General features: G+C 42.1%; 1 long non-coding RNA gene across 1 annotated transcript; it reads right to left on the bottom strand.

Moving 5' to 3' along the window:
* Positions 1–84,136: 84,136 nt before the first annotated feature.
* On the bottom strand, positions 84,137–118,714 carry LOC116444220. The gene is made up of 4 exons (XR_004240241.1): positions 118,630–118,714; positions 117,108–117,256; positions 97,525–97,587; positions 84,137–85,520 (listed from the first exon to the last, which is right to left on the bottom strand). It is a non-coding gene; the product is annotated as an uncharacterized LOC116444220 (long non-coding RNA).
* Positions 118,715–144,179: the final 25,465 nt, after the last annotated feature.

The following is a 144,179-nucleotide window of genomic DNA, read 5'->3' as shown; positions in this document are numbered from 1 at the left end:
AAAATAGTTCCTGCTAGAACAACATGATGCTCGGGCAATCCCTCATCATAGTGGCTCGGTGGCTTCGGGAGAACACAGCGTGGATAGCTCCATCCAAGCATCACATTTCCTGCAGGCAGCTACACCAACAGAAACCGCCCCCCCCCCCCCTCAGAAATGGCGCGGATACTTTGTGACCGTCAGCACTGGTCAGTGAAAACACGAGCAGGGAATGTCAGGGCGGGAAGGGGGAATGTGCAGACCTCGGCACTTCCCAAGCCGTGTCTGCACCCGCTGCCTCAGCGAGCGGCTGGCGAAGAGCAGCCGCAGCAGCCACACAAGCAGTGGGAGCCCGGGAGGCCGTGCCTGACCCTGGGCTGCCCTCGGGGAGCTCGGGGAGGTGGAGTCTGATGCCGTGATCCCCCCATGGTCAGGCTATTTCCCCACTCCACGCAGGCTGCTGCCTCCGCTGGGGAGTTCCTGCTCCAGCGGTGAGGGCAAGGGGTGAAGGGGGCTGGTTGCTTTTGCAAACACGGTTAACAAAATGTTGATATTATGCTTAGCCGTTGTCTCCTTGTCACTAGTCACTTGCAGTTATAGGTCCAGATGTTAGAAATGCCATCACGAGCTGGAGCTGGGGAACTCTGCTGTTATGGCCTTCTTCATTTTCAAGCCGTTCTGTAGCCTCATGGGACTGTGGCCGAGTGTCTAGAGAGGGGACAGGGATGGCTTTAGGTTTTATGCAAACTTCAGTAAATTGCATCAATGTGGGCAACTTTTTTCACTTAAGACACCCTGGGGTATCCAACCTATCCTCAAGAAGATCACAGTTCTCCCTCAGGTTCTGTGCTGTATCTGCCAGCTCTGTGGGGACATCCCACTTTACCCAGGGCATTTCAAATGGCCCTGGGTATCTGTACTTCAGCAAATTAGCTGAACTCACAACGTCCTCTTGTCAGCTGGTTGTATCACACGCTGGTCATGTGGTTGCCTAGGCACAGGAAAATTCACGGGGAAAAACTTACTGGTTTTGTTGCAGGATACTAATGGAAAGAGTGTGATTCCCCTGGAAAGTATGTAATTCCATCTCCTTGGATTTATAGCCTGTGCCTGAACTATAGGTGAGAAAAGTTGTCTTGTATAAAGCCGCTGAAAGATGGGCATCTCCCATCAGGATAATCTGACTCAGATACTCTAAGACATTTCTTTCTTCTTACTGATACCTTTGGGGGAAAAAAAGAGAATTCAGATTACAAGAATGGGAGTAGAAAGCCTCCTTTTAGGTGAGTATATAGATTATGTACTGTTTATTGGAGAGTAATTTAAAGCCAATAAAGAAATTCAGTAATTTAAAATCACATGAGGAAAAAACTATTTTCCTAAAAGGAAGGAAAATACTTATTTCTGGCACTTTGAGAAGTGCCCCATAGCTCTCATTAAAGCTAGTTTTAAGTTTTTATGTAAGAAATATTAGTTGAGAAAAATGTATAAACTGATAAATACAAATGTGTTAAGAAAAGAAATGGTCATGTTTAAAATCTAATTTAGTTGGATTTTGTGGCTTTATCTACGGCATGAGTGACTCCAGATGAAATCTCCTCAAAGATAATCATTTACTGGAAAGAGAAACAGAGTCAAAAATTCCCAGAATAGATCATCAGGAGATTAAAAAAGAAAATGCCCAATCTGATCAAGCTCATCTAGTGAACATAAGGTTGGATCCGAAAGTGCTGCAGTTCTTCTTTGATCTGTGTAGACTTTCTAGGGACACTCAAAGTGTCCCTAGAAAGCTATGAAGCTCCCTCCTTGTCTGTCTAATCTTTTGGCTGAATAGTGCAAGGCTTTGGATTAGCCACTAACAACCCAACCCATAGCTGAAGGTTGGTTTCCGAGCTCCACTCTCAGGACACTGCCTTACAGTACCACCCCTCAGATACCCACAGTCATTCAAGAGACCAAAACATGTTCTTGTGAAAGACATCTGTGACAATTACTGTTTGTCTTAAATGCTACAGAATATAAGAAACTATAAAAATATTATTTTCTTTCATAAATAGCAGTGAGAATCTGTTCACAGCACGTATACAGGTCCACTAAGTTATCACAGGCTACAGAGTGCACTTCCTTTGAGGTCCTGTTCCCAGTCTAGGATCAATTTTACACCCAGGGGATGCTGCCTCCAAAATGCCAACCCTGACAGGCATATCGACACTTCAGCACTGACAGGGTTCCAATACTCTTCAATACTGACAGTGTCTGAGAATTAAGGAGACCTAGATAGACTTACCCACTGTGCTGCTCCACCAGGCTTTGAGGCTGATAGAAGGGCATCAGCAAGTGTCAGTGTGCTCCTGTGTCAGGGTACCAAGGCTGTAGCTGTTTTCATATATTGAAGACAGATCTGTTTCCCTTTGTTTTCCAATCATCTTGCCTAATCATCCATCTGTGAGAAGGGAGATATTATGAAGATACGAGTTACAGAGTAAAAGTATTGTCTGTGTTATTCAAGAAGTCAGACTCAGTGATCTAGTGGCCCCTCCTGGCTCTGAAATCTGGAGTTTCTTCTGACTGACACCATCAATTCACTTGCTGGAGGAGCCTCTGGGCCCAGGCAATTGGCTCATCTTTTATACTATTCTGCACTAATTGGCAATAATGAAGGTATTTGTCAGTCTCCACAGGATCATGTGTTTTAGGACAACTTCAGAGTAATCCTAGCAATATGGATGTCATCAGCCTACAGACTCGTTGTCAAAAATGAAATGAGACACCACCTTTATGCCATTTTGCCTCATGTTTGGTTCCTAATTTTCTGGATGAAAATTTCCTTCCGTAAATATGTCATCTTCCATAACAAATTGAAGGTACAAATGCTCATATGTATCTATGCAAGATTCAGCCTGACAGAAAAGTCATTAAGTTCTCTGACAGCTTACTATTAACCCAGAATTTCAGATATCATTTTTTTGTGGGCATAAAGTGATGCTAAATCGAATGCAGAGAGTAAGAAATAGAGTATCTTTTAGTCCATCCCCATCCAGTTCTCCACTGCCATATTTGCTCAATTCCACTAGCAGTAACTTTTCTCAGGGAAATATTTGTAGCATAGGAAATTGCCTTAGCAGGATGAGAGTTGCTGCAGTGGCCAACCTTGCTCCCTCATAATACTCTGTGCAATGTCCCTGTAACCAAATATCAGTGGGACAGGGCATCTTGGCTATTCTCTACTTCACACAGGGCATATGGAGAAGGTGAAATTAAACTAGACCTGCCTTCAGACTAGCCCCTGACATGCATGAATGGCTAGTCTTCTAGATAGAACTAGACAAACAGAAAGCAGGAGTGTGATACAAACACAGAAATAATAATAATCAACCAATGAATTTTGTTACCAAGTCTGTACAACACAGCTTCTCCCTTCACTGTATGCTTTCACTACTCTGACAGAAAGGCCAAAAGGGGAGTAATAAAAACACCCTTGGGTACAAAGAAATTGGCTCATAAAATAACTACAGTAACAATGTCGATTATTAGCTTCACAGTACAAGATAAATATAAATGGACTATATCCTCAAACTAGCAAAATATGGGGAATCAATCTCAATAAAAAGAACTGATAGGGTAAGCTCTTTGGGAAGCAGATACAAGCCCTGCCTGGCTTAGAAACATTAGCCTGCGCTTCTGAGTAGTGATTGATGTCTTCTGCTGCCAGATGACACTGAACTTCGCAGAGTGAGGCTTGCAGGGAGGTATTTGTAATGCCTGTCTGTAAGCTCCAGAAGCGTTACGATTTCTGGGAAGGATAAATGCACAAATCTCTGTATTTCTGCTAGAAGACAGGCTCTGCTAAAACAGAAATTAAACATATTTACAAGACAGTGAGTTATGATAGAAACCTGACCAGGCATTTCTCAAAGTGGCTGGCATCATCTTCTGCTGACAGTCACACTATCTCCAAACACATTGTGGGATGTACAGATGTTATCACAGCATAAAAATGTGAGAATGGGCATTTTTTTCCTAATCTTTTTCCTCTGGAGAAACTAAAATGGCTTTTGATTTTCTTTTACTTTGGGACAAAGTTAATGGGCATATTTTTGAAGGGAGAGGTCATGGTGGAGTTATACCAAAACTGGTTTTACTGCAGGTCAACTCATCACTGATCTTTGCTCACCTGGGTTGCTATGGCACCTCACTGATCTCATCACTCAAACATGTTATCCCTTTGCTTGTTTCCCCAGCCAGACTGACCCTCACATGCTGGCTGGGGTCTCCTTTCTACTTGATCTGGTGTGCAGCAACTGGAAAGAAGATTAGCCCAAGTGCGGCATGGGACACAATACCCACTGGGAGACCTGTTGAAAGACAGCCAGAGTTGCCTCATTTCTTGTTCCTTGTGACAGAGTGAGAAGTCCATAAGCTTCTGCTTGAGTTCACATCCTGGATATAATTTCCTAATCACTTCAGGGTGATGTCATGGATAAAAAATGCATGAGTGACTGAAATTGAATTGAAGGCTAGGCTGTTTCTTGCAGCATTACTGCATTACTAGAGAGGGAGAGGGAACACAGAGGGGGTTTTCTTTTATCACTTATGGCATCCTTATTTCTCAAGACAGGAAGGTCAGCTTTTCCACAGCATCCTGCTATGCTGCTTGCCTTCAAGACATTAAAATACACCTAGCAGTGTACCCTCCGAGCCTGTCTGGTGAACCCTTCCCTGGCTCCTTGGAACAGAGAGATTCATTATCCAGCATCCCAATGCTGCAGGAAAATGGTCACCATGGGCTCAACTCAAATAGCGCATTGCCCAATGCAGCTATTAAAAAACAATTTGTTAAATAGTATGACTAGAAAAATGCTTAAACAGGTCAGTTGTTCTAATTTTTCAGGGGGATAAAGGAAGACTATGTTTTAAAGATAGTACATAAAGCATGTAAGAAGACCTGATTTTAACCAGATGGTTTTTCAGTCTCAGGTAATTATTATGATCAAGACAGTACCTTTCTGAGGCACCTCAAGGACAATATCTCTTCCAAGCACAACCAAATTATGTAGAAACAGAAGGCTCTATCCATGGCAGGTGAGATTCACAACCCTTTTGCATCATTGCTAAGACCACTAAATGTAATGCTATGCTGACTTAAGGGAAGTATAACAATGACAATTACGATCTAAGAACATAACCCTAATTACATTAAAATAAAATAATAATAACATCATTAAGAAAGAGCTACTTCTGAAGAGCAATTTTCATTCAGAACCAGTTTTCCTGTTCTGGGCAAAAGTCCATGCTAATCACATAGAAAGTCAATGCATTACTCTTTGACTTGAGGCAAAGGTATATCAATTCTTGACGGCTTCTGCAGATGCTCTGTCCTTCAAAAAAAGCCCTTCAGTGTTTGGACAGGGTGGTTTGCAAAAGGGTTTAATGTCACAGCTATTAGATAAAGTATAAATTCCCTCCCTGGAAAATGCAGTCATCCTCTATAGCAATCTAGTTCTCCCTTTTATGCTTTAAATGTATCTTTAACTCGATCTGAAACAGTCAATGGCTTAAGGGAGTGCTCTGTATGTGGCAAAAGCTTTCCATTTTGTGTGTCGCATTTTTAAAGCTCTGCAGTCGTTTTACCACAGGGCTCTGGCACATGAAGTGGGTTTGTGGCTTCACTGGGTTTGTTTTTTCAACCACTTACAGCAAGGCTAAACAAAGTCACCAGTGTCTCCCCTTTAGAAGAGAACTCTGATCAGACACAGTCTGGGATATGCCATTTCCACGAACTAGCAGTCTAGAAAAAGCAGCTACAGGGGAAAACCAGAAGTTTCATCTTGTCTGCAGACAGTGGTCTGTGCAGACTGTGGGGTGCTGGCAGAGCTCTCCAGAGGACCACGCTATGTCTGCCCTGTCCTCACACATGGCTCTTGGCCATGCTCAGAGGCAGACCACCAGACTGGTCAGACTTTGGCGTGACCTTGCAACCATTCCTGTGTCCCAATGGGAACTAAGTTTATTCAGAGCACATCACTGTGCTGGTACATGCTTGTCACAGCATGTCTGTATGTCTTGGCTCCCCAGGTCACACAAATCAACAAGGTTCTGAAGTTTCTGAATGAGTTTCTTCTCTCTCTCTTCTTTCATCAGCTTTGGCCCTTCATCATCTTCTTCTTTCATTAACATCAAGAGTGTTTCATTAACATCTTGCATTAACATCAACAATATTCTCTTTCACATTGTACCCTGGCCCCAGCTGTGGCAACAGAGTGAACAACCTTGGCAAAGTGGCCCCAGAGGTGGATGTCATAGGCACTGGAAGCCCCATGGCTCCCAGCCTCAGCCAGACCTGAAGAGTTACTAAAATGCTAACTCCATCCTGAAAGCACATTTGCTAATGCACAAGCTGCTTTCCAAATCAGGCAAGCCAGGTCCTGTTCCTGGTCCACAGATACAAAAAGAGTCTGGAGTCTCAGGGTACAACATTTCTGCGAGAAAAACAGGGGAATAGCACTGGGAGTTCACATCCGTGATTTTTTGCTCAACTATTTTGGTAATGAACTTTGCAAAGTATATAATAAATACAAACTTCAGGTCATCTTCATAGCACCCATCCTATAAAACATCTTTTCATAAAACCACCTAAAGTTAGAATTCTCTTTCTTAAGAACACTCTTGGAAAGTAGCAGAGCTAATGCTGAGACATGGCTGCAGCATGGCTTAGTTTCTTGTGTTCCACGGGTAATAAATTATTCTTTCTACTTTAGAACATGGATATATTTGCTAAATATCTTCATATCCATTCAAGTCACTCACCACCCCAAGGCTCTTAAACATAACAATATTTACAGTTTAAGTCACATCTCCCAAGCTAGATTAGATTGCTTTTATGCCTAGGCATGAACTGAAAGAGACCAAAATACTCTTACCAAAAAAAAGTTTCAGGGATGCAGTAAAGATTCTGAAGTTTTATAAGTTTACAAAAAAAAGAGAAAATAGACTCAAAGTGGAAAAACATCTTGTCGATATAGTAGCCAAGTTAAACCAGATGCTGCAAGGGTAACTTACCATTAGAAATCCCAGAGGTGGTTCTATTTACCAAGGAAGGGATGGAAGGGGTAAGGGAAATGAATATTAATTGGGTTTATTTAGCTTGGCCATTGGCCACAAAGTTCAGATAAAGTGCATTTCCCAGCCAACTCTTGTACATGCAAAGTTTCACCAAGTCAGATGTAACTTATTATGTGTTTTGTCACTTTAACACAAAAAAAGAAAAAAAGTACAAAGCTGTACAAAGAAGTGGTTTCCCTGCTTCTTTTGGCTGAATTAGATGCTTTCATTGTGCAAATATATGTGTTAGAAATATTTTTTTAACAATCCTGCCATTGGCTATCCGAAATTAAAACTGCAAACATGGCACTTCTCTGTAACTAAAGGATCTGAGGAAAAGCAGATTCACCAGAGACCTTAATACATCAGATCCAAGCTTCTTTTCAGTATAGTATTTTTAAAACCTTCTATGAGTGCTGAGGGATGAAGGCTTAGGGATGAAGGCTTAGAGCTGAAGTGGAATTCCATGAGCAGGGCACTCACTGGGGCTTCCTTTGGACTCATGAATTGTTGCTGGGCTTGTGCACATTTCTTGTAGTCAAACAGACAAAAGATGGGTTAGCTCCCATGAGATGTTCTAGATTGTGAGAAAGCAAGGCTAAAACCCAGACCAGCATGGCAGAGGAGAGAGTAGATTTCCAGTACAGTAGAACGATGGGATGGGATGGAATGGGATGGGATGGGATGGGATGGGATGGGATGGGATGGGATGGGTGCTCATGATTCCACTGGCTCTGTAGCTGGCATCCATATTCTGTCTGCTGCATTAGTGCTTGCTCTAAACCAAAGATGGGTAACTTGTCTCCCAGCTTGTGCTGTGGACTGCTTACTAAGCTGTGTGCTGCCAAGAGGATACAGCTTTTTTTTTTTTTGTAGTTTACAGAACTGATAGAGCAGTGACTCATGCTGAAACTGTCTTTCCTTCTCTTTAAATTGGCTTCTTGTCACTTTTATGGAACAGAATTTATTTGGCATTTTTTAAAGAAAGCAAAAATATCTCCACTCTGGTGCCCTCATTATACTACTCTGTGTGTTATCTCCTGACTTCATTTTTCTGTGTCTTTTTTTGAAGCTTGGTGCCAGTGGGAAGCTGCCTTTGTGACATAAAAGGCTTTTTAGGGGTGAGAAAGACCTTGTGTAAGAGAAAAAACTGATTTGTTGTCTGAGAGCACTCTTGAGAAAATCTTGGCAAGAAACTTGCTCAGAGAGCAAGAAAAGAGCAGGTCAAGCTGGAGAAACATCCAAGCAGTAGTGGAATGCATGGGGTGAAGTAAAATCTCTGGCAAGCTGGACTTCGGCACAGAGCTGCAGTACATTTACCCATCACAGCTTCTCTGCCTGTCGCCTACTGTAGGAATCTTCTTCCTATGCCATTTCCTGAAAAGGAACAACCCAGCTGCCTCATTTACTCAGTGAATACATTTGGCATCCAAAGAGGTTGGAAGACAAAGTTCCACTGGCTGCATTTGCTCAGGCAAGGGCACTTGGCTGCCGCCCACCCCTGCTCCGCATGGCCTTCTGCTCGCCTGTTTGTTGATCCAGCCATTGGTGTTGTTATGTTACAGATTGTTGGGACCGTGACTCACAATTTCCTTTTTAAAAGAAGGAGAGAAGGAAAACAAACCCCAGCAAGCTTGCTGCTCTTGTGCTTGATGTGCAAGCACTAAGCTGCCCTTTCCCAGGAAAGAGATGTATCTCTCATGCATAGTTCTTGGTCCAGTTTTCAGTCAACAAACATCCAGACAATAAAACTCCATGGTGGCTGGCAGTGCCTGGCAGCTTTGCTGGCAACATCAGCTACCCTCTGGCTTCCAGAGGCACCTTTGGCTCAAACTGGTTATGGGGCTAGTTTGTAAAACATTTTATACCCACAGCTCACCTAAAACTTTCTCAACATGAAGCCACTGTTTTCAAAGCAAGAAGGGAGAAAGAGAGGTCTAAACTTAAGTTCTTATGCCTTTGCATGGATGTCTGAGTAGATGTATGACTTTCTGAGTGGACAGATCCAGTGAGACCTGTTCAGTCCCAAGAAGTCCACCAGCTAAACCAGGGATCTGCAAATGGCTAGAGTTGAGAAGGAAATGTCTTGCTGGCCATCTCCTGGAAATGAAATAAGGGATGTGAGTTGGGGAATGTCGCTAGTCCAGGCCAAAACCAGGAGGTGGATTATGTCTAAGAAAACTCCTGCTGAGGCAAGAAGCAGGGGACCTGGTGGAAATCACTCCCTCCCAGCATTTACCATGGCAGCTATCAGCTACCCCAAGGCCTTCCCTGAGAGGTGGTGGGCTTACAACACTGCAATGCTGCTGAAACCTCATTCCTCTTCCCACTCTATCCTCAGTGCAGCACCTGAGCTGTGACTCTGCTCATGTCTTGGCAGGGCCACAAGGAGGAAAGACATCACTGTTCATGGAGGGAAAGACAGCAAAGCACAATGGTTTTGGTCAGCTCAGTCTAATTGTGGGTACCTGGGTGCATGATGCACAGACCACATCAGCACACTCCTTTCATAGGTGGAACTTGGAAATGCCAATGAGAAATGGCTATGCCCAGGTCATGTGGATTGAGGGGACAAGGTGAATCCAACTCCATCTTATGCTGCAGTCACCAAGGATGACATGGGAAATGGGCACTCTTGTTGCCTAGTCTTCCCTGTCACCAGAAAACTGCAATCCACAGCAGTATCAGCCCAATACCTCCTCAGATTCAGCAAGAACTTTAGGCACATGTTCATTACTAAACACAGTAACTGGAACCAAGTGGACTATCCATGTGCTTCCAGTTAGGCATGATTTCCTCCAAGTCTCTGCTGTAAATGTACTTCACACTAGGAAAGAAAATGTCTGGACCAATATACAGCAAGGAGACAAACTGCTGCACACTAATCCTAGCCAGCATGGTTCCTCCTGCCTACTGAAAAAGAGTTATTCAAAGCAAAGGGTTCAATAAGTTGTCTGTGACCCACACATAGCTCAGTATTTTACCCTGAGATCACATCCACAAAATGAGCACAAGAAAGAAAAAGAAAGAAAAAATAAGGAAAGGAAGTCTGCCACCCACTGCATTCATACAAATCTTTGCAGCATCTCCACAGAGATTATCAAAAGGAGATTTGAGTTACTAGTAAATTGGCTTGAAGAAAAATAGAGGGTCTTCTGTCCCATCTGTGGACAATATTCTGTAGGGTCTTGTGGCACAGTAGAGGTTTCAGAGGCACTGCCTGAGGAGTTACAGAAAAGAAAAGCAGCAATCTCTTCACTGAGCCTCCAAGAGTGACAGTAGAAGTATTTATTACTCCACTGTCACACTGCTTGTAAGTAGTTTGTCTTTCTCCCTCTGTCTGTTTATTTCTGTTTTACTGTCCCTGATGAAGAATCCCAATGCTATCAAATCTTAATTATGGACGTTTTTTGTTTCTAACATTTATTCTGCTGATCTCCCTTCTTTTCTTGTACTTTTGGCTGCTGAGATGCATTTGACCTGCTGTTGGGAGGAGATACAGCTGCTAACTGCATTCTTCACTCCATCTGTTTTCACCGGTTGGTACAACTCCACTAAAATTAGTGAGACAGGACTCATATCAAGCTGGTATTACACAGTTTTGAATCAGGAATAAAATCTCTGGACAAATTGGATTTTTGTAAATAATTGAAAATCTACCACCCAAGCTTTTTCTGTGGCACTTTGAAATCTGCTAGAAAGTACTAAGCATTATGTAGACATAATTTCATGAACAGATGGAAAGCTGCCTATAAAAGTGGTTGGTGCAGGTTTGCAGGCAAGCAGTGCATTTCAGGATAGAGCCAACTCTCAAAATCCAGCACCTGCATCACCTTTGCACTGAGAGAGAAGGGGGGGTTCTGTAAAAGCATGTTTCTGGAGCTTCTCTGCATGCTAAAACCTGATGGGAGAGTTCCCATGACAGGACACGCTTCACGAACCTGGCAGTGAACAACCCACAAGCTTCTTTAAAGTCAGCAGGACCTCACAGGGCAGTGTCTGTCCCTGTCTGGATGGCGGCTGTCTTGCTTCCCTCAGTTTTATGGGTTCTGATCTATTTCCATCCCTTACCCTATTTTATGGTTGTGGTTGATAAGATAAATTAGTCTCCTTTTTGAAAGTGTCACAGTTTAGAGAGTACACAACTGTCAACCGGAGCCCACTGTTCTCTAGGCTTGTCCACTCCATGACCTCATGTAGCATAAAATAGAAATTAGAATTATTTTAGGACTTGAAAAAACACATGCCTTCAGAGACTTGTGTAAGATCAGAGCGATTGTTTTTTTGCTGAGCATCCCACCCCCCACAGTGCTCGCTCGCTGGGGCCTGTGTGCATATCGCCAGCACATGTGCACGGACGTGGAAATGGGGCAGGGGCAGGTAATTAGCCTTTCTGGAGGGGACATGCCTTTCTCCTGAGAGCAAAACAAGAGAGGTCTGAGGGCAGGAGAGGAGCAGATGTAAGCTATTGAGGAGGGAAGCTCGCAGAGAGGACATGAGGGGTAACATCTGACCAGCCTAATGCTGGAGAGACTGGTACTCGTTTCAGCTGAGAATACCAAAGAACCAACTACAACTTAATGATCAATTGAGATTTCACAAATAGAAAACTTTTCAGATCAAATAGCCTATCTGAATGTCTCGCTGAGACAGGATTTCTGTCATATGTGCTGTTCTGCTCTGCTCATGCCCTGTAATATCCCCAAACTAGCCCTCTTCATGTTGTCTTGGTGGGGTTTGGAGATGCAGGACTAGAAGGGGATGAAGGCTCACTGCGTGCTTGTAGAGCAAACCAAGAGCACAACTCACAACACTTCCAAACTTACTCACTCCAAGCTGCAGTCCTGTCACACAGAGATGATCCCGATCGATGGCTGGCAGCTTTTTTCCAAGCCTGTTCTATTCCTAAGGAAAATGGTAAGCTGAGGACAGTAGTTTTCTGTACAGCACAACCATTCCTTTCCCTTTCCCCCCACAGATTTAGCGCTTGTGCTGACTGTTGAAAAATCAGTCATTAACAGCCAGGAAATGACTTTGCCATCAATCAGAATATTGCTCAGCCATGTTTCAGCTTTTTCCCCCTTTCTCTGCATAATTATTCTCATCCTCTGCTGATTACAGTTTATAATAGCTATAATTCTCTTAAAATCAATCATTGCTTGACTTAACCACAGGGTTACCAGCAGAAACATGAAGGAACACATATTCTGAACTGCTTTTTAATTATTATTCTTATTTAACAACACACAAGCTTTTAGGTAGATCACACTTAGCCTTCCTCTTAGCAATATTAAGCATCAGTCACTTTATTTTAATTTTGTTTTAAATCATGAAGTGCTTGACTACATGCCCATTCCAACGTCACCAGGTGTTTTGGTAACATGTTACAAGCATGTTACTTTGACATGTAATTGCAGTGCTTGTCTTAAATTAAAGCACCATAAAAGGACAAATATATGTTGTTTGCCAGCACAGATTCCACAATCAAAGTAAACCCAAGTACCTGATCTTTTTGATTAGGATTATATGTAAAGACAGTTAAATCAAAGGCTGGCATACAGTAAGGCAATTTTTTAGTTTACTAAATTAAAAACAACACTAGATTAAAAACCACATTTTTTCTGAATGGAGTGGAAATCTGTAGCCCACCACACACCATCATATTCCTAATACAGCTGAATCATAGGTTTCTGCTATTCTGCTTGTATCACCACTTTGTCTCTAACCATTTTCTCTCGCCCATATATTCCGTACGTTTCCCTTACTGATTATGCTCCTCTCATGCAGAAAAAGGAAATATTTTAAAAATTAATTTTACGTAATTATATGGAGTAACCAAAATTGAAAGCTAGATTGAGGACCAGGTGTAGAGTCTGACTTGACTTTTAAGGTAAAATAAAGCCTTAATTTAAAATAGACTTCTTTCCCCTTTTTAAAAAAATTTTGAGTAGGGAGAAGTATCATATGAGATTATACCATTAGATAGGGAATAGGAACTAAGTGGTTTGAGCCTCCTCTATATAAGGGTATGGCACAGAAACGCACAAAGGAAGCTATTTTCTACACAGAGCATTTTGATCCTGCAATTTCACATATATTCTTGCATAAAACTTATTCAGACATTTCTTGTGAACTATTTACATGTAAATCTCCTTGTTCAATATCCATGTCACATGTTTGGCTCCTCTTTATTTACCAACTTGCAACCAGAAGTATATTATTGTTCATTTTGTCCTGATGAACAGGACATCTGCATTTTTTGCTTACAAGGGCAGATATGGGGGGAAACAGCAGTTAACATAAAAATGTGGTCTACCCATGAACTGCACCCTTTATAGCAATCTGCCCTATGGAAATTAACTGCTCTGGTATGTCAAGATAGAGCACATGCATTACTGGAGACACTTTGCCATTCTTATATTAAATAGTTAACTATACTGGGCCTAATGGTCCCCTGTATACCCTCGAATTTGTTCCTAAGATTGGTAGGAAATTTTGGAAAAAGGACCAAATGAAAGAGTTCCTGTTTCATCCACTCTTTCTTTATCAGCACCTGATCTTGCATTTCACTAAACTCCCCATCTCTTTTCATCTGCAGTGAACATGGATGCAGCAGGGAAGTGTCTGTTGAAGCCGTTTTGCCAAAAAATAACAAAGGACCACATTTCTTTGGCACACAGTATGACCTCAGGCCTAGCCATGAGTAAAAATCCACTTGGACTGCATAGCCCATCTATTAAATGCTTTTTCTCAGCATTGGATTCTGGTTGGGTCACTGAGGCTTCCTCCCGACCCCAGCAAGGAGGAGGACGGCACCCGGCGAGCCCTGCCTCGCAAGGAGCCCTGACACAGACCAGGGGTCTCTCAGTCGCATGAGAAATGGTTTGTAGGCTCAGGGCCCCAGGGGCCATTATTTCAAAGTCACACAGCCATCATGTAGCTGCACGAAGCACCTCCTGCCGTGTCTGTGCCTTTCAAGAAACAAAGCTGTGTTGTGAACTATTGGTGATGTTAATAGCTTTCTTGCCTCTAGAGATTTGCTCCTGCTTTGGCCCCAAATATTTCAAAATAGCTGAAGCTGGCAGTAAGAGCCATGGGAAGAAAAATGTTAATGCATGTTAATTTCTGGTTTAGACATGATGAGAATTTCATTTTCTTCATTAAAATTCCCCAGTGCTGATGGGATTCTCCTCTGATTCATGGACTATACATTGTAGTGCTCCTCTGTGAGCAATCATATATGCAGCCTGATGTTTTTAAATAGTTTTTTTCTCCTTTCCTTCCAGATACTCTGGTTATCATTCTCCACCGGTACATTATATGCTCTCCTTCCAGTTAGATGGTTGCATTTTTGTGCAGGAATTCCGGGGCATGTTTTTAATTTCCTGTAAAAAGACTGACAAATTGCAGCATCATGGTTATTCATTGTGAAATGGAGAGACACAGTGACAGGTTTGCAGAGGAACCTGCTACTAGCAAACAAAAAACAAAATGCAAAACCAAACTGGTATTCAGGCTGAATGGGGGCAGACTGGTGGGGGTGGGGAGAGGCATGGAAGAGCAGTTCTGTACTCCAGAGAACAAACAGATGATCCCATCTAGTCATTCTGAAGGAATGACTGAGGAGGACAGAGGCTCAGTTGCTGGATAATCGTATCAGTTGTTAAATGTCAATTAAAAGTATCCCATCTGTGGGAAGCTGTGAAGTTTTGCCACTCAGAAAATACAACTGTATATGCTTATGCTATTTTTGCTTAGTCAAAGAGTGGAAAACTTGCATTTCACATGATCAAACACAGAATCCACATAACACAGCACCATGTGGTCTCTCCTTAACTGGCCTAATCAGTGTAGACCATAGAAACTGCTTTCCAAACAAAAAGAGCTCTTAGAAATCTAGAGACAGAGAAGAGAGAGGCATCAAGGATTCAGAGTAACAGACTGCAGAGATTAACGTTGCCCCCCACTCTGCAAAGAGTATTTTCATTCTGCTGTGATCTTTAAGATAAACTTGTAAGACAGACCCGTTCTGTCATATCAACCCTGCTGCTGTGAGTGTGCTGTGGTGTCAGCCCTCACCACCAGGCTTTCCCAAGGACTGGAGCCAACTGAAGATATCACGTTAGTCCTGAAAAGTCACCTAAAGGCTTCCAAAGAGCAACAGATCTGTATCTGGACCATACATTCATTAGGAAAGAAGCATGCAGATTGTGGAGCAATGGGATGAGCTGTGCACAGTAAAATCGATTAATTTGGTACCAGACAGAACTGGTACACATGAGTTTCATTGCTAGGGATAAGGAAGATGAAAGCTCAGCAAACTAGAAAATCAGTGTTCAAATCACCATGCAAGACGACTAATAATCACAGCCCATAGTAACCTCATTGATTCACACTTCATAGCACCATCATGAGCAGATTCCGTGGGCAGCCCTTTTTCCCTGTTTTCAGCCTTGCCAGGAGACACTGTTCACACTAGATGAGCATGACCTATGTGACTTAGTACAAAGAATAACCAAATACACCTCTCAGTCTACCACTCCCTTTCACCACCTCCTCTGTCTCTGTATACTCTGCGTTTTAAGAAAAATACACATCATGCTGAGGTTTAAAATGCCATGTTGTATCTCGCTGTGATGAACTCCATCAGTGCTGGGGGAAAGCTGACTCTCTCAGACTGAGAAGCTATGCTGAAAACCCAAGAGGCCAAGCCCACGAGCTCGCTTATCAGTGTGCAAAGCTGTCATCATACAGAGCAGGATCACTGAATGATAGGCAAGGCTGTGAAAACAGATAAAGTTTCCTTAAAAACCCTACCTAAAAAAGAATGCAAGGCAGTGTTTGCAGTCACCATGCATTATTCTTTAAGACACCTATTTAAAGCCACTTCTTTTTTCCTAACTACCCTAGGGTGCCGCAAATGTTTTCTGGTCTAGCTATAGAGTGAGGGTGTTTTCGTGCCAAGTACTACAGACCACACAGAAGAAGCTGCAATTAATGGAATTTCAGTGTTCTGCATTGCTGATCTACTTAACAATGCATTTTCGAGGACATTTTAAAAGTTGTTTAGCTGACTGCCAAAAATGCAAAAATGAGGATCATTAAAAATAGATTCGCAGCTGTTTGGGAAAGCTGAGATATAATTTTGTCTTCATTATGCCTTATTGCAGATGTTATTGATTTAGTCTCACTGCATTTTGGTGGGCAATATCAATTCACACCGTCTTTGTCTTTGGAAACCAGGAAGTCCATTCATTCTTATTCTTAGGGCTCACAGTACAGAAGAAGGGCAAATAACTATGAAATAAATTTGGGAGAGAGCGTCTTTGTGCAGCAGCACCATTGTGCAGATGATCAGAGCTGATAAGCTCCTCAAAACAGTGAGCCTGAGATTGCAGCCGAATTAGTACAAAATATGTCCTGAAAATAGCATTTGAATTTTCTGTTCCAAGGGACTTTCTTTTAGTGAGAATTTTCCCATGCAGCTGCAGAAACTGGGTCTATGTGTATATGGTTATATATTTGTTTGTGGATGTGTATATGCAGGATCAAATGCTGCTCTTTGTGGCTTGCATGAAGATTCAACTCACTCTGCCGTAATCTGCCAGGAGGAGAAGACTAAATTTCCTGGTATCTGATAACTAATGCAGGAAGCCTTCAAGAATTCCTCCAACAATTGCATACATAATTGCTGGAAGTTTAATAAAATGCATATGTAAAAGCATAAAGGACAAGACATTAATAGAGAAATTGTAATAACAGCATAAGCACTGAATCATGCATTAAATAAACCTCTCAGTCATTCATTCGCAACAAGAACTGCACATATACTGTTTTGATTATGCAACATTTTAATGTTGCCTTTTTGGACAGAGAACAATCTGTGAATACCTTTCCTCTGCCTATAAATACCTTTAAACACTTGTGCTTCTTAACACCCTCACACTGACTTTGGTGAGCCTTCTCACTCAGCCTGGCTTTAATGCTTTGTAGACACTTTCAGTGCACTGAAAGGCAACTAATGCTGCATCCCGCTTCTTTATTGTGCTGAAGAGGACCTACACATGACCAGCGTGTGGGTTGGGAAAGCAGCTGTGGCATTGTTAGCCAGCACTCACTTCCCACATATGCTACTACCCCGGGATGAATGAACCCACCACAGACAATTGTCACCCACAGCATTTCTAAGGAGCTTTTTGTCTGCCGCCATCACTTAATCCAGCAGACCTCCTAGGCTAAAGTCAGCACTGTGTGCACTGCTGATTTTCACCTTAGGAGTGTTCATCTTGGAAACTGTGGTGTGGGACAGTCTGGCTGCTTCCCTTGAGTACAGATCAATCTGCAGCAAAGGAAAGGGACAAGCATTTTGCAGTGAAGATCACCTGGTTTTGGTAATTCTGTAAAATATTACTTTTCTCCAGAACTGGTGAGAATGCTTAACGTTTTGCAGCCTCCATAAGGCCTTCATAAAGGGCTCAGGACTGTAAATCCCACACTAATACTGGCCAGCTTTCAACCATAGTGGGTGTATGCGCATGGGTAACTGCATGCAAATGCAAGTAAAGGAAGTCACAGATGGTCTCACAGTGTCTTAAAAGGAACCCAAAGTTCTTTACAGACCACAATATATCTCACACCCACAGAAGGATCTCTCTACAAAAGCACTTTACACACTGAAGCCTGAATTGGGATCATCTCAGAAGAATAGAGAGCTGAATCATCCCTTGTGGCACTGAGCCCTCTGCTGCTACTGAGACTAGTAATCCAAAATCCATGCTTTGCTAATTTAATTCTTTTTCCAACAGAGTAGAGTGCTCATGCTGAACTTCAAGCATAGGAGCTCTGAAGCGAAGAAGAATGATTCCTGTGCTTAGGTTTATGTGCTTTGAGGCTCTGTATTTGACCAGACAGTCAATATTAGGGCTATGTATGGCCTCAGGACATGCTATGAGCTGGCAGAATTCACTTTGGCCAAAAGAGGCTTGCACTTTTCTTTCTCACATGTCCCAATCTTGGCCATGTGATCCCATCACTTGCCATGCACTGGTGATGATGCTCATCAGACTAAAGGCAGGACAGAATGGTGGCATAGCATGGTCAGAGGAGGAGCACAGGCAGGTAGAAAAGTGTAGAAAAGGACAAAGGCCTTTTGTCTTGCATAAGTGTGAATCTTCCCCTGGACTTGGCTGTCTTTTGAACTGCTGCTGGCATATTACTGTCATCAATAGAGCATGGAGAGAACTGAATATCAGGATCAGCATTTTCAGTATTTTTTCAACTAAAGATGAGAATTCTGACCAAACCACCACATCTTTACAGAAGAAACACTTGTGTTTCAGCCAAGATATATAAATGTGTATTGGAGAGGGATATAGAGAGCTGTGTGTGAGATACTGTGTTTGCAGGAATATAAATCCTTTTGGGCAGCAAAGCCTGCTTCCCTGTGCTTTGGCCAGGAACCCCAGCTGCCTCAAATAAGATGGACATAGCCCTTGCTGGTTGGCCAACACATAAAGGATCAAACCAACCATTAAAAGCATGAGCTGTTATTGCCTTAACTCGTAGCCCAAGGCTGTAACAGTATGTCTCTGCTGCAGGTTGGTGGGCTGCAGAGCAGTGTCCTGTTGTCCCTTGCTATGTGTCATCTTTCTAAGCCTCAACAGACAGTAGTAAAGGGCTGTACCCATTTCTTCTCACTCTGGCTTTGGCACATAAGTCCCAGTGTGCCAAAGTCCACTGATGGCCATCTAGTCCTATTACTTGCTGCTTTCTTGGTTTGTCTTTCACATTACTCTCAGCCTGTGAACATCAACAGTGATATTTCTGCATAGGTTTGGTCATTCTTTTGTATCCTTATTTGATTTTTGGATCTTTCCCTAGTCACACACACAAGCCTAAATATGTGGCTCTTAGTAGCTCTATACAAGCATTTCCTAAGCATTTCTGTCCACTCTCTGGCATTATACAGCTGGACCATGCTGACTTTCTCTTCGGGGAAACATCTGAAGTTCTCAGACCCATCTATCTTTACACTCAGTTGCTATCTGATCTCCGGGCGCTCCACTGCAGTGTTCCCACACTGTCAGGCAGAGCTGCCTTCCTGCTTCTTTTGCACTGATTAACAACCACTTGCCTCTTCTGACTCCCAGATTCCCATTGCTTTGCGGGTACTTTGTGCTTGAATTCCCATTCAATGCTGAACTGGTTTTGAGCTCTGCTGAGGAAATCTGTGATCTGTTGTCCGAGTACAGAATGATGACAGCCAGAGCTTGCCAAGGGCACTGCAGTGTCTTGTTCTCAGTCCTTGCCTGTGTGTCCTTCAGACAGCACCATTCTTTCTTGGAGATGGAGTAAAGAATTATTGTGGTTAATAGCATGATGATTATTCAGAATTAGGTTCATATCCCATGATGGAGTTGAGTGTCTCCATTTCTGTTCTTCTGATCACTCTGTACATACTGCACTGTCCCAGACCTGCCCTTCTTTGGGCAGTCATGCCATGTCACTGAATCTTTTTTTAATCTGTCTGGTTTTGCCCTGTGTGAGAAGTAGGGATACAGCACATCAGACCCTTCTCTTTGACACTCAGGCAACTGCAGTGCAGATGTAAACATAGGAGCCAGTCCCTTGTAGATCCTTGTAGAGCCAATGGAAAGGAATCATTTTCAAACATATCAAGCTGGTTTAGAGAGGTTAAAATAGAACAAAGGATGACTTACAGTCTGCTGGCAATATTGACTACATCTTCGATGACTAAAACAGGAACCCAGCGACTCTGTTCACAGTTCAGTGACACTAGCTCTGAAGTTGCTTAGCACTTTTAAAAACCCCTCATCTTGTGTTCTCATCCCTCTGCAGATATGACTGACTCATCTGCTGCTGCATTTGCAGCTGTTGATTGTCCCAGTCCAAATGTACTGAACATTTTACCACCTCCAGTATCCTGTTGTGTTTGATGCCCAATTTGACTGCCTAGTGCTACCTACCTTTGAGAAGGAGTTTTAGGCAGGATGGTAAATGGTGTTTTTTATTGCGCAGAAAATTTGTGAAGCCTCACTAGAGAAAATGAGCAGTGTCATTTTCTCTCATTCCAGTCTAATGTTGAGTGCAGTTCACAATGGCTTATTGACCACAATGCTTGCTGTCAGAAGGCATATTTCACTATAGCCAAAGGCAAACTGGCAAAAATGTTCCCATCAAAGAAGCACAGGGAATGGGTCATTCTCAGCCCAGACATTTCTCCTTTCTGTATTCACATGATCTCTACTTACAAAAGCTACAGGCTGGTGGCTTCAGCACAGTGCTAAATTTCCTTTCCCAGTATCACCCTTTACCTCATATTGTTGCACAGAGTAGCAATGTTTCCTGGTGTGTGCCTGATTTAAACTATATTTATGTTTTCCAATGCCCACCTTCTGGGCTGGGGCTTCTGACTAAACCCCACCATGTGGCAGCTGCCTTACTGCCTTGCAGAACTCTGCTGCATGTGCACAGCATCTGGACATTTCCACTGATGGAGGCATTTCCTGAGTCTGAGTGTGTCTCAGAAGGAGGATGGAGCTCAGCAGAGGTTGCCAGATGCCCAGATGAGCTGGCTTCAATCTCGTCTGCTGTCTGTAGTCTGTGGTCAGTCTCTTACCCCTTAGCAGCTGCCATAGCTTGGTACCACAAACTTGCCTTTTACTCAGGTTTTCCTTTCTCCAGGGGTATGATTTTCATCCATGAAAGACAGCTGATGCTGGACCTACTAGAGCCCTGCTTGTGCCCAGTACCTGCCACAGGCAGAAAAAGATCAGTTGGTTTCCTGTGACCAGACAGCACTGGGCAGTGGATTTATTTCACTGCTGTGCTGTGTGCATCAGGGTGAGCATGCCCAGCATCTCATGGATGTAATGGTCCTTCCTCTCCAGAGGAGCTGATGTGACATTGCAGCTGACCCTCACACAGCTGGCACCTAAGTGGCCTCTGAGCCTGCAGGAGCTGGATGGTGGGTCCCAGAAAGTCACAGTGCAGAGCTCCTCCTCTGTAGTGAATGTTTGTCTGTCTGTCATGTTGGTGCCTGAGTCACTGCTTTTTTATTTCCTCTAAGAGCTGCCCAGGGGCACAAAATCCTCACATAGGTACCTCATGCAGGGCAGTCCTTAGGCACAGCTGGTTAGTCTCCACCCCGCCTGTGGTGAGGCTGTACATCCACCTGGTGTCCAAACGGTGAACTGAGGCTCTGGTTTCACTCCCCAGACCTTGGGTAGTGTCTCTCTTTCTGAATGCAGCTCTTATGTTTATCAGTCAGGGAAGGTATTTCAGCAAAGGATTTGCTTCTTTCCCCATGAGGATCTGCTGCCCTCTAATTGTAGGAAATCCTTCTCAAAGATCAGATCTTTTTATTTCAGAGTACCATGTATCAAGACAGGTCCCCTACACAATGTTGTCTCTAAACAAAACCTTTCTGATGTAAACGTGGCAAGGCAGAGTTTGGGCCCTGCACACACCCACTCTCCTCAGCCCTCCTGCTTTCACGTGAAAGCGAGGCTTGTCCAGCTACTCTGGCTGTGGTCAGAGGGAGCATCACCTCTTCCTCACCCAGGGTTTGCTTTTTGGCAATTCTAGCTTACTGGCTTCATGTTCTTGTCTTTCCCTTACACTTTTTGATTGTTCATTATGCTTTGCAGCATGAGGACTGAAAGAGAGTAGATTTGGATTAGATATTGGGAAAAAATTCTTCACTGTGAGGGTGGTGAGGCACTGGAACAGGTCGCCCAGAGAAGTTGTGGATGCTCCATCCCTGGAAGTGTTCAAGGCCAGGTTGGGTGCGGCTTTGAGTACCCAGGTCTAATGGAAGATATCCCTTCCCACGGCAAGAAGGTTTGACTGAGATGGTATTTAAGGTACTTCCAACCCAAACTATTCTATGATTCTATGATGATTATGTGTCTGGGGCACATCCATGGTCTATCAAGGCTGTTCTAGCATTAACTACAGGGATTTTATTTTTTTTTCCCCAGTTTGCAAATGTATTTACTTCTCTCATTCCCCACAATTAAAGTGATGGCAATCCTGTTTAATTCCCACCAAAGAAATCTATGCTGCGCTGCTACAATGACAGCACTTTTTAACTTCAGCTCAAATTAAAACCGAAGTGTCGTTGCTGCCACTTTCAGAAACTAGGAGCCACAGAGATTTAGATAATTAGCAAAAATCATAACAAAAACCACTGGGGCTGGCAGCTGCACTTTGTGGAGGGCAGAGCATGTCACGACAGCCTCGAGAGGCGACACAGGGACCCCGCGGCACAGCGATCCCGGGGTACAGAGACTCCAGGGCAACAGAGACCGTGGGGCAGTGGTACTCCGGGGGCTGAGAGACTCCTGCGGCGGGGTGACCCCGGGGCAGAGGGACCCCCGCGGCAGAGGGATTCCCACAGCAGAGGGACCGCCACGGCAGGGTCACGCCACGGCAGAGGGAGCCCGCGGCACAATGACCCCGCGGCGCAGGGACCCCCGCGGTACAGGGACCCCGCGGCACAGGGACCCCGGGGCAGTGCTATCCCGCGGCACAGGGACCCCGGGGCAGTGCTATCCCGCGGCACAGGGACCCCGGGGCAGTGCTATCCCGAGGCACAGGGACCCCGGGACAGTGCTATCCCGAGGCACGGGCACCCCATGGCACAGGGACCAGTGCTATCCCGAGGCACAGGGACACTGCGGCAGAGTGACCCCGGAGCACAGGGACCCTCTGGCACAGAACCCCAGGGCAGCGCTCTCCCGAGGCACGGGGACCCTCTGGCACAGAACCCCAGGGCAGCGCTCTCCCGAGGCACGGGGACCCTCTGGCACAGAACCCCAGGGCAGCGCTCTCCCGAGGCACGGGGACCCTCTGGCACAGAACCCCAGGGCAGCGCTCTCCCGAGGCACGGGGACCCTCTGGCACAGAACCCCAGGGCAGCGCTCTCCCGAGGCACGGGGACCCTCTGGCACAGAACCCCAGGGCAGCGCTCTCCCGAGGCACGGGGACCCTCTGGCACAGAACCCCAGGGCAGCGCTCTCCCGAGGCACGGGGACCCTCTGGCACAGAACCCCAGGGCAGCGCTCTCCCGAGGCACGGGGACCCTCTGGCACAGAACCCCAGGGCAGCGCTCTCCCGAGGCACGGGGACCCTCTGGCACAGAACCCCAGGGCAGCGCTCTCCCGAGGCACGGGGACCCTCTGGCACAGAACCCCAGGGCAGCGCTCTCCCGAGGCACGGGGACCCTCTGGCACAGAACCCCAGGGCAGCGCTCTCCCGAGGCACGGGGACCCTCTGGCACAGAACCCCAGGGCAGCGCTCTCCCGAGGCACGGGGACCCTCTGGCACAGAACCCCAGGGCAGCGCTCTCCCGAGGCACGGGGACCCTCTGGCACAGAACCCCAGGGCAGCGCTCTCCCGAGGCACGGGGACCCTCTGGCACAGAACCCCAGGGCAGCGCTCTCCCGAGGCACGGGGACCCTCTGGCACAGAACCCCAGGGCAGCGCTCTCCCGAGGCACGGGGACCCTCTGGCACAGAACCCCAGGGCAGCGCTCTCCCGAGGCACGGGGACCCTCTGGCACAGAACCCCAGGGCAGCGCTCTCCCGAGGCACGGGGACCCTCTGGCACAGAACCCCAGGGCAGCGCTCTCCCGAGGCACGGGGACCCTCTGGCACAGAACCCCAGGGCAGCGCTCTCCCGAGGCACGGGGACCCTCTGGCACAGAACCCCAGGGCAGCGCTCTCCCGAGGCACGGGGACCCTCTGGCACAGAACCCCAGGGCAGCGCTCTCCCGAGGCACGGGGACCCTCTGGCACAGAACCCCAGGGCAGCGCTCTCCCGAGGCACGGGGACCCTCTGGCACAGAACCCCAGGGCAGCGCTCTCCCGAGGCACGGGGACCCTCTGGCACAGAACCCCAGGGCAGCGCTCTCCCGAGGCACGGGGACCCTCTGGCACAGAACCCCAGGGCAGCGCTCTCCCGAGGCACGGGGACCCTCTGGCACAGAACCCCAGGGCAGCGCTCTCCCGAGGCACGGGGACCCTCTGGCACAGAACCCCAGGGCAGCGCTCTCCCGAGGCACGGGGACCCTCTGGCACAGAACCCCAGGGCAGCGCTCTCCCGAGGCACGGGGACCCTCTGGCACAGAACCCCAGGGCAGCGCTCTCCCGAGGCACGGGGACCCTCTGGCACAGAACCCCAGGGCAGCGCTCTCCCGAGGCACGGGGACCCTCTGGCACAGAACCCCAGGGCAGCGCTCTCCCGAGGCACGGGGACCCTCTGGCACAGAACCCCAGGGCAGCGCTCTCCCGAGGCACGGGGACCCTCTGGCACAGAACCCCAGGGCAGCGCTCTCCCGAGGCACGGGGACCCTCTGGCACAGAACCCCAGGGCAGCGCTCTCCCGAGGCACGGGGACCCTCTGGCACAGAACCCCAGGGCAGCGCTCTCCCGAGGCACGGGGACCCTCTGGCACAGAACCCCAGGGCAGCGCTCTCCCGAGGCACGGGGACCCTCTGGCACAGAACCCCAGGGCAGCGCTCTCCCGAGGCACGGGGACCCTCTGGCACAGAACCCCAGGGCAGCGCTCTCCCGAGGCACGGGGACCCTCTGGCACAGAACCCCAGGGCAGCGCTCTCCCGAGGCACGGGGACCCTCTGGCACAGAACCCCAGGGCAGCGCTCTCCCGAGGCACGGGGACCCTCTGGCACAGAACCCCAGGGCAGCGCTCTCCCGAGGCACAGGGACCCGGCGGCGGCCCGGTGCTGTCACCTGGCGGCCGCGCGGGTGGCGGCGGCGGCGCGGAGCCAGCGCCCCCCGGTGGCAGCGCTGCGGTGGCGGCGGCGGCGGTCGCGGGGCGGCGCGCGGAGCCAGCGCGGAGAGCGGAGCTGCTGCGGGGGCAGAGCCCGCTGCGAGTGCGGCCAGTGCGGTACGAGCCCGTAATGAACGAACCGGCCCCGCGGCGAGGTTTCGTTTGATTTCTCTCTGGTCTGTGTGTTTTCTTTACACAGGATCATAAAATCATTTAGGTTGGAAAAGACCTCTGAGATCATCGAGTCCAACCTGTGACCGATCACCACATTGTCAACTTGACTATGGCACTAAGTGCCACATCCAATCCTTTCTTGAATACCTTCAGGGATGGTGACTCCACCACCACTAACTCATTCCAATGTTAAGCAACGCTTTCTGTGAAGAAATTCCTCCTTATGTCGAACCTGAATCTCCCCTGGCCCAGCCTGAGGCTATGTCCTCTTGTCCTGTGGCTTTGCCACAAGTCTCTTAAAATCTATGCTGGAATCATCACGACAGCTCCATCACATCAGCCTGGCCTGGATGCAGCACTGGAGCTGGTTGTGGCTGAGCCTCTTCCTACCCCTTGTTCACAGTCACTTTCCCACTCTCCTGTTCATGGTGGTACTAAAGCACCTCAACACACACCAGCAACATCCTTTCAGGCAGGTGAGGTGTGCTCCCTCTGGGTCTGGGACAGGGAAATCCTGACACACCTTTTCATGAGAAGCACCATCTCCTGGGAGCTTAAGGGAAGTCTGGCGACAAACCAAAATGCTGCATTTTCCCAAGCCCCTTTCCATGAGTCTCTCAGTCCACTAACCAGGCAAATCCTGACTTTATAACACTGGCACAAAGAGTTTTTGGGCTCTGGCTCCAGCCCAGCCTTTTCATTAATTACATTCTGGATCTGCTTAAAAGAGCAGGCATTATCTGTAGCCTAGGTTCTGTTAGGAAAGAGCTTACCTGAAATGCTGACAAGCAATGACAACCCCTATTATATATGTATTACAATACCAGTAATAAAACTGACCAGTAAATCAGAACAGGCAAGACCACCGAAGTACAGAATAACTGATTAGGAGTTAAGCTGGGAAAAAACCCAAACCTAAGCCTCACACCAATTTGTGTTTCAAATATTTTATTATTTTTTTGCAAATAAAAACACAATAATTACATCAACATGGGTAAGAAGCTCCATTTGTCTTCACTCCCCACTAGAAATCTTCTTGCTTGGGCTGGAATTAATACTTACGTCATAAACCCTGTCTTCCTCTTTCCCCCTTTGCCCCCCAAATCCCTTGACTTTTTGAGATAGCACTGATCAAGTGCAGTTCTCAAAATCTGTTGCAAAGGTGGGCAGATGAATTATTGCCTCCCTTGCCTGCAGAGAAAGCTACAGGTCTGGTGGTAAGATTTTTTGGAGGTCTGGGGAAAGCAAGACTTGGAGGAGATGAAAAATTTCAAGACTGTGAAGGCCCTTGGGGCTCAGAGCTCACTGACTTGTGGGAGAAGGAAGCAACAGGATGGGAGGGGGAGGATGAAGGTGAGTGAGTAGGGCAGGATCCAGTATTTATGGTTCCCCCCATGCTGCAGGAACTGGCTGCCTGCCATATATTTGTGGCACTCATCTTCCTGAAGCTACCATGGGGAAGCAGCAGCTCTGTTTTGCTGACAGGGAAATAAGGCTTAGTGAGTGACTGACCAGGATAACAAATGCAGCTCATATCTGGACTGGAAATAGAGCCCCAGCCATAGGAATAAGGTGGATAAGAAACTGGGAAAGGCAAGGGGAGGAAAACCCAAACAGCTGTGGCTTTTAAAGTTGGAAAAGCACTGGGAGCCTTGAGGCCTTCTTCAAACAGCGTGGGACTCTGTCTCTCGCCAAAAATACTATTTGAGAATCCTGACATTCCTACAGCGTTGCAAAGAGACTTGTGGACAGGACTTGGCCTCTAAATCACAGCAAAAACCATGCAAGAAAAACAAAAGCAACCTGAAGTTTGCCTGGCAAGAAAAGTATTGATCTAAATCTCAGCCACATGGCACATGGGATGTCATGTTTACAATGCTATCATCATGATTTCATAAGTGTTTGAGCCCATTCAGCATAACTGCATATCACCTCACCCTAAAAGCATGAGGCTGACTCCACTGGGGCAGGCTGAGCAAGAGAAAGAGCCATAGGGTGATGGGGAGCAATGCTGGGTGCAGCCTTTTCCTCCTTGATACTGAGCCCAAACTCACTAGAAGGGGCTTCTTCACATGTGGCTGAAAGTACAAAAGCCCTTCCTCAGACCACTGTTGCAGAAACAACCAGCACTTCTGCAGATGTCTCATGTTGCTCAAGTATTTTGCCCAAAGGTTATTTCTGCCTGGGCACACATGGGTGCAGCACTGGCAGCACACAGCATGCTCCTTCAGGGAGCAGTCTCCATTAGCCTTGAGAGAATGGGTTGGTTTGGGGTTTAAAGCTGGATAAATGGGTGAGAAAGGCCCATTCCTCAGCGTCTGCCAGCAAGGTGGAGAGCCCTGCTGCAAACAGCAGCACAGCACAAGATGAGTGGCTGTTCATGGTAGCAACAGAGTCTATTTCCCATTTTCTCTGCATACCAGGTTTTTTTCTGGTCTTCAGGGTCTTTTTTAATTGTTTGAGTGCTGTTGACATGTCTCTCAGCAGAGCTGCTTGCTCTAGCTCAAGACACTTTGTCAGGGAGACATTTGCAGCCACAGCAGAGCTAGACAACTGTTGCTTGTCAGGACAAGAGGTCAAGTGTCAGCCACTCCAGAGGGAGGCAGGGAGCCAGGACAGCCACCAGAGATGACATGTTACTGGGGACACTGAAAGGCAGTGAAGAGTCTCTTTTTTACTATCTATGGTTTATTTTTCAAAGGTTTGGGCTGCTCCATCTGTTGCAGCTGGGACTGTCCTCGCCCTTGATCAGACTTGTGACATGCGATCCTCCAACAGATTTGGTGATGCCTCTCAGACCCTCATTCAACTCACCCCTGCCTCCAGCTTACTGATTTGGAAAGGCTTTAGCAAGCTTACTTAATTTGCATCTGCCCATTCAATGTAGATTGGTTCTTCTCGTGAGTCAGAGACCCTACAAGCTGCTCTTACAAATATTTGCTGTGACTCTAAGATGAAAGGAGCCAAATCTGACCCACTCTGCTCCCTCTTGTTTAAACAGCAGCACACAATTCATATGCTCCAGTTACAAAATAGTATTATCCTTTAAATTTGCATGAAGTGAACCCCGGAAACTGTAATTAGAAAGAGAGTTTCTGGAAATGCAACAAGGAAATATTAATACAGTGCAAAAAGTGATCCAAAGCCTGCTGCCCCATAGAGATGTGCTGTCTGAAACACGGTATTAGCTACTTTTTCTCTCTTAATCCAATAGGACTGCATCTCCAGAGCAATCCTTTGTGAACATTTAGCCTCCTTGACCATAAATCTCAGCCATTTGACACCCAAGTTATTAAATTATGTTTGTGTTGTTATATCATAACATGATGCTTAGCCATATATCATGCCCCCAAGGACAGGACAGGACTGGCAAATGGTAAAACAAAGCTCCTCCTTCCAGACCTCTTAAAAGCTGAGAGAATCTCTGTAGCTTGCTGGCAGAACTGGCCTGTATTTGGAATTGTGTATGATTTCACTTAGTAGTAGACCATGTTACATTTGCTTCTTGTCTCGGTCGTTACAATAAGGCTACTTTTACAAGAAAAAACAAATCTTATTACAGTTCTTAACTAGCATTTCAGAAGGGTCATAAACATTGTGTCATCAGTAATAAAAAGCTGGGGACTAAACAGAAATGTAAAAAAAATGTATAATGGCATTTCATTGTTTAAGGTTTAAGCTCCACTGCATAATGCTGTGAGGGTCTTCAGAAGCATTCTCTCCTCCAGTGTGGATGGAGGGATGTGTCACTCAAACACCATGTGGATGCTGTCTATCAGTGCACTGTATGCTAAGGACCAGCTGTGGTTGCCTAGCAGTTTCTGCCTGCTGACTGACCCCTGGGGTATAACGCTTGACAGCCAGAAATCAAAAAGTTCACCCCAACTAGGCCACTGCTTTGTATGGTGAATTATGAAGTCAGTGATCTTCCTCTTGACATGGGAGATGAATAGAACCATCATATCTTGCCTCGAATCATATTATGATTTCTTGTGGTTGGTCCCAGTTGCTCTCACACCTTGCCCAAAGACATTTTGGACCTCCAGGAGCTAAAAGTCTTCGTGGTTAGCACTGACACTTCCAGACTCACTTTTGGCTGTGGTACCAGTATGTGTGTGGCCACAGATGTTTTACAATTGCCGCAGGTGTCTCCAGAGGAGCCTTTGCAGGAAAAGTTCCTGCCAGGTGTCCTTCTGCCCCTGTGAAAGGAGGAATATGGACAATTCCTGACATCTAGCAGGGGAGTTCCACACCCAGCAGTTCTTACATCACTTTCTCATTGCTCCAGCTTTTGCACGCAAAATTCTTGCGAAGCAATTTTTCTAACAAGCTCAAAATCTGAACTAAGGCTGTAACAGTGCCTTCCTCATTACTATAATGTCTTTCTAGTTATCAATTATTGGGGCTTATTATGTGAAAATTAGAAATACATTATTACCAGAAAATCCATTCTCTCAATTGTGCAGACTTTTTCAACCTGACATAAACTCCTAAAATCTGAATTGTTTGCCATGAAACAGACCTTTTTTTCTTCATGAAGATGTCAGAGAATTTCAATTTCAGCTAATTCTTGCAATCCTAATGAGCTTCCTTCTCTAAGGAACTGTCAATGCTCTTCATGCTGTAATAGTTCCAGGAACAATTGGAAACCACTTGGATAATAACATAAGGTTTTTTAGATCAATATCACTTTTGTAATGTGAAACTTCTGGCAGATCTGACTATCTAAGCTGTATTTTTTTTTCTTTCTTTGTTTTTTCTGGTGAGGGTTTTCCTGAAAAGATCCTAGGCACTGAGAAAGCTTGATACAATTAGGCACACTAGGAGGTGACAATCAAGAAGTTGATGGATAGAGTTCATTATATGATACTGGAAAATTCTAGTGTTGCAGCATGGTACAGATGATTTCCAAACAGGAGGCTGCTTCTTTTATGCATTTCATGTATTTTACTTTTTATTCTGTAAGGATTGCACACTCCATGAATCTGACTGGAGGTAAACATGTCTTATGAGCCCAGTAGAGACATCTCTTCTGTTCACGTTAATCAGTCAATATATTAAGAGTTATTTTATTTGTGTAGATTGAAGCTTGCATTAACAGAATGGGCTTTCTTTGCTGACAAGTTAGGCTGATTGAATTGTACTACCCTTCAGAAGAATAAATATCAACTCAAGTGGCAAGGGCATGCCTAATCCAAAAGTCGCAATAATGACTGGGAAAAGTTCCTGGACTTCAAGAGGCTTCCTATTTGGCATAAGGAAGGTGGATACACAATGCTGTCATGAAGCTTACATCATCTGTCTCCAGACAGCTATTTCTGAATTGATTTCTTGTTCACATCATCTCTTAGGCTTTTTTCTTTCCTCTGTAGAAATGCCAACCTCCTGTTCATTTCAGGATTTCCAGGCCCTGGAGTTAGTTCCCTGGGTGATACTGCAACATGCCTCCTGGCATTTCAACCATATGCTGTACTTCTCCAGAGTAAATCTGCTCAAGGTCTACATGCCTTTGAAAGCTTTAGGATTTCCTTTGATCTGCTGTGAAACCAGAGGATGCCCTGTGTGGTATTCTGACATCTCTATTCTTATGTGAAGGAAAAGCATGGGTACTTCCCGTAGGCATCCTTCTGAATGGAAGAAAAGAAGTTCTGAGGGAAACGTCTGTAGCTGGCCCCAAACCTGTTTCAGATTTATCAGCCTTGCACTGGAAAAGATCCTGCCCTTCTACATGTTTTTTGGGGGCGTTTTAGTAATGTCTTTGGGCAAGGTACTGTATTTTTACCTGTTTTAACAAGTCCCTCAAGCGTAAACTTTTGAGCACTGTAAAGTAGCTGCTGCTGAGTATCATCACTTGACCTGCCACTAGCAAGTGCATTCGGATTAAGAACTTCCCAATGTTCCTGCAGTCTGGGCTCTGCAGCTGCTTGGGCATGTTGTCCCTGGCAGGGCTGTTGTTTTAATGCTGCTTCTTTCTGTGCTATTTTAGAGCCATTCTTTTGTTGTTCTTCCTATTCAGCCCATCTGCTGATGTAAGGTTGCTATTTCCTATCTCCCCTTTTAAACAGGACAGTCAAAAAATTGAAATTCCCAGTTTAGCCCCTGCCTGCTCAAAACTTTAAGGCCCCACCTCCTATCTAATCACACTTCAGACCAAAAAAGCACTAGACAAAAGTTGAAAGCCTGCTCTGAACTGTGTAAAGTTTCCCAATCAGGGCTCATTCCGGTACAGTGGGTATCAGAAGGGCTTGTGTCTACCTCTCTATGAAGGAGCCTTGGATCTGTTGAGTTTGTCTCTGTATTCACAAACAGTGAAGGACAGTGGGTCCTGCTTTGCTTCCAGTACAGCATGTTCCTTTGCTGCAAGGCTGAGGGGGTGGAGAGGTCTGTCCAGTTTACGGCACCATCTGCTTTGTTCAGCCAAATCGCTTAATCTTAACCAATTTCAAAGGGAATGAGGTCAAAACTTCAGAGGTGACCTTAACTCTTCATAAAATATTTGCTGTCTCAGATGTTATGAAGAAAAGGTTGTTTCAGAGGAGCAGGGATCACTTGCCAGGATTCCTCCTGACACCTAAATGCACTTCCTTCTCCTTCCACAAATACCAGAAAGCTCATCACTCCTCGGTCCCTGGCAGCAGCAGTAACCCATCCTTAAAATCTCCCCCAGTTTCCTCAGCACTGCAGCTTTCATGGCACCCCACGTCTCTGGATCACATGCTCATCTTCTTACCCATATCTCACATCTTGAATGCTCAGGATGCACCTCTGTACAATGAGAGAGCTTTACTTCCCTGGGCATTTTTCACTGCCATACATCCTATATTCAGCTGGGATCCCCCTTAGGTATCCCACCTAGACCCCGCTAGAGTGAGACCCATGTGAGACCTATTCCAGGCTATCCCTCAGCCAGTCCTTCCCTGCTCAGGCCTCCTCCAGATGTATATTGAAAGTGCCATTAACTGGCTCCCAAGCACTTCCTAGCACAGGGTTTTCTCAAGACAGGATTCTTCCTTTTCTGTAGGTCAGATGAGCACTCTTGAAAAAGATTGCTTTGTAATGTACAGGTACAGAAATACTGCTTTTTTATACACAATACCTACAGAAAATACTTTTCTTTAACATTTGCCCAGAGCTCTTCAGGACTTTTCTCTTTCTTGTGTCTGGTCAGGAGGAAAAAGCACAGACACATTTAGAACATGGGGACAACAGCCTGTCAGAACAGAGTATGTTGCTAGACACACCTTTCTTTCAAGTATTCTCAGCTGGATCCTGCTTTTCAGCTGTGGCTTCTCCACAGGTTTGGATTTCCCCCAGATGGGAGCCAGGAAGGAGTGGTGCTTCCATCTTCTGCGTGGCCCATGACAAGAAGGACTCAGCCAACTGGTGGTTCATCTCAATGCTGAGACAGAAGAAGACAGAGGCACAGTGTGGATTTTGAAGGGGAGGGATCATTTGATCGTACAGACCTCTGACCATCCCTCAGAAAGGGAGGATGTGAAATATTTTTATGTTCATAATTTTTTGGAGGTAGGACAGTGCCTAAGAGCTAGGCAGATCAGAGACAACCAGCAGCACAAGTGCAGTTGTGCTCCGCTTGTGTGGCAACAAGAGAACAACATGTGCTATTTTAGCACCCCACCCTGGTTTGAAGCACAGCCAAGGACAGCAAAGGGTATCAGCAGAAAACCTGGGGATGCAAAAAGCTGCTTTTTATCAGCCCCTTCTATCCTACATAACAGAGGTTTGATCAAACGTGGATGTTGTTCTGCCAGGATTCTCTGTCTGTAAAACATCAGATGCCTGAAAGTTTGTCTGTCGGTTTAATAAAAGACGTTGCCTTTTCCTATAAGCCTTGCTTCACTCTGAAACTGAAGATTTGTTACTTTTTAAATTAATCTATACTTAATGTCCTTTAATCACTTTTTCATGGTGATAAGAGGGCCTTAAGAACTCCACAAAGAAATTATCTTCTTTGATGAAGCTTTAGATATGCAAGCAGGGCTCTCTTCAGGAGTTGTTAGTCCTTGGTGGCCTTTCTTGAGCTTGCTTAGGGTTTTTCACAGAGAATATGAGTGCAGTGAAAGGAGAATTGAGGGTGACTTGGCATTTCTGTTTAGACGAGTGTGTGGGTTCAGATACTTGGAGACAGATCTGCTGCCACCAGAGGGAGAATGTTAGGTTTGGAAAGAGTGCTGTCTTACAAAAGGGAACAAAGCTTTATGCAAGTGTACAGACATGGTGGAGTCTAATAAAAAGGTCAAAATTCGCTGTGTACAATGCCTTGACTGCTTTTTGGCCAAAGGCTGCTGCTGAACAAGACTTTTCCAGTTCTTATGATTTTTACTTTCTACTGGGACATCTCAGCTCCCACAGGAGTGGAGGAGTACAAAAGTGATTTGATTTGCATCAAGCCCTAAAATCCTAAGTCAAACAAGAGTCCAGAGTGCTGCTGCCATCAAGATCCTCTGACATTCAGTGCAACAGGAAAAACAGAGCACCATTCCCACAGGGAGACCAGGCTCTTTGCTGGTGGCACTTCCCATCTTTCCCAGTTGAGCTCTCATGAATGCCATACAGCATCAACACTAACACAAAACCCATTGACTTCATCCTCTCTGGCACAGAGCCTTCTGCCAGGCCCCCCACAGTTGCTCTGATTGTGCAGGATGCAGAGCAGTGAGATCACTGTGTTGAATTTTGAGGAATGGCCAGCAGATGGGAACAATCAGATAAAGCCAGTAACTATCACTGAGGAGGAAAGAAGTCTAATTAAATTCTCCTGAGAAACATGAGAGCTAAGAAAAACCTTTCTTTCTGCTGCTGTCCAGCCACTACTTCAAACCTTCACCCAAAGGAATAAAGCAACTGCCCAGCCCACCTGCCTGAGTGAAGGATCACAGGGCCATATGAAGGCAGGCTGGGAGAGGCACATCCTCTGCCATTCTACATACAGGAGTGCCTGGAGGAGATCTGGCAAACAGCTATCTCGGATCTCTCCTGGAAAGCCAGTGTGTGCCTCAAAGGTCAGTGAAGCACAGAAAGCCTGCAGAACAGGGCTGCTGGTTTTGGTCAGGCTGGCAAAGGAGAAGCAGGGAGAGGTGAAGGAGAGCACAGTTTTGTCATGGTGTTCTGGAGGACAAGAGCAAGGCCGGCACTGTGGAAGGGTCTCTCAGCCCTGCCTGCCTCTTTGGGAAAGCATGGTGTGGGAGCACGGCACTACTCAGGGGAGAGCGAGGCAGAGGGACCGATGAGACTTTTCCATGGACCCTCAGAAGTCCATGTCCATGTAAATAGACCCTGGCATAAATGAAGAAGCTGGTGCCAGCACTGTAAGTTCTTTGAGACAGGGACCATCATTTTGTCTGACATTTACACAGTCCCCATCACTGCAACAACCCGGACAATGACTTGATCTTTTCAACACAGTTGCACTATTGAATGGTCTGGTTATTATTAGTCAGGTAATAAACACTAATAGCAAAAATTTCAATACCATTCAAGATGAAAAAAATCAGTGGGACCAGTGGTTCCCATTTCTTGCTATGAAGTAATGCTCATTTCTAGACACTATTTCTTTTTTACTTCTCAAATGTAACTTCATTCAAAAGAGGATGACACTGATTACTCCCTGAGGGTCTTTATTTTGTCTGCGCCTGATGCCTGCAGGAGTCTCCCATGCTGCTATAATGGTTTGTACATGACTATTTAGGTGAGTTAGTGCTTTTCCAGGTTGCAGCTCCAGTCCCAGATTTCTTGAAGAGTGTTCTATCTCCACGGGGAGCTGCACACAGGGGCACAGACACTGTCATGCACAACAAAAATAGCATCACGAGGAGAAATCACCCTCTTCACAGTGACGGCAGATCAGAAGGACTTTAAAAACATGCTTTGACTCAGGAAAAACCTGAAAAGAGTAATTCTGAGGACATCTGAGGCTTGCACATCTCCTCCAAAGCAAAGTGCCTAAATAGCAACAAGTGTTTTTAGTCCTAAATGCCAAAGAAATTTACACCACTACTAGATATATATATAGGTCTTTAAAAGAAACCATGCAAAGGTTGGAGGTTGATTCACAGGCTGATGCAGAAGTTCATCCTCAATAAATGACAGCATGCCCCTTGGGACAGGTTAGTACTGTCATCATCATCCCCATCACTTTCTAGTTGCGACAAAATGAGACAAATTACTTCAGTGACCTAGCCCAACAGACTCATGGTGTTCATAAGGGAACATAGCAGCACGCAGCACCTGGGGACATAAAGAAGCGACTTTCAAAAAAACCGCTGGAATTTGAAATGGTTGCTGTGCAAATAATGTATTGCATCTGTGACACTTTGTTCTGGTACTTAATTTCCTGGCAACGCTTACCACATAATTTCTGTTCCCTGGCAATAACTAACAACACTACCTGTGCTTTTGCAGATGGTTCAGTGGTTTATACATCTTCCTACATGCAAGTAATTTGTTTTCTCAATGGCAGGTATTTGCCAGAGATTTTCAACTGTCAAAATAACCCCCTCCCTTGCTCGTGATCTCACCACCATGTACCCATTAGGCTCCTGTCCAGCCCAGAAAGGCCATGGTGACATTCATTGCTGAGTGCTGGCCTGTGCTCTTGTGATGAAGCACTAAGTTGAAGTTGGCTTTGAGAGAGAAGCAGTCAGCTTGGAGGAGTTTAGCATCAGAAATATTTATATCAGCTATTTCTGCAACCCAATGCAAAAACAGGGCTGGCTGGGTCAGTGGCAGATGGGGTGAAGAGTAGGGTAAGGAACATGGGGTGCTTTGTTTGTCCTTTTACATCCATCTATAAAATAAATAAGATGGTTATTCTGGCCAGAACCTTCGCCTGGGGATAGGGAGACAGGACAGAGAAAGTAAGAAAGCTCTTAATCCATTACATTTGTGTTATAATATATGCACTCTGGCTTCAGCTCATGCTGTGGAACAAAGCCTCTCAGGCAACCTTACAGTGTGTGGAGAGGACATGGGACACCTTTGTCACTGTGCCATATGCCTGGCACTCAGCAAGTGGCATCCCCAGGGCTGCATGTGCTGATGGGGTTGAGACCACCAGAAGCATACCCCATATTTGACAGGGTCTGATACAAAACCCTTCCAAAACAGACTGTGCCTTGCCAGTCTCACCACTGGCTTTATCCCCACCACAGTTTTTTGAAAAAAGGCTTGATCTGGAAAAAACACATCTCTCTTAAACCTGGAACAATTTTCTGTTTGGATAAATCTCCTCACTGAAAAGTGTTTTTTGGGAAGGGGGAAGGAAAAGAAAATGTTTTGAAATGGTCAAAGTATCCCACGCCTGTGATTTCTGAACAATAAATTCATTTTTTACTCAAGAGAGTATTTCTTGTTTGGAAAATGTATGGTATTGAGAAAGAGAATATTAACATTACATTAGAATATTAACTCTAGAGAATATTAACATTAAAATTAATTATTTAGAAGCAACCAAACGTGGGGTTTTTTAATGCGTCTTAATTAAAGAAGCATCTTTGCTATCTATAATCATGTTGTAGAAAATTTTTACTGGTTTTGACTTTTAATCCTGGTTTAGGAAGGGCAAAGTAAAAGGTCAGGACTGAAGAGTACATTTTCCCACACAGCTCTATGATCAAAACCTTCAGATACCAACAGGCATCTAATTAGGCTTTCCTGTTCTTGAGCTGGGATCACCATGTTGCAGAGCACTTCAGGACAGAGCAGAAAGCGCCTCTCATCATATTGTTAAAGATGTTTTTCCACACACAGAGCAAGTATGCTCCCAAGTCATCTCAAGTGAAAGACTCCAAAATAAAGAGAAAAAGTGACCTTAGTAACCTCTGACTTTCAACCTCTGTGACTTAAGCCTACAGATGTCATGAAACTGGCTTTAAAATTGCATGAAAAACACGTTAAGATATTTAACTTGCCTTCTTGATTATTTTGAAAATTCCATTACTTTTTTCAAGCTTTTCAGTATTTCTGCCACAACCAGAAATTTATCTTGTCCTGCATGAGAGCTGAGATCCCAAGCAGAGAGAGCTGCACAGGGACACTTGCAGGGGAAGGTGGGGCAGAGTGGGCCTCTCTGCACAACTCCATAGCAGTGGCAATTGTTTAGGCACTGAATGCTCTCTCTGAAAACATCAACAGGCAGCCTTCTGAAAGTTCGTGTCTTAGGGCATCTCCCAGAGGTACCCACACCTGAAGATGGAAGAACAATGAGACCTGCAGCAGAGGATACGCCCTGCAAGGGCAATGTTCCCAGATCTTTCCCGCACCTCATCTCACTCATGTTTTAAAAGTATAACAAAGAGGTCTTTGACCAGAGTAAATTTGATATCAGTGAAAAATGGGTCACGACAGAGAATATCAAGCCAGGTGTTTGCTCTGGGTTTTATCCTGAGAGACTGGAAGTAAGATTCACTCAGCTCTAATCAAACTGTGAAAAAAAAAAGAGTGCAAGGCAAGCCTGGAACCTCTGAAACTCTGCCTTATGTCAGCGATTAAATCTTCAGTCAGAAGAGACCAGAGATGAGGGGACCCTTATTGGATCTCTGGTGATTTTAGTGGTGTTCCTTATACAAATACTAGGTCAGAGTGTGGTTCTCTTCTGCAGGAAAGCTGGCTTATAGCATTTACCAAAAAAATCTCACAAGCATTTAACTAGTGCCCAAATCTTATTTCACAAAACAGTCTGCTAGCATGTGACCTTCTTCAAGGCTGTCTCGGGGCCTGACAGTCTAAAGGATCAGATCTCCCATTACAGACCAAGAAAAGAGATGCTGATAGCCCTCCATGTACTAGGATGAGGGGCGGCGGATAGAGAAAGTATGGAACCACAGGGAAAAGTGAGACCGCTGCTTTTGTAAAGGGAGACGTTATCTGGCAGTTTGCTGACGCTTACTATTATTGGTTTTGAGTCAGGGTCCTTTGCCTCTTCAATCCTGCAGGGAAAAAGAAAAGAGCAAAAATGTAGCAGTTTCTGTTTTAAAAAAGCTACAATTTACCGAAATGTAGCATGGTTACTCAGCTTCATATTTAATTAAGTTCCAGATCCAGGAAATCCATTCATCACAATTCTGGAATGCTGGAAAACTCACTGAGGAACTACAAAGGGCAGGTAAAGCAAAGGATTTAAAATAGTTACAGATGAGCTGATAAGAGGCTCAAAGAAACAGTTAAATTTGTGTGCAGATAACTCAACCACAGTATCTGGAATGCATAAACATAGCAGGTTTTTTTTTTTTTCCTTCTGGCCTTAAAATTTGATCCAAGCCTGGGAGTTAAAAAGTCCCATTTTGTGTAATCAGGTTCTGGTTGAACATGATTGCTGAATTATTTTAAATTGAAGACACATGTCTGGATGTTGAGTTCTGTATATTATTCCAGGATGGTGTCCATTAGGTCTTATCCACAGGGGCTATCTTCATTCCTTATGCATCAGGATTAGCAAAAGGTGAATCATGAATATGGAGACAGTGAAAAGAATGTGGTACTAGTTAAAGGGTGATTTTGGAAATTATCTTGCATGCATTATTCAAAACTTTTCAGTCTCTATTGCACAGAGTCCCTATGGCTGTTTAAAAGTGTTATTTTAAAAAATGATCATACAAGGCATTTGCATTCTTTCATTTTGAGTCTTGAATTTAGCAATGAACCAACATTTGCCTTAACCCCTTGTCAGTCCTAAAGCTTTCTCAAGAGTATGAGATGCTCATCTAATGGTTGTGTTGCCATATGCTGTCCTTCCATAATAGATCTGCCCCTGACCTCTGTGTTTTTATATTGCTGCTTCTACTGGCAGATGGACCATTACATAAATTGAAACATATTTTCATGGATATTCCCCGTGGTAAGAGAGTATTGTCTCGTTATCTCCATGGGGAAAACAGTGTAAATCCAAAGCTGAGTATCTCACCTATCCATATGGTAGGTGAAAAGAAGCATCCTTATAGCATTTGCTATTGGCAGTGATGCCTCCTGGATCACTGATATACAAGTTCTGAGGCTGCTTTTTTTCTTTCTCGGCTGGCCAAACGCTTGAGTAGCTTTATGACAGCTTCAGGAGTGGACTGGGTGCTTTTTAGGCCCTTTGCAGTCATGTACCACAGATCAATCATCACAGGATGCCTCTGCCCACATCTTTTTCCTACTGCCTTTCCTTGTTCAGAACTCCTACAGGAAAAATCTCTCACAGTTTTCTGTCCACCAGAATCTTTTAATTAAAATGGCTTTTTTTTCCCCCTTTTTAATCCAAACAAAATTATCAAAAAGAAGACTTTCCCTTCTATTCACATATTTCAGTTTTCCCATGTTTGTAACAACTGTAATGGGAATCTTATCTATCCCTTAATCAACACTATTTGAAAAATCACATCACCCAACCTCTTCACAAGGGAAAACACTTCTGTCAGTATGTGGAAGCCTTGATGACAAAGTCAACAGTGATCCTGATATAATATTTCACAAAAATTGAAAGACATCACCAAAGTCTGCAGAGATGAAATGGCCACAAAACTGAAAAGCTGAACTCCTTGCAAAACATCCTGCTCAGTTTTCAGTCCAGGAAAGAAGAGAGCTTGCTGTGCAGATGGGCTTTCTAATTCAATCACGATGGCATCTCCATACACTGCCTCCTTCCCTCCCTCCTTCCCTCCCTGCTTAGGGAGGACGAATATGCTGGGCTTTAAATCTTTCTCAGCCAGGAGAAATTCTGAGAGGAGGAAAACAGCTGGGAAACACATCCATGCCTCCTGCAAAGGTATGCACCTTAAATATTACTGTGAGGCGCAGCATCATTTTCCAAAAATCTCTCACTCTCTTAAATAACACACAGCCTATCGTTCTGAGCTGAGCAAGGGTGGAGCTGGCAGCCAGCATGTCTGAGGTCATTGAATAAATGGGCGTAATGAAGTAGTCATGGCTAATGTGTGTTATAAGCTTAATATGAACCTGAAAATCCCACAGAGGAGGCATAATATCTTTTAAAAATAGTACTACAGTAATGATTCTACATCCTACAGCTTATAATAGTGCTTAACTGTTTTGAGCTGTTATCATGATGTTATTTTAGGGATTTCTATTACAGAAGATAGTTGCATTAAAATTGCATTAAAGTAGGTAGTTGCCAGACTTTGCTGATGCCTCACTAAGTAACACACGGAAGACACGTGTGAAAGCACTTCCCCTGCCACATACAAATGGGTAATTGACAATATGGCTGGAGGTGACAGCTATAATTAGATTTCTTTCTACACACTCATTCTGATGACTAACCTTGGGCTGGAAAGAGTGTGACACAATTGCCTACTGCTTAGGACAAGGATCCAAGAACAGCCTTTTTTCTGGTGTAGTTATAAAAGCAGGTAAATATTATCTTACCTCTGCAAGTTAGGAAAGTGGGACCCATAGGCATAATTTGCCATGGAGAACACTATTAGCCTTATAGAGGTAGAAATCAGAGCAAAATCAGAGTCACAGGCCGTGACCCAGTCGGTCTGACTCCACTGCCTCTCTGGCTCTTTTCTTCTCCTGCTATAACACTTTACCACATCACTGAGCACCTTGTCGGCACTACTCTGTGTACTTTTAGGGAAGACATGGGAAAGAGGGACTGTGTAACTTTCCCAAAACCTGGCTACGGAAGAACTTTGATGCATAATTTCCCTTCATCGTGCAACCCTGCCTGCACCATGCTCTGAGTCACTCTGGCTCTCCAAAGGCTGGCTCTGCCCATCCCTAAGGTGGGTGGATCCCCAAGCTCTCCTCCTTGCCTGCCTGTTTTCTTTTCAGGACACCTCCCAAAAGAACCATATTTTATGCTCCACCGCCTTTAATCCTTGAAGTCTCAGAGCCACGCTATGCTAAAAAGTCCCAAACAAACCAAGAAACAATTCTTGCAAAATAATGCCAGACATTGCTTAAACAAGAAAGAGCTTATGCCAGTAGCTAAACAGGAAGGGAAAAAACTACAGTTTAATACATTAGGCTCCAGCTTTAGTAGTTTTTTATATTGATATAGATGAGTATTTACACAGGGTCCAAATGTACTGACAGACTGACTGAAGATGGATTAGTTTAAGGGAGGAGATCTGACAAGTTCATTGTTTAAAATTGAAACATGAGACAAGCAAATGAAGAGGAACATGAACAAACAGGGGCACACATCCCGTTTTCCTCAACTGGACCAAGTCTTCATCTAGGCTGGGAACAAAGGAGTCTGTCTCTCAGTAGGGTGAGGCTGTTGGAAGGGCAAATGCTGACACTTCCATGGTTCAGCCAGGGTGTTACCCTTCCTGCCCAAACACAGTTCATCCCCTGTGGTTCTTGTATATAGATAAACAAGAGAAGGAGCATCATAAATATTCATATTTTCATATATATATTTATATGAATGTGTGAGTGCATATGGATGTGTTTACACACATAGAGTACAGCTATATGATTTAACTGAGGTAGATTCTGCATCTGCTTGGTTTGGAATAGCAGAACCATCACCACAGATCTAGTTACCCTGACACACTTAGAATTAAATATTATTCTGCACCTTAAAAACATTGACTATTGCCTCTTTGAAGCAAATTTGCCCTTTGTTGTGCTGAAGGACATTGTAAAAGGGAACTCTATGTCTTTCATTAAAAATCTCAAACCCTAGAAGCCCTTATCAATGGATTGTTACTGTTTATTAACCTGATTTCTAGCATCATTTTTGCAAAGGAAGTTGGAAATCCACTCAATTCCAAGCAAACATCTTTGAAATCTTAATGTTTTCTATCTTGTATATATGCTTCCTATATATATAAAATCAATGAAAGTTTTCTCTTTTTGCCAGTTTTAATCTCAGCTAACTCCTGCCTTGCTAACAAGCAGCATCATTTTATGCTACTAGCAACACATACATATTTTCACCTGGGAATGAGCTCCAAGTGCCATAAAAAGGAGCAGGAGCTGGATGACACTGGCTGCATTCAAACTGCCTGCAATTGCTGCCTAAGATGCAGCTCCTTCTCTCTGTTGATTTTTTTGGTCTCACTTATCTGGCCAGGTTGGTCACCTCAGGTGCCACAGCATCTGGGGTTGAACAACCAGACAGTCTCAGTGCAGCTCTAGGGTGTTTCTCTTCCCCCCAAAAAATCCTTAGCCAAGATTGTCCCAATTCACTTCCCCTGGCTTCCCAGGTGTCCCATGGGCACAAAGAACACCAGAAAGCTCTGCGGTGCATTGGCTTTCATTTCTTCTGGGAAATGATAATACATCCCCTCGCCAACAGTCAGAAAAGGCAAAAAAAAAAAATTTCAAGACATATCATTAACATAGTGACAGCCTTAAAAAGTCCTGTACCTGCTGGTTTTGGGGCATTTTATACATATCCTTGTGTGTTTTGAGCTGCAAATGTACAACTGTGACTTAGGTATGAGCTTGCTGTGATAACACAGCGTAGGTGATAACATACAGCATAGGTGATAACACATATATCTGTGTGGAAGGTAGGAATAAGTACTTCTTATGGAAAACAGGATTTGTAGGATTCACATACAGATATATATGTGCTGTTCAGATAGGCAATAAAGTTGCTAATTATCTCAATAACATCCTTAGCTTCTGAAACCTTGTCACCTGTGGAGACGTTTTCTTGTTTTACAGACTAGCCTGTGGCTGCTCCTGTTCTTTGCTGTTCTGCTCTTTCAGTGGGAAAAAAGCACAGGTTTCTATGCCCTCACAAGTCAGGCAGAATGATAGGAGAACAGGAAACACAGAGAGAGTAAATACAGAAGAAATCAATAAGGAAAACAGGAGAAATGGTACTTCAGAAAGTTCCAAATTTTTCTACATTATCCATCAGTCCTGTCACAGTCTTTCTAAATTAAAAAGGTTCATGTCTAGGAGCAGCTCATTACCATCCCTGTAAGAGACTCTTATACAGCAGGTAGCGGAGCAGTGTGAAATGTCACATCCTGAGGTTATTTTGTTCAGAAAAAAACCTTCTCATCATTTGGCTGAGTTCTACAAAATAAGGGTAGTGAGAATAAAATGCAGCTGAGCTTTACAGCAGCTCCTGTCCTGTGAAGTCCCTGGAGAATTTGCACTGCAGGACAGTGTGAGGCAATGTGGAGCTTTTCTCTTTCATGCAGTGAAGGCCATAGCTGAAGTCTATTAAAATCAAATGGCTTTTGTTTCACTGGCTTAAACCCAGTCACAGCCCCTTCCTTGTGCTCCTGCAGATGACTGCAGGTAGCACATCTGTCAGTGGGTCTCCTGCCTTAAGTGTAGGATACCCTTGTCCAACATTTGAGAACTCCATATGCTGCTAACAAAAAGAACTAGCTCTGGAGAATGAATATATGTGTTTTATCTAAAGGCTAAAATTGTTTAATTAGAGTTGGGGAATCCTGCAGTAATCCAGACAGGGTTTGACTTTGGGCATGCTGAAGACCCTGTAGAAAATCTGAGAATACATTGTCCATCTTTCCTCACATCCCAGAAATACAAGTGCCTAATTTGTATGGTCAAGCCTATGGAAAAGTATTTGGACTGTGTAGATACAAAAGGAGAAGTCTTTACTCCTAAACAATTTAGCTATGTTGGCAAAAAAAAGGGGGGGGTGGAAACCCATCTAACAAACGTGGTAAACAATGAAGCCAACAAAATGCTGCCTTTTGCCAGTGTAAATTAAGTCATCCCAAGAGGTGGTCTAAATATGCAAGCAGAAAAAACCCTTTTTTGCCAGTATAAGCTGTGCCTCCACAGGGGACCTTTGCTGCTTTTGCTGGCAAAGCTTTTAATGTGTAAACCAGGGTTGCTGATACTGCCTTGTAAGCACAACTGATAAAAAATAATGTACATTTATAATTCCTTTTGTCTGTCTGAAGTGGTCATTTCCACCCTGCAGCGGGACACTGGTGAGCTGCATACACATGGATGAGAATTTGGGTTGCAACACGGTGAAGTGACCATGGGGAGAGCACTATAACAGAACAGGAAAGTCCCAAACTGAGAACGAAATTATAAACCACTGGTCATGCTAACCAATTATTCAGGTGTTGTTTAACAGGATTTTTGCAGTTGAGCTCAGTCATAAAATTATTGCTGCTGTAAATGTATCAGAGTAGCTAAAGTAGTGCTGTCCCACGGGTGATATGGTTACCCCTTCATGGAAACACAGCAAATGTTGTCATCTGAGGGGCAAAATTTCTTTGTTTGACTGGATAAATTGATGTAAAAACTCTGTTTGATTAACCACAAAAGTCTGATCCTCCACTGCTTTTCCCTTGTGTACCCATATACTTATCTCTACCTGGATAAGGATGTCAGGGGCTGTTCTTGTTTCAACATAACTGGACTGCAGAGGTGATGACACACATGTAAAGCGGTAATAGCCAGGTCTGATTTTGTAAAGCAGAATCCTCACATCTCTACTTAATCTAGACCACCTTAAAAAGCTTAAAAAGGAAAAAAATATATTGCTCTTTTGAGAAAACTCCCCTATTTTCCTTGTATAAGATGGGACCTGTCCTACAGCCCTGATCCTCAAACTTCTGGGAATAATTGTGCTTAGAATCTTGCTTAGACTGTGCAAAAAGAGCCAGATGAATGTAAGAACAAAAGACAAGTTTGAGCCCAGATCTAGACCAACACACAACAGTAATTTCACTAATACATAATATATAATATAATATTTAGATATCCAATATATATAGCATACATTTTTGTATATTCTCTGACTGCATTGCAAGGAGGTGTTGTGAAAGTTGTGGCATTAACATAGTCAAGATAGCTTAAAATTTCAAAGATGTTTCCTCTGGTTCCTAGACTGGAGACAGGACAGTACATTCTGCTTGTGAGGGGTCAATGCTCAAATGGCAATGCTCATGAGCAAATATTTAGCAGCCTGACTACCTCTTGGAAAAATATCAGCTGAAGGTAAGTACTTTCACTTGAGCACACAACAAAAAAAGAAAAAAAAAGAAGAGGAAACAAACTAAATAACATTTCCACTCTCACTAAACTCAGCTGGGCTGAATGGGCATGTTGAGCCAGGATAGAATCCAGCCCAGAGTGATACTGAGGAAGAAGAGAACATCATGGGAACACTGAAACAAAGATGCAGGCTCCTCATATACCAGCTGAGGAAAAGGGGGTGGCAGTGGCATGCATGTGTCTTTGTTGGTATAAAAAGCAAAGAGAGGAGAGCTGTGTCTGCATCAGATGATAATATTCAGTTGCAACCAATATATTTACCATATTTCTGTTTCCATGCAGGAAATTATTAATTTTGCTGATGCTCAGCAATTACACAGCATTTTGCCTCTTCAGAGTCTTACACATGCGATAAGCAGGTGGGAGCAATTTGCCATTGTAGTGGGTGTCTGTAGCTAGGGCCATTCTTCTTTCTGTTACAGCTGAAATGGGTTGCCTGCACACATTAAACATTGCAGTAATAATCACATCTCCTTTTTTAACTCCGGTTTGGTTGATGACCTGTAAGAACCATCTGTACATTTGACATTCAAAGTGTGGAAGCCAGGGATTGTGGATGATGGGTTAGTGGTCTTGCATGTCCTCCATATTTTGTGCAGCCAACGGAGTCCCTATGGCTGCTGTGTAAATGCCAATGCCACTCTTCTGCATGTTGTACTCTTGGGTTCTGCCTCATGCTACCCAAGGCAGCCCTGGAAAGCCCCACAGAGTACACATGTGAGGTCTTTGGACCTTCTGTTTGGAGAAATCAGGGAGAGCACAAACCATCACAAACCAAAAGAGTGACCAGCGCAGTTTCAGCTTTTGTCCTGCCTCTGTCTCTACTCCCAGATGCCCACGTGTCCACCCAAGGGAACATCTCTCCTTGCCACACACCCTGTTCCCAGGAGCATCACAGTGATGGAGCAGATGATCACCACTGGGGAGTCTCAGGCAAAGCAACCCCCAAGAGCTGCAGAAGAAACACACCAAGGAAGGAGCCTTCTGCCACTGCCTTGGCAAAGGAGAGTACTTCTGGAAGCATTGGCTCACAACTGAGAAGACTCTGAAGGGCTTGATATTAGACTAGTTTTATTTTATAAGATATACAGAACAGTAAGTTCTTATGGAAGCTGATGTTTGGAAAAGTGAGTCTCAAATGCAGATGAGATTTTTGCCTCACTTCTACTTGACTGTGCCTCTGCTCACTGTGTCACATTACAGAGGAGATGGCTTCTGAGGTAAAGTTACAAATTTCATCTTCATGGTAGCAAGATTTTGCCCTGGAGTTTGGAAAATCAATCCAGAGATGCATAGAAAAAAATCCCTAAAAAGGCTCATGGCACAAAAGAATTAAACCCAGAATGAAAAGAAAGATCAAGTAGATCTCTGTTCCTTCTATATTTAAAATATAGGAAACAGTGTCTTAAACATAGGGCATATATGTCAGAGCTTAGGGCAGGTGTTTTAGAGGTCTCTAGCTCACCATCCCTTAGCTGCAGACTGCGGCCTTGAAGAGTTACAGGCAACACAGCCATAAAATAAATATGAAATATTTCAGTCCAGTGTATTTAAAAGCCCTATTACCATGTAGTCTCCCTTCCAAGGAAATGTAGAGCATCTCCAGAAGCCACACAGGGGTGTCAAAGCAGTCTAATGCAATGAGGCTGCTCAGGGTTTTGAAGCACCCCCATGTCTCTCCCCAGCGCTTAGTGCTGTTTCTGCGTGGCTTCACTTGCTTGATTGCCTGCTATCAGGAAAAACCTCCTCGAGAAGATTGCCACTCTCTGGTACATGCTGGGGTATATAACACCACCGTGCCCGTGGTATACACCTGCATTTACCATTAGCTGCTCTCTTAATAATAAATTATTGAAGACATATTTCCTTTAATGTTTACCTAAAGAGGGAGCAGCTAAGAAAAGCTGCACACACTGAATTCAAGAAGGGGATATTTCTTTCCTACTATAAACAGAACTGATTATAAAACCAGAATGCAAACTGAGCTCCTTGCCCTTCAGTTTTGTATGAGGTTACATTTCTTTGCAAGACTCTAATTTCTTCAGTTTTTAGTGCATTCCAACCCAGGGAGATATAAACCAAAGCAAACAAAGTACCCCCCCAAAGGAGTCTCTCCCCCTTAAGCAGGACTTCTATTTTTAATTTTCTACAGCTTTTAAAACATTTGAATGGGAAGCCTCCATCAGTCTTTGGTGGAAAAGAATTCCTGCTGGTCTCTCAGGACGTCCACTCCAGATAATCTCAACTGGCAGCTCGATATAAGACCGATATCTCTTCTCAGAGGGGTTCCTTGCAGTTGCATTTCAGCACTTCCCACCTTTGCAAAGAAATTCTTTAAACAGTCGTATTTTCCTCCCTCAAAGATGAATTAAGAAAAATTTTAAAAAGAAATCAAACTTTAAAAAAAATTGACCTTCTTGCTTGTTGGCAGTGACTCTTCCACACTTTGTTGATGCCTTTTCCCAAAGCATGATCTGAGCAAAAGCCCTGCACTGACTTTGCTCTGGACAGGAGCAGGAACACAAGCAGGCACCCATGGCAGGAGGTCTGACACTGTCTTTCACCATCACATCTCCGAAAAATTTTGTTTGCCACATCCCTAAGGGCCTAGACCTTCCTCTGCTGACAGTGATGAGACTGCTCAGGAAGCAAAAGAGCTCTTACACCCACCTCATGAGACAAAAGAAAATTGCAAGAAACTGAAATAATATTCTGTATTTCCACCAGTAGAGGAACAGAGTGGGAAAAATTGTAAAATGTGCCTGAAGTATTTAGAGGACGGCTCCTTTAAAAAACTTAAGCTCAAGCAATTTATCTGTCCCTCCAAGAATTTCAAGGCAGGAACTACCTCCTCCTGATCCCCAAGGAAGGAACCAATTGCTTATCAAGAGTGAAAATGTGGCTGAAATGTGATAGCAAAAAACAAAGAGTTCTCTAATAAATTAGAAATTCTTTCTTGAACCTACGGAGTGCAGTCTGCTTGGAGTCTGGTTTAATCTGCTGCCATAAATAAATCCATTGAGGGAATTTTCCATAAGCTTTATCAGACAGCAAAATTCTGTGAGTCACATCACTGCACACTGCATGATGCCTCTGGCAGATTCAACCTGGTTAATATTTATGGTGCAATCACCAGTGACTTCTCGAAACCTTTAAGGCAATATCGCCACCAAAAAAAAAAAAAAAAAAAAGCCCCAGAGCTCCTGCAGATGGGCTATCATCATAAATTCACCCAAAAGTGGAAACTCAAATAACAGATGTGTGTTTATAAACACAGAAAATAAAGCAAATTACTCGGTATGTTTTCCAAATGCTCAGAGCTGCAAGATATCCTCTCACACAAAAGTCCATATTCACACTTGGCCACATCAAGATAGCTTTCCAGCTTAACTGGGAATTTGGATTGCAATTGCTATTACCAAGAGGCAAATTCTTGACTGGATGTTGCTCTATGGAATGATCTCTGGATGATTAACACCACCATTTACCTCCCTGAAGCAACAGTTGTTTCTTATTCCTGAACTATGAGAGCATGGAGGCATGTGGAAAGATTGTGTCAGATGTGGCAGCCGTTGACAAAAACTTAACTTTTTAGACATCTCTCTGCCTTGAAATATGTTCAATGCCAAAAGGCAGACAAGGGGTTAAAAGCTCTCCCCCACCCCACCTTATCTCTTGCAACTCTTATCTGCCTAGCAGTCCATAATAAATCAGAGAAACTCTTCTTCCATCTGGCTCACTCTAAATTCCTCACTTCCACATGATTTGAGAACATTTTTTTGACCTTTTGTGACTTTTCCGATATTGCACAGAGCAAGAGGTTGAAACCAGGGAAATTTGGCAGGTGTGAAATATGTCTGCAACCAGGTGGAGTCATCAGAGATGCACCTCTCCTGGCACCTCTCCTGACACCTCTCCTGGGCTTTGCTGTCTGCTGCTCTTTCTGTCTTTGAAAGGATGTGCCCAAGGTAGCAGTCCATGGGGAATGTCCAGCATGGATCCACTGCAGAGGGAGTGGTATGAGCAAATAAAAGGCTCAACACCTCTGAGCCCAGACACTGCTTCTTGCATTCCCAGGACCCTTCTGACATTTGTATATGATTAGCAAGAAGTGTGGAGGAGCTGTGGAAGAGACAGCTGTTGGCATATTGGTCAATTTCAGTGGCAAATGTCCCAGACAAAGGGATGTTGTCCCTTTGTCTTACAACTGGCCCTTGATGTAACATCCAGATCTTCTTCTTCTCTCAGAAGGCTTACAAAGGCCATGTGATATCTGCCTGCAGTAGCAAGGGATTAGAGACCTAACCAAAAAATCCCACCAGATCTTTTATTTTTATAAAGTTTCAACTTCTCCTTGGCACATTCAGGAAAGGCTCAGGGTTAGTCACCTCCTTTTAGGTCCCATCTCCAGCCATGTACACGCCCCATACCAGCTGTTGCCCAAAAGAGTCCAAGACGCAGAGCAGCAGTTGTTCCCTGAATTGAAATACATCACTGGATCATTTTGTTTTATCCCAGTGATTGCCCAGAATGACAAGGTAGAGAGTGAGAGAGACCCTGGTCTTCAGTGTTCAATGTAAGTCTTTTCTACAGAGCTGGGGCCATGTTATCCAAGAGAGCAAACCCAGTCTGGGAGATGGGATTCTCTGACAATGGTTACCTAAATGCAGCCCTACTTCTTCTTGCTCATATAATTGCCTGCACAAGACTCTTTTATTTAACACATGTAGATTGAAAAATGTAAATTTTTGTTCTCTCTTCTGCCCTACATATTCATTTTCAAGGAAGGGTACAATATGCTCATACATTAACTGCTGCCATGCTGTAATAACAATGTTTGCTTATCCAAATGGTGGTACAATCCCAGGCATTTGGGTAGTGGGCTTACACTGTGCACACATGAATGTGTGTATGTTTGCCTTTGTGGTATAGTAATGGCTCAGTACAATACAGGCATATGCATTAATAACAATAGTCAGACAGGTTACTGGGTAGTGTAACTGCACTGGCTCCACTCACGTTACCCCTGCTCTGAATCTAGTCCCTTATATCTGTTTCATATAATTAAAACAAAAAAAAAAAACTTTATGGTTTTCAAGTCAGATACCTTTCACCTCAATAAATGTGACATGAGAGAACATAACCTAGAAGGAAGTGATATCTGCTACTAGCAAAATGATTTCTAAAGAAAAAAAGAGCAAAAAAGAAAAGAAAACTAACCCTATACCAACATATGGTATTTAATATATACCTCTAATGGAATGAGCTTCATAATTTATTCTTGAGTTTACCTTTTCATGAACTCTGTCTTGTTCCTGCTCATGAAAGATTTTCTGGTGCTTCAGATATATTAAAAGCACATCATCTCTGTCTCCCTTCTCTCATTTCTGTGTATTCACACATTGATATATTTTTCTTGTGCACATGGCACAATAATAGCAGTAATACTCTTTGCTTCTGCTCTGCTTTTTGTCTTAGGATCTTGTGCCAAGAGTTATAAAGAAAAGAGCCTGAAGTTAGGATTTTATATTCATGCTGAGACCCTTAAATTACAGCCCAAATTTTGGAGGTGCTGGCTTCAAACAGGATTGGTGGTGTGCAATGCCACTGCTCAGGGCACTCATTGCCAGGGTAAAGGTTCAGCTCTCTTGAGCCTGAGGTTGCCTGTGAAAGCCTTGTGTCTGTGGCTGCATCACTGCACCAGTTCTTTGGATGTACCAGTTTTGGCCGGATTGACAGGCAGTCACCCATGGCAGCCACAGCAGGGAATGGGGGCAGGCAGCAAGGCCTAACACCCAGTTTGGTTAGACAACTTTTGTCCAGTGCTTTGGAAAATTCACACGTCACAGCTGCGATTTTCAGGGGCTTCCAAATATTTGTCTCACATTCAAGCACGTTTTTACCTGCCAAAGCTTTTGTGTAGAGCGCCTACTACCAAGGAAAGACTTTTGCTGACCTATTTGAAATGCGTTGCTGTCACCCCGGCTTTGAAATACGGCCTTTTGGTCACATAAATCCTGCAACTCTCCATCCCGTCCCATCAATAAAGCCAGGGTGAGCAGCAGCCTCCCACGGCAGCGGGGATAGCTGCCCTGCTGGCACAGCCCAAGCAGGGATGGCCTGCAGAGGGCCAGCTTGGGAAGGAGTGGGAGCATGCTGCTCATGCCAGGAAAGGATGGGTGTCTGTAACCTGCCAGGGTTTATTTTTGTTTTCTTAACTGAAACAGCTCTGTTGGTATAAAACATGTGCTAAACCAGGCCCCAATCTTCTAAGAAAATCCCAGCTCACATAGCCCCTATTTTATTCCGCCATCCATCTCATGTTACAGTTAATGGGAATAACATGTGATTTTCAAAGGACAAATTTTGCCCAACTTTTCCTGTGTATATATTTCCCTCAAATCTCTAGATTTTTGTTGCATTCTTTTGCTTTATTATCGTTAAATGATTTCTATCATTTAATGTCGATTTGTCCTGTTTACTCAATGCTCTCACCAAAGGAAAACGGAAAAATGCATATGCTAAAAGAGAACCCTGGGTGCTTATCTCATTGCACAAATATTGTTTTTTTAGGCAAGTGTGGTCCTGACAGAGTCACTTCTTCTGCCAAAATTCTCTTCCAATTTTTCTGTTTCCCTTTTCATCTCTGTTTTTCCCTGCTCTACGCTTTGCATATTTTATTGGGAAAACAAACATACTTTGCAGTCCAAGGACTGGATAGGATGCGTTCATGTGAGAAAACTTCAGAGTGCGTGTAGTTTATTTTTTGTGTAATTGATTTTGTAGTAGATAGAAGTTGTGGTATAAACTAACAGGATAATGGTTTTGATCAGTTTCCAATGCTTAATTACAAGTCTGCTATAACTAATTTCCTTCGTGTGCTCACAGCTGCTCTGCTTTTGTCATTGGCTTATTTTTCTTTGAAAATCTGAAAGGCATCAAGTTCTCCTGTGAAAGTCGTCTGCCCTGATTGACTCCTGCAAACGCTTCATTACCACAGTCATTCTGCAAAGCTGTAGATCTGCTTCGAACTTTGCATTCAAATAATTTCTCTTCTTTTTTTCTTTTTAATTAAGGAGGGGAAAATGCTGTTTCGAAACACTATGGAATATCTGGCATGAGACCAGTTTGCTTTACAATACAAACAGCCTTGTGGGGAGAGCAGCAGAATTTACTGGGTTGGCTGCACCACTCATTTGTAAACAATACATATTTTGAAAGAAAGCACTAGATGATGTTGGGGTGTTTGTTTGTTTGTTTGTTTTTACAGAGATACATGAGATGGCCCCTTTAGCACTGTATTTTAATAGGAAGGTCTACTTAGTGAAATCTCCACCTTTTTTGGTTTTTTGTAACTTTGTAACTCATTAGCAGCTATGCTAATATATTAGAAAGCGTAAAGGGCAGGAGTATCACAGCAATATCCCAGAGAACACCTGGGCTGGAAGCAGAAGCTGGGGGCAAAACTGATAATCTTAACTATCCCCAGATCTGACAGATGTGTAACTCTGTGTAAGAGATAAAGATTAAATCAATGTTTCGTTGGTGTCTTTGGGCCTCTCTCCCATGGCAGATCTATGCAAAATTCACCCTGCTCGCTCAGTGTGGGTTATGGTTGAAGGGTCCGGCTGGGCAAACTCCACACCAGGGCAGGATTAGGCAGAATATGACACACAGATGTTTCCGCCCAATTTTTTCCCAATACCATCCTGCTTTTTTGTCCTAGCCTAAGGTGACCCCTCCCTTATTGATTCCAGTGAAACCTAAATTGGGCTTATTCTCCTCTGGATCTGGACGTTCAGCTCTCATTATTGTCAGACACTCCTTAGTAAATCTTAAGGCACTTGAAATAATACAGTCAAATGAGAACTAAGGCTGCTTGATGGGTTTAAGAGCCATCAGTCCTTATTTTAAAATAGGCAGCTAAATCAGGGATGCGGAGGTAACTTATATCTCTATCTCCTAATGTTAATGAAGACAACATTTTATATCAATGATTGCAAGCAAATGCAAATGTATGTAGATTGTTTACTTAGACAAGAGATTTCATACATTCATCTCAGCATTCCTCCTTCTTCTCCTATCTTTTCACCCAGGAAGAGATACTATTGTTATTCTAGTCATCTTTCTCTTGATTTTATTATCTAACAGAGCCATAAAAATGACAAGAAAATGGATTTTTCAAACAAGAGTCTCCTGTTCTTGGTGTAATTTCACATTGAGCTACAGATACTGACAACATCAGATAGTTTATACATTTCTCCTTTAATTGTATACCACAGCCCCATTTTTAGTGAGGTATTCACCACTACATAATTAAGAAAGTGTTTAAAGTGTCTGTTAGATGCTTGATGTGCAAAGAATTGCAAGCATGAAGCAGCGACTGCTGGAGATGTTGTGCTGGGGTGAGCCTGACTCTTTGCAGAGCCAGGGATGCTCCCTGGGTGCTGAGAGGGGCACAAAAAATGAAAAATAGATGTGAGGGGTAGCAGAGACCAGCCCTCATCACAAAGCCACCAGGCAACATGCATCTGTGGGAGGTTCGGTACTGGAGACACATAGCATAGGCTTTTCGTGAGGGTCTTGCAGATTTGGGCTGAGGTTGGGACTTTGATCAGGGACCTTGCTCAGAACCTCACACAGCCCTTCACAATAAGCCTGATCCAGATGAAATGCGGGTGAAAGCTGAGAGCCAAACATGTTACCTCATGACCACAGGAGTGGTTGAAGGCTCAGAAGGAAACTGATAAACTGCCCTCATTGTCTCAGTGCTCAAGCCATTACGATATTTTGAACAGGATAAAAATTCATCTCATTCTGCTAAACAAAACCAAACACATTCACAATTTGGCCTTTTCTCTGAAAGACTTTGACTAATATTTCTGTGCTACGCAAGGGGATTTGAATACCTCACACCCCATGGTTTTCTCTCCCTGGGGCAGCTCTGCAAATCCCAGCATAAATCAAAATAGCTAGCGGTTAACATCAATGAGCAGATTTGCCTGGTGGTCTGCTAAAGGATCCTGCCACAAGAAGGATCAGAACTGGGCTGGGGAAGGAGGCAGCCAGGGATTTTTTGGTGCAGCTGGGTGCTGACGGATGTGGCGTTTGTCAGGGCAAGAGCACAGCAGAAGGGGGCAAAAGGAGGAGAAGAAAGGTCCATCTCGAAGAATAACTGAGAAGCACCACTCCCCTGGGAAAAATATTTCTTATATAATAAATATTGTGATTGATTTGGAGTAATGCTTAACAGATGTGGACAGAATATTCTTCCCTAAAATAAGATACTCTTTAATTGAAACAATATTCCTTGTATCACTATCTGCAAATTTAAAGAGCTTGTTTTAGCTTAGGGATAAAATAAGCTTAAGCGATGGGAAGGATAGCCATCTTCCCAAAATTTTTTCAACAGCTACCTCTCATCTCTCAGAATTTTATGTTTCATTAAGAAACTCTGAAGTCCAAAACTGGTTTACAGGGAGCTCAAAGCTGTGGGTTGTAGTTATTTTCATAAAGGCTGTTAATTTTTTTAGCAGCTGACAATAAAAAAGTGTTAGTTTTTTCATATGCAAAGCAAAGGATTAACTGGGAGAGGAACACTAATAAATTTCTTTCCTTAAGGAAAGAGCCAGCAGAGCTGAGGCTTCAATTTGATTTAGCCAAACACTGTTGCCCCTTTCTTCAAAATGCCCTGCATTCCCACCAGCTGGTATCACAAGGAGCATCGTTTGCAGGGAAAATCACATGCAGAACCATATCTACAACTGGCTTGCATAATTACTCCATGTTTTCTCCAGAAGGGATCATCCTGTGGCAATAATTATGTCAAAAACGTGCCCTGAAGAACAATATTTCAGGCAACTGCAGCCATCAAGCAAATACGCTGTATAATTATGTTATTTTTCCCCTCTGAAAGCTCTCACTCATATTTGTGTCTTGCCTGCCTAAGACCCCCTCCAAGGGAAGCAGCAGATTGTTTGTGAGGATAGAACATCTATCAAAGCAGGGACGCTGAAGCCGTCCTGGCCAGGCTCTCACAGCAGCCCCTGGCAGGTCTGGCTCAGATGCAGAGCTATGCTCGGACTTTGCCCCGAGCAAAAGATGCCACCTCTAATATACAGAACTGTCATGAATTTGTTTTTTGTCATAAATGAAGCATGGGTCTGTGCTTTAATTTTCCTCACTGCCCTCTGTCAGGTAATAACCATAAATATTGTCCTGAATCATTAAGTCACAACCTGAAATGTGATCCTGCCCAGTTCCCAATCAGACAGCCATCTGGAAGATGAAAGAAGTCTATTTTCGTTTTAGAATGATCCAGACTCTAATTTGTAGTAACAGTCTTAACAGGCTGTTTCGGAGACATTAACCAGAGGCTGGTGGTGGTTGCTCAAGGAGGGGGCATTGTGTGTGCTGCCTAAGGCATGTGTCGCAGGCAAAATACCCCATCACTGCTCTGAGCCTGCAGCCTCTGTGGCTCTTTATTCCAGCCCCCTGTTTCTAAATGGGCACAGGTTGTGCAAGCAGGGTGACTGGAAATATACAGTGTCGTAAAAAATGCCAACACGTTTGTAGGAGACAGAAAATAGTGTTTCCACAAAGCTAACAGTGGTACCACAGGTCGTATAAATGCCTCCTATCTTAGGGTTAATTCCATGCTGAAAGCAAATATTTTTTCTATGTATAAAAATGTATTTATACATACATATATCTTATGGTTTTCTGGCTACTGAAAAAAGTGTTTTCACCATCAAAGCGCTCTTTTATTTTCTCTGTTAGAAGCAAAGACAAAAAGTAATCAAGTGATTATGCGGCTGAGCAAAAGCACTGTCAATCACGGTCTTCTCATTACATATCTGAAACCACTATCCCCTCCTGACCCATGATACCTTTCCTTAGTTAAGGACATCAAAGACCAGCTGTCCTGCGAGTGCCCAGAATGAAATGGGAAGCATGTGCATCGGCTCTCCCTGCCGAGACAGAGGAATGCTGCATTTCTCTGCTCCCCTGACAGCTGCAGTCTCAGGGGTTTCTGGGCAAACCCCACCAGGACTCAATTTTCCCACGTGTGGAATTAGGATGATGCAGTTGTTTGGGAGCACGGTGGATCCACTAACATACATGTGCCATTCTGCGACTAGTGTCTTGAAATTTAGCCATATTAGATGATTTTGATACAAAACACCAAAAGGCTACAGCCTTCACTCTGAAAGTCGGGTAGTTTTTTGATAGCTCTTTTTCTCCTTTCTCCTTAGATCTCCACAGCTGTTTCTCCCTAATTCTTAAACAGGGCTGAAAGCACCATGAGGAGTGCATCCTCATCCTCACTCCCTTGCTCCTGCAAACTAACCAATTAAAGATGGATGTTTAGGCAGGGAAATGTGAGTGTATCCAACAGCAGCCATCTCTCAAGCAGAAATTCAGAGAGGTGACCGTTTGGCTGAGCCTCCTGTTTTCCTTGATGTTTTATCATCCTGGGTTATGTTTCCTTTAAGGCTTACAGAAAGCATTTGCTATAACAGATGTGTGTATCTAAATGAGCTTAGCCCAGAGATTTCAAAATGACCACACAGGGGTCTCTTACAGGTAGAGATAACTGAATTAGCATCCTTCTGAATAAGCCCTTCTATTTTTTCTAAACTGCTGTGAGTTAGAAATAGTGCAGAGAGTAGATAAGGAGCAAAATAAATGCTGTTTGCCTGCATCTCTGCACTGCAGATGTGTGCTAAAGCAGGACCATTTTCTAGCAGGTAGGATCGAAGTGTGTCTTGCACAGAAAAGAGAACAGGGAGGGTAAAATAAGGATTTCATCTTCTGAATGTTGTTGCTGAAGAAGAGCTGTACCCTGCTATACGTTCTGCATCCCCCAAACCAGCTTCTGCCACTGTGAGTGCCCCATTCCCCAACACGGGTGATTCTTTGAAGACTTTGTGCCCTCTGGGGCGACATTTCCCTTGTGCACAGCACCATATGCATGGGTCTCCTATACATTTCCTATCAGACTGCTGAAATATTGGTGTTTTCATCTAAATTTCACAATAGCAGGAAGTAAAAGACACTCTGGGTGCATTTCCCCATGTATCCCTGCGTGAGGCTTGCTGCAGCTATTATTTGCATCCCAGCAAGGCGTTAGCTGGGGTCAGTCTCTGGTGCTCAGAGCTGCATGTGGCAAATGGAAATCCCCACTCTGGACCTGATACATTAACAGAAAAAACAGTCACATAGCAGGGGAAAGGAAATTCCTGGCCAAGTTCCCACTCTCCCGATCACAAACTGATCACTGGAAGAGTGAAGTCCTGGATGCACTGGCACCAGAAGAGTTGTTCATCCTGACCTCTACTGGGCTTACATTCAACCACAGAGGTGAAGAGGTCTGTGGAAAAGCCAGATTTGGACCCTTATTTCTATGACCAAGACACTATTTTTCCTTCTCCATTGCAAAGAAAACCTGTCTAAGTAGCAGCCACCAAAAATCCAGCACGAGCACAAAGCACTGAAAGCTTTGCTAATATTGTCTTTCCAAAAATATGCGAAGGAAGCTCTTTTTCATTATTTTTAAATGTGAAAGCATCTTCACTCTACTATTACAGTGCAATGGACTGAAAATAAAATCACAAGCATGATTTGGCATATCGTACTGTGTCTATTGAAAAATGTCCACTGCAGCCCTCTGAAATTGTTTGGTAAGTTTTCATTTTGCTTTTTTAAAAGTCACATAATTTGGACAAAGCACAGTTGTGAAAATAGGCAGCATGCTGGGTCTTTCTACATTCCATGGCTGTAATAATGAAGCCATTAAATTACTGGGTCAGAGGCCCCAATTCGCAAAGAAATAATACCAGTTTATTATTTCTAATCTTATTAAGTTAGAAAATTGTCTCGAGATGTAACATCAACTTGTAATGGCTGAAGTATTGATTATATTAACCCAATGCTCATGGATAATTCAAAGAGCCTGATTTCATCTAATTTCTGTAATTTTTAAAAGAGCCCAGCCCAATTTTTTATGGCAAAGTAATCCAGAATTATTTCTATAAATAATGAAAATGTATTATAGGATTTGCCAGGAGTAAGCCAATAAAACATTCTGTGTGATAGCTGGTGGAGTGGGGTTTTAATCCCTTTCTTCTTAATCTTTCTTGAATCATGAATCTTCTGAATCTTCTGTTTTTTCTTTTTTTTTTTTTGTTTTCTCCTTTCTTAGTCTTCCATTGTTGTGTCCTTTGGCAATATATACCTGCATATACAGAAATATCCATGAACTTGCTTTATTCACCTTCTAACTGAAATTGATGGGTCCTTTGAAGATTTTATCTAGATAAATATAACAAACAATACCATTTCAGCTCTGACAAACTTGACTCTTCCCCAGTTTTGTACCACAGCTACACTAGCAAGGGAAATGGTGCAAAACTCCATGTCACTTGCTTCCCAGAAGAAAAAAAATGAACTATTTGAATTTGCTCTAAAGTTTTTAAGAAATATATAGTAGTGTTTGCATGTGCACAAGTGATGCATATACCCTTATACTCACAGGCACACCTGGACGTGGTTCAAGGCCCATTAAGCTCAATGGGAATCTTTCCATTACTTCATTAAGCTTTGGATCGAGCCCTGGGGGGTTGGTTGATTTTAAATATATATTTTCTAAGGTTGTTTCTGATCTTTCTCACTGACCTCGCTCTGCACCACTTCCCCAGTTTCCATCCAGGAACCCCAGCTTGAGAAAAGCTGTGTTTGGGGATTTTTCTGCACCTCCTTTTCTGCCTCCATCCCTGTGGCTTTCCTATCAAAGCACTACATGCATTAAGAAAATTAATGTGACTGAAGTTACTGAACCAACCTGAAGGCTAGTTCACTCAAAAATATTTCCTATAAGGATATTTATTAGCTCAGAAGACATGTGTGGGCAGAGCATGTTATTTAGTGACCTGTAATGCCCAAATAATGATCACAATAAATCAGTACTCATTACTATGTAAGGGAGGTCTGGATCGAGTGACTCAGTAGGTAATGAGGTCTAATTTAGTGCCATGGTATTATTTTACCCAGTATTTGGGGCAGGGGGCAGGGAAGCAGGGGCTGAAGGGGGTCTAATTATCTTGGATTTCTCGTGTGATGATGAGCCTCTAACTTTGGCCAGCTGCTTCAGCAGGGTGTTAGAGGTCAGGCCTTTAATTGCTATTGGCTGCATTTGGCTACATTAAGTAAATAAATATTTAAGGTCTGGACCTCTAACACTGGGTTAAATGGAGCAAGACTGGGGCTAAAATCAATATAATGGGATATAGGGAGGAGGTGAAAAGAGCATTGAGATAGAAGATAAAGAATTGAAGTCTTCCTTGATGAATAGGTGAGGGGTGGTTTTAGGTGTAGGACTTGCTGGCAGGGACCAGCACAGTCCATAGCATCCAGGCTGAAGGCCCCAATACCTTGATTTTTCAGCTTTTACTTCGAGCTGAGACCCCAGAGGCATTAGTCCTTCTCTCCTCTCACCTGCCACTGGGGTGGGACCATTCCCGCTAACATCAGTGGGCATCCCTCGGTTATCCACAGGGAAGAAAAGATGTGCTACTGGAGACACAGAATGGGGGAATCCCAAGGTTCATCCCCACCAGAATTTGGTATAGTCTGAAGGCACCAGACCCCAGAAGCAGGCTCCTTTATAATGCACATGTGCATCCCAAGAGCAAGATAGTCCTCATATAAGTACAACTTCTGCAACATACTACTCCCTGCCTCCAGGTTTTTAAGGCCTGTCTGAGGGTTAGCTGCACATCAACTACCAAAATCAGTAGTAAGCATTAGGTGCTAAGCTTGCCATTGGCAGGGTTCCTAAGTGAAGTTCTTAGAATTGAAATATCTTAGAAGTTAGTTACTCCATCTTCTGGAATGGCCTTGAGTGATTCTTGTTCTGGGAATTCACAAAAGCAAAGCTCAGTTCTTGCAAGATGTGAGTCCTTGAATTTCAGGGATACATGGGGCTTTCGTGGCACATGGGGATCCAGACCCCAGCAGAGAGGCACTGGGCTCAGCCTATCTCCTTGGTATAACAGTTCAGGAATAGAATGATATATTCTTTAGCATGCATGAAGCCAAATCATCATCCACAGAAATGCATACTCCTTCTGGTAGAGACTGTGCCAGCTCATCTCCAAGGCTCTGCTTATACCTGTTATGTCTGGATGTTAGGAACAGATGAGGCTCATGGGAGACATCAGCGTAAATCCTACCTGGAAGATTCAAGTGGAAACTAAAACTTTTTCTCACTCTAATACTCAAAGGAGAAAAGAAATGTTTTCAAAAATGATTCTACATCCCAGCTTTCACTCCTTTTTCCTGTCTTTCTCTCTCCAGCCAGAGAGAGTGAGAAGTGGGGAATTGCTCGGTAACTTCAGTCCCACTCTGCTTCAAGACCGAGCCTTGTCAGATGACTTTGAACAGATGCAACAGAAAATCCCTATTTCAGAAAGGTGGGATGGGCAAAGGAAAGAAAAAAGGAAAGAAAGAAGGAAAGTCTAGAGAGTGAGGTGATGTGTAAAGAGCTCAGGGAGAAAAAACAGCAAGAGCTATGTAGCAGCAACCAGTGAGTGCAGAACAGTATCATGCTTCTGCACATTTCAGAGTAGAAATGAGCCATTTCTCTACAGTGGGCATCATTTTAGATGGGAAGAAGAGCAGACAGAGACTAGGCTGTCTGTCCATGAGCTTTCCTGTCACTAGTTGAGGTTAGTGTGCGGGTTAACACTGTGTGCTGCACAAGGCAGCCTTCGACCAACATGCTCTTCACGCCTTGTCCAAAGAACATCACTAGAGCTATTTGTAAATCCCCAAAGAAGAGTTTCCTACTTAGCAACTGTCCTCTGATTCCCTAAGAAAATTACATCTGTGCAATGATGCACATTACCAGAGTGTCCATGTGTCAGCTCCTTCTCTCTCCTCTCCCTCCGTGAGCTTAGTGACTGATTTAACCAAATTCTACCGAGATGTAGGGGTCTCAAATATATGAAATTCTTCAAATTTCTTTAAATACTCAGCCACATAGAGGAGACAGGTCCCAATGGTTCCCATGCTGGCAGAAAAACTGCAAAGTTACCACTCAAAGTCACAGGTACAAGACATTAGCAAATCCACAAGGAGAATACTAGTATGAATTCCCCACCCACAACTAGAGAAAAACTTACTGGCTTCTTGGACAGCAAAGTCTCCAAACACAAACTACAGAGACACTGAAAACCAGATTTCATAGATCTTACAATTTAGAATTCTAGTACTTTATTTTCACATGTATATTCCAAGGACCCTACAGAACAAATTAAGAAATCCCAGAGAGATTGAGGCTGTGAGCAGATTCCAGGATGCAGATAATATACAGAGGATTTTTATCCTAGCTTCCTTTCCCTTCCTTGGCCTTTGAGTCCTCCCTCTTCTCTTTTTCAGGTTATCTGAGTGCTGATAACTCTCAAAGGTTGCAGGTTATAGGAAGGCCATATGTGTGATAATGCATTGTTATTTTTGGCTTCCTCTCCCTCACATTTTTGTTTCTGAATAAAAGGGGTCCTTTGTTCTAGGTGTGGGCACAGGCTGAAGTGAAATACCCAAAGGTCTGGATGTCTTTTTGACATGTCCAGTCAGCACTGATTTCTTACTGTCTGGAGGCCTTTGACACAGCAATCCATTATTTCTTGGTTTAATTCTTTATGCACGGCTTTTCATATTGATTACCTAACATCATTAGTTTTGGTCATTCCGTACAAGAGACAATGGAAAGATCAATTTTAACCATATGAGCTAAAGGAACTTACTCTTAAAGCATCCAGGGACTGGAATCATTTATCTTCTGCTCTCTGAATCATAAATCTTTTACAAGTGCAGCATTAGGTTCATTGTTTGCTACAGCCACATGTGATGTAGTCGGGGATCATTGTAAAAGTGTCCTACATTGCAGAGTGAGGCTGTACCCATAAAGCATATTAATGTACAGTATTGTCATGGAAATTGTCACAATCTGCTGCAGAGGGCATGGTTTTCACAAGAGCTGTGCAAATCATCGATTGTTTTTAATTAGGTGGCTGAACTGTAAAGAGAGAATTTGTTTCTTTTAGACCCAGGATGAAAAATATTTCTTTCCTCAACTAATCAGAAAAAGTTTTGGATCCAAGCAAATAATTTTTCAGGCTTTTTTTAGTAAAAGAAAAGCAAATTTGGAAAGGAAGAGCTAACTTCACAAAGGGATATTGGTGACATTTGCAGAACTGGGCAGAAAATGGGAGGTAGTCTATTTACATGCCTTAATCATGGGTAAGGCTCTCATGCAAGACATAGGAACGTATCAGTCAGGCTGGCAGCTGCCTGTTTAGGACCCAGGAAAGAAGGGTGAATGCTAAGTTATAGGATCTCTCTTAAGCACATTCATAAATGCTGTATTGCTTTTCAAGATAATTTATACAAATACAAGAGGACGATTTTAAGCCATGGCCACTCATGCCCTAAATTGCTACAGGGACAGGTGGAGGGAGTGAAAAGATGAGATACCTCTGAGCTCCTGCTCAGAGCCTGTAATGAAGTTTTCCAAGCAAACTGTAAAACAAACCAATTATCATTCTCATATAACAAACAGCAGAGTCCAAACTCTCACAGATACTGCAGCAAGAGGGGAAAGAGACAAGTCATTGTCAGAAGGTTCAAGCTTCAATGACCTGAGTTGATGGAGCTCTCTCCATGGCACTGTTACTGTGGTTAGGGCTTGTCACTGGGAGGGAACATGATCAAAAACAATGGGCCAATCTAAATATCTCTGCACTGGCTCCTTCTGACCAAGATCAATAGAGCTGTACAAATAACAAGAGGAAAGGTATTTTTACTGGCCTTGACCTAAGAAGTAGTCATATGGACATCCAGGCTGTACATTTGCATTTGTTGTGATCCAGTTTTCCAGCTCAAGAGATGTGAGCTGGAATACAATTTGTAATTTTGGATAACCAATCAAGTGGACGAGCTGAAACTTTAGGGATATTTCCCATTCAGGTTTTGTTAACAATCAAATTGAGAGATGAATCGAAAAAGTACTAATATTTTTTTCAATCTTATTAGAAAGAACTGTTCCTTTTTTTAAAAATAATTAACATTTCCCAACAAGAGTTTGACTCCCTTCCCAGGAGTTTCAAACAAGACATCTTAGTCTTCCCAAAATTTCAACTGTTCTGCTTGGAGAATTCCTTTGGGGAATTTGGGAATTTGCTGCTACATATCTCCTGACCATAAAGTGCTGAGGAAAATAACTGAAAAATAACGGGACTGATCTCCTTCCAAGACATCCAAAGTCATAGTCTCCTTCATTGCAGAGAAGTAATGTCCTGTTGATAAGGCCACCACTCTCACCAGAGACCTGTGAGTAATTTAGACGGTTTAGATATTCTGGCCAACGTTCAGCTGGTGATATCCAGTGGAGCTTCAAAATCCCTTTAGGAAACCTATGCTGAGTCACAAAAATTGAAGACCTAGGAGGTGATAAGAACACAGTGTGAATGAAGTGGTGCTAAAAAGTGCCAGGACAGCCTCAAAGACTTTCCTTTATCTTGGACTGCAATACTTAAGAATGCATCTTCAAACTTGCCCCCAGCTGAGCGTATTTTTATTTCTTTCTTCCAGCTCTCCCTTAACAATGACAGATAAATAGGTAAGTGCAATGCTGAGGAGAAAAAAAAAAAAAAGACAACAAAAATTAAGGGATGATATCATCCAAGTGATCCTCCTGCTCAAGACAGTGGGTAGTATGGAAAAGTCACACATGCAGCAGTTGCATGGGGTGAGCTCAGGGAGGAGCCTGGAGAGGGTGTGTAGTGTGGCATTACATGATACAGGGTATCAGTGTGTCTGTGAGTAGCCAGAAGGACCCTCTACAGCATTGACTTAACAGCAAAGGGTTTTGTCTGGCAAATGCTGCTTTTTGCTCTTAGGAAGCCCAGACATTTTTGTAGAGCTGCTGGCAGTGGTAAAAAATACCTTGCTCATATCCAGTAGCAATGTGATTACAAGATGGAGGTTTGGTGTAAAGAAGCAAGTACATGAAGGGCAGACCCTGTGCAACCTACACCTGGAGTAGATAATAAACCGGCTCTGAGGGAGAACATTTTATTCCAACATGGCTCAAGATGATGTATGAAACCACCAAAGATTACAGTCAGTGATGTCTTGGGAGTGATTTGATGTTTACGGTTAACCCTAACATTGCTTTTGTTTATAGACACTATTTCTAGAGTAATTTTATCTTGTATGGCTTTTATGGAAACAAAAAATATCAGGCTACAGCTTTCATAGTACAGAGGGTGACATGGGTTTGATTTACACTTCATTATAAACCAGTCCTACAAATATTACTCAGTTGCATAGTTCCTGTGTCCCTGGTGAAATTCACAAAGGAAGTGAGATATTTTTGAGCTTGTGCGTATGACCAGGTAGAGCGTGTTGGACTCACCTAGCACCTCTGGTGTTTGTGCATCCTTAGGCATCAGAATCTTTTCCTTGGAAGACTCCTTCCAGGAACAGATTGGCTCCCCTGTGTTCTTACCCCTTAATTCTTACACATCAGGAAGTTGACCTTACAGCCTCTCTTTACAAAGGGAAACAGAGATACTTTTTTTCATCCTTGAGTATCTCATATGCTTTGAAATTACAGTGAGTGAGACAGATTAACCACAGCCACACCAGCAATGTGATATGACAGGCAGCACAAAATTGAGAATATTCTGCACAGTGCCATGGGATTGGATTCCTCCTCTGGCCCCTCAGGTCCCAGGGTTTTTCCAGGTACAGACTTATATACTCCACCCCAGTGAAGTTCTGAGAAGCAAAATATAGCTGAAGGGAGTAATTAGGTTTAAATCCTTCTGTGTAGATGGGAAGCTTCTGAGGTGAGCTTTGAGCCTCACAGAGTCCAAAGGATTTCCAGGAAAGTCCATTCCCAAATTATCCCATCTGTCTAACTGTCAACGCTCTTGAAGAAGCACCCAGAAAACCTATGTGAATCACAATACTGAGCTGCAGTCAGGCCTTCAGCAACAGTGAAGTCCATAAGGAAAAAGAATAGTACTTTTACTTTTCAAAGAAAGTCATTTATTTTCATGCAACTGTTCAAAGCAAGGGGAAAAAAAAGAAGAAAACCTGTATTTTAAAATTTTGCTGACTTCTTAGCAAAAACAGCTTTCCAGAATGAAAAGGCGGTTTCCCTGCTGGGAATAAATTCCCTTTGGTTTTCCACAAGCATTTTAAAGAGAAAAGATGAAATGATTGTTTAGATTTTTTTTTTTAATGGAAAACCGTAAAAATTGTATTTTCCATCTGCTTTACTGGAGGTGAGAATTCGTTGCTACACACATCTCTTTGGTGACTATTTGGGGAGTCAGATGGAGACTTTACTGTTGATTCTCCCCGATCCCCAATCCCAGGGATTCTACTGGTCCTGTGGGGAAAACACAACCCTGTGGAGGTGTTGCTGGAAACTTCTAGTCCTGTCTGGACCTGAAGCATCACTGTCAAACAAAAGTGAAGCACCAGAGCTGAGCTACTGTACCACACTGCACAGCTGTTAAACCCCTTTACTGTGGCCTGGAGACTCAGGAATGGTTACTAACCCTCTTTACTGTTTCTCATGTTTAGAAAGGTACTCTGTCTTCGTGGTAGCTGGCATTGCTGTGGCTGCTGGGGTTTGTTATCTCTGGAGTAGCCATGGGGCTGAGGAAGTGCAGGGTCTCATGCTTGACTCCAGTAAGCTGATGGGAAACAAACCTCCCTAGGAGCAAGCACTCTGTAAAATGTCAGTACAGCATTTCTGAAAGCCAGGATGTTATCTGAAGGGAACCACTTGACTTATTCCAAAGGTAATGCTTCCTAGTGTGAAGTTTCATTCCTGATTTATGGCCCGTGGTCTCACCCCTGCGAGTGGACAAAGTGAGCACATATTTAGGCCCAGCTGACCCCTATGTTTCTGTTTGGGTGTTGGCAGATTGTTGGGGGAGAGGAAGACAGTAGAGTTTCACTTTCAGAGCTGCTTGAGTATTCATAAAGTTGGAGTCAGGGAGGAAAACAATTCCTCTAGCAAGGAATCCTGGAATTAACTGAAGAAATTTTTTCTGATTATGAAAAGTGCAGGAGGTGAGCATTTCTGGTTGCTGTTAGCATGCAGCAAATTGAGGTATTGTAGTTTTATCTGTTACCAGAAAAGCCCTCTACTTAAAAAAAAAAAAAAAAAAGGAGCAGCCCCACCGTCTCATTTTTAACAAGGACCAGCTGAAAAATGAAGGCAAGCAGCACACAGACCATCTTATGTCTGCCAATTCATTTCCTGGCCCTGAAAGAAAAAAAAAAAAAAAAAAAAAAGAAAAGGAGAAAAAAATCCTCTTGTTTCCTCTCATGCAGGCCAAACATGGCAAAGCACCAGGGGAATTCTGAATGGAATCAATTGCACTTGTTACTAACTGAGTTTTCTTTTATTCTTATATTACCAAGGCCTGGATATTCAGCTGCAAGCAATTATAATGAAGAGTTACTGAGTAATGGTTTCCAGATTGCTCCATGATGGGGCATTAATTGAAAGGGACAATTTAAGAGCTTAGGCCATGTAAATGCATTTCTTATTCTGTCAGATCGGGAAATTTCTGTGTACAAGAGGCTGAAATGCTCAGAACTGATAAAGACTTAATAGTAGCCACTTAAGTGAACATTTGGGAAAGGGATTTTACATTTAAGGAATCAAGAATAATTAAAATAAAGTAGAGAGTCAGGGGTTTATAAGGAGTCAGAATGTGAATGTTATCAGCAGCCTGGTAATTCAGTGTGGGGTTACACAAAATTTCCACAGGGGAGGGTGGCAAGGTTTGGTTTCTTATCCCTCTGTCTGATCTCACACTAGTCCTTGACTCTCCTGAGTGAAAGGCCCTATTGAGTACCAAATAATCAAAGGCAAAATTCCCTATAAAGTTAGCAGGATGAGTTCCGAAAGATAACATTGCATTCCTGAATATCTGCCCTTTTCTAAATGTCACTTAAGAGGAAGTACTTCCATATTGGGGAGTTGATTCCAAATAAAATAATTAGCTTCAAGTATGGCAGTCGATAAATGAGATTTTTAATTCTACTGTAGCCAAGCAAATATAAATGAAAAATATCCCTTGCAAATTTTTGTTGCAGTAAAGGGATGAAGTCCTGGAATTTGCAAGCTGTCCAAGAAATAATATTCTCATGATATAACTGATGTTTCACAGATTTTATATAAATATTTGTCTGCGCTTAACTATGAAATCAAGCCCTTCTTTTTTTCCTTCCATGGATATTTTATTGCCTTGGCTATTGATACAGATAATAAATGTAAAATACATTTAACCTAGATTAGTGAGTCTTCCTCAGTATTTCATAAATCTGTATTAAACAACAAATTACTACTAATGAAGAGAAATGTTTCCTTTCCTAAAACATTCAGTCACTTATAGGAATAATTCTGGTAAGAAGGTGGGAGAAAGGAGTTTATGTCTTGGGCATTTGCCATTATGTAGCTTGAACAGATGGAAGCCCAGCCACTTGTGATTAAATCACTGGAATGAAGACGGACATCCCTGAAATGGTGGTTCATCATTTGCCCAATCCTACTTGAAGAGCAGCCCCCCTGAAGCAAGCCACAGCCTGCCAGAGAGCTATTAGTAAGATGCCTGGGGTTGAAAATATAAACACCTTGAAAGTGGGTGGTCAGTTCAGGTCAGGCTTAGGGTTGATTCACAGGCACTAAATTAATCTGCAAAAAGGGATGTTGCTTGACTGCAGTCTGGGAAGCAGGGAAGTGCACTGTGTGCCAGTTCTTTGGCTCTTACAAATGAGCAGGCCAGGCAAGAGTCTGTGTTTCACCATCTGATACAAAAGCAAACTGAAAATGAGGGTAGAAATGAAGTAGTTGTCCTGCTGAACCACATAGCAAAATCCTCTGAGGTTCACTGAAGCACCTTCTTATGGAGCCATCTTCCCCTCCACTGCCCTGTGTCACTGTTCGCCTTCCCTTCCAGCTGCAGGGACAGACTTGGGTCAGGGTGACAGGGAAATGCTACTGACCTGGGAGCACCTGCAGAGGCTGTGTCCAGCCACGTGGGACCTGGCAGGGCTGGAACCATCCCTCCCCGCTGCAGTCCTGGAACCTCAGTTGGGCAAGTGGTGGTCACCAGCTGGTTGCTCTTGTCAGAATGGCTGCAAGATATAATTCAAAATCAGACTGAGATGCATCCAATGCACGTTTGTACCTGACATGGTAAAGAGTTAGGATGGTCCTTCAGAGGAGCAGCCCTGCAAATTAAGCAAAGTGAGGCATTTACATGCTGTAAATTATACAGCAACCTGGCAGGGGCCAGGACTGACTACAGATACAGCTGAAACAGAAGATACCTGACAAAATGGGCCTTGTTTCCTTGCAGGATTCACATGTGGCAGGTGCTGGAAGAGCAGGAAGGGATAGTGAGCAATGGCTAAGTGGTTACCTGCAGGACCACAGGAGAAGGGGACCATTCACTTGGCAGGAAATTATCCAGCCTGGCTGTCCCACCTCGGGACCTCCATCCCAGCTCTGCTGCCTCCCCCCAGCTCCTGCTCCTCAACATGGCAAAACCCCCAATTCCCTCACTGATGGGAAGCTCTGACTGAACTCTGTGGGGGATGCACACAGAAGCCCTGTCAAAGGGTAGTGAGGTGGACAAAAACCCCCAGTACACCCCATACATCAATGCATCCAGATCTCTGCACCAGGATGTGCACTGGGGTGGCTCCCTGGGAGCTGCACATTTGGTGTTTTTGGTCTCTCTGCCTCTCCCTCTGGCACTGGATGTTCCTGACATGGCGAAGATCCTTGATCAGCACCATAGAAGATGTGGGAGAAGAGTCTGGGAAATACAGGACAGAGACAGGCTGGCCTTTCTTAGGGTCAGAGAAAAGGGCAGTATGATTAATCAAATATATCTGTATTCAGCTAACACCTGGAGAAGAAAGGGTGCATAGTGCTGCTTCACAGAAGCCACAGGAAAGCAGGTTACTGCAGAATAGGAAATTTAGGAAGGCTTTCCCTATTCCCCTCAAAAACCTACATCAGCAGGAGGGCTTTTCTTTAAACTGATGCCATGGCTTTATTCACTGACTAATAAACTTAGACCTGGAATTGCTCCAGTCTACAACTAATTAGAAATTCATCCAGCAAACCCACACATATAGAAAATAAATTAATTTTTTTTCCTGCTTTACTATTAAAAGCATAGAAGAACATTTTTGGGGAATAAATAATAGCATCATTAAAAGCAGCTTGTGGGAGACTAGAGGTGGGAGGGGGGGCAGTTCTTGTTTATCAGTTTAGGTTTCACCCCCAAGTCCAACTCCACTTTGAAATGTAACACGTCATTAAGGAATTTGTAGTTACAAAGTACAGACACTTGCCCCTGACAGCAAGCATGGCCACTTCTGTTCACAGAGCAAAACCACAACCACTCCTTCCACCTTGCCCCTACTCCAAAACAACAAAAATCCTGATTAACAGCCAGGATCAATATGGCAGCCAACCAAAACACTATCCAACGTAAAGTTTGGTCAAGCTATAAAACTGCCAGCAAAAAACCCAGAAGCAAAGCTTGACACTGAATTTTTAAGTTTAGAATAATAGTCTAAACACGGAGAAATATGAATCTGATAACCACTAAGGAAGGAGTCTGGGATTTTCATTAGTCACTTGCATGGAGGGGTTGGTGTTGCCGGTGGGAGGTGGGATGCATAACAGCACGGTGGTGAAATGTAAAAAAGGGGCAGAATGGTTCAAATCCTGAGAAGGAAAAGGGAGGGGAAAAGTGTATTTTTTTTAAAAGGCAATTTTACATTAAGTCACACAAGCTGCTGAAAGACTCGCTGTTGTTGCAAGTTCTAGGCTAGGCCAGTGTGATATGGCATAAAAGTTCTTCTGTTTGTGTAAGGAGAATGGGTGTGTGCTCAGTGCCCACAGAATTTAATGGACTGTACACAAAGTTTTCCCTCAACTACTCACCATTTAATTTATTTATTTTTTTATAAGGAAAAGCCTGTGACCCCATCATATAAGGAGAAGTCAAATGCCTCAAGGTAAACCAAATAATTAGACAGATATTTCCTTTGCTTTAAAAATTTCACTAAGAAAAGAAACCGAACCAAAAAAAAAACCACAAAAAACCCTCAAGCCTGCAAAAAACTTGGAGGTGTTTTTTTCTGGTTGAAAGGATCATTGCATAATTGGTGCTTATGCATCTTAACTTTGTGACACTCAGGTTTTAGTCATGGTTAGCCTTTCTGAAAAATAACAGTAGTAATAACAGCAGTGGCAGATTTAAGCACAAGCAGACGGGACATTGCCTCATGGCCCCTTCTCTGTAATGAGCATGGGTTATTTTGGTTGCTATTTTCTGCTCTGCAAAGGACTTGAAAGCACTCATACATAACTCCTGGCACCAATCCATACCTTAAATAATACTTCCAGTGTAGCCAAACACAAATTGCTCACCTAGGCAGGATTAAACCATTCATTGTCTACCTGATGCATGTATGTGTACAGAGGTGTAGATGGAAGTACAGGTGTTGATTTTCCATGTATCTGCATATCTTTCATATGGTCATAACACACTGGTGATAGGGAATGTGATTGTTATCTGTGATTTTTGCAGTGAACCATAGAAGTCCTCTCTTCATGTTACACAGCATCATGCCAGACTGTTTATGCACCATTTCCTAAAGCTCTAAAACTTGGCTCTGGTATTTAAAGGCCAAAGCACGAGCTGCTTTTAGTGTAACAAAGCTGATGAAATCTTTTTATTGAGGCTCTTTAGCTACACTTTGAGGGTTTTTCTTTAAAAATGAAATCCATTCACACCTAATTAGTGAGATTTTTTTCTTGAGAGAAAAAAAGGGGTAAAGAGTAATATGCTATATTGGGGGGAATCAAATAAAATATTTTTATGTGTGTGAATTATATTTTATGTCATTTTCTTTATAAAACTTGACCTCACTGGATGCTCAGGAAAAGCAAGCTAGGAACTAATGCATTACATATTTTAGATAATATATCGTGTGCTGTTCAGTTGTGCTGAAATACAGGCAGCTCAAAGGAACCATCCGCTCCCTCTCACCTCAGAGATCTTCAAAGGCAGTTACAAACAGATCCCCAGATTTCTGAAGATGCCATTACTTGATAACTGGGTGCTAGATAACAATACCTATACAGCCTCCATTTGCCCTCACAGCATCTGTTCTGTAAGGGCAAGGGTAGCTTGAACAAGAGGCAATTGGTTCTGACCAACCAAAACTGCACAGACTACTGTATTTGGATTTGCTAGATATAATCGGAAGGTTCAGAGGTCTCTGTGTGACTTCTCATGGTATTCATTCATGCTAAATAGCTCAATTTTTATAGAAAATCTATGAAGATCTTTTCTACATTTTCAAAGCCATCCTGTAGGGTTTAACAAAGTCACACTATGGGCTGTTCTACACTAGTTTACAGATCCTACTCATCCTCTTCTCAATGCCAGAGTACTTTTTGGTAAAGTCGCAGACAGTGGTTTCTGTGTCAATACAGTGTCCCATGGCTTTACACACACAACAGGAATTTAAGATGTAGAAGACGAAACTGCAGTGCTGATGACAAAACCCTGACCATAATAACTGCAGTCACCTCAGGCAGCACTCCAGGAAAAGTGAGAAATGGATATGTCCCAGGAAGACTACTTGTCTCCAGGGTTTCATGTGGCTCTGTACTTCTCACCTAGCCTGACACAGAATGCAGGAAGGACAACCACAATCCTGGAGCTGCATCATGGTGTTATACTATCCTGTTTTCCTAACAAATTCTGCTCTCAAGCCCGTAGACACTTTCCAAGAACAACGTTCTGTCCTAGAACATCTCTATCCCACTGAAGGCTTTCAAAGCAGGGCTGTGACATTGACACTGGCAGCTACAGAGTTGTGAGCACATTTCTGTCGAAGGACTGCTGGAAATGATCAGTGTAATAAATTCTTTCTTGTTATTATAAACCAGAAAGAAGTAAGACATCAGGTGAATGTTTTGCTCTTTCATATCAATGGAGAAAATGCACCAGAATAGAGGACTACCAATATCAAGGCCCAACAAAAGTAAAATAACAATTATGGTAAAAATGCATTTGTCTGTCAAGTGATACTGAACAGTGAGGCTCCTAAGGCATCTGAGACAGTCAGAGGCAGTGGTCAAGGTTGGGGCATCATGTAGCAGGTGGTGACTAAGTTGGCCTGTGGCCAAGCTACGTGCCTTCCAAAGCAGCTATGGAACATCTTCAGGATGCGTATGTTCATCATCATTCTGTGAGAGTTAGGCACAAGGAAATCCTAAGATTTGCAGAAATCTTAGGGTAGGTCTCTGACCACACAAGGAGTTCTGGGTGAATTAACCCGTTATTATTTCAGGGAAAAAATTAAGAATGGTATTTTTATTTTAAAAGCAGTTTGGAAAATATCTCCACTAGTATCTGCAACTGCAGGTAGCAGGGTCACAAAGTGTGTTAGTAGTGAGTGAACAACTTTCTTGGAAAACACCTGTGGATGACAACCATTCCACCCCACCTCCCAGAAAACCTGACACTTGGATGGCCACTTATCAAATATAATCCAAAGCAGCTGCAAGCCAGAAAGACTGAGCTGAACACAACCTTCTGCTAAACCTACTGGAAACTATGTCACTTGATAATCATCTGACTGAAGGTAACTTTATAGGGGAGCTTCCAGCCCACACATACTCACATACTGGGTACCCTGGGGCCATTCCTTGCAAAAGGTGCACCAGAAGCTGTGTGTGTCACTGGCAGCTGATGGCAAGAGCTCCCTCTCATCTCCCGAACCTCCACAGGGAAATGAATGTCTTGGGTCATCCCACAGACCTGTGACTTGTGCTTGGCCTTGGAGCTTTTGTCCTTTATGGAATGGCACAAGAGAAGCCTACAGTAGGACAAATTCCACCTTAAATTACATAATATGCCCCCTTAAACCAGATAATCTGCCAAAAGCCTTAATAGGATCATTCAGATACAGCTAAAAAGGCCAGAATTTGCTAGTGACTATTGGGGTCTGATCCTGGTCCTGGAGGACAGTCCCTATGCTAACATTGTTCTGAGACTCACTATGCTGCATTAAATGGCACTGTGACAGCAAGGTCCACTGCCACATTTCTGACTGGATGCAGTAACGAGGACTGCATCTATACAGTGCTACACGTTTCAGAGGCTCCTGCAAGTGCAGCAATGGAGTTAAACTTTTGCCCTGCAAAATCTCAGCTTTATGAAGTTTTGCATTGCAAATCTTCCACCAGAATATCCAAATTCAAGCATGTATTTTAGTAGGTGATGACACATCTTGTGTAATATACCTCTCCAATGTGAAACCAGTGCAATAAAATAAAATACTTACACAAAAAGCTTGCTATTGTATTTTATTCCTCCCGTGGAGAAAAGTACATTAGAACTTTCCTTGCCTTGTTCTTTACCAAGACTATTGGTTGGTATTACATGGATTAGAGATTTATCAATCTCCTCCCATCAAATATTTTCTCTGGTTTTAAAGAAAAAACCTTTTCAGCAGCTAAGCTTCTGCAGACCTTGTGTAAGTTCATGAGAGAAAAATAGTGTATGCAAGGATGCTAGCAACCTAACTGCATGCAAAATCTCAGATATCTTCCATTAGACTTGGATATTTACTAATGCATAGACATGTACACAGCCCCCAGTGGGGCACCCAGGGGTGAAAAGCACCCATAGACCAAAATCAACTAGGCTTCACAGCTGTTGGACCACACAGTCACTTTCTGCTGGGGAAAATAATAGCAATAATAATAATAATAATAATAATAGTAATAATAATAATGAATGATCATCCTGGCTTCTTCTAGTTATATAACATCTATAACATCCAGTGTGCAATCTGAGCATGTTCATAATTCATCTTCCCTTAGAAGATGCCTGTACAGACAAGCTTTAGAGCTACTTTGTAAGAAAATCATAAACTGCATTGGAAACTTCTTCCAGGAGCAGGCATTCTTATGCTATACCCCTCTGTTAAGATCAGTGACGACCCTTTCAAACTGAGATGTCCCTTACAGAAATTTCATTTCAAGAACGATTGAGACCATACCAAAACTCAGTCTCTCCCATCGCTCCTCAGGAGAATTGCAACTGACAAGGTCAGTCAGCCCTCCACTGTTCACAGGAATTATAGCATACAACTAGAGAAGAGAAAAGACACCATGCAACTAAAATGCCCCCATTCTACTGCAAACAGAAATACTCAGGTGCCTACTCACAGGGATCAGCTTGTGCGCAAGCCGTAAGCCCTGCTTGCACAATGTGTTTGCCAAGAGTCTGCAAAGAGTGGATCACCAAGTGCAAACTGAAGTCTATTTTGTCAGCATTTGTGAAGCAAGACCTAAACACAACACACAAAATGCTCTTTGTGAAACCATGCTGTGATTACAGTCCACCTCCCTCCAAGCATTAAACCAAGAGAGCACCAAGGGAGACTGCTTTTCTCATGCTTTCTCCAATCTGCTTAACTGACAAAGAATTTCCAATATATGCTTTGCAGTCTTGACATGCCAACAAAGCAACTCTAATTTTTGTTCCAGTTGAAGCCTGGTGCTAGTTATCTGATACTTTGCATGGAGTCATCATATTTTCTTCCTCACACACACTATACATTCCTGCATAAGCTTCATTAAATTAGGAGTTTGGAGAGCTTTCTCTTTTAAACCTTGACGTCTGCAGGTGGTTTGACAAGTGCTCTACACTTGAGAGTGCTTTTTAAAGTTTGACAGCTTCAGTTTACAAAGATACGACACTAAACCACTGAATTCATCTGATTTGTTCCATTCATTTCAAGAACAGTTAATCAAGATTGGCAAAAACTTCTGAAAAATAAACTTACCAGGAGACACATACAAGGCAAGCAATTCACATTCTGCAGTTTATTTACTAGTTACCTGTGAACAGTAGCCAGCTAACTTCTACCTAATCCCTAACAAGGTTGCTTTTTCTCCCTCCCATCAAAAATCTAACACTCTGACCTTAATGTGAAGTGATGGATTAATTTTACACATGCTGTTCTTAAACCTCTGTCACCCTCTGCTATGACAGCAGGATTGGAAGGGAAAGTATAGACTAAAGGCACCCAGCAGATTCCGTGATATAATTGTCTGAGCTTCTGGCATGCAGGCTTAACTTTGGCTTAAATAATGCCTTTTTCCCTTCAAAAGATGTCTGTTTGAAATTAATTCCTTTTACTGAAACCCCTAGTTTTTAAGATACTTTGTGCATGACGGAGGTGCTTGTTTGCCTTAATGTTCTCCAAACACTAATCTGAAGCTCTTTGCTGTGGCCACTTTCTGCATCTTGTTTTGGAGATGTCTTGATCAATTAGCGCAATGTCACAGTTACATGTAGTTATTGTACCTCTAGCTGCAAGCTGTTAATAATAAACTCACCCACAGGACAAACCTGCCATATGGTTGACGGTCAAGCAAGGCTAAAATATGCATTAGGAAAAAAATGCAACTGTCAACATGAAGCTGGATGTGGCTTATTGGATTTGATGCGGGCATCTGACAGCCATGTTTCTTTTAGCAACATTCTGCATTGCAGGTCAGGAATCTGCCTACTGTGGAATATTTTTCATAGGAAGATGAGGAGAAAAAAAAACAAGGAAGCATTTGTGAAATGGGGAATTCAGGGCAGCTTAGTGGTGGCCCATTTTTTTTTTCCAAAGAGAGAAGGAGGAGTGATTGTTGATCTGAGGCTTTTTGTGTAAGAATGATTATCTAAACAAAGTTTTGTTCAAGTCTTTTTTTCTCAGCAAGGGAGATCAACTGCACAGGACAAGAAATGAAAATGTGTTTTTTCCTTACAGATCAAAATGGTTTTTTTCATTACAGATTTAAACTAATTGGACTGTCAAAAAACATGAGCTATAGAGGAAAATATCCAAAGTCTATCTGATTATAGTTGTATTCCTGAATTGTAGTTTCTTTGTGCGAGAGAAAAACTCAGCATTTGGATATTTTTTGTAACTCTTGACACGTATTCTAGCCACTCACTGAATGGCACTGGCACAGCTTCTTGCCATGTTGATAACACCAGTGCAGCAAATATTTCCTTTAGCTTTATAAAAGCAGAAGGTATCGTATCTGGGTATGCCATTAAAAAAGACAAATCAAAGAATGACATGAAAGTAAAAGCAAGCCCACCTCTTCACTGGAGGCCTTCAAGTCCTTCCCCCTCACCTCATCAAAGGTCACCTCCCAGTAACTTCATTTATGAGCTGGTGGGCGCACAAACAGTTTTGTTCCACACTACTGCCACTTGTATCAATGGGAGCAGAAACCAAACTAATTGCTATTCCAAGAGCAATCATGCAGTGAAGACCTTATTAAAAGTCCCAGAGTCCTATTTACATGCAGAAAGACTTGATTTGATTAGTTAGTAATTAGAAGCACACTGTTAATCATGCAATTTAAAAGGGATAGCTGGGAGTCACAGCTCCTAGGAGAATTCTCTAATATATGGGAAAGCATTATTTTTTATTAGTCTCTGTTATTAAGGCCTTGTTCTAGCAAACACTTCTGCATGTGCTCAACTTTAACATCTGACTGGTCTCTCTGATTTTCTTGAGTCACTCCCAACGTCATGAGCAGAACCCTCTGCATACGTCTCTAAAGGGCTAGGCCTGACACACCAAAAAATCCCTATTTCCAATTCCCTATTGGTTTTCCAATGGTATTATTTCCAAATGTATTCCTCTGAGTTGTGTAAAACATTGAAAATGAGGGCAAGCTTTCCTGGTGATTTGGAGACATTTGGCCTTTATTGTCCATTTCACTAGATGAGCAAAGGTGCTGTGATTCAAACCTCAGAACTTCAGCAACTGGTCTAAAACTGGTAACATTAAAACACTTTCCTTCTAAACATGGTTTTACATTAGATGAAAGGTTTTTTCCCCCTTTCAATGCAGTCTAATATTCAAGCCAGGCCAGATATTCAGCCAACTGTCTTCTGGGGTAGGGGTGTGCTGTGTGTTCAAAAATGGTTTATTTTTTAGCCACGAACTTGCCTTGAGAAGCCTGGTGTTCTATTAAAAAAAAAAATAAAAGGGGTACTTTCTGGATTTAGAAATACCTTTGGTGAAAATAAAATGTCTAGATTAATCCAGACCTTTTCTTTTTATGGTTTTATAAACATAGAGGAATAGTCAAACTGTGGATTTAAACTGATTTCGAGTCCTTAGGCCACCAGCTATTTCTGTGGGTTACTCCTGAAAGATCTATCTCTTAGAATGATTTTTTCTTCCAGCTAGCTAAATTTGTACAGAGGCATAAACAGCAAAGAAAGCTCCCAGTTAATAGGACAAGCGAAGCAACCAACAAGAAAAGCCTCAAAGAGAACAAATGAAATGTTCTGTAGATGTGGAGATAGAAGTCTTTTAATGTAGCTCAGGGTGCAAAGTCAAGAGCAAAGGAAGAAGAAATGTTAGGGGGACAGTGAGGATTGAGAAGAGAGGAGAAAATCATGAGAAAAATTATTGTGTGAGCTGAACATATATTAAACCAGTGGAGTCCTCAAAGAGGGAATTAGTCCAGATTTATAAGATTCTTTTTTGCTATTTCCAACATAATAAACATGTTTACTTTGATCACAGAAAGTTAACCAAACGTACCAGCTCCTGCTAGCATATTTATGAACCATTGCTTACATTAGCAACAGTATGTACACAGTGACACATTTGTGAATCACCACTTGCTTATTGTTGATTCGTGGTTTTTCAGTATTTCATCCTACCTGTTCTGTGTGAAGGAAGAGAGTCTGTAACACATCTGAATCTTCATGATAGCCCTAATTTAGGTGTTACATATATACATTTTCTGTGGCTTTCTGGGCCACCCATCTATTAAATGTCCTGACACCTGGCTGTTTTACATGATGTCAGCTCGTGATCTGGCTTTTTTTACTCTGTTACCAAATCCTGACTTCTTAAAACATTAAATAAAATGTTTCTTTCAGGGTTAATTATTTTGGAGTGTGACAGAAACCAGCACCCATAAAGTTTGTTGACATAAAAAGAGTAGATGTGAAAATAAAAATGTATGCATGCCTACACTGAGCTCCTGAGCTAATGCATTGAGTTTCAGATCTTGACAGAAACTTGGCCTCCATCAGTCTTGACTCTGTTTAAATGACAGGATGGCTGGCAGCACTCACCAGTGCTTGCAGGATGTACTAATATTTACAAGCAAAAGAAGGTCTCTGGCTTTGTTGAAATAACACCACTTTCTTAATTTGACTGCTGCTCCATAGCAGACCTTAACGAGCAGCTACCAAGGGAGGAGGTAAAGGACTGAGCTTTCATCAAATGCTAATGTTTACCTTAAACTGAAAAAGTCACAATTATATTAAACAGATTTCTGAGGGCAAATTATAAATAATGATATCATTCTTCTGGAATATCATGCTCAGGATAACAATGTAAACACTAAGGAGCTCCAAAAGCAAAATGCATAAAGGAAAAAAAATATGTTGGACAAGATTTCCTCACATAAACAATTAAAAAATGCTTGCAAGTTTCCTGCCTGGTATTGAGGTGTACAACTGTATGTTGTATGGGGGTAGAGGTGGAAGTGGATCTGGCATTTCCCTTTGACTAGTTGTTAAGGCAGGGAGAGTAGCAAAGTTTAAATCCATTTTCAACCTTGGATCTAAAGTCACCTGAAGCTCCTGAGCAATTTAACCTCATGCTACCATTTCTGCTTAATCTTTGAAATAAGCAGGTAAAATATATTGGATTAATGTAATTGTTTCACACTGATAACATTTCCATTCATCTGAAAGGATGGCTGTGTTCCTTGGCAGAATGCTATGGGATTTAGTTGTGTTTCTGTATGCATCTGCACTGAATAGGTTAGCAATATACACAATTAGTGTAAATTATACACTGCTGTTATAAAAGTTATAACTTATTTAACAAATTTGCATGACCTTCACCAATAGAGGGATTCACAATTTGTAAAGCAATTGCTCTCTTCACCACCCTGTTCAGTAAAGAAATAAAAGAAGGAAACAAAGACTGAGGAATCTGTGTGGGTTTGCCCAAGATTATACAGCAAAACCACAGCAACATGTACAATTACATCTAGACTATAAGAAAATATGTAAACTATCCCAAAAAATATCTGGGTGAAAAGCAGCTCTGTAGAAATTAAAATTATGATGCTTTTGATGTTAATGGGCCAGCTTAGTTTTGAACTCACACACAAATACATATAGGACCACTGAACTCACTGGAATTCCCTCCACTGTTACCAGCATGAATTTGGATTTTGGTTCCAGAGGGAAATTTTACACTGACAGCATTTGATTTCAATACATATTAAGACAGAATAAGTCTCTGAAAGGGGGCTTCTGCAGTGATATATAGCAACAGAAAGTCAGAGTGGGATAACAAACCAACAAAACCCTTACTCATGGTGTCTGCAAGGTTCCAGCACGCTGTGTGTAACTGGAAATGTGTATTGCTAAATAAAATAATCAAATAAGTTTTCAACTGCCATTTACAGCAAAATAGCTAGAGAAACCTTTTGCTTTTCTGTGAGGGGAAATCAGACAGACGAAGAGGCACAGCCCAGGCAAGGGAATCATGTGATGCTGTACTGCAGGGCACTGTCCCAAACGCCCCAATGAAGATCCCAGGAGCAGCACAACATCAATGGGTACCTTGTCTTCCACATTTCCACTCATAGCCAGGCAGCAAGACTCTTCCCAGAGTTCAGGTTTTAATGCTTTCTCTGCTAGGAAAAAAATATGCAAATGGAAAGGACGTGATCTGGGCTGTTAAGGTGTTCAGCCAAACAGTGAAATACACAGCCTGAGGAATGAAATAATGAAGCTATCTCTGCTAATGGGCATGAGATCCACAAGTTATTAATCTCACTGGGGGTTTCCAAATACAAATAACAGAAGTTTCATCCTTCAGGTGGAGGTGATTTAGGATTCCAAATCTTCGATGCCATATGGTACACAACTTTGGCGTGTATACTTAACATATAAAATAACTGTTTATTTCCTAGATCACTCTATCAGTTTTTAGATGCTGTAAGTCTAATGTTCATCCCAGCATTTTTCTGTTTTCCACAGATAAGTAGTAGTAGCTTCAATGCAAAATGCCATGAAATCTGTTAAGCCTTTGGAAAACCACCCCAAGGAAGCCTTGGGCATTCCATTGTATGATCATTTTAAAGGATTATCTGTGGATAGACAGAGGAGAGATTGCTGGAACTGGCACCGGCACCGCATCAGCAAGCAAATATGACACAGATGCCGCACACAGGGACAAATACTTGACCACAGCAAACTTGTATTGTTGGCTAAACTGGGTCACCTGGACCTCTGGAAAGCAGATCATTGTCAAGTAGGTATGCCTGAATTTAATTGTTTATGCTTCTCAACTTTGAAGCTGTGAATCAGTATAATGAGCAGAATTTGACCTTCACAGGGGTTTGTGGCACATTCACTTTTAAGGTCTTCACCACCACTTTGGATAGCCTTTTGAATGCATTGTCACTTGCAGCTCTCCCTAACACACAGTACAATATTTTTATTTGTGAATTTCTCTAATTTTTTCGCTTTCCCCTGAATGAAAATGAGAGTCCTGAATGACAGATTAACTTCCAGTGAATATCAAAGAGCTTGTAACATTTCTATAAAAGAAACAACATATATGAGTTTTATTCATGTTTCCTTGATGTTATTATCAAGCAGATATTTTTGCATCTTGCATCTTATTTGGGGTCACCACAGGGAACTTGTGCTGCTTTCCAGGAGAGTCTTGGCAGAAGCTATTATGGCATGAATTTAAAAGGGGCTTTAACATGTGGTCTTTCAGCAATCTTCCTCTGTATGTCTAGCTCTTTCCACCACAGTATTACAGCAGCTGTAGATGTGGAAAAGACTCACTTTTTCCCTTCTGCTTTTTATAATGTAATTTCAATCCAAGTCCTGTGACACTGTGAAGCATCTACAGTTCCTGTGGATTTCAATGCAGAAATGCATTCCCAGTATTCGTCAGTATTTCAGAGCTAATTTTGCCAACCTGGAAGCTTTCAGATGGGTAAATAATATTCCATTTCCTACTAGCCTAACCCAACCTTGTAACCAAAAAGCCTCCTCATGTTTGTACGGCTTTTCTTTTTCCTAAGTTTTGATGAGTAAAGTGGTTAGGAAACTAAAAGCTGATTCAAATGGTCCCACATACTCCATGGGTTTGAAACTTGGCTGCTTCTGTGAATAAAGAAAAAGGAATTGTATAAATAAAATATAGCCAGTAAACTGTATGACTGGCACCAGCACTCCAGCAGCACTGTCTTTCAGAGGCAAAATATTTCAGAAAGAAAATAATGCCTCAGTTGAAGTCCAGAACTTTGTGTGATGTTGCTCTGTGTAAAATGTGGCATTTCCTTAAGAAATGTCATTTCTCTAGCTACAGTTACTTTTAAAAAACAAACAAACAAAAAACCAAGTGCCATCTTAGTTAAGGCCCATTGCTATTAATTACTAGAAAGCAGACATGATTCCTTGAGAGCTGCCCAGAGGACACAGCTGTTTCCATATGCTGAGTTGTTTTGCTGTACATTACAGGACATGGCTACAGCACCTCCCAGCCCAAGGCGCCTCATACGTGTCACGAGCGCTGTTGTGTTTACACAGAAATGACGCTTCGATGGCTACAGGACAGTGCAAGAAGTTGTCAGTGCTTCTTCTCAAATCAAGACATAACATGGCCTGATGCAACTTGGGATGTCTGTGATGGAGACCACAAGTGCTAGTCTTAAAAAATAGTTTTAAGTAGCTTTTCAAAACTTTCTTAAGTCTATGCTGTAAAAAAGAGATGCTTTTATTGCTCTTTCTAAATAGACAGCTCCTTCAAAAGAGAAAAAACTAGGACTACTCTCCTGCTTTTTGTCCTTGGCAAAGACCAAACATTACCTTTTCATCCTCAAATACTTGACTTGCAGTCAGGAAGGAAAAACAACTTTAAAATCCCTTGAGGAGAAAGGAAAAGAGCATAGATTTCAGCTTTATTGCTTTTAAACCTTTTATGCCCCAAACTGAAATATTTGAGTGTCCATGTTTGATGATCTTTATTGGATACATATATCTCTGTTTATAGAAACATTGTTTAATGGTTCAAACATTGAATTGCAAAAATTATTCATTTTAGAGTGATAAAAATATACCATTCTCCATTCTAATAAAATATTGAATACCAGATATAATATAGATTATAGTAGTAATGCCTCTGGTAGGATTTGACAATCCAAAATTGTTTTCATGAATGTCCTGGAGTTAAGGTTAATACACCAAAGAGCTGTTACTCATCAGTGCGTAATACCAGCTGATACAGGTATAATAATCCTGCTGCAACAGCACAGGGCATCGGAGAAATTGCTCTTCTAATCTATAAATATGGGCTGTAGTTCACAGGATGCTTCTCTACATACAAGTCCATCTTCCAGCCAATGTGTTATAGAAAATTTTAAAAAAAACTAGATATGATTAAAACCAAAAAATAACCCCATCTTTCCCCAAAACAATTGACAGTAAAACCAAAGTTCTTACACCTCATATTTATCTTTACAGATACTGAAAATCTTTAACTGGAGTCTTTTTCTTGCTCATTTTTAACATCCCCTTTCCTTCAACTCCCATCCCAAGCTTGACATCATAGGGCATTATTGTATTCATTAGTGTGAGCATTATAGTTGCAACAGGTTTAGGACCATCCTTCATTATTAACAGTAGGATTTATTCTCATTTTACTCTCATACCCTGACAAAGGTCTTGGATTTAATTAAACTTAATTAATTAAAAAGGGGTATTTATCTTTAAGCTTGCGCAGATATAAAGACAATTGTTTTTCTCCAGAGAGGTCAGCTACAAAAATGGCAACTCTAATAACACACTTTGCTAAATTACTCTTCTATTTTCAGCCCAGTGTTATGTCCTTGGTTTTATTTATCTGATGCTCATCTCCATTGTGTCAGAGCTATCCACAGAATGAAACATTCGGTGTCCCAGTAAGAAGGGGAAAATCTACACTTTTTTGCTGCCCCTCAGCTAGGACATAAAATCAGTCAGTTGTAAAAGTTTATACAAAAGAGTGACATTTTGCAACACCCTCTTTAAAAGTGGTCAAGCTTGTGCTTTCTTATGTTTTGCAGGGAAACAACTGAGAAAATTTGGAGCCACCACCAAGAAAATTCTTTCCCTGTCAACCGGACCGTGCAGACCTGGAGATGACAAATTCAATGAACACATGCTACAGAGTGGGTTCTCCTTTGCTTGATTGTAAGGAGTCCCATCTGCTTTGTCTTAAAGCTGACAGGAGGGTTTCTGTGGCTTATCAGATGCCAGATTCATTCCAGGGTTGACAATTTCAGGAAAGATAGCCTTCAGCAGAGAGAACAGTTTTTCCAATATGACAGGGAAAGTAACAAGACTCTGGAATAAACTTTGAGGGCTTAAGATCATAAGAAATAAAATATTTTGTTCAAGTGAGTTCTCTCTCTAAGAGGTAAATACATTAGGGAGAATAAACTTAAGTGTTGTTAAGTCAGGAGGATATCTTCTGTTTCCTTCCAAGAGTCAGGATGCCTGTCCTAAAAGTTCAGTTTCTTCTAGATGTCCAGTGTTGCTCAGAGTGGTTGCAAAAAGAGACCATTCTCCAAATCTTACTCTGTTTTAAAGCTAAAATGGCTATTAAAAAATAAAAAGGAAAACAAAAATGAAAAGAAACAACTTGCCAAGTCATCTTTTATAACAGTATCATCTTCAGAGAGGCATGATGAAGGAATTTCCTAAATTTCCTTAACAGAACTCTTTGCTTTTCTTCTATCACTGGAATTGTCTGCAAAATTGCTATTAAAACAAAATTTTGATAACAATTCCGACAGGATAGGGTTTTATTTTCTTTATTCCAACTTGTTCTTGCAGACAGCAGAATTTATTAATAGATAGGTCATTTGCAAGTATAGCTTCTAAGTTACCTGGAGAATAACAAAAACTTAGGAGCGTTTTTCATATAGAATGAGAAGTAAGATTTTGCCTGATTTGTTTAGAGATTATCTCCTCAAAGACAGAAGTGGAGGGGAGTCAGTAAGTAGCTGGGAGGAAGGTTTGCATAGGAGTCCTGACCTGTCCTTCCTCTCCCTCTCTGCAGATCTACCTCTATACCACACTTTGCAGAGCAGCTTTTTCTGTCTGCATTAATTACCTCCACAGGTTACAATTTAGTGTGGAAAAAACTAGTGTGGAAAAAATTAGTGTGGAAAGCTGTCAACTATCTTCAAGATTGGTTACCACAGAGCTCTTTGATAAGCATTCGCATTCCTTACCTATTTACAGGTTAATAATCACTGCTAACAAATACTAACAGAACAGGAAAGGAAATGCCTACAGGCATACTTGTTACTATACAGTAAAGCAAGGAAGGAGGGCTTCCACAGTGTCCCAGTGTGAGAGAAAATGGCCACTGCACTGGTTGCAACAGGCTTTTCCAGATGGGAGACTCATTAATTTAACAGCAGGCATCTGGAGGAAACCTAAGTTACAGAGATATTAATTATTGCTGAACGTATGCCACAAACCAAAGTGAAAACAATTGGAGTCATTCAAATTCAGCAGTAACCAGTTTAATCCAGGAACAGAAAATACGAAACAGTCTCCTTCAATGTCATGAAAGTTACATCAATAAATGTGTAGTTGTGGCTATAGCAATGAAAGAAATGCAAAAACACCAGCTAGCAGCACTGCCTGTGGAAGGTTGTCAAGGATCCTTGACTGATCAGCACAGATCTTCTTCAAGGATTGGAGACTATCCATGCCCCTGCTCATTTGTTTCCTAAACCATAATATTCTGTTAATAAATGCAAGGTAAGCTGATAAACTGGATAAAAGTCAAACTCTGCTTCTTGAAAGATTCTTGGCTGTGATACTTTCACCTTTGTTCTTCATGTGTGACTGTGAGATGCCAGAATAATATTTGACATCAAAGGTGAGGAGGACAATTCTTCCTTGCCTCCTTGAATGCTTTCTTCATCTCCTCTTTCACCAATTCACAGTGCCTGAAACTTATTTTACCAGTGCTTGGGTTCAGCAAATGCAAGGATGAATGTGAGTGTTACTTCTCCCAGCTGCCTGTTCAGCACTCAGGTATTCCTCCAGTTTCCAGCTTCTGTTCCAGTTTCTCTTCAACTTGCTTTGGATTTGTGAGAGGGCAGTCTGTCTCTTCAGTTATGAGCAATTTGGGGAGCAGATGAAGGCTTCCTGGATCTTTGTACAGCACTCTGATTGGATACACTGGTTCTCATATGTCTGCAAATAAAGCACCAAGAAATACATTTACAAATGTCCCTAAGTAAATATCCTACAGACAAGGACTTGGACCCTCATCCTTTCCATCTCTCTTTTATCTCTCTCTGTGTCTTCACTGCCAGTTCAAGAGACAATCCAAGAAAACCAAATCTGCCCCAGGTATTATTGGCAGACTTTGTGGGAGGCTTGGGTCCTCAACCTCATGTACAGAATTTCCCAGTAAAAATGCACGACTCCACTTGCTCACCAGGGAGTATAATGGGCATGTGGGGATGGAAATTCCAGCCACAGAAAACCTGCCAGGGCAAAACTTGCTCATCAGCTGTCAGCAAGCTAGCAGGAGTCAGAGCATTTGAGAGACTGAGAGCCTTTTTAATTTCTATGCTAGCACAGCCTCTAGACTGGATTTTGCTTTGTCTTCACAACCAGAATATTTGTTTCAGGGAACAGGAAAAGGATTGAGGCTGCACACTAGAATTTATGGTTTTGCCAAGAAGCAGAAAGTTGTTGCAGTCCTTTTGGTGCTTTAACTAGTATGGGACATGCTATTAAATCATGGCGGGACAAATGAAAAAGCAACCTCTTCCCTGACATTTTTGGAAAGCTGAAATTCACACTGCCCCACTGCAGCCCCTCTGTTCTCATCATCCAGTGGCTGAACAGGAGCCAATTTCCTGCTCCCCACATTTCCACCAGGCCCATCTGTAGAGAGACCTTTTGCTTACCACGGGAGCTTCTGCTGAGACAGATGTGTGCTTGGAGTTTGCAGGACACACAGAAGGAGGTAACTTCTCATAGCATTTGCTTCTCACAAAGGGTAAGAAGAGGCCAGCCTGAATTTGGCAAGCAATAACTTTTAAAGCCAGATAAAACCTGAAGAGCTCCACTGCCTGAAAGCTATGAGAACTGCAGCACTATGAGTCACCTAGTAAATACATGAGCTGTCAGAGTCAGTGAATGGTAAGAGATTAAGGAAGTCTGTGCAGGCTGATGAACCAAGCTTGTTGCTCCATGCCTATTAAGATGTGTAAACTGGTTTATTTCTGGTGCCTGCTCGTGCTATTCACTCTGTCAAAAAAACCCACATAAAATGTTGCCACCATAAATCTGGACAAATCCACAGGATAATCTACTAATATGCCTAACCAAATAAAGATTAGAAAAATATTACTACCGAAGCTCACATTGGAATAACGGTTGCAATTGGAAATGTCAGGAATGTTGGGCTTGAGACAACTGGAGATCAATATATAGCAGCAGATCATAATCTGGATGTTATGCTTAGCCTCTTCATATCAATGCACTGCTAATTATTTTTTTCCTTTTTGTTACCAGTGAAGTATCCTTTTTCCTGTTGCTGGGTGTTTTAGTATGTGGATGATGTATTCTTTACTAGGTTGTTGTTTAAAATGTTGCCTTCTGATGGTTTATTTTAGCTTCAAGACCCTGAAAAGGTTTTACACCCAGCCAGGTATCAAGGTAGGAATTTTTTGTTATTCAAATCCTAAATATGTATCATATCTAATGTAAGTTTGATTGTAAGTATTCATTCAAGAAGAATGCAAAATATATTGGACTATTTTAATTCCAGGGCACTTCTGTTTGTAATTGATTATAGTGATCTTCACCCACCTGAAGACACATAAACCACCAAGGAATTTCTCAAGATAGAAAAAACATATTTTGGTATTTTTTGTCAGAGAGAAATCCTATTATTAAGGGCATCTACTAATTCCTTCTATAAGACCCCATTTTTAATTACCTTAATAAACTAGAACCAGTTAAGCTGAAATTCTCTGCGCCAGGTCCACATCCATATTTCTGTTTATTCATAAAGTTCATGCACAACAGTTTGACCACCCTGCAAATAAAGTCATTGAAAAGAGCCCATACAAGAGCATTAAAAAGCTTTGAAAATATTTTCCATGAGAAGCTATTGTCCACCTAACTTTAGAGAAGACTTAAGCATGTCAGGTCTGTCCTCTATTTCAGGATGTGCCTTAAGAATGTGCTGTAAAAATTTCTGAAGATTTGCTGAGACTTTTTGTCTCACTGTATTCTGAGATTTTAAGTAGTTGCTGATCATGTTTACTCAGGAGTTAGTAATCAGTGGCAAAACAGCAGAAAACTTATGTCCTTGCTAAACCTGCTGCATCCCTCCAGATCAGCATGGAGCTGGATGCCCCTCCAGAGCCAGGCAGGAAGGGTAAGCAGAGGTGGAGTGGTCCCTCTGAGGGCAGAGGGACTGAGCAGTAGCAGTGCCTGGAGGAGGGGGAGCCAGGGCCATGGCAGGCACCAAGCCTGGCACACACACCTCAAAAGTAGGGAGCAAGGGATCAGGAGACATGGAACAAAGCAAGGACTAGCATGGCAGAGAGACACAGAGAGGAATGTCAGTGCATCGAGTCAGGAGAGAATGTACGGATAGGGCCAGCTCCCACTGGAGCTGAAACGGATCCAAGGAGTTCTCCACCTCTGCATTCCTCTGCTGTCAGCAAATACCTGTGAAAGCCATTAGCAAAGCCTACTTTGCTCAAGCACTTCCCAACTTTAGAGTGATTGCATCTGCAGCTTTCATATTCTTCCAGTATAGCTATGGTGTGCAGCACACGCTGACACAGCCCACTGGCACCTACACATGGGATGTACAGATGCACAAACACACATTCGGTATTTGAAATGTCACAAAAACACAAAGAGCAGGCATAGCTATCTAAACTATACCTACATGTCTCTGATCACACCAACATTCTGGAAAGACCAGAACTTCAAAAAAAAAAAAAAAGTAAGGACAAATAAAATTACATTACTTCTTTTCCGTACACAGATGCAACATTTTTGAATGGCATCATGGCACAATTATAGGAGCCCTTCTTGTAGCCCAGGTCATCAATCTCCCAGTGATACAGATCTCAGAAGGGGACATTTATAGCCTATCAGCTCCAAGAACTAACTGGTGTATATAAAAGATTCCTGATTCTTCAGCCTAAAGCCTCTGTATTTCCAAAGCTTGAGGGGTGCATGGGAGTAATTTTAAAATAAAGGCACTGTATCCATAGGTCCAGCCATCCATAGAAAGAAAAGGAGTGCACTGCCTTTAAAAATCAAACATATGGCTGAACCCAACAAACCCCAGAGACATTGGCAGTTACTTTTCTAATTTAGAAGTTATGCTCTTACCAGCTAGCTTGCAAAGGACTACTTAAAAGGACACAAATATAGATCTTGCTCAAAAATAGATTTACAAAACAGATCAACAGAAGAGCTTCAATTCATTTTGACCTTAAATGGAAGATCATATTTAGTTTGAATTTAAGATCATTCATTGCCATTTATGAACCCCAACAGCAGAACACACAATGAACAGGAAACTAGAAGTCAAGAATCTGTAACATAGTTAACAATACAGAAAAACAACAGCATGTTTGGCATTAAGGTGCAGATAAAGCTACTCCTAAAAGAAAATGTTTATGTACAAATCTTAATGGCATCAGACCCTTTTAATCACTGGAGCTGAAATAATAATGTACAACTCTTAATACTTGCCAGGTAACATTTGATCCAAGGACATTTTCTAACCTGTATAAACTTCAAGGGTACTTTCTTCAAAGCCCCAAAGGAACGAGTAATTTTTGTGCTTGTGGATGGTCAGAGTCACTGGAAGCATCAGACTGTCCACTGAAACCAGGCAAAACCCTGGAGGCACAAGAATCAGGACCGACTAACTGGACTTCTGCGGTAGCCACTGTGACAATGGAGCAGATGCTGCTGAGGGTCTTAGTGCTGGGAAGGGGCTGGGGAAAAGATCCCTCAGGCACTTCATCCTCACTCCACAGGAATGCCAGTAAGTTCCTGGAGCTGGGTAAGCTGTAGCACCTAAGGACGAATAATGCCTCCGATGAATTTAACCTGAGTTTCTGATGGAGGTTGCTCAGGTTTTTAATCCAACATCACAGGTAACAGACATCTCTTAATTTTCATCTTCAGTTCAAGTATTGAAATTCTTGAGTACTGAACTCAAGTTCAGTTTCTGAACAATAGTGAAATATTTTGCTAAATGATTTCTAGAATGTGAGCTCTATTGATTAATCATTCCAAGTTTTAATTAAACACTTCTCTTCCTGGATCAGATAGATGAGTTTAATTCACATTTCAAGGAGGCATAATTATGAGCCTGACTATTTCAGAGAAAGCAACCCACTCAAACAAAGTTCTAATAAACATTGGATTATAGCATTTTAGAGCCTTTAAAATCTTTCTTTTTGGGTCTCATAACACTTCCCTTCAGCAACATACCTAAAAATATTAAAGCTACTATAAAATTTATTAGCTGGAAGCAGAGTATAAATGTATTCCTTCTCTTACTATGTTTGACCCTGCTACTCCCCTGCTTGTTAATAAACAGTTTCCAATCCCACATAAAATGTGCTTGATACATTATTGGATTGCTGATTGTAACTTTTGTCAGCACCTTAGTGACTGACATCACATAATCACTTGTGCATCTGGTTCCTGGCTGAGATGAATGTAGTCAGATTGGTATATGTTTCATTTAATTGGCTCTGTACCTGGGCCCTGTTTAATGGCTTGAGGAAACCTGACCTATTGATGTCTCGTCCCCTATAAAATCCATCACTTCCGATGCAAATGGCTGAGCATGTGAACTTATTTCACTTGCCATCAGTTATGCTGGGAGCAAAATGTGGTTGGTAGAAAACAAACACCACAAGAATATAAATGCAGCTGGAGCAAATTCTGTTTGAAGTTTGAATGCATCTTCAGGAGAAATTTTTATACTGCTCACAGGGGCAATTAATAATTTCAATAGAAAACATTATTTTTAGAAATGTCAAAACCCTTGATTAGAAGCTGAAAATAGATAGTAGTCCTCCTATACATGTTATTTAATTCAGTCAGTTGCTGAATCTTTATTTTAAAATGCCTAGGACAGGAAATAGCGATCCAGTCACACCTCATTATTGCCCAATGGGGTCACAGTCCACCTCTGACCTAGAAGTAGGCATAGAGGGAAAGCTTCAAGTGCTCAAGAGGATGTAGTGGAAAATAGTCTGAGTCTTGCAAAATAGTCTGAAATAATATTGAATAATTCCTGTCAGCTTCTAAAACCAATCCTGAGTAAAAATGGAAAATTCTGCAGAAGTGCTACCTCTTTAAAAATGACCTATAACTTTGTAAGTGTTGTATTATATTTCAGCTTTGAAAAAATAAAATTCTGAGGCTTATCTAGAGAATCTCACTGAGCGTGAAGGAAGCAATTGCCTGAGAGAAATTACAGTATGCCAGTTATTGCCTACTAAACTACTGCAATATTATAAGAGAGAGAGAGATTTGTTGACCTGCCCAAAAACATTTTTATCCCTAAACTGGCACACCACTGTTTTCTTCACCACTGTAGAAGATCATGACTTGAATTAGTCCCTTAGAAATATTTATCCACTATTCTGAATCTACCTAGATTTCATTAAAAAAAAATCTTGCAGGTTCTTGTTAGTCATCCTAGCAGCTCTGAAAAGAGGGAGAAAGATTTTTAACACGCACATAAATAAATAAAACAAAAATAAAAAAAAGTATATAATTTTCATCAGTATGTAATGGAAATGCTCCCATAACCTTTCCAGACCAGCTAGATCCATACAGCCTTCAAATGCTTCTGTCTCAAATTCTGTTTCTTTCTCCAGCAGTGAGCCTTTATCCTTTTTCAACTACTTTTAAAGAAAATACACCATCTATTTTTTAAAGTTATAGATGGTCCTTGCTAGGGACTTTCAAATCAAGTGGTAAGGTGTGGATAGAAAAATGCTGCTAGCAAGGATTTTCTTGCTATTTTCTAAGCCCGTGAGAGACTTTTCTCTCTCACAGAAGAGGTAGCAGAGTTATGTAAACAACCAAACACCTGCAGCCTTGAGAAGCCTTGCTTATAGTATAGTAGGAAAATATTTTGACAATGGATGTTTTAGGATTTTAATCAATCACCCCCAAGGGGTGTCTGATCCTTTTCCAATTAGACTGTGAAGAAAAAAAGTCTATAAAAGAGTTTGTAAAATAATTAAATAAATCAATCTTGCTGCACAATTTCTGCCTGCTGGATCCTCTCTCCTCCTCCCTATGGCTGCAGGACACGGTAATATACCCTAGGGCATTTTTTTTAATAGTCAGGTGTGTCTCTATCTTCAAGTAATGCAGATAATCAATCCAAGCCTCCCATGAAAAGACACACACTGTTTTCCACCATCAGGTCACAGGCGCTGAGAAGACATTCCCCAGTAAAACTTGAAAAGCAACCCCAAATTCTCTAGGAAGAAATTTGTCATTGAATCCTGGCAGACTCATTTGCAACCATGATGAATAGAAGTATTTTTAACATCTGGAGTATTTGAAATTATTTCTATCAAAATGTCTCAGTTCACTAGAATTACACAACAAGAAATCAAGTGCTTTTTGGTGGTCAGAAAAATTATAGTATTCCTTCCCACAGTTCAGCTCAAAGTGCAGATTCCTTTTAAGAAAAGAAAGTTAACTTGGGTCCAGCTGTGGTATATCCATATGAATGTTTTATTGTGTACAGTAATCTGTGCCATCTGCTTTGGCTACTGAAAAATTGGTTAACAATTGTCAGGCTGGTCTTTTTGTGAAATGCCTCAGCTTTGCCAATGTAAAACCATAGAATATGGCTTTTTGTTGCTCTACTGCAGATGAAAACATCAAAATATTTGGCAATGGCATTTCCAGAATTGCAAAATTTTCATATAAAATATTATCTTTAAAAACCCATGAAAAGACTTATGTCTGCTGGTTTATATATCAGCTTCTAGCTGAAAAGTGACTTTTCATATTCCTCAGAGTAAAGAAGGTTTGCCAGAAACTTAGCATTATGAATGAGTTTGTCATGAAATTTTAACCAAGTGTTGCTAATGATCACCTTGAGTATATAAACAACTTTACTGGTTCTTACTGCCCTGTATCTTTTCCCTCTTCTTTGAATCATGTATATCACAGTTATTTTTCACTTCTGCTTTGTAGAACTAGGTGTCTTGAGCAAATACTGTAAACTAACGTTTGATGACTGAAATTAAAAACAGGGATGTATTAAGGATCCTAAAACAATTTCCTGGGCCATTCCTAGGAAGAAGGAAAGGAAAGGAAAGGAAAGGAAAGGAAAGGAAAGGAAAGGAAAGGAAAGGAAAGGAAAGGAAAGGAAAGGAAAGGAAAGGAAAGGAAAGGAAAGGAAAGGAAAGGAAAGGAAAGGAAAGGAAAGGAAAGGAAAGGAAAGGAAAGGAAAGGAAAGGAAAGGAAAGGAAAGGAAAGGAAAGGAAAGGAAAGGAAAGGAAAGGAAAGGAAAGGAAAGGAAAGGAAAGGAAAGGAAAGGAAAGGAAAGGAAAGGAAAGGAAAGGAAAGGAAAGGAAAGGAAAGGAAAGGAAAGGAAAGGAAAGGAAAGGAAAGGAAAGGAAAGGAAAGGAAAGGAAAGGAAAGGAAAGGAAAGGAAAGGAAAGGAAAGGAAAGGAAAGGAAAGGAAAGGAAAGGAAAGGAAAGGAAAGGAAAGGAAATGAAAGGAAAGGAAAGGAAAGGAAAGGAAAGGAAAGGAAAGGAAAGGAAAGGAAAGGAAAGGAAAGGAAAGGAAAGGAAAGGAAAGGAAAGGAAAGGAAAGGAAAGGAAAGGAAAGGAAAGGAAAGGAAAGGAAAGGAAAGGAAAGGAAAGGAAAGGAAAGGAAAGGAAAGGAAAGGAAAGGAAAGGAAAGGAAAGGAAAGGAAAGGAAAGGAAAGGAAAGGAAAGGAAAGGAAAGGAAAGGAAAGGAAAGGAAAGGAAAGGAAAGGAAAGGAAAGGAAAGGAAAGGAAAGGAAAGGAAAGGAAAGGAAAGGAAAGGAAAGGAAAGGAAAGGAAAGGAAAGGAAAGGAAAGGAAAGGAAAGGAAAGGAAAGGAAAGGAAAGGAAAGGAAAGGAAAGGAAAGGAAAGGAAAGGAAAGGAAAGGAAAGGAAAGGAAAGGAAAGGAAAGGAAAATTTTAATACTCTTGGAAATTATGTACCACAGCTTAAACATGTATCTAATGGAGACAAAGGAATTTAAGAGGATCCTTGTAAGAAGAATAATGACACAAAGACATCCACAATTCTTGAGAGTTATTGCAAGGAACAGTCACTTATATGAGATCCATCAGTGAAAGGTAAGACAAAAAACACCAAGTCCATATCTAGTTAAAAGGTATCTAGAAGATCCAGCTTTGAAGAACCATTTTCTGACCTGACATCAAGCAGCTCTCCCTTCTCTATTATCTGTTCTTTTATCCTAATGCATCCAATAAAAAGTCCAGCTTTCCATATCATTTCTTACTCCCTCTTTATTCCCTAATGGTTCCCTGTGATGTTTCCTGATGCTTTTATCCACATGAAGTAGCCCTTAAAGCTTTCTTGATAAGAATTCTTTTAGTGGGAGCTTCCAAAAGCAGCGGTAGGTGTTTATACTTTGGATGATCCTAGCCTCTTGCATATGAGTAACAAATTCAATTACCTGCATGCAGTTACTGTATGAAGGGAAAAAGGCTCTTCCATCAACTTCTTCATCTTGCAAATAGGGAAAGGAATCATTGTCTCTGCTGCACATATTGCTGTGTTTTCCTACGAGATGCCCCATTTATCTTAGATGAAGCAGCAACAGTAAGCGCTGCTAAGTCCTGATTTTTTTCAGAATTTTACAATATTTCAGGCAGGTCTAAGATCCTCAGCTGCTGGAGACCATCAGTCAGGACAGAATGGATCTGCCTTAGGGCAGCACTAGCTGGAAGGCAAGTGAGAACACACAGGCAGGACCTACAAAAGCAAAGCAAGCACAACAGGGCTCCTTGTCTCATGTGGGAAGTACAGTAAACAAGAACAAGCCCTCAGAAACCAATTCACTCACCCAGCACATTTGCATGTGCAGGATCATTATAATTCACAGCTTGAAAGCCCACACCACTTAATTAACAGCTTCACCTCCGTCTTCTTATACCCTCCCTTCAGGTGTTTATATACATGATTTTGAGTTGGTGAGGTTCCTCATGCTAGTACATGCTAGACATGAGAGAAGATCAAGGCCTAATTGCATCCTAAGTGTACAACACTGACTGTGATTAGCAGTGGTCAGCCTCTGCATTGCCTTGTGTCCAGGTGGATCTTCCCCAAGGCAGCAGCAATGGTTTTAGACTCCAGAAAGACCATTCATTGTGCCCTTGATGTTGAAGACAGTGGGGACATCCTAATTTTGTACTTACCATCAGAAAGCTTCAGAGGAAGGGTCTCTCTAATTCCTCCATTACTGCTAGGGCAACGGCAAATTTCCTGTCAGTCCCCTGCCCTTATGATATTGAATTGCTCCTTCAGGTAGTCAATTAAAACCTGCATTTCCCTGCATGATTCATGATCTCTGTAACATCTTTTTGCTTATTCAGGAGCTGTGTTTGTGATGGTCACAGCCTTACTGTGATTGCTCAGAACCTCACACCCAGTCACCTGCTCTCACACATCTGCAGTTTCCATGGTATGCTGGTGGTGTTTAACTTTCAGCTAGCAGATGTGGCTCAGTCCAGAGTTGCTAAGAGCCTCTGGTTTTTTTCCCAAAACCAAGTGTCATCTAGGTAGACTCTAGTAACCTCCAGACCATCACAAATCTGCTGCTTTTCCTGGTGAGTTGTCGTAGGTGCCAAGGAAAACCCAACCAGTAGGCAAGGCAAATAGTTTCTTCTGCTCATACAAGGTGTTGAATCTGAAAAAATGTGTTCCGTGTTTCTCCTAAGAAGAGTTTCAGAATCCTGCTGATGCATCACATGTAAAAAAATATTTGGTTTCAGCAAGGTCTCCACTCATAAGCAATGGAATATGATCCTTTTACACATTGAATTTCTTCCATTTGGCTTATACTTAAGCAAGGTAATGTGTCCTTTTTGCATCTTGAGTGTCGGGGGGTTTTACTTACATTTGTGTGATCAAAAGTCAACCCACCTCTTCTGCAATGCAAAAGGAACTTGCCTTCAGACTTGAGTTGTGGAAAGTTTGTCTTGTTCTTTCTCCTCTTTCCATTTTTCTGCAACCTTTAAAAAGGGCTTCCTCAGAAAATACGGTCTCTGCCTTTTTGCTGAGATCAAGAACTAGGTATGCTTCTACCCCACTGATGGATGCATCTTATTGTGTTATAATTACACATATTGCACGTGTATTTTCCTCCTTTTTGTGTCCTATCAACACATTCAGGAAGCATACTGCCACTCCACATAGAAAAGGTGACTGACCTAACTCCTATGTTCTACTTTCTCTTTCAGCTGGTTTCACTGCCAAAGGAATGATGGTATCACTCTTTCTAGCAGCAAGCCAGATCCTGTTCCTGTGGCCATTTCCACTAAACAAGAAAACCTTTCGTTTGCACCTCATGGTCCATTCATTTTCTATTGTGATACTGTACTCAAGACAGTAACCCTGCTGTCACTTGGTTTCATATGCACATTCCTTACAACCTATTGCAAAGTGAGGTGATTTTTTCCCCCGTGCTTTGTCCTGTGCTTTTTGACACAACTCATGATGGTCAGCACACGCTCTGCATAACTCTGCCTGATTTACTTATGCTTTACCACTTCAAATTTCCTGTCTCACCCAATTCTTGATTCTTTATCATCTTCAGAGTGTGCACACTTTCTGCTCCTCATAAGCCTCATTTTGGACCCAGAAGAGGTTTTTGTCTGTTGCACATATAACTTATCTCCAAAGCTTGCAGGGAAGCTTGCATGGAGGGGACAGTGCAGATGCTCAGAAATCTTCATTGATGATGTGACCAGCCAGATGCCTCTTCACTGTGATTCAGTGTTTCTTCAGCTTTTCCTCTTCACTGCCCTGACCTGAGGGAAGTGCACATAGGGGACAGGAAGCTCTTCAGTGGGATTTGACAGAGAAAGTAAAAATCCCTCCTGGCTGTACTGTAGTGCATCTCACCCTGTGCATGAGCAGACACAGGAGGGGAGATGTGAGCAAGGAGCCAGCAAAACTCCCTGAACTTTCACTGATGTTCAGTTTCCAAAGGATGAGCCGCAGTTCTACTCTGAAATTGAAAATGTTTGTTATTTAGGTGAGGGTGAGTGTGTCTGACTGGACTTGTAGTGCTTTTCAGTGCACACATTTACAAGTTTAATATAGACCAATATATTGGTGTAGGTGCCTACTACCGCTCAAACCAGGGAAGGACACAAGAACTTGTAATCATGCCAAAACTGTAGTGAAATACAGATCTGAAAAGGCATAACAAGCAAGCTTCTGAAAGGTAAACCCACAGCTTAAAATTAATGAGAAAAAAATTGATATTCAACGCAACAAAAAGAGATTGGCAACTTACCAGCCCTCTGTGAGCGACCATCATCCCACATAGGCCAATAAGCCTTTCATCCTGAGAGCTTCAAATACAACATGTGACTTTAATCCCTTAACATGGCAAAACAATGTGTACCAGAGAATTTGGCCACTGGCAAAGAGCCTTGCTTTTAGTTAGAGACTAGTCATTCAAGCAGCATGTGTGGTCTGCAAGTGGCTCTATTCACTAGTCCCCTAATTCCTACTGGGTGTCCTTGCTGTGTTTGCTGGGTTCATTCCTGACTGCAAACTGGTGAGCATTGAACCTCCCTGCCTGGGAGGCTACAGCCTCTTGCAGACTGTGCAAGGACAGGAGGGAGCCCAGCCAGGCAGACAGTGTTTGTAATGTGGCACTCAGCAACGTCATCTGGCCTTCAGCTTTCCAAGAGTGCACTCCACTTCCAACGCACAGCAGCTGGCCCAGCATGGAGAGGCTCCTCTGCTAGACCAGCAAATCCTTCACAACCCCACAAAAGTATGGAAACAAGTGTTGTCTGGGGCAGTGTAAAGCTTCCACCTGGGAAAGAGTTAGAGGAGAGTAAGGAGGTGTGTTGAGGCATCCCTCCAGTGTTTGTATTCCCTTTAGGCAGTGTGTGGTATCTAGAGTGAAGACTCATACCTAAATAGATTCCTGTCCATTGCAGCTCTGCTCTTGGAAGCTCCTGCATCTCTGCTTTTCCACCTGGAAAAGAAAGCACCTGTTAACTTCTCTGTCTCCATAGAGCACTCTGATCTTTGCTGATGAAAAGTGCTTTATCAGGCATCATTTCTATGAAACTCTTTCTGTCTGTCACAACACAAAACAAGATGTTCATGCAGATAATTTTTTTGCTGAGTCAGTTTACCAGTTTTTCAACATATATAATACAAGATGCAGGAAATGTACTACTCTAATTCAGAGTTTTATTCCATTAATGGGATTATGGCTTACCACTTCAGTGAATGAAGCTTGGTTCATCCACTCTCTGTAAAGATTCACTCAATGTAGTTTAAAAAAACCCTGTAGTTTGTGAATTGCATACTTTTCTGTCTCAAGTAAAAAAAAAGAAAAGGTAGCTAAAACTCCATGTCAATATATTTCATACTACATTTGGGCTTCTGTTTTGCCTTTAACTACTTTTAACACACTTTGTTTTAATTTTCTTCTTGGATATTGAGGGTTTTTTTAAGAGAAGTAGAAAGCACATAATGATGCGTGGAGACCGCCTTTTTTTTCTCTCCTTAACTGGCATATGGTTCTTTTCTATTAAGGTTTCACACCTCTGGGTGATATATAATCTGTTTGTTAAGAAAATAGGTTTTTATCAGGTTGTGAAAGGTTCTTTAGAAAAAGAAAATCCCGTGTATTTTGATACTTTGCAAAATATCTGGAACTTTTTCTTCTCTAAATGCATTAGGGCTTTTTTTTTCTTAAAGGACTGAAGGTGTCAGCAGGCTCTGAAGGCAATGGGTGGGAGATGCAATGTGTGCTGTAACTAAAGAGTTTAGAAACCACAGCAATGTTGCTGAAATAATAGAGATAAAAGGGAAAGTAGAGCTAAGCCACTAATTCATCCAAAACCAGCTGGCTCCCAATAGGAATTTCCATTTCAGTTTTGAAGGAGCTTGGTGAGGTCACACAGGCTAGAGCCAGTCTCCACTGCTGTTTGTGCCTGGCAGCATTTGCCCAAGAGACATGGTCAGTTTGGGGGCACAAAGGGGAGAACAGAGGTCAGGAGACTGGCAAAAGCCTCAGGTGTGCCATGGGGTCTTGTCAGAGAGGTAAAAAATCCAACGCAATTTCAAAGGGAATGGGTTTCAGATCCAAAACTAATCAAGTTTCATCATTTGTGGTGAAAGAAAAACAAATTCCTTCTGTTCTGGGCCAAAAAAAAATGGCAATCCCAAAGCTTTTTCAATTCAATTGTTTCTTGATGAAACAATTATTGTGAAATTATTAATTCAAAAGTATTCATTTTGAAAATGTCAAAGTAAAATATTTTGAGTCTTATAAGCTCGGCAGAAATTTTTTATTCTGAGGAGAAATAGTCTTTGAGACAAGTATGCATTGGGACATAGATTGTTATTTTGCTTTTCTAACATTTTCTGCCTTTCTATCTTTCAGGGGTACTTACTGCTTCTTAAGCCCATTTAGCACTCCATAAGCTTTCTCAAAACCAGCCACAGGTTTCCCAAAAGATGAAGGAGTTTCTTTTCTTAACTCACTCACTATTTTTTAATGTCTAGGACAACATACTGGTAACAAGTTTTATTTCTACTCGTACATGGCATTGGCTAATGAGTAAATATTGCAATTTTAGAGTCCATTTTAAAAATTCATTCAATGTTTATGGCTCAAAATGAAATATCAGTAGCTAAATTTTATATGACAACATTGATCATACTGCAGAGATTCAGGTAAACACACTATGTATTTACAAAAGCTTGCTATTTGTAAAAATCAGGCACACAACCCAGTTACATAGGTTTAATGAGCTCCTTGATGTCTGAAAGGAGACTTAAATTGTAGGTTACGGGCGGGTTCGGTCGGGACGGAGACGGATGGAGAGATCTCTATAGGCAGGTCTTGGGACACAGTCGGTTTATTGTAAAGGGCGTGGGTATTGGGGCACTGCTCAGAGCTGCTAGACTCAGCTCTGAGCAGGCCCAAGAGAGTAAGCAGGTGAGAGAGAGAGAGAGGGTGTAAGAGCAAGAGTGGAAGTAAGAGTAGAAGTGGAAGAGAGGAATAGAGAAGAAGTGTCTGAAGTCCTGGTTACAATACAATAAATCATCTTCTGTACTGAATATTCTAATTGTCACTAACCAATCTAATACAAGATACAAATCCTATAGCATTTACATACAGCCTATAAGAGTTCTTATATTACCATAGAGTGTTACATCTTAACTTCTAAAAACTGCTCTTTGGACCCCTTCTGCTGAGCTACTAGGGTCTGCTCTGACCCTTGGACCTGCTTGCAAGCAGAGGGTATTGTTCCATCAAGAGGGGATTACTTCAGTGGCCATACCATTGTTTTCTAGTTGTTCAGTAACTAAGATCTGGTATTTCAAAAGTGGCTTTCATTTCGATGTTGCCTGTAGTTTTCATATTCCCAAAAATCTTTTGTCAGGCAATCATATTTCCAAGGTTTTCCTGTTCCATCTTCCCCAACATAAATGAACTGGTTTAGATAAATGTATCTGGCTGCATTTGCCATGGGCTGAGAGAGCTCACATGAGAACCCACCATGCTACCTGGATCCCTCAGCTGCCACTGCAGCCCACCAGCCCCTTCCAGAACCAGATAACTTTTCTTACCTCATCAGCCATAGGGCTGAGCATGGTCTAGGTCAGTGCAACCACATGATGTTGCCATCAGGGAGCTCCAAGTGCACTGTGATGCACACATTGAAGAGACCTGTGGGAAGTTTTTGGTGGAGCTGATTTGCAGCAGCTCTGGCACAGGGTGGCAAGGCCACTCCTGTTGTTTCCTGACCCCCTCTGGCTGCACTGTTTTACAACTGCAAATTATCGGGCATGCTAACAGTATGAAACCCAATGCAGGGTTTGGGGGGTTTTTGCAAAGCCAGTTTGTGCCCAAATCAACTCTGTTTTTCTTTTGGAATTCATTCATGCCAGCAAACATGGGCCACTGAAACAGGGCTGTCCCACCTGGAGAGAATACACCTTGGGATAACACTTGGTTCTCCAGCAGTGATGTTGTACTCCTCACTTACAGCTGTGGAGCAGCCCACAGCAAATTTTCGTACTGGGCTGGTGAGCAAATGTTACACAAGCTGTCATCACTGGTAGGATGAGCTGCACCCTCACATCAGTCGCAGCAGACACTCTGGAACACTCCACGGACTTGGAACCACCCTGGTGACAACAGCTCTAAATCAGAGTGAAAACACATTTGGGCAATGGTATCAAGGTGCTTGTGCTGTCTGCACATCCTGATCCACTGGGATGACAACAAATTTCAAATTCTCAGAGACATCACTTCAGTGGCTTTTGGGAGCTGAAGATCTACTTTCAAAGAGAAGGAACAGGAGACTGTAGTAACTAATGCAATTGGCAAACCATTCTGTCTTGTTGCTACCAGAGGTAGCTGAAACATATTTATATTTTTTCCTGGCTCTAATCACCTCAGATGAAGATAGGATACATAATAATTACCAAAAATAACATAAGTGCTTCTCGGTTTTTGTTGCTTAGTGCACAGCTTTTGTACAGCACTATCCAAATGCAGGGGACATTGCATTGCATTATAATTTTACAGTTATTAATTTCTTACCTTCTCCTAATTTGAATCAGAAAATGGGATTTATTAATAAGAAACACGAAACAAAATGCTGCAAGCAAGCAAAAATGGTCCCAAATCCGAAAGAGAAGGTGTACATTTCCATAATGGCTACAGCATTCAGAAAGCTGTGAGACTTTGTTGCATGTGTCTTGGAAAAGAATTAATAATCTTCACGTGCTTTGTCCTGGTGATTGAAACAAATTACTTGCTTAAATTGCTAAGCAAGATGACCCATCTGTTGGCCCATGCTTGTTCAGATTCTCAGTAGGTTTATAATTCAAAATAATGACTGCCATATGCAACAGTATACAGTTCTTTCAGAATTGACTGAAAGATCCTGTGCTGCTTTTGAAGGCAATTTACAGAAATCGTTCGTGTTCCCCTCCAGAACCTGCCATTCAACCAAACTCACCCTGACAGAGCTATTGCACTGCTTTTCTGTGAAGGCAGAGACAAAACCAAAGCAGAAGCCTGGACCGGATCAGATTTATTCTTCATGAATGGAGAAGACTGAAAATTATGAATTATACAGCTCTGTAGCCCCAAACAGCGCCAGGCATGTCCCAGATTTTTTGTTTATTTGCATCACCAAAGCAACTAACATATAATTCAGTTGCAGGAGGGATCAGTGTTTTTAAACATGCATTAGAGAATCTATCTAAGCTGGCAGCAGCCACTGTAACACTCCCCAAGCCAAAGAAAGAAAAATATTGTCCTAATCCAAATTCACCCTCCTTTTCAGAAAATGCCTGAATGACAAGCCAAACTCTATAGTGTTCCTTCATGATCAAAAAATTCTGTCCATCAGACCCAGCAAGGCAGAGCATCCCAGGGATGAAGGTTTTCCTGACCATATTGTCCCTCACAGGCCCAGAAGCACAAATCAGGAGACCTCCAGCATGAGCACCTCTGCGGTGGGATGGGACAGAAGGCAAGGGAAATGGCAGGACCTGAGTCATCACAGAAACATGCCACTTGCTGTCAGCATGCCTGGAATGAAAGGATCATGGCACAGGGAAATTTGTCTAGACAAGGGAGTGGTTTCCCTGCTGATGAATTAATGAGTGCAGTTAGAGGTGAACGTCAGCTTACACAGGAGATGAGCACCATTGGGTTATTCCCTTGGCAGCTTCTTCTGCCCTCAGTCACTTGTAAGCTCCCTGTTCAAGTTAAAGCTGGCAGAGTCACAGCACTGAGCAAGCCCAGTGCAAAAAGGCCACCTGTCCTCAGCAAGGGAGATGGTGGAGGGGGGAACCCCCACCCTACCCACCACACTGGTGTGCAGGTGCCCACAACTCGTGGTGCTGGTGTAATTAAACAATACCAGACTTGCCATCAAACACTCTGCACTTTACAGGTTTGAGGATGTGCCTGTGTGTCGGGTTTGATGACCTCCCTCTATTATTTTTTTGTCACTGAATTTCTATTAAATTCCACTGGTTCCCATCCTCTAAACTTTCCCTGTTAGGGAAGGGCTGGGAGCCAGACTTTTACAAACAGTCCTTATATACATCTACTTAATAAATAAATAAATGGCAAGATTCCTTTTCATAACTTCCTTTGCCTCTAAGTTAGACCATCCACATTTCATCCCCAGGCTGAACATACATTCGATTCATACAAGACCCATAAACTATGTTAAGACCACAGAGCATCCATGATTTGTTCATGATGTTAGTAGTGACTCACCATGGCCAGATTACAGATGTTAAATTGCTGATGGATGGCCCACATCCAGCACATGGTATTCAGCTGGAGTATTAATCACGTGTGGAAAGATCTTTCTTTTCTCTGTTGGTCCCTGTGAATAATGAAACCTCTAATACAGTATATTGTACTTTACAAGCTTACTGAAAAGAACTCCCTTCTAAAAAGAGAAAAGGATAACACTATTAAAGCAGCAGAACACTGTACATGACATAATGACATATTAGGACCTTCTGGATAGCTAAATGAACAAACTCACTTTTTGTTGATTTATGCCGGCAGCACCGGCCTTTCTTTCCCAGGAAGGGAAGTTTCCCTGTTTCCCTCTTTCTCTGTTGGAAACAGATAACTTCTTGAGTGTGGTACTGGCTTAATAGACAATTATTCATGAAAAACACAGTGTTTAAAGGAACAGGAAAGAAAGACTAAGTGCAGATTTGGGTAAGAAATAACTCATCTGGAGTTGGAAATAATGGTTTCCCTTGGTATTCTGGCAGAGCATCTTCTTCTGAAGTACTGAGAATCAAATATAGGAATCTCCCACACTATTTCTTGTGTTTACTCTTCCTTTTTCTTTTCTTCTGGCATGAGTATTTTCATTGGTGCAAGGATAACAAGTTCTACAGAGCAGTATACTTTACTGCTTGTGATAAGAATGCCTATTATCATTGTCCTTTTAAATTTTCTTCTGGTTTAATGAAGATAGTAAGAACTCAGACACCTTGATGCAGAAAATCAGTATGTACTCGGCCTTCAAAAATGTCCATATGTTTCAAAGGGAAATACAAAACTCCAAAACCAAAGTGGCTTGTTCCTCTTAAGGCTCTTCTTAGGCGCTGAACAAAGACAATAATATATCAGAAATAAATAAATATATCAGACTAAGGGAATAGACAAGAAAAAAATACCAAGTCAGTTTCTTCCTGAAAGGGTGAAGAAATATGAGAATGTTCTTCTTACGTTGCACTGCAGCCACATATGAAGCAAGGATAACAGTGGTTCAAAAAAATCAGAGGCTTGGAAATATTTTCCTATGCTGCTAAAAATTTCACCATTAATACAAATCATATAATACAGCATACTCTGCTCCTCAATACAAGAAAAGCAGGTGGTTTTGATATGGCCATGACTGTCCCTTCAGAAGGCAAATTCAGAACTGAAACAATGGGTTGCTGGATCATTCAGCTTCCAGGTTGATGAAGATTTCTGGTAATGGCATTATGGCTAAGTAGGGACAGTCCCTGAACAGTCAGAGGTAGCAAAAATGACATCCTGATGTCTGTAAATGCCAAGGGAACAAAACACCTGGGAGAATATTCAGCCTCAGGGCTGCTGCTGCTATTTTGGAAGATGAGAGTTTACTTTTCCAGGGAAAGGAAGTAATTACTCTAGGCATGTGTGGAACCACTGAAGAGACTACTGCAAATCTCTCTCGATAGCCATGGCCAGCTATAAATACTTCTGTGCTCTCTGCACCATAGCATGAGATGATAACTGATATGTTCAGACAGGGATGTCAGAAGGGGGATGGGGACTGAAAACTCCATTTCAGGCGCCAAGACAATTTTCTTGAGAAAGGAAATTTGAAACCGGCAGAGGATGGAATGCACTTCATGCAGAGGCACTGCTGTAGGCTTTGGCCTGCACACCTCACACCCACTTCAGTCCTCTAGACACCATTTAGAGGGGGCTTGAGCAGGGAACAAACTGGCTTGGGGTCAATACCACCCTAGTTTAATTAATCACTACTGCATTAGAAACAGTAACTGGGGAAATACAATGATAGTTAGTCCATATGAAGCAGCTGCAAAGCTTCTTAGCAACTTTAAGAACGACCCTTCAACCTTTTCTCATTACTCATATGATTAATGCTTATCCATGTGAATAGTCTCATTGATTTAACCCACCCTACTTCTGCAGGTAAGGACTTCAGAATCAGACAAAAAATATAGAATTATACTGTTCCCTCATTATTTCGAACCCAGCCTTAGTTAAGCACAGTGATAAACTCAACAGACCTTGCCCCATAGAGACGAGCAGTAGAGAACCTACTCTGTAACTAGAGGTTCCATTTAACTGAAGGAACAATATCAGCATCCATAGTGGAATATGTCTTTTTAGTCCCACCTGCATCAATGATGTTGTTTAAATTTATGTTTAAGTTAGATGTTCATAAGTAATCTTTAAAAGCAGTCTCCAACTTAATTCAACACACGAAAATTCAAGAATAAAAAAAACCTGCACAAAATATCAAAAAGAAGAAAGAATAATATATTGCCTTGTTAAATTTTCAGTTAAAAAGTTATTTTACCCAAATATGTTCAGTTTTGCAATACTGCCTTTATTTTACAATTTTTTCGAACAATTTTCACTAGTCCAGTAAGTACTTATGAATGGCAATGTGCTTATTTTTCCCTGGAACACCAATATAATATAATATAATATAACTCTACTCAGTGTGGTCTGTATTTTTGACATATGCAACAAGCCTAGACAACTTTCTCAGTGTCGTTACTCATTGAGAATCTTTAGCTCATCTCTTGTTTTGTCCCTAAGCAGCCTTCATCCATCTTTTTCAACAATTTTTCTTCAACTCCTTATGTCTTAGAGAAAATCCCCTCTATTATGGGGAGCTGCTTCTCTGAATGGGGGAGGGAAGCTAAGAGAACACTGTTGTTGTGGTAAGGACTTCATACAGGCTTTCATCATGGAATCATCACAAGTATCATAATCCATATTCCAATTAAAGCTGAAGGGTATTTTTTAAGTGACACAAACTGAGGGATTTTCATCGAATGCTCTGGTATGTGCCTGCTATTAACACCTCTCCATCAGGTTTGTATTCAATACGCAAATCACACCTCTGCAGTTAAAACTTGTCTCTGTTCTAAGCAGTGTGCTGGACAGACCCAATTTAGCAGTGGAAGCAAGAGATTTATGGCCCACTTCAGAAAATATTTCAGCTTCCATAAATAAGGGCATGGACTTCTTTACACCACCAAGTGAAGCCGTATTCTCTGTCTGTATATTAACGCTCAATTTTAGGTGGCATGTGGCATTTTTTTCTTTGCTGCTGTATCAGAGAAGTTACTCAGCTCCAGTTTTACAACACAACCAGAAGAAAACTAAACAAATAGACATGGTTGGAACAGTTATGGATACATCAATTTCATATTTACCAGTATTGTACCTTTAACTCCGGATTTTTTCATTACCTCCTCCATTTCTCAAATTCCACTAATGTCAGTTTCCCATGATTTTCAGACATATTTTCACATCCGTTCTCACACATGAACAACTTTCCCATTATTTGGGGCCTTCATATCATTCTCTTCCTGCACCAAAGGAGAACAAATACTTGCTAATTTCTCTTCCTGGTATGTTTGTCCTCTGACGGAATTGCTAATATTTATTACTTAAATTTACCCTAGCATTTCTGGTGTCCTAGTTTGTTCCACACCAAAACATCATCTATATAGAATACACTTGCTCTGTGTAATTAAAATGCATTGCATTCACAGCAGAGCACCTTGGGCACCCCAAAAGCTCTTCATGGAAATTGTGTTTCCCAAAGGATGTGTTAAATTTGTATAAACAAATACTCTCGATTTTAATGGGATGTGTGATCATGGAATTGTGTCTTTCAGACAGAGCTGATGCAATTAAAGAGTGAAACACCGGGTCAGTGCAGCATATAGCATTCCTGTGGAAAGGTTTCACACTGAGCTCAGAAGTGTCATCATACCTGCCTCAGTGTAACAACACACCTCTTGTGCAGTTGTCTCTTCTCCACTGCTTTCCAGTGTCCAAAACATTCAACTCTTTAAACGCACACTCCGATGCCCCACACTTCCCAGTACCACATCTCCAGCTCTTCCAGCACATCCAAGATTGCTCCTATAGAACTGTCCCTTCGTTCCCTCCTAGCATCCCAGACACTCCCTCTATTGCAATTCAGAGGTTCATTTACTCAAAGCAGACAATAACAGTGAGCTGTTCTGACAGAAAGATTTTCTACTTCCTCCTTTCTACAAAACTAGCAATAAACAAAGCCAAAATTTGACATTTTCAATTTACATGTTAAACTTTTCTCCCAGCTCCTACTAACTTGGAGCAGCTTGGAACAGAGCCAGACAGATGTGAGGATGTAGTTTATCTGGGAAGGGAAACTGGAACATAATTTGGCAATTCTTCTGGGAGGAAAAGGCATGCCAAAGGGACCCAAGCCTCTGAAGTAAAACATACATTGCGCACCTCTTCTCCCACTCTTCCAGCAGAAAAGTGACATACCTTTATTAATATTTATTGCCACTGAGCAGCATACAATAGTTTAGAGAAATTACTGGCACCAGAAGAAAGGAGGTGAGGAAGAAGGGGATGGGCAAGAGGGCTGGGTGAAGTTGAATAAGCTGTCTCAACCAGCAATGATAGTGGGTTTGGCTAGTCACTCTGAAAAGCTGCTATGACCAAAGAAGCAGAAATTTCTCTGAGAATGGGCTCTCAGATGAAGGTTTCCAGTGCAAGAAAGTCCTAATTACAAATTAACCAGGCTAACTCACTGCAAGGGGGATGCTGTCAAGTTTGCTTTCTACCAGATGCACAAAGCAACTTCCAGAACAAAAAGCAAACTCACATGACCAGCAACTGACCCTGTTTCCCAGCTATCAGAGTGAAGGAAACTCAGAGCTGTCTGAAAGTGGTTCAGCTGGGTCCCCAGCACAGGACCAGAACAGCTGTGGAAGGACTTAAGGGAGGCACTGAAATCTATCCCAAAGCAATGCAAGGCACCATCAAGAGTTTTCCGTCTTCACCACAGTCAGCGATGGAGTTTAAAAGCCAGCAGAAACACTTGCCTATAACTTACATATTTCACTCTCCAGTGAAGCCAGTGACAGGTCCCCTCCCCCTAGCTGAACACTGAATTTATCAAGAGCAGACATCTGTGGCCACCATCTACTGGGACCACCCATCAGCAGTAGAAAATGCCTTCATGCACTCACTGAATATCAGAAGGTCAGAGGTCACTTGCTCCTACCAGTTGACTAAAAGTACCTCCATACAGCCTGAAAGAAAGGTCATTTTAAGATACTGTGCAATTCACTGTCAGGGCACAGCTCAGGACAGGACAAAGGCAGCAGAAGGAGCTAGCCTCATTCCAGCCCTTCTCCAGCTTCTGAAGTCATCTCATTCTCTACAGTAACAATATAAACCATAAGCCTCTTATCAGCCACACATTTTACTGCAGACAGAAATACAAGCAAAGATATTTTCCCCTTTCCAAAAATAGCTTTTTACTTTTTTTTTCTTTTAGAAAATGACAACATGAGGAAAAAAGACCATTTTGTTTTTCTGTAAGCTTTACATCTTTCTGGTGTAAGCTTTACATCTTTCTGGCTCCAGAGAAACTGGTAGCAGCTGGTTTAATTTCCTCAGCATCCCATGTCAAAGGTTCAAACACAGTTGTAGATACTCTTTATGAGTGAAATGTTCTCCTGCTCTTTGGATCAAAAAACTTTAAACAAAATCAGATGACTCCATTTCAGTGTGCTGGGAAGGCCTGGGCAAACTCTTTATAGATAAGTTTCTCCTCAAATTTACAAGGACTGCTCTGCAATGAGATCTCTACAGTGAAATAGCTGTCTTTTCAGTGGCCATCCAGTTTTCCTCCTTTGGTTAACTCTGCCCAGTCCAAAGGAAACTCACCCTTTGTCAGAACTCCAGAAAAGCCTGATACAAACCTGGATTCAATTTACATTTCATTTGCCCCAAAATCTTTTTCAACATCAAATAAAGACCAAGTAACAGTAGAAAGAAAAGAATGACCAGAAGGGAGGGGCAGTAGAGAACAAATTGGACAGGAAAAACATTGAGAAAGGTGAAAAAAAATAATCACAGGGAAAAACAGAGGTCAAGTGTAGACCTATTGGTGTGGGCAATGAAGACTTACAAAAGAATCTGTGTATAAAGAGGCTCTGACAGCTCAGAAATATCTCCCAGCAGCAGCTGTCAGGAGTGGGAAGACAAGCCCTATTCCTCTCCTCCAGAAGAGATGATAGTTTCCTATTGTGAGAGTAGGTGCTAATTATTATTTCCTTTCTAGGATCAAGGGAGGCTTTTAAATCTATCTAATGCATCAGTAAAATAGTCCGAGACAGATAGATAGATAGATAGATAGATAGATAGATAGATAGATATTTGGCAAGATGGAATAGTTAGGGGCTCTCCCTGTCGAGGCTGAGAGGAAAAATTGAAAACAAGAGTCCGTGGGAAAGTTTAGAGCTTATGGTATGGGGGTGCATCTGGTTATCCACGTGGGGGGTTTGGGGCAGTGGGACCTCGGGCTGTGTGACCACAAGGTATGTGATGAGCTGCATTTCTAGCAGCTTGCAGATAATGAATGGGAAGGCTCTTGGGTTTTCCCTACATGCATCAAGTGCAAAGGTTCACATTTTTGTTCAGCCATACACCAGCAGTGGAAACCAACACCAGTCACTGGGGGAGCCTTCTCACTTCAGCAGGTGAAGGTGCTGACTCCGCTTCCCACAGGCAAGCCAGACCTCATTTTGCTGACTGAAGAAGATGCCACATAAATTAAAACTTGTGTAACCATATGTTTCAAAACTGTGAGTCATATTTTATGCAAGAATGACTGTGATAGGCCATGTATTTGTGCTGATTTGCTGTATTACCGCAGTGCCCTCTTAAATAAAGCTATCAGAGTTTATCCTGTCTTTAAGTTAAAAGAATAATTAACAATCCTACATGCCAGAAGCATTCCTAAGTGTGAATCAGGTATTACAGTTAAAAAAAAAGACACAACTTCCATATAAATTATATTTTCTCCTAATGTTGAGGGATCAATTTATAATATGTGGTTGTATGTACTTAAACCATCCCATTTAACCTCACAGCACACCATTTGAATGCTGCATTTCACTTATGCTGGAAACCTTGGGCTTCAAACTACATGTAACACAATACAGCAGAACAAACCAAACAACAAAGTAGCTCAAATCACAGCCCACCACACCATCATATACAGTAAGGGGACCTCCAGCACAGCAGATGGGGTTGAGCACATGGGTGTGTGTAAATTAAATACATAGAAAACTAAACTTTTGTCTGTTTTGACAGCTGATACCAGTCACAACACAGAGCTGAGAGTTGTTGCTAGGGAACACATGAGGCTCTGCCACCAGGACTCGCATCTCCAGACCAGTAAGTGCAGCCATCTGGTAAGTCTCAGTAGAAAATGCTGAAGACAATGCTGCTTGGATCAATGGACTACCTGGAATCTAGGAGATGCATCTTGTTTGCAAGGAGGCATGAAAATCATATGGAGTAGGACTAAGGAAGGCTAAACAAAGAGACCAGTAGGAATCTGCCCGGACTTACAGAAGGGTTGGGGTAAAATAAAGTCTTAAGTTACTTTGAGCAGTTTATCTAGAAGGGAGTATTGTGTCAGAAACTGGGAAATGAAGGGAAATGCTGCAGAAGAAGACCAGTGGTGCCCAGAGGTAGGTTGATGTGGGGCACTGCCTTCAGAAAGTTTCCTGCTCTGTTTCTCTCAAATATCCTGGGAAAGACCCATGACATACTAGAGTAGTGAACAAAATCTGTATGTGTTTTCCTTATCTGGTGTTGCCTGCTCCCTGAAGGGAGATAACTGTACTGTAGGCAGTATGACCACAAGGGCTGGGAATGATTATATTTAAGACATTGTGTAAACCAGAAGGGCATGTTCACAGCTGTTTCAGCTGCTTGGATGGAAGAAAGAGCCAAAGAGCCAGTGTCCCAGCAACGCAGGCAGCAGCACTGAGAGGCAGCAAGTACAGCCTCAGGGTGAGGTGCAAAGCAGTTTGAGGATTCACCAGACGGACAGTTTCACAACATGTCCATGATCCATCAATGGGAGGCAGAGGGGAACATCTTTAACCCTGTGACAAGAGCCATGTCCAGGTCTCAGCCCCCAGTTGTCCCAAAGACAGTGTAGGAAGGCATGACTCCATCGGTAATGCACCTGGGATGTTCATGACTCCCTATGGTCGCACAAATGTTCAAGACAGCTCCCAGCTAAACTCTAGGATGAAATAACATTTTGATCACACTAGGGAGTGAAGGCAAAACCATTTTGTTAACACAATTCTCAGATTACTGACACCTCACTTTGGATGTAGCCTAAATGGCAGTCACTGAAGCACTTATCAAACCTGTGGTATTGGATTCTACCAGATTTCTGGGGATCCACAGCCTGCAATTAAGTATTCCACAAAGGTATCTGGGAAACCCAAGTCTTATTCAGTTTGGGAATAAATTGGTTGTATAAGGATCCACACCTCTCTGTTCTTCTCGGCCCATGTTCCTTCAGCATCCCTGGGCTTGGAGGCTCTCCTCACAGTTTTGCACTTTTCAATGAAGGGAAGAGTTCGTCCCCCACCCTCATACCCTAAGCACCTCAGCCTTCTGATTTATGGCCACAAGGAAAAGCAGTCATGCAGAAACACACCAGAATAAGGGAATTTTTAGAATAAAAATAGCATCCAATGTTGTAGAATCTGTTAGGGAACAAAAGAGGGAGAACAAAAAAACTTTTATTTCAAATCATACACTAACTGTTAAATTACAGAGAGAGCTCAGCCGAAGTAACTCTTATTAGCTCCATGCTGATGTTTCTTCCACCCATCTCTGCAGCACACACAAGTCTGTGGCCACGGACACACCAGCTCTGAACTAGACCAGTTTTATCCGATAAGGTAAGTCCTTAGTGACAAACTGGAGTCATGCCAGAAGCAGGATTCCCATTTAAGAGCTATTGACCTATCTTCTCGTGAGGTGGATCAGTAAAGCTTCCAGCTCCTGCCCCACCAGAAACAGGGCACGGGTTTCAGGAGACTGATGTTGAGACTGTGCCTGCTGCAGCTGGCTGTGGTTTGCCTCCTCTTGCCCACTACCAAAGAGCAGGAAGAAATGCCCCCTTAGAAAGACGGTTTTGACTGAAGAAAAGAAGCATGTGTAATTCTATGTCAGGTGAAGTTTCTTTGGCCACATCTGGCAATGTTGCAGGATTTCTACACTCCACTGAGATTTAGAAGAGCATATGGTTTCCACTACAGCAAAACAAATCACTCCTTGAACAAAAAGCTCTGAAAAGGAGTGGGAAAAGGAAGATGAAAGTTTCAAGTCTGTTTGTAAATTATGCATTATCCGTGCCTGTAATGCCCCAAGGAGCCATAAATTTAGAGGTTTCAACAGAAAAGCCTGTAGCTGACACCTTACATTCGTAAAACTCATTACTATCCCTGGAGTGAAAATGAAGGGGGAAAAACAGTGAATAAATAATTGAGAACATAAGAACTTTTCATCATTTCCTTTTGCTCTTTTCCAGCTTTTCACTACAGTTTCAAGACCAATATTGGATTCACATCAGCTGTGGTCTTAAACATGAAAAGTGACAGTATTTTTCTAACGCCTCTGATTGTAAAATTGAAACAGTTCAATTAATCTTACAAGTACAGATCACGAAAACAAGAACTTGAAATCTAAGACATTTTCACATTCAACATTCAGTTTTGCATCTGCCATAGATACCAATTCTGTAAACTGCATCCAAAGCCAACACGGATGGCAATTTTATTTTTGGTGCAGCTGGAATCTCACAAGAAAGAGTGGCTGAGAAAGCAGACACTGGCCTTCAGGAAATTTTTAGAATGTTTTTGATGATCCAGAGGTTCTGCCAAATTTTAAAACATTTTTTGTTGTCTGTGCATTTTTATAAAATCCTTTTATTCTTTTTTCATGTCTTTGCCCTTTCTATATATTGCCCAAAATCTATAGAATGTTTATTCTCAGAAGCCTATGTGACACTGAACTCAGTATGACAAGGAAAACAGAGGAATGAGTGAGTCATGCAGAGCAATTTTGTCCAAGGATTACATGCAAATAACTCTGGAAAAAATGTGCTTTCTTTCACTCTTTCTACAGCAACATTAATGCCTACCATGGCATAGTGTTGAACTTTTCTTCTTTTACCTCTTTTCACTTTAAATTACACATGGAATTTAAAGAACTAGATGCACTGTCTCCCTCATGACTAAATGCAAATTGCCCCTTTCCCCTTCCATTTTCCTCCAGAATAAAAATCCATGGAGGTTCAGAGAATAGAAAGGAAATAAGTCTCTTTCTCCACTGTTAGAAGTCACAAATGATTCACCAAGGATTATCAGCCCAGGGGCTCTCTGCTGACAGCAGCTGCCAAGATGGGGCTCTGGACAGGAGCATTCCATGTTCGGGTCCCCTCTGACTTGGTTCATCCTTGCCCCCCTCTGAGGGGGTTTCTGCCCCACAGGCAGGCTGCATGCTTTCACTCAGATGAGCTCTGGATTTGTATGCCAAACCCAGGTTTGCCCCTTCCCCTCTCTCTTCCTCTGCAGCACCTCACTGCCAGGAAATACAGACTGGATCTCACCTAGAGCCAAGGGCAGCCTTTTCCTCAAAGCACAGCTAGGACCTTCAGTTGTGCCAAGTTTCAGGAAATAAGTGCTGAATAGTTGAGTGAGGGTACAGAAATCAGTGGAATGGCTTCAAAAAGTACTGCCTTCCCAGCAGATCTCTCTGTGGAAGTCAACACACAAGCCTTGAAAATAAATCTGTGCAAAGTGATGTGTGGGTCTGCAGACACAGGCAATGCTCACCTCCCAGCTGGCCCCAGTAAATGGAAGGACCAGATATCCACGTGCAACAGACAGTATCAATTTTGTCTTCAGTTTGCCCTGGGACAGAAGTCACCTGCCCTTTTCTTGGGAAGTGAGCCACCTCTCTAAACAACTCTTGGAGCAGTAAAACGGAATTAGGGGTCCAAAAGTCCACAGTTCCCTTCCACTTTATTTGTCCTGGAGGAACTTATGGGCCAAACTCTTTGACACCTTCCTTGGGGTCATACCCATGCAGACAGGGCAGATGACCACACTCCCTTTGGACCACAGCTGCCAGCAGGGCACCTCTTGTCACAGAGCCCAGCCCTCCTTCCCTATCCCTGTTCGCCTGAGACCTCTACCTGACACATGCCAAAGAGCCAAGGCTCAGCAGGCAAATGACTCACAGATGCTATTGAATGGCTGTAAAAACACTGTGCACAGATGAACAACATGACACTTAGGGCTGCTAGTATTCCTGCCAGTCAAAAGGAGTCCACAGGAAAGCACTCTGAGTACTTCTACAGACAGGAATGCCCTATGGAAAATTATACATAAACACAAAAGATTGGCAATACAGTGCAGAGCAGTGTTCCCACATAACTTCATTTAGATTGCACTGAGCTGGTATATTTTTGTATGTCTTTAAGAAAAACATCTTTCCCATTTGAAGAAGATAAATTTAAAACATCAGTGGTATGCTAGAGCCCAGGGTCCTTTATGCATCAGCTTTTACTATTCTAGTCCATGAGTCATAAGTTAGAGCATTTATCCCATAAGAACTTGTATTCCCTGGGCTACTCATTCAGATTGGCAGGTTTAGCAAACCAGCATGTAGTCCATAAGAGGTCGAAATTAAAGAAGGGAAAAGTGACATGAAGAGCTCCCCCCCCAGTAAAATAAACAATGGCAGTGGAAAGCTCTATTTATTGAGGCAGGAACGGGTCTTTGCAAAGGAAGAGTGACTTCATGGACTGAGCAGCAAACAGCAGAGGAGGCCATCAAATCCTGCCCTGCGTGTTGGGAGTCAAATTAAAACCATGCTGATGGTGCAGGCTGCCCTGCCACGCCTCCCAGCCCACGATCCCTCCCCGTCTGTCCTTCTTCTGAAAAGCCAAGACATTCGCCAAGTCCTGGTGGACATCAAGACCTGCCTGGGCATCACATCTTACTAAGCAGTAACCTGCAAGCCCATGTCAAGGGTCCATGTGCCTCAAGCACTGTGTGCATGCAGTAACAAAAGCCGGGGCCCACTGTAGGCTTAAGCCCACTGATGGAGGTTATTTCCCAGCTGACATCTGGGTACCTTCAGGACTGATGGAAATAACAGGAAGCACAACCTATGTCAGGTCGTGATGCAAAATGATTACTGACATTTTGTTTATTAATGGAGCTGGTCAAATACAGTCTGAAACAGAGGCACATCCTGCCTGGTCCTTTGTTGTTGTGACACTGCTGACCTGTAAGGAGAGGACTCTGCACAAAGAGCACAGAGCAAATGCTTCCCCTACACTTGGGGTCTACCAGCATCAAGCAAAAGACTGGGGTGTAGCCTGACGCTCCCTTCAAAAGGAATATTAAGAGCTTCACACCATCATTTTCCCAAGTGGTTCTAAAGGTATATCCTACTTTCTGTTTTTCAGCCAGTGATCTGAGGACCTCTGGGACATTCCAGGTCAAGGAAAGACGATGAAAGAAAATAAGTTCATAAATATTAGATAGTGATCTACAGATGCAGCTTTTTTAAAGAGTTCACAATTTTGATGGAGAATGATTAAGGAAGGATATATTAATCATAAAAGTGTGGAAAATTACCGTCTTAGCTTTCAAAATACAAAACCATTGGTGCAGAAAACTGCATTTCTTTCTTTATACAGGCATAGGTGCATATGACATCATATAAACATCATGTTTAACAATAGCTCGACGTATCCAGATGGCTACATCTATTCATAATAACAGCAGTTCCCAGGAAGCATTGTTGTGGATTATTTCTGGGTTCAAATGTTCACAATGCATTTTGGATTTTGCTAGTAGAAGAAATTGTTTGTTTCAAAAGCACAGCTGTAGGACCCTTTTTGATCCCACAGATTCCAGTAGTGTTGCCTTCCTTCACAGGCTGCTGAACAGCTCAGATTTTTTTTTTGTTTATTTTACTTTCTGCAAACATTGTTTTTCTAGGAAGAATCTGATGCACTAGAGTAGTGGAGACCTTTGCATTTTCATGCAGCTCAGGCAACACTCTGGTGTAGCTGCTCACTCTGGTCACTGTTAGTTACCCAAATTATCCTGCAAACATTACCAGAATGAGCAAGAACTGGCTCATCCACATCTCCAGGAGGTTCATTGAGCTGCACCAGTGGAACTGATAGTACACCCAACAAGGTAGGGTGAATGCACCGGATCTCCAAAGTGGTCTCACAACACAAAGCTCAGGGGAAAGGAGCATTTCTTCTTTGCTCCTTTTGATGGAACAGATAAAAAGACAGGGTGATACTAGTTCTACTAGAAGGGCATTTTGTTGCACAATGAACAGACCCTAGGGGACATGTACTCCTAGTCAGCAAAGCTGACATGTAGAGGTTTGACTAGAAGCCAGGGTCTATAAGGTTTCAACGAGTTAGGGAGTTTAAATATACAGTAGAGCTAATTTTCAGGTACAAGGTCAAAGTTTCCTAACCTGGTCCCTAATGCTGTTCCAAACATTAACTGAAAGGTCCAATTTAGGCTATTTATAAGTCTACATATTTAATTGTGCCTTCAAATCAAGTAGTGAGACACTGAGGTCACTTAAATTACATCTATAATTATTTGCACACAAAAAGAAGCAGAAACAAAGAGCTTTTGGTGGGCCAGGCCAGCTCCCAGGCCCCAGCAGGGGCAGGCCAAAAGCACTGAGATATCCTGTGGTTCCCACTGCCTTCATGAGGGTGATGGTCCAGAGGTACAGCTGCCACTCATCCCAAAGGCAAAGGCAAACCCAACGGTGTATGGGAAGGCAATGATGGGACTGTCGCTGTAGGGGCTGACTTTACCCAGCTGGGAGGAGGAGATCTGGTGTTCAAAGGATGCCCTCAGTGAGAGGCTGCAGAAAGCGTGTCCACCAAGCTCTCCGGTTTCATGGCTGTTTTCTTAACGTGTAACAGAGGGTGCCAGTTTAATATCCTGCTATAACACTTGACAGCAAGGGTCAAGAGCAGCATCGGAAGAACTGGGGCAAACTTAATGAAAAGAGGCTTAAACATCTTGAAAGAATATGGCTGTGTGGGTCCAGGCAGAGCTCAAGGCCCTGGGCGGGACCTCAGGTGGGGGTAGTTAAATCACTTGGGAGAAGATGCCACCTTGTGGTCTGCAGACCTCCAAGAGGGAAATGTCAGCAAAAGAAAAGATGAGCATTCCAGCTCCCGTGCAAAAGTGAGAATGGTCTACCTACAGCAGTGGGTTTGCAACTCATGTGTTACCCAAAACTGAAACCCAACACTTCGTCCCTGGGCCCCCCAGCCTCCTACCCCTTCTCACCACCGAGCCAAGCTCCAGCCTCTTCCTTCACCCACTGAAGGGATCTGAAGCTGCCACCTTCATGCATCAGGAAAAGCTGCACAACCATTTCCCTGGAGCAAGCAGGATCTCAAATCCTCCCAGGTCCCGAGCAGGAAAGACAGCAGCACCTGTTTGAAATTAAATTCCTGGATTAAAAGCAGAGTTTCCAAGCTCACTGCTTGAAATTGCCATACCGCAGATGAGGGTCTTTCCTCCCCCCAGCCCCTATTCTTTTTAGGGGTAATATAAGCTTCTTTACAAGAGAGATTTCGTGAAACTTTCCATTCCCCTTTAACAATAACCAGGAGAAGTTTGTAGCACATTAGGGCTTAACTTAAGGAAATGAATGAAAGAAGGATCTCCTGTTCATTGGGCTCTTGACCTGGTCTCTGATTTTGTAGGCATTATTTTGCACACAGGAACATGTACACTTCTTCCCCTGTGTGGTTACCAGGGGCACACACACATACAAACCCTTCTGGGCATAAAAGCACAAGTTTTGAATAACTTCTCCCTAAAATACATCCACTCACCCACATATCACTAATCAGTTGTGCAGCTGCAGATTGTGCTCAGTGAAGACAGGGACAACTGTGTTTAAAAGTGTGTGTGTGTGTGTGTGTGTGTGTGTGACTATGACTATTTGATTGTTCGGGTTCAAAGATTTTTGTCAAGAAAATTCAGTGCACAAACATTTGAAAACAAGTAGTAACACCTTGTTAGAAATATTTTGTTGTCTCCCTTGCAGGGAAGTTCACAGGGGAGTTTTAGGGCTTGCATTCAGCATCAGTACAAGGAGCGGGAAATATTGGATGTATAAGGATGTGGCGACATTGGGCAGCCATTGCTGCTGGCATATGTGTCACTGAGACACAGCTCTCCAGCAAAATGACAGCTATTCCAGTAGGAGACCCAGGAATGCACTTTATTTGAATGAACAGCTTCACTTTCTAGTTAAAGTCACAGTTAATAAATGGCAAGAAGTGCTTCTCAGCATGGGAACATTCAGGCACAGCCTGAACAAATGGGGTGCAGATTTTTTTTAAGGGTTTATTTTCATTCCCATTATAATATATGTCTCAGCTTGTAAATGCTTTTATGCCAGCAGTAAAAATTTCCATTTATATGGGTTGAATTGAACTTCTGCAATTCAGTGGCAGTCCAGCCACTTTTAAGCAGATGTTGAGATCGCTCAAAACTTATTTAACTGAGTGAGTGACAAGCTGCTAGAGCCCAAAGATTTTCCATGGCTGAGCATGCAGACAGGATAGATAGACATCCAAACTGATACATCATTCATTCCCATCAATGGAATTATATTTTGCTTGCCTGCATGCACATGGGATCATACCATATGTACTTAAAAACATACAACAGCCAGACCTACATGCAAAGGAAATTTGTTTAGTACATTGTAAGTTACGGATCTGAGAAAACAAAACAAAACAAAACAAGCAAAAAAAAAACCCAAACCACCAATAAAAAGAGCAAGGACACTAACCAGCCTGGGAAGATCTCAGTGCTCTCTGAGAGTTCAGAAATTCTGTTTCCCACATTTTGTAGCCCATGTTGCAGACTAGCCCAGGCAGTGTAGCTGGGTTTTTGTTTCAGCTATCAGCTACAGCACTGTTAAAGGAACCTTTCTTTACAGAGAGGTTTTCAATACACATAAAGGGCCATGCCTTCCCTCAGATCAGCTGAACCCCAACGGAGCTGTCTGATCCTTCTCTGTGAAACAAGGACAGCTTATGTTCAGCAATTACATTCCTGTCCATGTGCAGACAAGAGGCCACCGCCTTTGTCAGCCAGTGCTCCTCGGGCTTCTCTTGCTTTTCAGTGGGGATGATGACCTTTCTGACCACATCAAGATGCACCATCACCATGTGCTCCACACGGGGCCCAGTGTGCGGCACAGTTTTTTTTTCCAGGCATTGCAGGAAGAGGAGCCAGTCTGTCTCCACTGATCCAGCCTGAGGACAGTGATGGACTGCTCTCTGGGCCTAATTACTCCTCCACATTGAGGATAAATAATCTACATGACAACAGACTCCATTCACTCATGCCCCTCCCACACCTCCTCCCACCCTAAGCTTAGTCTTGAGTGACAGATGGAGCCGGAGTCCATGTTGGCTCCCCTCTTATGGATTTGTGTTGGCCATCCCAGCCACGCTGCAACATTTTCATTTTGGGGCACAGCAGATACAGAGCAGATATCCTACTAATTCAGTGACCCAGCAAAGCAGCTTGGTTCCTAGAGAACGCGAGTCTATCTAAAGAGATGCAGAGTGCTTTCTGCAACCAAATGCAAATGACTTCACCTTGCCATCCTTTTCAGGACTCTTATGTTGCTTAGCAGGATGACGTCAGGTTATTCTCCACCTTGAGTAATTCTCAACAAAATTATACAGTGGCACCTAAGCAGTTTTTCAAAAAATGTATCTTTCTCTGATCTTTTCCTTTGACTTTGAAAGGAAACAAGTCAAGATCAGGCAAAGGTGACTCCTTACACATCTTTACATCCCTGCAAGGGCTCTTTACCCCCCTGGCTGTTAGCTCTGGTTGTTGTTCTAGTTCAGTGAAAGGAAAGCACTCTGTTTATCCTAGGACATATCCACTGACTTGAAAATTTATGGTAAGAGTTGTCAACACTGTAAACCTCTTCTGTCACCGTATCAGTCAGGTGCTGTTCTTAGGACTCTGTCCAAGCAAGCCCTGTATTTCTGAGCTTAACCTCTTAGATAACCAGAATAGGCAGTTTTCTACGGCAGTGACACTTTCTGTGGCTGTAGTTTTATACAGCAGTGACATTTTGTATGGCCATAGTCACCTGCATTCATGAAATACACATTTCTAGAAGCAGCTGAAGCTCCAAAACAGTTTTTGCCCAGGACTGGACACAGCCCCACAGACAGATAGAGCTTCATCACTCTGAGTAAATACATGGCAAAGTTTTGGGGACATAGTGGGAGAAGGCAGAGGAAATGCATTTTGCTGAAGCTTTTAAGCAAATACCAGCATGATAGACTATCTAAACTAGTGAATGGCAAGCTGTGAGAGGTCACTGGTTTTCCCTGATTTTGCAGACAAGTGAACAGGCAGACAGGTTGGAAAAGAAAATGCTATCCCATACAGCATCCTTCCCAGGCAGGGAATCCCTTCTGCCAGCTCTGCTGGGCTGGCATCAGAGCACAGGTATGCAAAACTGGAGGGAAAGTGCAACAGCCCTGCAAGGGACATAAACCCTCTTCATAAACCCGTTTTATTACAGATGGAAAGCCAGCGTATTTGAGTGCATCAGGAGTCCAGCTGCCGCAGTAACACAGAACTACATTGTCTGCTGAACCACAGTTTGCAATCTCTGTAAAAACAGGCAAAAGACATTTCCTATGAGATCTGATAAGAACAGGAGCTGTTTGTTTAAATCTACTCCCTCACTGGAAAAAAAAAAAGATGAAATAGCAAACCCTTGAAACGAAAGTAAAGGATCATTATTCTTGTTAGAGCAACAGTGGGCACTTCTCATAATGTGTAGTGAAACACCAGCGCTTGAGTGAATAGGACCAACTGTTCAGCCCCAGAACAAATTGCACATCAGTCTTAACTTAATAGGCAAGATTAATGGAATGTCATATAATGGGGGAAACTCAAAAAATTAAGGTAATTCGGCAGAAATGGCTTGGAATCATAGTCCATCTAAATGCATTTCATCCGGAGGATTACTGTCTCCAGTGTTTTAGTTAAGACTTATATTAATTCAAAAGCCATGCCTAACACAGACCCATCCTGTGCTTAAAGGCCGGCTTTCTGCTAGAAATGCTCACAGCAAAACCTTTGCTGAAAGTTTGCCCAAACATTTCACAGGCGACTGCAAAGCCGAGCTCTGGGGGCTAGGAGCACCATACCTCACCGTGTTTATGACCAGTTGACTTTTTGGCTCCAGCACCTGGATTTGCCAGGGCCTCTTAGCTGCTGCTGGGAACGTGCCCCTGCCGAGCCCGGCTGCTCTCCCTATCACCCCTCTGACAGATTAAAACACAACAGGGTCTGTTGGATGACTGACACATTCTTCCTCTGTCTGACTCTGAAAGGACTTCATTTAACAGCTCTGGAGTTGAGCTTTTGACTGACAGATTGTGAAGGGGAAAAGTCATTCAGTTCCATTAAGCTCAGTAACTGCTGTAGAACAAAACACCTTTAAAAAAAGGGGATGAAAAAAGAGCTGAGGAGAGCGGGGGCAGGAGCTTTAGGAAGAAAAAAGGGGATTCTTTTCAGGTTCAAAGACAATCTTTCCCTTTGCTTTCTGTCCATCAATGAGGGCAGCATTCCCAGAGGGAATACAGTCCAGCGCTCATTGGTGCCATTCAGCTGCCAATCTCCCTGACAGGGAGACCAAAGGGCCTCATGTTGCACTGCGGAAACTGTCTGTCAGACAATCAGCAGCTGCCATGACATCATCTGCCCTGTTTTTCTAGGGCTATTATAGGAGACTGGGTCCAGGAGTGCTGCTCCAGAGCAGTATTCATATTTTCCTTTTGCCCCCCAAAACGACATTTCTTTACAAAAGGAAATGTGGTCTAGGTTGTGTGGCTGTATTTGCAAGGGAACTAACTCTGTGCCAAAGAGTGAGGGCTGCATGGCTTCAAACTGCTTGTTTTCCACTTATCACGCCAAAGTTGCACAACCCTTCATCTATTTTTTATTGCAAACTGGGTTTTATTTTAAGAAACACTCCATGTTAAATATCAGTGATTAGCCTTTCTCTCTTTTTTCATCTGAAATCTTGGCTTACTTAAATCTCTCTGCTTTTGCTATAAATATTGAAAATTTCATAGGATTGTTATTCTTACACTCAGATGTATGTGCATGCACACACAAAAATGCATTCATATAGAAGCCATATTCTGGCTATATTTACACTGCTGGTGCAGTAGCTGGGGCTGAATTCACTAGACAAAGTGCTGCAGAAAGAAATTACTAATCCTGATGAGAGAAGAAGAGGAGTTAAGTGTGAAACACAAGCAAGCTACCAGCTGTAGGTGTGAAGTCAGGCAATGATCAGGACTGGGACACACTGCTTGGGCTGTCCTCTTCATCCTGTCAAAAGACCACCAAGGACAAGTAGGCTTTGGTGGGCCAGGACAAACAATGAGAAACTGCAGTCTTCTTGGTCCTCCAAATCCTTATCTGTAAGAGCAATATAAATAACCCTAGTGCAGTTGACTTGAAGCTAAATTAATTAGTAACTTTACAGCAAAATATGTTTACTCGGGTGAAAATGCCAGGGAGCTAAAATAGTTTTGCCTGACTAATCCCTGCCTACAAACCAAGATGTAGACTGGTCCTGCCTGGCAGCACTGGCACAAGCAAGATGCTGGAGATTTGTCCCCTCTGTGATGCCCACAGCCTCTGCCCTCACAACTTGCAGGGTTCAGCTCAGCAGGCTGAGTACTGTTCCAGTGATGGGAGACCAACAGGCTAAAGAGGGAGCACTGATGGCATGAAAAAGAAAGTGTGAAAGAAAGAGGGAGGGAGAGCCTGCTAGCGGTGCCTCTCACACCACTGGGGGAGGGCTCAGGCATCACAGCCAAAATCCAGTCTTGAGGGCTGGCTACAGGACTGTCCAGCCCAGCTGAATGGTCACAGCTCTTCTCTATTCCTTCCCTTGGCTGGCTGGTTGGTCCATTGTTTGGTCTGATGATCTTAGGAGGGCATTATTTCAAGCATTAGTACTAAGGCCAAGCTACATGAAAGGATGATAGCTCAGCTGCATACGGAACTGTGCTCGGACTTGTTCCCCTGCTAGGGCCTTGCTGCATGCACCATTTTTGGCTGTCAAGTCCGCTGCCTTGTTTCAGTAAGGGATTACTGCAAATCTTTGCACATTCCACGTGGACCTTACGAGACAGTTAGTCAGATCCTGGATGAACTTGCACACAAAGGCGTCCTGCTGCTGCTAGGGTCAGAATGTCTCCCTTCCTTTAGTATTATTTGTATTTTTACAGCCCTGCCAAAGGTCTGCAAGTCTTGAGCAGCTACCATTTCAATCCGTTCCAGCAAGCTGTAGTCTGATACTCCAGCTGTGTTTGCTCTGTACATTCAGGCATTACTCTTTCTCACCTGGCAGTGAACCATGCAAATTAAGACAGTCTCCAAGCACACACACGAATCCATGGAAACCAAAGCTGCCAGATTTCAACGTCAGAAGCGTGCAAGGGGAGAGGGGCAGTGAGCACCCAGGCTTCCCTCTTTTTCTGTTCTCTTTCCTTCACGGCGAGAAGGACAAATGTAATGATTTATTCTTCTGGCACTCATACCAAGAATATGGTGCTGGTGCAGTAGGAAGCAATAGTAAATCCTTTATGAAAAGGTCTCCAGATCAGATCTGTAAGGTTCGCCTCCAATATATTTCAGCATTTACATTTTAAACTAATATGAGACAAACACTCACAAAGAATCAACTATCTGTTAGAGCTGGAGAGCAACATGCACTATTTATTTGGTGGACACTAGGAGGTATCACAGAAGTCTGGAAATACCAAGGAACCCTGTCTTCTTGTAATGCTCTGCACTTATGTGTAGAGAAGAACAAACCAGAGTAGCACTGACCAACAGGGACAGAACTACATAAAATCATTGGGGAAAGCCCTACATGGGGTGGGGTCATCAGAAGTGGGGGAGACCTTCACCATATTGTACATCTGTATTTCAGATCTCAGCGGAAGAGGTTGCTCACTGCCCTGAGTCCCAGGAGTCTACCTCAAAGTCTGAAAATGTGGAGACATTCTCTTGTATCAAACCTCTTTCTGTTCTGAGATCTGATGTGAATAGAGACACCACAAAATAGAAAGACACCATATATCCATCACCCCATTCAGCTGTCTTATGTGATATAAAAATATAGGTTTAGATTCAAAAAGGTGTATCTTTTGTACGGATGCCTAATTGGCATTCAGAAATAGAAAAATTGTATTTAAATGTCTTTGCAGGCCAGAATCTTAGTAGTCAAATCTTAATTCCAAAGGCTAGAAGCCTTTTGACAGTCTGCTATAACTGGCTACTTCAAAAAAATTATATGTCCTTTCAATACTAAATTCATCATAAGAGAGACCTTCCTCCTTTGTCAGTGTCCCTCTGGTAAAAAAACAAAGTTGCTGATTCAATATTTTCTTGTTTTAAGTACACTTTGAATGTGTCCACTTCTAGTTTAAAAAATTGGTTTGTGCAGTGCATTTCATTTCCAGATCATTCTGGGATGCTTTCAGCAGATCCTCTGCCAAAATCACTCAGCTTTCTTGTTTCTATGGATAATAGGAGATTACAGCTTCTATAACAGTTTACTTTTTTTGGTTCAAACTTTATATGAGTTGTGAGACCTAAGGTGGGATCCTCCACATAGTCTCAGTCCAAAACAATCCTTAAAGAGGTTCTCTCTTATTCTAATGCCAGACCTGAAACTCCTGAAGAGAATTTAGGAGGAGTGTGGCTTCACATTCCTCCCCAGCCAGCTCTTCTGGATAGGGAATGTCAGCCTAAAAGATTATACAGTTCCTAACACTTTTATAGCACTGTCTCAAGAGCCTGAAATGCCATAGGACTCTGATGCTGACGGCCCAGTTATTTACAACCCACCCACGGAGAGCACATGGAGATGCAAAGGGAAGAAGAAAGGAAACAGAGGACTTTTGGTGGGCCACACAGGTGGCTGTGGCAAAATTAAGACCACAGTAGAGGTAAGAGCTGAACAATTTGTCTCTTTGTCCTTCATCCGGGGGAATTTCCCTAACACAGTGACACTGTAGCACCACTAATATCGATAGTCTGCTGATAATTTTTTGGCTAATGAAAGCAGATTTCTATTGAAACAATACATTACACTGTTTCTCAGAAATGTTCTCCATTTTATATTGTCTCACAGTAGAACTCTATATTTTAATTACTTCCCCTCCAAAATGAAGAGCTAAGGGCAACTTCGAACCGCGAACTTGGTAATTTTTAAATTATTTTTTGCAAAGATCAGATGCCCATGGCTTCAGATGAGAGTTTCTACTTTTCCTCATGTCTGAAAATCAGATCACCAAACCAAATTCAAGTATCTAGAATTATTCATTTAAATATATATTTATCTAACCACCTAAAGAGAACTGGCCTGAATGTGAGAACTAGTGTAAGTTGCTGAGTGCTTCAGATACTCAGGGAAACCAGGCCTTAACAAATGAAGAACCAGGGAAATCAGGCCTTAACAAATGAAGCCAATGTATAGATCTAGACAACTCTGTGTAAGTACTTCAAAACACTAGACTTTACCTGTTTCCTGGTTTTATCCTAGGTTTCCTCATCTCACCTATGCTAATCTGAGCTTCATACACAGGTCCAATTTTAGGATTAGCATGGTTCACAATAGAATATCAGTGCTTGCTCAGGACTGCAATTTTGTTTGAAAATTCATGGATTCCAATGCTTCCTACTATGCAAAATCTTTCCTGATCAGAAGTTTAGGAATATGTTCTATATACTGGATAAGTATTCCTGAAGTGTTCAGAATTACTCTGTCTCCATCCCACCTCCCTTCTGACACATTCACACAGGAAAATGCAGTGACATAGGTAGCCTGTGCTTGGTGGCCAGCAGGCTGCTGTCAGGTTTAATGAATTTGTTTGCTTTTCCAACTGCAGGGCACTCATTTGGCCTTATCTCCTCTATCCAGATGCTTATTTTCCCCAGCTTTGTAGGAAGGTAATAATCCTAAAGCCTTTTACCTTCTGTCAAATAGAGTTGAAATTGGCCTGTGGACCCAAAAGTTATTAGGATGAAAACCAACATAAAATGCAATCACATTTGTTTCATTTTTTGCTAATTCATTTCTGTAGGAAACACAGCCAGGCGGGGAATGGCCTCTGAGTGTTGCCTTCTGTATTTATTTTCACAATGAAAATACCAGCATCAGTCAGGAGACATGTTCATGAAGGTGGGAGCCCCAGTGAACAACAGCAGACTAGGTGATGCTTCCTGCATTCAGTTGGCCTCCACTCCTAAACTTGAAGATACCAAATTACAAGTACATCGAAGAATGGGATGTATTCGTAATTTTGTGAGCAGGAGGCAAGGAAGAATCAAAAGACTTGTGGTTTGAGAGTCAGTGAATACCCAGTTTACTCATAGCTGCCTGGTTTTCACAGCTTCTCATATTCCTCATCTGCCTTTAGGGTCCAGTTATACAACTCTCCCTCCTGTATTATGCAAAAAATCCCCCTAAAGCCAAAGTGATTAGTGTTGGGAGCAGAGATTAATGCCAAAATTTCAGCATGGTTGTAAGTGCAGAACAAGGCCAAGGTGAGGGCAAGGGAGAGTGTAATTTGTCACTCGTGTTAATCTCGATCCAGTTCTTGAAATGGAAAGCCACCAGCTATGACAAGAATCTTAAGGAGTGCAGAAGATGTAACAGCACAGGAGAAAGGGTTCCATGAAAATCTGCTTCTTTCCTTCCATAAGCACTAAAACAGGGATGTGAAAGCAGCAAACAAATTTACCTTCTTCTCCCAAATACATTGGGGAATAGGTATTCCTTTTCCAAGGCAGGGAACAAAACTTCAAGTAAATAATGTCAGTTTTTATTTATTTCCCATTTGAATCTCTATCAATTACTTAATATTTGCAAGGCAAATTATACTATGTATAATCTATCGCAGAAGACTGTTTATCCTTTACCAGTAACATTAAACTCTCAGTAACGTATACCCAAGCTCTTGGAAATCCAGCCATCTAAAGGCTTTGTATATCTTTATTTATTTTTGCAAGCTGCAAACAAATCTATTTAATTAGAAAAATATGTCTGAAATTTCAGTCACTGTTGTTCTAGTTTTGGCCAGGACACAGTTAATTTTTTTTTTTTTTTTTTGCAGTAGCTGTTGGGGGGTGGAATCTGGAGCTGTGTGGGCATGTCTAGGTTGTTACTCTACACCACCTCCGCTTGTCCAGAGGTAAGGAACTTTCCGGCTTCTGGGTAGAAGGGCATAACTTGCAGTGGCAAAAGTGTGGTGGGTAAGGAACCCCTCCATCACTGGTTTTCATTGTCCCAGACTTGGTGAGAATTTTGCATATTAATCACCCTCTTTTTGTACGCTGTTGTTTTCAATATTGTTGCTGTTACTGTTCGTGTTCTTATCTCATTGGTGTTTCCAGTAAATTGTTCTTGTCTGAACCCGTGATCTTTACCTTTTGTTCTTCCAACTGGAGCACAGAGAAAATGTGGACTGGTGCAGTTTTGCTGGGAGCACTAAATTGGGGAACACCATTCCTAAACCTTGACAACTATGAAATCAACTTTTTTTTTTAATAAATGATTCAAAAAGTACTTGGGAAAATAACTTGCACATTGAGTGAAATTAAGGTTAATCACACTATTTGTATTGCCACAACACCAATAGCTGCTAGGGTGTGTGACAGGAACTCCATGTGCCAGCTATGTATGACTAAAAGGCAAATGTTTGATTAAAAAGACAGACCTTGGGCCAAGACACTCATAACAGCAAAGCAGACGCCTCCAGCTGTCTATGAGCAGGACAGGACAGAAAATGTTAGAGGACAACAGGAGGTACCATGCTGTGCTGCGAGCCAGAGGGACATACCAGCTCACTGCAGGGAAGCCTCAAATTCCCATGCTCATGACACCTCCATGTGCTTGCAGCCTGTCCACATATTTCTGTGCTGAGCATTTGCAGGTACACTAATAAAATTGTTGTTTTCCTACATTAAATGCCCAGATTTCAAGTGCACTCTTGTCTCATGGTCTGTGTGGTTTCTCTAGAGCAACTAGTGATATCAATATCCAAGTTCTTGTGGATGTGAGATCTCAGACTGGATCTTCCAGTCATACATGAATATTTTCTCTCTATAATATGTCCAAGTTAGAGGTAGTGATATCCCCTACTCAGTTGCCCATAATATGCACTAAGAAGTTTTACATTTCTTTCTAGCTTATCCACAAAATGCAGCTTCAGTGGTCTTGCTAAGACATTGTTCACCTCTGCATCTGTATTTTGATTTTCACTCAGCTTCTTTCTTGTGACCCATCTAAAGTATATTTTATGACATATCAAATTACACCTTTCAGTTTTTAAATATGTGTGGGTCTGTGGAAAGAGGTACTTTTTTCCTTCACATTCTGACTATCCCTTACTTCACGTGATACTACAGCTTGATCCCCCAACTAGCATGTTGGCTTCTTAACTTCTGGTTTGGTTCCTAGGGTACCAGTCAATGTTCTGAATATTAATTACTCTTTTTGATTTTCCTCCTAACTTTCCCACTTTGAGATAGATAGAATGATACATGAACAGACATGAAAAGCTCTTCTGCATGGAAAGTTAATTATGTACAGTTGTTGAAGTAGACACTAATTTGATTTTCTCAGTATCCAGATTTTTTCCCAATATTAAAGCCCATTAAAAGCAAATGGAAGGAAGCTGACCTTCTTTACCAGAAGAAGGCATGCAATGGCAAAGGAGGTCAGTCCTTTATTTATTTTTCAGCTGAACATATTTCATAAAGTTATGGAGACCACAACTGTTCATTTTGAATTTCCTTAGTGTTTGCAGATATTACAGCTCTCAAGAAGAACATATTTTCTCATCTACCATCAGGCACATGTTACAAATCCCAGTGTGCCACATGCTATTTAATACCTTGACAGTTGCAAATAAGACCAACCTTGTCACAAAGACAACCACCTACAGGTTTGTGTAATCAGAATTTTCCAAATGAATGTAGTATTTTTTATGCCTTTATTAATAATAAAGGCATAAATCTTGCTTATGTGGGCACTTCTGTTGACTTGAGGGGGGTATGCAAAGAACTTAGGAACAGATCCAAGAAATTAATGAATTAAGATGTGCAAGCATTTTTCTTGACATCATTTTATTAACTCTGAAAAGAATTATCGGACCAGAGTATAGGAGTCGTAAAGGTTTTAAGGTTTCCAAAATCTAGAAAGTAATCTAGATAGGCCTGCTTCTGACAAGAGGCACAGAAGTTCCTTTCATGTTTAAGAGTACAAATCTCACAGGACAGAGAATCCTGGGTCCAGTGGAAGCCTTAAGCGTGTGCTTACCTTTTACACATATCAATACTCCCATTCACTTTATTAGGCTTGGATGCAGTAAATCACAGTCTTAAAGATAAACATGTATTTATATGATTTCTGCACTTGGATTTAAATGGTGTTTCTATTTATCCATAACTTACATATCCTCTTTCCTTTTTCCTATGTCCCATTATAGCATAGGCGTCTGGGACAGAGTTACAGCTGACTCAACAGGAACCTTAAGTCTGCGTTTCATAACATCTATGAATTTTTAGATCACAGAATTTAATTAACATGAGTAATTTTTCCACTGAGTATACAACAGCTGGTTGTTATATGCCATGATTTATTTACTCACTGAAGACGATAACTTTTGTATGTTCCTTGAGTTTTTACTTCTTGCAAGAGTTCTCGTCATTTTGCTGGCAGTGGAAGTATGCTGGGATGCATCATGATCCAGCATCACCCATATGAAAATTGGGTACCCCCAGAATCCCAGCCCTTCCAAGCCTCCGTCTCCAAATGGCAGTGGAAGGCACCAGAGAGAGTCACTAGGGTTGTTTTTTCCCCAGTTAAAAGAGTTGTTTCATTTTGCTTTCAAGCATGATATCAAATTATTGACATTCAAATAACAGTGCAGAGACTGGAATTCAAAGCCAATTAGAGCAGGATGATGTAAGGCTGCCAATTTACAGTTACCACAACACCTGCGACATTTATAAATATTACTTCACAGCATTCCTGTGTCCTTAGGTAAATCCTTAGATTTCACTTTGTGAAATGGATCACATATGTTCCCTGCTTCTTTGACTTGACAAACGTCTTTATATAAAGCAAGACGCTTTAAAATAGTTTGGTATTTAAAACATTTGACAAGCAAGACTGTTCCTAACATTTTACTGCTGTAATTAAGAATCAGGAAAAGCTACCAAAGTTATGGTTAACTGAAACATCTGCCTGAGCACCAGGAAATATGTGGCAACCCAGCACAGAGAGATGAAATCCTACAATATAAGGCACTGGGGTTTAAGCAATGCATAAACGTGTCAGGACCATCTTTGCACTAAAATACAATTGGTTCCCTTAACATTTGTTTAGATTAACAACTACGACATTAACAATGTTCTTGCTCTTGATAAATGGTAATAATAACGAGAAATATTCTCCTGATGGTATTAATTGACATCACCAAAAGAGGCAGTTGCAACCTCTCAGTGCCTTCAGCCCACACCAGCTTTGGTTTCAAAATATTTCCAACATTTGTTCACTGTTAACTGAAATCATTGTTTCTACAAGTAGCATGTGAAATATCTTCACAGCAGCTGAAAATGGTGTTCAGACAGTTCTTTCAGCCTTGCATGGGCAGGGGAATATTGAGGAAGCCATGCAAAATCTCAAGCTGCCAACATATTTGCTTGTACAACAGCTATGGTAGCTTACAAAGGCACCTCACTTTTTTGGTCCCCATAATTTAAGTAACAGATAAACTGTTAAGTTTAAGTAATTAACAGGTAAACTGACCCCAGGAAAGTTCTGTGGACCATTTTCTTCCTAAATACAGAGGTGAATTTAAATATGAAGATGGCGGCAGCTAATAGCTGTAAGACAAAAAACCCATAAAATATTACGATTGTTTCACAAACAGATATCCATGGTAGTAATGCTGCTTTTAAATCTTTATCTCATTGCAAACCACTTCCCCACAACTGTTAGCAGTATAAGGATTATTAATCACACTGGGACTATTTCTTCAATTACAAGGGCAGGCACACAATAAGATGCAAATGCAGGTCATGGTGCTATCAAGTCCAGCTCTAGTTGTTAACAGTAACATAGATATTCCTGATTTGTCTCATGTAAATTACTGAATGAGGAATCAATTATATGCAAATTTTATGATGGACTAAACTCAGAGATGACTTATTTATTCTTTGAAATGATTTTTTTTTAGATATTAAAAACCAAGTGAGAGTAAAAGTTATTATCAAACCCGGGTAAATTTGACTTTTTATTTCAGTTGGATGACATTTACATGATACAATGACCTTGCCTATGACTTTAGTTGCCCATCATAAACCCTGGAAGAGCACCATGTAAGCCCAAGGGAACTCTTCAAAATTCACACTAATACAAAGTGGAACTTGAATTTGTCCAATCATCTTCAAAAGTAATTGCATCTCTCTCATGCTTTCCCCATCATTCTTCTTCTGTCTCTCTTGTCTGCTGTCTCTATCTGAAATATCTTTCTGTCTTGTCCTTCTCATGTATCTACCTCCACTTAGAATGAAAAAAAATAGGTATGATTAATCATATAACCTCCTAATATGATATATTGTCAGGTTATTTCTTCCTGCCATACTTGGGTAAAAATCATGCTTGTGTCTCATGCTTGTCCCAGTTTATCTTTCTAGATTCAATTTCAGATGAAACACCTATCATTTTGATGTTTCCACAAATACTTATGTCAAAAAGAAAAGTCTTATCTGATTGCCTATGGACTCTATTAACGTGCACAGCCATGCCACATAGTTTAGTCAGAAGACAGAAGCATTTTTCATAAATATCCTAATTTCATAAAAGTCCTAAGGGTAACAAATTCCTATTTGTGAAATCAATTTCCATTTTTAGGTCTTTGAGGACCTCCTCTTTCAAAGTTGCTATTTTTCCTTCATCAGGGAAAGACTGCCTTCAGTTACCTCTTTGTGATCTAAAACTCTGATGTGGGAAGGCTTGGGAACAGGGCATTCTTGATAATGAAATATTTACAAGTGTTCTTTAAGTTGTAATATCACCCAGAATGCCTTGGTTCTTATCCTAAAATAGCATCATGGAGATGAAAGACTTCTTAGACATCAAATAACCCCCAAAGAGTAAGCGACTTTCTGTTTTGTGATGAAATACTGTGAAGTGGGAATGGCATTGTGATACCCTTGGAGGAAGGCAGATTCAAGCTAAAAGGACAAAAAGTCGATAAATTACAGAAGCAAACTGAAAATACAGACTCAAGGATTTCAGCTGTATAAATCATGGCAGCTCCATTCCCACTATGCTGATTTATTCTTTCTGTGAGCTTTGCCAGTTAAGCTGTCCTGGCTCACTCACAGAATATACAAAGAAAATGGAAATACAGGGAGGTTAATATCCAGCACTCTGTCCCACCTCATGGTGTGCCTGGTATCCATTACTAAATCTGCAACCTCATCCTGGGGTATGAAAAGAGAAGAATGGTGTCAGTCCTCAAGAGACAGAAGCTGCAGCTGTGACAGGAATGAAATAAGAGGTGCCAGTGTGACAAGGCTTGCCTTCTACCCATCTCCTCTCATCTCTGACATTCTCAGGCAGAGTCAGCATCAGATTTATGTGGACCTCAGGCAGAGGTTAAAGTGTGGGCCCTTCTCCCTTCCCTCGTATTAGATGACTCTCAGCACTACTCAGTTTAGTGCGGTATGAGCCTCTGCCCATGTCCTGGGCCTTTGGGCAATTGTTCTGGGAATTCACCCCTAAAGATAGTTCTCCCCACAAGTCTACATCAAAAATTCCCCCATTCCATTCCAAAAGTCTGCTGATGTTTGGCTTTATTTCTTACATTAGCAGAAGTCTCCCTGTCTTTTTCAAGATCCCACTGTTTTGTTCCTTCTCTCCTGATTCACTATGGGATATGCAGTAATATTACAGTAATGCCAAGGTTTACAATCATAAATAACAGAGATCAAAAGAGCCCTCAGATCATCTCACCCCCCTCCTGAATGTTCCCCAGGGTACCTTCCCCAAATTTGTTCAGTCCTGTTCCCTATGACTTTACTAATAGGGCTTTCAGCAGCTTCCTCCAGTAGACAGCTCCACAGTGTTAGATTTCTGAAACTTGACAATGGCTATTATTGTGCCTAAAGGGGGAAAATTAGGATTTTTGCTTTTCAGTAATTTTCTCCTCCATTACTAGAAACTCTAGCCCTAAATTTCAGTTGACCCTCTAGGTCACTATTAATCAACGTTATGTATCATTTGAAACTCCAAGACATGCTCTTCATCTTTCTAGTCTAGTGTTTTAAAGTCCAGAAGCGGGTGGGGGGAAGGTTTGGCATAAATGTAGTAAATACAGCACAGGGGAACATGATATGAGGATATAATATTCTTGACTAGCACCAATGGTCACTGTTAAAAACACTCAAAAAGTTACCTGAGCTTAGAAGCCAGGAAATAGGGATCCAAGTAGCTTCTTGGGAATTAATAAAAAATCACGTAGCAATATTCCAACAAAAACCAAATCGGTACACACAAATGAAGCCAAATTCTGCACTCTCTTACTCCCTTTACAAGTTCTTTGGGCAGGAAATGTGCTTTTCCATCTAGCACAAAGATCTCACCTCCATTTAACTTTGCCATGCAGTCGGGAACATGTACCTGCCATTAAGTTTGGACACATTTCAGTTTTGTCTGAGTAGAATTCACATGAAGGTAGCACCTCTTCCCTCTGATTTTGCCACAGTGCCATGCCTTCTAGTGGGAAATCCTCTTCTGCGTTGTCCCCCAGATTCCCTTCCTCACTGGAAGAGCAACTCCTCTGGAGAGCTTTGTTCACTCCAAGCCTTCATATAATTCACATACATTCTTACAGCACATTTCAAGTGTGTCATATGGGTAATGTTTAGGAGCTGAGGATTTCCCTCAGTTTAATTACTAGCCTATTACATGACAAAGCTCATAAGCAGTGCTTGAAATGGCCTTTGTGGTAACAGGGACAGAGTATGAAGGCTATATACCCTGTGCCCTCATCTCCCTCACAGCCAGATTTTTTAAAGTATTCCCCCAGGGTCCTACAGACAGGCATACACATCTCTTGAGTGGGGTTGGATTATACATGTTGAAAGATAATGTCATTTCTTCTGCAGAAGATGTGTTTGTCCTGTGGCTGTATCTATAAAACAAGGAGCCTTCAGGGCTAACATGGAGTAACTTCGAGGTGTGTTAAGAGCATTATTCATGGTTCTCATACCTTAGCCCTCAGCTTTGTAGTGACAGAGCACCCTGCCCTCATCTTGTTTACACTACTGAAAATTTGGTGACCAACTTTTTTGCATGTTCTGAATATTTTTTATCAATGACCAGCACTGTGGCAGGAGTGAAGAAAAAAAGCTCTGTCACAGACCTATCAAATATCTGAGTTTGAAGTCTAAATGCCTCAAAGCCTCCAGTCCAATACCTGAGTAGAGACATGGACACCTGAAAATAATATGGGATCGGATGAGCGGTGCACATCTGGACAGAGATTCAGGGGGTGATAATTTTCACTGATGCATGAGTTTCAGCTCTTACCCCAGGCAACTGATCTCCTATCAGCTAACCATGAAAATTGGTCACATATGTCTTCTGAACTCTTCCACTTATGCGATTTGACAGGGTCCTGCACACCAACATCTCCCCTGACCCTTTTTAGCTTGCCTTGTGAATTTTTTATCCAAATAATAGAGGGTGACCAAACAATTTAGGTCAGTTTAGGATAAGGTTGTGCAAAAAAAAAAAAAAAAAAAAAAAAAAAAGGAAATTAAGAAAGGGGGAATTTTAACAAGAAGATGAGAGAAGAGATTTCTTTGTGAGCCTTAAGAAAACTGTTGAACGTAAAACCCATATGATGCTCAAACTGTAGGGAACAAACTTACCTTGGGCATAGTTGTCATTCCTGTCTCTAATACATAAAATTTTTCAGTATACCACAAAGGCAACCAAAATAATGCAGATTGAACAACAGGCGCTGTAGAGAGTTTAGTCCTTTTGGGGAGGGAATAAAGCCGAACCAAGCCAGGCCTGAGGTCAAGAGGAACTGAAGGTCAGTTTGGATGGAGCTTTGAGCAATGTTAGCAGTGAAAGATGGACTAGATGATCTTTAAAGGCCCCTTCCAACCCAAGCCATTCTATGATTCTATCAAGATAGTACGTATTTCTTAGATTTTTGACACTTGGCATTTTTCAGGAGCTAGGTTAGTCCAAACACAGCAAGCAAATTGTTAGCAGCTGTGTGCTGCTGTGTCACTCATATTATTATAATTATTATTATTATTATTATTATTATTACTCAGTGTAATAATTCTGTTAGCAAAGCTGCAGAAAAGAAGTATGTTAACTCAAGACTCTTTCTGCATGCTCAAAAAAATGTCAGGAGACCCAAAAATCATCTTTATTATCAACATAAAAAGATTTTTAAAAAAGACAACACCCACCACTGCACCCCTGCCCCCAAAAAAAGAAGTTCTATTTATTGTGTTTTCTGCAGAAGCCAAGGAAAGCTGAACCCAAAGGAGGAGCCTAGGAAGGTTCTTTCCTTGGTGACATCCTGGCTGGAGAAGGGCCAAGCATTACTCCCACCAGCTTCAAGCCACTGACCGTACCTACCACAGCCCATTTTTTCTTTTAACAGAAGAGTGTCATGTGCAGAAAAAGACCACTGCCCACTCTTGAGAATGGGATCTATGTGATTAGAGAGTCTCTCTCCTGGCATAATAAATCATGCTTTCCTATGCTGTTCACTAATGCTGAATACTTCCAGTGTTCAATATTTAAAGTACTTCTGTTGGTCAAAGCCCATACTGATTTTCTGGAAGTAGTTTCAAGTGCATTATACTTGTACAAAAACATGATTTATTTTAAATGTCCAGAGTAAATTACAGTTTTACAGGTTTTGTAGAAGGTTTTTCTTCCCGACAAAATAGATTATTCTTCCCCCAGAATTACCAGGTTTCCTCAGGTCTTGGTTTTCCTTCTCTTTATTTAGAAAGCCACATGTATGAGTACCCTAAATATTTACGAATAAAATTTATGAGACCAGTTGTTTTTTTCTTGCCAAAAGTAAGAAGTTGGCCCGTGTGTGGTCTGAAAAACTCTATGACCAGACTGAAACCATGGACACAACAACAACTTCACATTCAGTAGGGAAAATGGCAAAAAATTCCATAAAAGACATAGAAAATATATCCTAAATAATAAGAAAACACACATCATCTCCAGGCTAACCAGGATGTTAACTCAAAATAAAAGGCAATAAGGGAAGTTAAGCACAAGACATTCATCAGCAACACTACAAAGGACATAAAAAGTGTACTATATTCCTGGCTGAATTAATTTATTTTGCTTGGTTGTATTTGTTTATTGGTTTCCTTGTTGTCTTTACACAAGTTGATTTGGGCTTCCACTCAAAAATTAAAGAGAGTCTCTCCACTGAGTGTAAGAGAAGCTGGATCAGGCCTCAAGATAAGATGCAACACATCAACTTAACCTCCCAAAACTCTTTGAAAACAGCCTCCCATTGCAGTCAGGGAGCAAATCCTGCTTCCTCTGATGCTTGGCACAGCCCCTCAAATACTGCCCAGATTTCTGAAGAATGAGAAGTGGTAAGATTTCCGTCATTGCAGATCATCCCAAAGAGTGGTTTTCATTGATCATCCCTCACAAATTAAATCACCTTTGTTTATAGGAAAACACAGCATAATCAGGAACAAATCATTAGTATCTGTTGTTCACTACAGGAGAGGACATCAGATTAATACTCCAAAAATTCCAAAACCAAAACTGTTAGATTTATCAGGTTAGAATTCCTCCAAGCCAATACTTTCACACGAGTGAAACTAAGAACGAAAGATATTTTTAAAACTAAGTGAAAACCAAAATAAAATGTTTACGATTGAATTTCAAAATAACAGTTCCCTAAAGTTTACCGTGCTGAGTAGAGCTGAAGAGACAGTGATAGGGATTCAGTTCTTTTGAAGCAACTGTTATCTCAGTCCAACTGGACATGGAATGGGAGAAATGCATTCTGGCATCATGCAATCCTCCACTTCACATTTACTAACTTTGCTCATCTCTTGAGTTGGGGAGTTCCTTCTTTCTTGCCTCCAGTGTACAATTTACAATATAGTTAAAGTATTTTTAACTAGGTTGCTTTTCATGTTCCCCTTGGTGCTTGTTTTATGAGATTTTGGAAAAGAGAAGCATGTCCTATAAATTCAAAGTTTGAAATCCTCTGGTACTTATCAGGTATCAGTTTGAGGATTCAGAAACTTTACTAGAAAGCAGAATTCTCTGCCACCATCTATTGTAGCCCTAATAAAGTGAACTTTTCTGTTTACATGGTGGTTAAACAAAACTGCTGATCAGAGATCTTCAGCTAATCTTGTGTTCTGTAGAAACACAAAGAATTTTCTGAATGAGGCATGCGTTTGAAGCTCCCAAAGTAAAGAAGGAGGTCTCTGGGCCTCTTTGAGTACTTGTCCATACGAACAACGAACACCTTCAGATCTCTCTATGGTACTGTATGGATCTGTGGCTACAGTAAACAGATAAACTTCACAGGCCATTTGTTTTGATTTTGTTAACCCACAGAATTAAACCCATAGTCATGTTTAGAAGGTTTATTTCAGTCTGATATTCCACTGGCCCCCCATTCTGCCTACAGGAGTCCAAATATTTCCAGGATAGATACACAACCAATTATTTTGTATGCAGTTTACTCTTAATGGAAATTCAATCAAACAACACAATCTTCTTGAGCACCATTCTTTACCACTGTGTTTGTGTTCAGAGACATCCTGAGGCAGAGGATCCTCAATGCGTTTTATAAAGTGCTCATATCCAGTACCTGACACTATAAGCCAAAAACAGCTCCTTAATTGGTTCCAAAAGAGAGAAGCTAATGCAGCACCATCTGTACTGGTTTTCAGATAAGGAACTTCCCACCTTTTTATTTTATAGGTTGAGAAATACCAGCTGAGCTGTCATTTCTCAACCATCTATCATGACATCTGAATTTCTCAGTCATTTAAGAGTGCTCTGAGTTGTTGTTTTAAACTAGATACTAACTTATTTTTAAATCTACTCCAAGTCCAGTACAAGCTTTCACTTGTAAAAGACCTAGTAAGTCTATCAACCCTGGGTAGTCCAAACTCTGCAAAGCAATTCTCTAGGAAAATACCTGGGAAAGAATTTGCAGTTTTATTTGAAAAGTCTCAGCCGAAAATCAGAGAAGCTCCAACATGAGCAATTTTACATTTGCGATTATTTACATCTGATATTTTCACTTCCTTGGGCCAGTGACAATAAAATTTTTTTCTTTGTTTGCTTTTTAATAGACCATATGCATTGGATCTGAGTCTGTAAAATATCATTAAGTTCATACACTACTGTCATCTCACATATTTGATATTATATTTCTGTCAGGTGTGCTGTATTGTCATTCACTTGTAGCAGTGATGGAGCAAATGGGTTCTGTGAAGCTTCTTTGCCCTCTGGAATAACAAAAGCAAGAAAAGAGGAAGCAAAATTTTCCTGGGTGCTCAGGACATGAGCATTTCTTGTTGTGTCCCCCCATCCCTGCTGCTCCTTCAGAGCCAGCTACACCAGGTACCTGGGGCAGGCACGTCTTTCCAGCTGAGGCAGAGCAGTCTGTGCTAGTCCTCCAGACCACACTCGTGCTTCCTCAGAAGCCAAAAAATGCCAACATCAACCCAAGTAGCAAAAGTATCTGGCACAGACCTCTTTCACACAGGCAGAGCAGAACCTGCAGGACCAGTGCCTTCACCTCCTGAGCTCAGTGCATCAGCCTTGAGTCTGAAGGACAACCTGCAATATTAGCAGAGAACACAGGTCATGAGTTTATGCCTGCTTAAACCCACCTGCACATTTGTTCTTCTCCCAGTTCCAGAGCTCAACCCAAAGCTTTAGGAGATCTCTCAACTCTGAAACACTAGCAAGAATCAAAAGCCACCCTCTGCACAGTTTTATATCCTCTTTCACACAAAGATCGTAAACCAATTTGCTGGCATTAATTAAGCCTCATAAACTCCTGTGGGACTTAAATAAATGTTGTTATACACACTTTATACTGGAGCTTACCTTAAGAGTTTTTCTAAGTGCTCGTTCCTGCTGACCTATGCAAGAGCTACAGTCGATGTGAATATGCTGACAAGCTGAAATGCTGCTTTGTGCAGGTAAACCGCAGTTTAGTTTTCCACTAAAGTAACATATGGGAAAACGTACACTTAACTATGCCCAGTGTGATTTAAATATTTTGCATACTCAAGGGCATACATGAAATAAGACATGTCAACCAGACTGTTCCAGGCTTTGTAGGACAGCCAATACACTTGCAAGTAAGGTAGTCTCTGGACAAAATTACAGCATTCATTTTCAATATCATGAAAACTGATCGATTCTGGTTTAGATTTTAGACACTGAGCAATGCTGGACTTTTTTTAGCCTTTTAACTGACAGTTGTATGAAAGGTACTTTGATTTTCCCAGTAGATCCCTTTAAAGCAGGCCATACGCAGTCAGTTGAGCTGATGCTGTGCATTTTTATGGAGTTTATAGAAGTTTAACCCCTGGATTAATATGCCTCTCTTTAGAGATTGGGCTGTTGGAGTCCTTTACTTATTCCTCTAAAACACAGGTGATATTTTTGGCATTGCTGCAAGACAATCTGTCTACATTACTGAGCCTCCCATCCAGTCATGAAATGAAATGTTTTCCTTTTTCCTTGAACACCACAAGAGTTGCTGAGGTTTCAGTTCTGACTACGATGAAACTCATAATTTTGTCATTGGCTTTACTAGGATCAGGACTTCCCCAAGACCAAAGGTATTCCATTGACAGTCAGTGGACCCTTGGGCATAAATGGACCACTTCTAAGTCAGCACGCGAAAAGCCAATCTGTCATGCATAGTTTTTAATTCTCTCTGTGGACACCCTTGAAAACCATTACAGACCCATATTCTGAAAAACACTGAAAGCCATTTCCCTTAGCCACTGAGAAAGATAAGTTCAATAAAAAACTGAAGTCATGTCAGCACTGCTCAGTTTTGGTCTTTATTGAGGTCTCTTGACAACAATAAAGACCTGTTTCTTGTATGCATGTCCAAACTGTGGTCCAATCTGTGGGTGTCCCAACTTGATGGATGCTTTGCCTCTATGTTTAACAGCACATACGTCACTTGTGTCTTGAACAGCCCAATCTAGAGGACAGGACTGGGCTTCATAGCATCATCCTGGCCCCAATTTCCACTCTGCTTATGCTAAAGCTCCAGTCCCTTTCTTTTTCTGCATTTGCCTTCATCTTAAATTGTCACAAGCCCACTGCACCGCTGTGGGACGCTTAGGGAATTTGTCAGTGCTAAGATAGGCAGGAAACCTCCTGCAATAGAATTAATATGGTTTGAATGCAAACTTGCTAACTACCTAGGTTTTCCTTGATAAAGAAAATTTTGGGTTATTTTAGGCTTTCAGGAACTTGGCAATACCAGAACTGCAGGAATAAGGCAGAAAAAAACACTTAGAAATCTTAATAGGAGAGAGAAACCCACAGAGCCATTTGAAAAATGCTCCTGCCATGACAGCTAAGGCCCCAAATACAGCCATCTTCCTCTTTTTTTCACTTTCCCCTTTGCTACACTTCCTCTCCCAGATGTTTCTCATCATCTAAGGTAGCAGTTCAGGCATTTATGTAACTGATCCTAAGGAGTGTGCTGCATGTGATTAGCATCAAGTCACCAAAGAACAAAGAAATGCAATTAATCCCTGTTAAAATAAAAAACAGATTAGATAAGATTAAACATATTAGCAATGGGCAAACCTCAGATGGTTTGTAGACCAGAACTGGGCTGGAAAAGTGTTTGGGAGTGCCAGTATAACCCAGATCCTGTCCAAAGTTTTTGATACTTCTATCCAAGAAAGCTGGAAAGCACAAGGAAAGCTCCCCTGAATGGTACTTTGCACTTCCTGCGCTCCAATACAGTTGGAAAAAATATCCCACTCTCATGGTATGTTGACTTCTGGCGCCAACACCTCTAATTGTGGTCGGAACAAGAAAATATGGAGGGTAGAGTTGCCCACTTACTAAGTAGAGTTTAGTTGAAAGGACTTGCTATATTTAAACAGATTTCAGGTTTGGTTTAGTTGGTTGGTCTGTTTCGTTATAGGCTGAATTTGTTTCTAGGCTTTATGGCAGAAAAATGACCACTGCCTTGTTATCCCACTACTATTCATGATGCTGCATGTGCCTCCAAATGAGCATTTTGAGCAACTCATCTTCACAAAAATAACTCCCCTTTGCTGATGGGGGTTAGGTTGTCAGTATTCTGATTTCAGCAACATTTTTGTCAACATCTGAAACAGAAACATTTTTACCAAGTCATGGAAGTGAATGCAAATAGTAGTGAAAGACTCTTCCTTAGCAGCTTGAAGGTCTTGCCTGATTTGCCACCAGGAGTGGGCTTCAGCTCATCTCATCTCACCGCAGGATGTGCACCTCTATTTTTAAAGTGAGCCTGGAACCTAAGCTTTTAAGCAACATATCCTAAGAGTTCTTATTTCATCAGAACCAATCTTCATTACCCTTGTTCACAAATTTCTATTATTTCTAAACGTTGAATAGAATTACAGAATGAACTGTATAATAATAGGGAAAAAAAATATTCATTAAAAATACTAATTTTAAAAGTCTTTCTAGGAAGATAGGACAGATAGATGGATGACTGGACAGACTCTTAGGGAACTATATTTAGTGTAATACCTCCCTGAAACGAGCATCTTTTAAAGTTTTCTTTTACATCCAGTCCAATGAAAGTAAAAAGTGGGGAACAAAAACACTGTCTCTGGAAAGAAAAAAAAAATCACTCGGTATCAGAATCATGAACTGTATTCAGAATTTTCCATGTAAGAATGTTCACTGCAGAGAACATATTTATAGTGAAATGACAAGCAGAGACTGTTGGGGACTACAAGCATACACATGCATGACAGTGTATGCGTACTTCCATTTTCCCACTTCCATGATTATTTTCATAGTCTTTAGACTGAAGAGAGATCAGAGACTCTCGGCGCCTCTCCTGTTGAACTGGTCCAGCTAACCTCTGGAAAGCAGCCATTCAGTATACATCATAATTTGCTCTCAGTCTCAACTGGAGCCACCATTAAATCAAACATACGGGGCCAGATGCTCAGTCAGTGTAAGGTAAAGTAGCTCCACAGAAGGCAACTTATGGTAGCTAAGGTCTGATCCATGGTGTTAAGTATGCTGGTAAAGCTTCAGCCATCAGGCAAGAATGATTTCTCACCTGTTTCCCAAACATTTATTATTCATGGCAGGATTTCAACTCCTTTCCTCATGGTGACTAGCACCCTCCTAGAGAAGGAGCCTGACAGAGTTCTCAGGTATACACGGAAAATTTAAAAAGGGCTCAACAGGAGGGGAGCAGGATCTTCAGTGCTAAAAACTTAAATACCTCAGAGGTCTCAAACCCTAGCCCTTTTACAAACTAAACAAAAATTCCTCTCTCGCCTTAAACCTACCCTCAGAAACTTTTACAAATATGGTTTGTTAAACATTTGGGATTTTATTTCTAATGAAATGCTAATAAAAATGTGGAATGATAATTTATTTTGTGGTGCTGCACTCAAAGAGTGAGAATACTTAGTAGCTGTGTGTTCAAGATGAATTGCTGGGAAATGCTTTTAAAATCTGTTCTGTCTTTTACCTGTTTAGATTTATACCACCTCAGATGTTAACAGCCCTTAGGTGGCTTCTTAATGCCAAATGTAAATACAAAAACAAGAACAAAATGTTCCTCACGCATTCATGCATATCTTTCCTGGCAAAAGGCCACTTCTGTCGCTCAAACTGTTCTTCTTTTAATTTGGCATCAATTCCATGGCTGCTGTTAGTAGTATTATTTGTGTTGGAGGTAAACCAGACAACACACTTTTCTAACCAATTTGTCCAATAAAATGGATTATTTTATTAGCTAATCTGTCACTTTTTGAAAAGAGAAATCTTTAATAGCATTTTTACAAATATTCCTTGTTTATGCCTTTTGCTTTCCTGTTGCCCTGTATCACTACCAAAGCTTCTGAAATAGCTAACTAAGTTTTGATAAATTCACGGAAAAATGACTGTTCGGCCTTTCATTTTGACACCTTTTTTCCCCCAAAGATTAAAAATAGTGATTCTTTGAATTCTGGGGTGATTCCTTATCTTTCTCCTACAGTCCTTTGCCCATACAGCACACCAGCTTTTTCTATGTAAAAATGGAAGAAGGCACAGCAAAATTAACAAAGCTGGCTTCTCTACAGTCATGCATTCTGTTTTGCCATAACTCCAGGTCTTTGGCTTCATCCTCACCACTGTTCTTCCCTTCCCCCTTCCCCTTTCCCTTCCCCTTCCCCTTCCCCTTCCCCTTCCCCTTCCCCTTCCCCCTCCCCTTCCTCTTCCCCTTCCCCCTTTCCCTTCCCCGTCCCCTTCCCTTCCCCTTCCCCTTTCCTTCCCCTTCCTCTTCCCCTTCCCCTTCCCCTTCCCTTCCCCTTCCCTTTCCCTTTCCCTTTCCCTTTCCCTTTCCCTTTCCCACTATGGAGCGGTGCCATCAGCTCACCGCTCCTTGCCCTCATTAAAGCCTGAGCAAATGGCGGGCTCCAAACGAGGCACACATGGCTGAGCAGCCCATAGATGTGTAGGTTTGGTGAACTGGAACATTAAGCAAGACTAAATGTTTGAACACACCCTACAGATTTTCTTCCCTGAACTGTTTTTCCATCTTTGCACATCTATCAGTTTTCCGATGTTTAAGAGCTCACGTCTGAGACCATGACTGTTCTGTCTAATGATGTTAAAAATGGCCAGCAGGTTCAGCAGTTACTGCAGATGGCCTGGCAGATGAGCAGATGAACAGGCTGGGGTACCACCTTCTCTTAAAGAGGAGCTGGAGAACACAGGGCAGAGAACAAAACATGAAAATCTTCACTATCTTCATAATAAAAACAGTCATACACAAAAATCAGATCAATAAAATATGTTATATTTTAAGAACAATCCTGAAAGGATAAAAAAAAATACATGGAAAAAAATCCCACACATTACTTAAAAATTCATTGTTTCCTGTGCTGGGCTGCAAATAAACAGAGACAAATATTGTGTGAAAAACACTGCATGTTCACTGA

Source organism: Corvus moneduloides, chromosome 1 (genome assembly GCF_009650955.1).
Source record: "Corvus moneduloides isolate bCorMon1 chromosome 1, bCorMon1.pri, whole genome shotgun sequence".
Taxonomy (NCBI): domain Eukaryota; kingdom Metazoa; phylum Chordata; class Aves; order Passeriformes; family Corvidae; genus Corvus; species Corvus moneduloides.
Note: the sequence above shows the minus strand (reverse complement) of the source record. Positions and strands in the feature narration are given on the sequence as shown.